Here is a 144,179-nt window from a genome sequence, read left to right as displayed (position 1 = left end):
CCTAAAGGCAAACTTGACTTCTTCACCGTTCTCTGTCTGAGTACATAAATACTGTAAAAATGTATGTCCTGCCAAGGTTTATCCATCTATTTTAATGTGTTGCAGTTTTTCACACCAAATCCTTCTTCAACGATCTAGATCAACATATTACCTCTAACCTTTGGATAAAGAAACCCCCCCGACAACGTAAACTATTCCTTCAAATGCCTAAAAACCAAGGTGGCCTGGCATTGCCTAACATGCAGTTCGCCCAGTACCCTGCCCTGAACCTTGGTCACTGTCACTAGCTGGCTACCACCCGGTACTCTACCCTGCACCTTGGAGACTGCTGCCCTATGTACATAGTCATTGAACACTGGTCACTTTAATAATGTTTACATACTGTTTTACTCCCTTCATACGTACACTGAGTGTACAAAACATTAAGGACACCTGCTCTTTCCATGACATAAACTGACCAGGTGAATCCAGGTGAAAGCTATGATCCCTTTTTTGATGTCACTTCAGATGTCACTTCATGATCCCTTTTTTAAATTAACTTCAATCAGTGTAGATGAAGGGGAGGAAACAGGTTAAATATGGATTTTTAAGCCTTGAGCCAATTGAGACATGGATTGTGTATGCGTGCCATTCAGAGGGTGAATGGACAAGACTAAAAATGTAAGTGTCTTAGAATGCTGCTGGGTTTTTCATGCTCAACAGTTTCCCATGTGTATCAAGAATGGTCCACCATCCAAAGGACATCCAGCCAACTTGACACAACTGTGGAAAGCATTGGAGTCAACATGGGCCACTATCTCTTTGGAAAGTTTTGGACACCTTGTAGAAGAATCCATGCCCCAACGAATTTAGGCTTTTCTGCAACTTAATATTAAGAAGGTGTCCTTAATGTTTTGTACACTCAGTGTATATACTGCATTCTAGTCATGGCTCATCCTATATAACTACTGCTGTACACACCTTTTCTATTCATATACTGCCCATACTGTCTATTCACACCAATATACACTACCATTCAAAAGTTTTAGAACACTTACTCATCCATGGGTTTTTCTATATTTTTACTATTTTCTACATTGACATCAAAACTATGAAATAACACATATGGAATCATGTAGTAACCAAACAAGTGTGAAAAAAATTAAAATATATTTTCTAATAGCCACCCTTTGCCTTGATGACAGCTTTGCACACTCTTGGCATTCTCTCAACCAGCTTCACCTGGAATGCTTTTCCAACAGTCTTGAAGGAGTTCCCACATATGCTGAGCACTTGTTGGCTGCTTTTCCTTCAATCTGCGGTCCGACTCATCCCAAACCATCTCAATTGGGTTGCAGTCGGGTGATTTTTGATGGCCAGGTCATCTAATGCATTTCTCCACTACTCTCCTCCTTGGTCAAATAGCCCTTACACAGCCTGGAGGTGTTGGGTCATTGTCCTGTTGAAAAACAAATGATAGTCCCACTAAGCCCAAATCAGATGGGATGACCTATCACTGCAGAATGCTGTGGTGGCCATGCTGGTTAAGTGTGCCTTGAATTCTAAATAAATTACAGACAGTGTCACCAGCAAAGCACCCCCACTCCATAACACCTCCTCCTCCATGCTTCGCAGTGGGAACCACACATGCACAGATCATCCGTTCACACATACAGTGTCTCAGAAAGACATGGCAATTCGAACCAAAAATGTCCTATTTGGACTCCAGACCAAAGGACAAATTTAATGTCCATTGCTCGTGTTTCTTGGCCCAAGCATGTCTCTTCTTGTTATTGTGGTCCTTTAGTAGTGGTTTCTTTGCAGCAATTCGACCATGGCCTGATTCACACAGTCTCTTCTGAACAGTTGATGTTGAGATGTATCTGTTACTTGAACTCTGTGAAGCATTTATTTGGGCTGCAATTTCTGAGGCTGGTAGCTCTAATGAACTTGTCCTCTGCAGCAGAGGTAACTCTGGGTCTTCCATTCCTGTGGCGGTCCTCATGAGAGCCAGTTTCATCATAGCGTTTGATGGTTTTTGCGACTGCACTTGAAGAAACTTGAAATTTTGTTCATGTGCAATTTTCCGTATTGACAGACCTTCATGTCTTAAAGTAATGATGGACTGTCGTTTCTCTTTGCTTATTTGAGATGTTCTTGCCATAGTATGGACTTGGTCTTTTACCAAATAGGGCTATCTTCTGTATACCCCCCTAACTCGTCATAATTCAACTGATTGGCTCAAACACATTAAGAAGGAAAGAAATTCCACAAGGCTCACCTGTTAATTGAAATGCATTCCAGGTTACTACCTCATGAAGCTGATTGAGAGAATGCCAAGAGTGTGTAAAGCTGTCATCAAGGCAAAGGGTAGCTACTTTGAAGAATATCAAATACAAAATATATTTTGATTTGTTTAACACTTTTCTGTTCACTACATGATTCCATGTGTGTTCTTTGATGTCTTCATTATTATTCTACAATGTAGAAAATAGTAAAAAGAAAGAAAAACCCTTGAATGAGTAGGCATTCTAAAACTTTTGACCGGTAGTGTGTATATATATAAATATATATATATATATATATATACAGTGCCTTGCGAAAGTATTCGGCCCCCTTGAACTTTGCGACCTTTTGCCACATTTCAGGCTTCAAACATAGAGATATAAAACTGTTATTTTTTTGTGAAGAATCAGCAACAAGTGGGACACAATCATGAAGTGGAACGACATTTATTGGATATTTCAAACTTTTTTAACAAATCAAAAACTGAAAAATTGGGCGTGAAAATTTTTCAGCCCCTTTACTTTCAGTGCAGCAAACTCTCTCCAGAAGTTCAGTGAGAATCTCTGAATGATCCAATGTTGACCTAAATGACTAATGATGATAAATACAATCCACCTGTGTGTTATCAAGTCTCTGTATAAATGCACCTGCACTGTGATAGTCTCAGAGGTCCGTTAAAAGCGCAGAGAGCATCATGAAGAACAAGGAACACACCAGGCAGGTCCGAGATACTGTTGTGAAGAAGTTTAAAGCCGGATTTGGATACAAAAAGATTTCCCAAGCTTTAAACATCCCAAGGAGCACTGTGCAAGCGATAATATTGAAATGGAAGGAGTATCAGACCACTGCAAATCTACCAAGACCTGGCCGTCCCTCTAAACTTTCAGCTCATACAAGGAGAAGACTGATCAGATATGCAGCCAAGAGGCCCATGATCACTCTGGATGAACTGCAGAGATCTACAGCTGAGGTGGGAGACTCTGTCCATAGGACAACAATCAGTCGTGTATTGCACAAATCTGGCCTTTATGGAAGAGTGGCAAGAAGAAAGCCATTTCTTAAAGATATCCATAAAAAGTGTCGTTTAAAGTTTGCCACAAGCCACCTGGGAGACACACCAAACATGTGGAAGAAGGTGCTCTGGTCAGATGAAACCAAAATTGAACTTTTTGGGAACAATGCAAAACGTTATGTTTGGCGTAAAAGCAACACAGCTCATCACCCTGACCATACCATCCCCACTGTCAAACATGGTGGTGGCAGCATCATGGTTTGGGCCTGCTTTTCTTCAGCAGGGATAGGGAAGATGGTTAAAATTGATGGGAAGATGGATGGAGCCAAATACAGGACCATTCTGGAAGAAAACCTGATGGAGTCTGCAAAAGACCTGAGACTGGGACGGAGATTTGTCTTCCAACAAGACAATGATCCAAAACATAAAGCAAAATCTACAATGGAATGGTTCAAAAATAAACATATCCAGGTGTTAGAATGGCCAAGTCAAAGTCCAGACCTGAATCCAATCGAGAGAATCTGTGGAAAGAACTGAAAACTGCTGTTCACAAATGCTCTCCATCCAACCTCACTGAGCACGCGCTGTTTTGCAAGGAGGAATGGGAAAAAATGTCAGTCTCTCGATGTGCAAAACTGACAGAGACATACCCCAAGTGAATTACAGCTGTAATCGCAGCAAAAGGTGGCGCTACAAAAGGTGGCACTATATATATATATACAGTGGGGCAAAAAAGTATTTAGTCAGCCACCAATTGTGCAACTTCTCCCACTTTAAAAGGTGAGAGAGGCCTGTAATTTTCATCATAGGTACACTTCAACTATGACAGACAAAATTAGAAAAAAATCCAGAAAATCACATTGTAGGATTTTTTATAAATTTATATGCAAATTATGGTGGAAAATAAGTATTTGGTCAATAACAAAAATGTATCTCAATACCTTTGTTGGCAATGACAGAGGTCATGTTTTCTGTAAGTCTTCACAAGGTTTTCACACAATGTTGCTGGTATTTTGGCCCTTTCCTCCATGCAGATCTCCTCTAGAGCAGTGATGTTTTGGGGCTGTTGCTGGGCAACACAGACTTTCAACTCCCTCCAAAGATTTTCTATGGGGTTGAGATCTGGAGACTGGCTAGGCCACTCCAGGACCTTGAAATGCTTCTAACGAAGCCACTCCTTCGTTGCCCGGGCAGTGTGTTTGTGATCAATGTTATGCTGAAAGACCCAGCCACGGTTCATCGTCAATGCCCTTGCTGATGGAAGGAGGTTTTCACTCAAAATCTCACGATACATGGCCCCATTCATTCTTTCCTTTACACGGATCAGTCGTCCTGGTCCCTTTGCAGAAAAACAGCCCCAAAGCATGATGTTTCCACCCCCATGCTGCACAGTAGGTATAGTGTTCTTTGGATGCAACTCAGCATTCTTTGTCCTTCAAACACGACGAGTTGAGTTTTTACCAAAAACTTATATTTTGGTTTCATCTGACCATATGACATTCTCCAAATCCTCTTCTGGATCATCCAAATGCTCTCTAGCAAACTTCAGACGGGCCTGGACATGTATTGGCTTAAGCAGGGGGACACGTCTGGCACTACAGGATTTGAGTCCCTGGTGGCGTAGTGTGTTACTGATAGTAGGCTTTGTTACTTTGGTCCCAGCTCTCTACAGGTCATTTACTAGGTCCCCCCGTGTGGTTCTGGGATTTTTGCTCACCGTTCTTGTGATCATTTTAACCACACAGGGTGAGATCTTGCGTGGAGCCTCAGATCGAGGGAGATTATCAGTGGTGTTGTATGTCTTCCATTTCCTAATAATTGCTCCCATAGTTGATTTCTTCAAACCAAGCTGCTTACCTATTGCAGATTCAGTCTTCCCAGCCTGGTGCAGGTCTACAATTTTGTTTCTGGTGTCCTTTGACAGCTCTTTGGTCTTGGCCATAGTGGAGTTTGGAGTGTGACTGTTTGAGGTTGTGGACAGGTGTCTTTTATACTGATAACAAGTTCAAACAGGGGCCATTAATACAGGTGACGAGTGGAGGACAGAGGAGCCTCTTAAAGAAGAAGTTACTGGTCTGTGAGAGCCAGAAATGTTGCTTGTTTGTAGGTGACCAAATACTTATTTTCCACTATAATTTGCAAATAAATGCATTAAAAATCTTACAATGTGATTGTCTGGATTTTTTCTCTCATTTTGTCTGTCATAGTTGAAGTGTACCTCTGATGAAAATTACAGGCCTCTCTCATATTTTTAAGTGGGAGAACTTGCACAATTGGTGGCTGACTAAATACCTTTTTGCCCCACTGTGTGTGTGTATATATATATATATATATGTATATATATATATATATATATATATATATATATATATATATATATATATGCTCGTTCTGATATTTCCTAATTTCTTTCTTTTGGATTATGCGTGTATTGTTTTGTATAGCTAGGTATTATTACTGCACTGTTGGAGCAAGCATTTCGCTGTACCTGCGATAACATCTGCAAATCTGTGTACAAGACCAATAAACTTTGATTTGATTTGAGTTTACTATTGGTCTGCAAAAATCTGAAATATGACAGACTGGCTTGAATCTCATAACTATTCCACCCATCCTTTCTGGGTGCAAATTGAAGAATCAGCCTGTGATACCACATCTTTATCTGCTCTTTGGTGTTCACCCTTACCTCTAGGTATACATCAAATCCCATGTTAAACAGTCTACGAGAATATGGCTCCAATTCCAAAAACACTTTGTGCTCCGCTCAGCTTATATTTGCATGTCAATAAGCAAGAACCTCATGTTCCCACCATCTTGTGAAAAGAGAGCATTTGATGTATGGCACTGATCTTTTTATTGACAATAATTTTGTCCCTTTTGACCAACTAGTCAAAAACATTGATCTTTCCAGATGTCATTTATTTCGATATCTTCAAGTATGTAATTTTGTGAATCAGACATTTACTACCTTTCCTTCACATCCCTCATCCTCTATGCTACTATGCTACCACAGGGTCTGAAAAGAAAGGCGAAAATTGCAACAATATATGCTTCTATCACATCATTAATGCCCCCACCCATTCTCAGCATTAAAACAAAATGGGAGGAAGATCTGAACCATGAATTCTTGGATAATAAATGGAAGCAAGTTTTGTTAAGTATCCATTCCTTGTCTATTTGTGCTAGAAATGTGTGCTTGTTCAGATCAAGTTGTGACATCGAGCCTATTGGACCAGGCTAACTACAATGTGTCCAAACCTAGACCCTTTATTTGACCAATGTAGAGAGACCCCTGCAGATCGTATTCATATTTTATGGTCAAGTGTTTTTTCAGAAATGTCTGACATTTTTTGAGTCAATGTAGAATTGTGCCCTCTGGTGGCTGTTTTTGGTCTACCACCTACTGGTTTAATGACGCCTAGGGCAATACAGGATGGAATCGCTTTTGCTTGTATCCTTGCTAAGAGACATATTGTCCTTGAGTGTAAAAATAATCACCCACCATCGCACAGTCAATGGCTGCAGGATTTAATTAACGTTTTTTTAAACTAGAAAGCATAAGTTAGGCTTTAACAGAGAAAAAATGTGTAATTCATTCCACCTGGGGGCCTTTCATGGACCTTCCACAGAGTCCATACCCTCCTTTCAACTTGTAAATTGCTTGCCTGACTGTTGTTGTTGCTTTTGTTGTTATTTTTTATTTAAAAAAGATCTGATTTGCATCCATTATGTGTGGCTGGCTTGGTCCCATTGTGAATCTGCTAGAATACCTGTCCATTTACTGGATATCCTTTTAAGCTGTGTTTCTTGGTCCTGGCCCTGGGGATCCATCAAGCCTCTCATTGGGTGTATGTGGGGGATGTGCACCCCTTTGGGTCCCCAGGACCAGGAGTGAGAACCACTGCCTTTGAACAATGTAAAAATGTCCATGATCTTGAATGTAACTGACCCTCTGATTCCTCTACCTCTACCTCAGATTCCTCTACCTATAAGTACCTAGGTGTCTGGCTAGACTGCAAACTCTCCTTCCAGACCCATATCAAACATCTCCAATCGAAAATCAAATCAAGAGTTGGCTTTCTATTCCGTAACAAAGCCTCCTTCACTCACGCTGCCAAGCTTACCCTAGTAAAACTGACTATCCTACCGATCCTCGACTTCGGCGATGTCATCTACAAAATTCCTTCCAACACTCTTCTCAGCAAACTGGATGCAGTTTATCACAGTGCCATCCGTTTTGTCACTAAAGCACCTTATACTACCCACCACTGCGACTTGTATGCTCTAGTCGGGCTGGCCCTCGCTACATATTCGTCGCAAGACCCACTGGCTCCAGGTCGTCTACAAGGCCATGCTAGGTAAAGCTCCGCCTTATCTCAGTTCACTGGTCACGATGGCAACACCCATCCGTAGCATGCGCTCCAGCAGGTGTATCTCACTGATCATCCCTAAAGCCAACACCTCATTCGGCCGCCTTTCGTTCCAGTACTCTGCTGCCTGTGACTGGAACGAATTGCAAAAATCGCTGAAGTTGGAGACCTTTATCTCCCTCACCAACTTCAAACATCAGCTAGCTGTACATAATCTATTGGTAAATAGCCCACCCATTTTCACCTACCTCATCCCCACAGTTTTTATTTATTTACTTTTCTGCTCTTTTGCACACCAATATCTCTACCTGTACATGATCATTTATCAATCCAGTGTTAATCTGCAATATTGTAATTATTCGCCTACCTCCTCATGCCTTTTGCACACATTGTATATAGACTCCCCTTTTTTTCTACTGTGTTATTGACTTGTTAATTGTTTACTCCATGTGTAACTCTGTGTTGTCTGTTCACACTGCTATGCTTTATCTTGGCCAGGTCGCAGTTGTAAATGAGAACTTGTTCTCAACTAGCCTACCTGGTTAAATAAAGGTGAAATAAAAAATAAAAAATAAAAGAATGTGACAAATAACATTATTTTGTATTTTTTTATTTGATTGGCAAGATACCTTGTTCTGCCTTTTGTTCTGAGAGAGTGTTCGTACATTACAATTCTCATGACGTTGGCCTGGGGGATAGGTTTATGACAGTCATAAATACCTCTTCCCCCTTTTTCCTCTCTCTACCCTACTGATGTTACATTTGCAAAAACCTTAATTAAATTGAGATTCTGGGAACATCAGAAGGTGGGGGGAAATGAACTATATTCTGGTAATCCGAACAATTGAACATATGCGGGGGTACTTAATGAATATGAGGCCAGTTCGGTTGTCATCTGAGACATTTTCATCAATGATAAGATGACATAAACTCTACAGTGGAAAGTCTACACATCAGAGTTATCGGATTCACATGGAATTGTTGTTCAAATTAAATGTTTGAATAGGACATTTTTCGTGATGGGATGAAATGTGATTTTAGCTTCTAAAATGTGAGAATTGGGTTTTCATAAGACAGGGCTCTGCTCAATCAGTGGCCCGCCCCTGTGAAGGGACATGGGATATAAAACTTTTCAAACACGCCCTCCTCTCCCTTCCTATATAAGCCCTTGACGACAGTATAACCTCCTGTTCCGATGATATCGACGGTGGACGACGGTCCAATGTCAGAATGGTTCGGATAATAACTACAGAACGAAGCCAACATCAGCGTGAGCTTGGTTGCGAATGGTATGAACTTTGAACTCTTATTCACTACAGAAGTGATACCTCCTAGCCGTTGAGTTAGCAACAGCGGATGCAACGAGAGTTAGGAAGGAACAGACAGAGTATCCCGTCTATCATCCAAAGGCGTTATTACAAAGTATCCAATTGACAACCAGAGACATTCTTCAAAGGACTCGGTTTGGCAACACGGCCTTCCATCTACCACCAACCTACCGAAGCGCAACTCAGAATGAATATTCATTGCATTTTCCTTTTCCAAATGGGTGGTCATTTAGAATGCATCAGATACTGTATTTACGATAGAAAAGCTTCTTCCTGTGTCCCTAAGTCTTCCCGCTCTTTCACTCAAACCCAGCCCTTTTCCTTTGTGTAACAAGCTGTCATATCTGTTCCGCCCGCTAGGGACGGTTTCCTTTATTTTGTAATCAATTTACGATTTAATTATGTGTATGTGTAATTATGTGTGATTAGGTAGGTATTTAGTAAATACATAATTAAACCCAATTTTGTATTGCTGATTCAAATTGTTAGCCAGGGTTCGTGCAGATAACCAAGAATTTACAACTTTCAGATGAAACTGAATTAAGATGAGGATTAATATTGACTGCTATTGATGTAAAATATTACTAGGTCTTTAAGAGTTTATTCAGAAGATAACAGCTCTATAAATATTATTTTGTGGCGCCCGACTCTGTAGTTAATTACATTTACATGATTAGCTCAATCAGGTGATATTAATTACGGAGAAACAATTTTATAGAATAGCATGTCATATCACTTAATCCGGCATAGCCAAAGACACGACACAATCACACCATCGAGTGAGTTTTCCAATCAATCATTGAATGAAAATGGACTGGATGCTAACGTTAAGACAGAGAGCACATGGACAGATTAACTGTCTGTTAGACAGCATATGATGTCTAACAGACAGGGGAGCATACCTGATCCATGGGGTTGAGAGGAAATGATTTAGGGCTCGATTCAATCCGTATAGCAGAAGTATAGTGCATTTGTAAATTATTCAGGCCCCTTGACTTTTTCCACATTTTGCTACGTTACAGCCTTATTCTAAAATGTATTAAATTGTTTTTTCCCTTATCAATCTACACATAATGACAATGACAAAGCAAAAACAGGTTTTTAGACAAATTAAGACGCTGAAATACATCAAAAAGTCTTTTTTTAAGAATGATGGAGGCCACTGTGTTCTTGCGGACTTTTAATGCTGCAAAAAATGTTTGGTACCCTTCTGCAGATCTGTGCCTTGCCACAATCCTGTCTCTGAGCTCTACGCACAATTCCTTCGACCTCATTGCTTAGTTTTTCCTCTGACATTCACTCTCAACTGTGGGACCTTATATAGACAGGTGTGTGCCTTTCGTGTCATGTCCAATCAATAGAATTTACCACAGGTGGACTCCAATCAAGTTGTAGAAACATCTCAAGGATGATCAATGGAAACAGGATGTACCTGAGCTCATTTTCGAATCACATAGCAAAGGGTCTGAATACTTACTTACTTACGTAAATATTTCTAAAAACCTGTTTTCGCTTTGTCGTTAGGGGTATTGTGTGTAGATTGATGAGTATTTGTTTCTCCATTTTAGAATAGGGCTGTACCGTAATAAAATGTGCTAAAAGGGAAGAGGTCTGAATACTTTCCGAATGCGCTGTACAGCTGAAGATATCGCGTTATAGCTCGATTTAAATCTAAATGCAATGTTCCCACGTTCGCTGAGACTGCATTCATGGTAAATGTTGCATATTTATTACCTTCAATTTTGATGCAGTCCTTCGCGTGAGGGCGAAAGGGACTTGGGATTGGTCCCATGGCCCGAATAATTGAAAGACCTTTCAAAGGACGTTTTAAAATGAGATTCTTGAATCAATATATCTGCTCCACTATCAATGCATGCAGAGTTGACCGATGTTCAATAGCAACCTCGGACTCTCTTCCCCCGCCCCTCTCCAGTTTAGATACCTTAACTTGACCTGACACAAAAATACAGATGGCAAGACAAAGGAGTCAATCATCATTCCCATAACCACACCAGGGTCATAATTAATAACACAATACACCCAAATGCTGTACATAGACTGAGTGTGCAGAATATTAGGAACACTTAGTCTTTCCATGACATCCAAGTGAAAGCTTTGATCTCTTATTGATGTCACTTGTTAAATCCACTTCAATCAGTGTAGATGAAGGGGAGAATACAAGTTAAAGAATCATTTTGAAGCCTTGAGTCCAGTGAAACATGGATTGAGGATGTGTGCCATTCAAAAGGTGAATAGGAAAGACAAAAGATGTAAGTGCCTTTGCAACTCAATATTAGGTTTTTTGTAATGTTTTGTACACTCAGTGTATAACACCCTTTAAGAGGAAAAGCAACTTAAAACTTGGTATGCTAGCTAATTGTGTTAAGTTGTGTCTATTCTGTATAAAGAAAGCAATTGTTTTATTTTCTTTGTTTGTTTATGGTTATCTATTTGTTATTCAGTGCAGACAGTAAACAAGGCTCTTAAAATGAAAATGAATTTTATGTAAGGAGTAATAACCCAAATGGATTTTCTCTGCACTAGGAGGCCCTGTGGCTATTTATCTTCTCCTAGCTAATTATTCATTACGACACACTGAGGGGAACCATGGAAAGAATACAGTCAGGTAGTAGCACAGCATTTCTCAAAATAACACCTCAAATTAGTTTCTTATTTTAGCACTCTTGCCCTGGCAGATTTTTCCTTCAGATTTAACCCGGATAGCCCTTATTTGGGAGAATAATTGAAAGAGCAGAAGTTACATCTTATAGTTACACTGCAATAATGGTAAAATGTGACTTTTCTGTCATTGAATATATATGTTCTCAAATATATCCTCATTACTGACATGACAAGGATTTTGGTGTGTTTTGAATTACTGTAGAAATCGATCATTTGATTAGCACATCTTCTAAAGATTGAGGTGATCACTGATTCCCAATCAAATGTTTCTTTGTCACATGGCCACAGGGTCCTGTGTGGCTCAGTTGGTAGAGCATGGCGCTTGGAACGCCAAGCGTCGTGGGTTCGATTCCCGCTGGGACCACCCATATGTAAAAGTAGTGGCCCCAGCTGACTTGTAAGTCGCTTTGGACAAAAGCGTCTGCTAAATGGGATGTATTTTATTTATTTTTACATGCTTCGTAAAACAACAGGTGTAGACCAACAGTGAAATGCAGACCCTTCCCAACAATGCAGAGAGAAAAATGATATAATAAAATAATACCAAGGGGAGTAAATGCATAATGAGTAATGATGAATTGGCTATATGCACGGAACACCAGTACCGAGTCAATGTGCAGGAGTATGAGGTAATTGAGGTAGATTCGTACATACAGTTGAAATGGGAAGGTTACATACACCTTAGCCAAATACATTTAAACCCACTTTTTCACAATTCCTGACAATTAATCCTAGTAAACATTCCCTGTCTTAGGTGAGTTAGGATCACCACTTTATCTTAATAATGTGAAATGTCAGAAATATAGTAGAGAGAATTATTTCTTTCAGCTTTTATTTCTTTCATCACATTCCCAGTGGGTCATAAGTTTACATACACTCAATTAATATTTGGTAGCATTGCCTTTAAATAGTTTAACTTGGGTCAAACTTTTCGGGTAGCCTTCCACAAGCTTCCCACAATAAGTTGGCTGAATTTTGGCCCATTCCTCCTGACAGAGCTGGTTTAACTGAGTCAGGTTTGTCGGCCTCCTTGCTCGCACAAGCTTGCTCGCACGAGCTCCTTGCTCGCACAGTTCTGCCCACAAATGTTCTATAGGATTGAGGTCAGGGCTTTCTGATGGCTACTCCGAAACCTTAACTTTGATGTACTTAAGCCATTTTGCCACAACTTTGGAAGTATGCTTGGGGTCATTGTACATTTGGAAGACTCATTTGCAACCAAGATTTAACTTCCTGACTGATGTCTTGAGATGTTGCTTCAATATATCCACATATTTTTCCTCCCCCATGATGACATCTATTTTGGATAGTGCACCAGTCCCTCCTGCAGCAAAGCACCCCCACAACATGATGCTGCCACCCCCGTGATTCACAGTTGGGATGGTGTTCTTCAGCTTGCAAGCCTCCACCTTTTACCTCCAAACATAACAATGGTCATTATGGCCAAACAGTTCTATTTTTGTTTCATCAGACCAGAGGACATTTCTCCAAAAAGTATGATCTTTGTCCCCATGTGCAGTTGCAAAACGTAGTCTGGCTTTTTTATGGCAGTTTTGGTGCAGTGGCTTCTTCCTTGCTGAGTCGTCTTTCAGGTTATGTCGATATCGGACTTGTTTTACTGTGGATATAGATACTTTTGTACCTGTTTCCTCCAGCATCTTCACAAGGTCCTTTGCTGTTGTTCTGGGATTGATTTGCACTTTTCGCACCAAATTACATTCATCTCTAGGAGACAGAATGCTTCTGCTTCCTGAGCGGTATGACGGATACGTGGTCCCATGGTGTTTATACTTGTGTACTATTGTTTGTACAGATGAATGTGGTACCTTCAGGAATATGGAAATTGCTCCCAAGGATGAACCAGACTTGTGGAGGTCTGAATTTTGTTTTCTGAAGTCTTGGCAGATTTTTTTAAATATTTCCATGATGTCAGGCAAAGAGGCACTGAGTTTGAAGGTAGGCCTTGAAATACATCCACAGGTACACCTCCAATTGACTCAAATTATGTCAATTATCCTATCAGAAGCTTTTAAAGCCATTACATCCTTTTCTGGAATTGTCCAAGCTGTTTAAAGGCACAGTCAAGTTAGTGTATGTAAACTTCTGACCCACTGGAATTGTGATACAGTGAATTATAAGTGAAATAATCTGTCTTACTTGTGACATGCACACGGTAGATGTCCTAACCGACTTGACAAAACTATAGTTTGTTAATAAGAAATTTGTGGAGTGGTTGAAAAACAAGTTTTAATGACTCCAACCTAAGTGTATGTAAACTTCCAACTTCAACTGTATACTGTAGGACGGGGTAAAGTGACTAGGCAACAGGATAGATAATAATCCATAGCAGCGGCATTTGTGATGAGTCAAAAAAGTTATTGCAAAAAGGGTCAATGCAGATAGTCCAGGTAGCTACTTGGTTAACTACTTAGCTTGGGGGTAGAAGCTGTTCAGGATCCTGTTGGTTCCAGACTTGGTTCGTCGGTACCGCTTGCCGTGAAGTAGTAGAGAGAACAGTTAATGACTTGGGTGGCTGGAGTCTTTGACAATTTTTATAGCCTTTCTCTGACACCACCTTATATGGAGGTCCTGGATGGCAGGGAGCTCAGCTCCAGTGATGTACTGGGCCATACCCACTAACCTCCGTAGTGCCTTGCAGTTGGATGCTAAGCAGTTGCCATACCAAGCAGTGATGCAGCCAGTCAAGATGCTCTCAATGGGGCAGCTGTAGAACCTTTTGAGGATCTGAGGGCCGTTGTCAGTCAAGAGTCGTTGTCGTGCCTTCTTGACGAATATGTTTAGTGTGTGTGGACCTTAGTGATGTGGATACTGAGGAGCGTGAAGCTCTTGACCCGCTCCACTACAGCCCTGTTGGTGTGGATAGGGGCGTGCTCGGCCCTCTGTTTCCTGTAGTACATGATCAGCTGCTTTGTCTTGCTGACATTGAGGGAGAGGTTGTTTTCCTGGCCCCACACTGCCAGGTCACTGACCTCCTCCATAATAGGCTGTCTCATTGTCGCAGGTGATCAGGCCTACGACCGTCTTGTCATAGAAAACTTAATGGTGGTGTTGGAGTCATGCGCAGCCATGCAATGCAGTCATGGGTGAACAAGAGGAACAGGAGGGACTAAGCACGTACCCCTGAGAGGCCCCTGTATTGAGGGTCAGCGTGGCGAATCTGTTGTTGGCCTTAAAATCACCGGCCACGAAAAGCATCGCCACTGGGTGTGCATTTACTTGTTTGCTTATGGCCTTAAAAGCTTGTTGAGGGTGGTCTTCATGCCGGTATCAGTTTGTGGTGATGAATAGACAGCTACAAAAAATATAGATGAAAACTCTCTCGCTAAATAGCATGCTCTGCAGTTTATCATGAGGTATTCTAACTAAGGTGAGCAACAACTCGAGACTTCCTTAACATTAGAGATTGCGCACCAGCTGTCGTTAACAAAGAGACACACCCCTCATCTTGCCCGAGGCTGCTGATCATTCTTGACGATGCGTGGAAAAGCCAGCGAGATGTATTTTATCCATGTCCTTGTGAGCTACCGACTCGCTGAAGTAGAAATTGACATCCAAATTGAGGTTAGCCATCACTGTTCTGATGTCCATAAACTGCTTTCGGACGTAGGAAATGATGGTGGAGACATTATGTACAAAAACAGTTAAGATCAGCGTAAAGAAAACACAAAATAGCAGAATTGGTCAGGAGCAAGTAAAACGGCTGCTATCTATTGCAGAGCCATCATCAGTGTTGGGCATACAGCCCTCGAAATTGTTTAACTGCAATAAGTGCTCTACCAGGTAAATCCAGAAGATGGCGCTCTCCATCTCCTTTAGGAAATTCAAACTGTGGTTCTGTTTGCCAACACTTCCACTGTAATTAACCTTTAACTCAGTTGTTCCCTAACTCCTACTCTACTGATGCTCCACAGCCCCTCCCCCACACACACACACCTGGCACCCTCTCTAACCTCTCCACTACACAAAGACACACTCCAACATGCTAAACAAACCAATCACCAATGCAGACTCCTGTTGCCAGGGTGACAGAACTGAGGGCAGTCAGAACTGAGTCAGATAAATAAATGGATTAAAGCATTATCTTGTAGAGACACATGCAGCTCTGTGGGCATTACATCTATTCTCCGGGAATACACTGTGGTGGTATACCACTATCTGTATTTCCATGGCTCCTCAACCATGTCCTCGAAACATACAGTATATTCACATCCATCAGTCACCAAGTCACTTAACCATGAAAGAAGGTAGTAGGCCTATGTAAGAATGTAAACTTAAACGCATAAAATTGATCTGATAACCAGAGAGATTACAATTGCTGGGACTGTTTTGGTGGGATTTACTCAATCTCCGTTATGAGAGAATAATCCTTGTAAGCAGTATGATAGTGAGTCTTAAATTTAGAACATTTCAACATGCAATGTCAACTAGTTGATTGTGTGATATGAAGTGTTGTTATTGGGGGCATGCAGGGTTCTGTTTGACCTTACTGTTTATGACAGACACATCCATGCTGCACATCTCCGACCAAAGTGGCATTTGTATGGATAGGCTACCATCTAGTGTTTTAAATCAGACTTGCACGCAACACTAAATTCCTCAAGTAATGATCATCGAATTATGGATGAGGTGCTCATGGGTAATGTAGTTTCCAAATAATCCTCCTCTTCACACAAAACTTTCAGTTGCTTTTATCAAGAAAGGCATAGTCCTGCTAAACATGCTATCAGCAAATCAGATAGAAACAAAATACGAATAATAAGCACAAGAAACAAATAATGTAAAAGCTGCAATAATAAATGCATGAATGTTTTGATAAAGTTTTACTTGCTATGATTGTGATGTGGTTGTCTCACCTCGCAACCTTAACATGAATGCACTAAGTAAGTCGCTCTGGATAAGATTACTAAAAGCTAAATTACCAATCATTGATTAAAATATATGTATATATATATATATATATATATATACAGTGAGGGGGAAAAAGTATTTGATCCCCTGCTGATTTTGTATGTTTGCCCACTGACAAAGAAATTATCAGTCTATAGTTTTAATGGTAGGTTTATTTGAACAGTGAGAGACAGAATAACAACAAAAAAATCCAGAAAAACGCATGTCAAAAATGTTATAAATTGATTTGCATTTTAATGAGGGAAATAAGTATTTGACCCCTCTGCAAAACATGACTTAGTACTTGAATAATTCACAAATGCACAGTACATTCGGAAAGTATTCAGGCCCCTTGACTTTTGCCACAAATTGTTTTTTTACACACAATTCCCTATAACGAATGAGCAAATACAGGTTTATAGATTTTTTTGCCTATTTTTTATTACTGAATTATAACATTTATATATGTATTCAGACCCTTTACTCAGTACTTTGTTGAAGTAACTTTGGCAGCAATTACAGCCTCGAGTCTTCTTGGGTAAGATGCTACAAGCTTGGAACAGCTGTATTTAGGGAATTTCTCCCATACTTCTCTGTAGATCCTCTCAAGCTCTGTCAGGTTGGATGGGGAGCGTAGCTGGACAGCTTTTTTCAGGTCTCTCCAGAGATGTTCGATCGGGTTTGAGTCCGGGCTCTGGCTGGGCCACTCAAGAACATTTAGAAACTGTCCTGTTGAAAAATGAACTTTCGCCCCAGTCTGAGGTCCTGAGCACTCTGGAGCAGGTTTTCATCAAGGATCTCTCTGTACTTTGCTCCGTTGATCTTTTCCTCGATCCTAACTAGTCTCCCAGTCCCTGCCACTGAAAAACATCCCCACAGCATGATGCTGCCACCACCATGTTTCACAGTAGGGATGGTGCCAGATTTCCTCCAGATGTGACGCTTGGCATTCAGGCAAAATAGTTCAATCTTGGTTTCACCAGACCAGAGAATATTGTTTCTCATTGTCTGAGAGTAGTTTGGGTGCCTTTTGGTAAACTCCATGCGGGCTGGCACCAAGGCACTCCTCCCCTAGGAAGAGTCTTGGTGGTTCCAAACTTCTTCCATTTAAGAATGATCCAATATCTGTGCCTCGACACAATCCTGTCTCTGAACTCTATGCATAATTCCTTCGACCTCATGGCTTGGTTTTTGCTCTGACATGCACTGTCAACTGTGGGACCTTATATAGATAGATGTGTGCCTTTCCAAATCATGTCCAATCAATTGAACTTACCACAGGTAGACTCCAATCAAGTTGTAGAAACATCTCGAGGATGATCAATGGAAACAGGATATACCTGAGCTCAATTCTGAGTCTCATAGCAAAGGGTCTGAATACTTATGTAAATAAGGTATTTCAGTTTCTATTTGTAAAAAAATTTGCAAAAATGTCAAAAAATCTGTTTTCCCTTTGTCATTATGGGGTATTGTGTGGAGATTGATGAGGGGGGAAATAAATGTAATCAATTCTAGAATAAAGCTGTAACAGAATAAGGCTGAAAAAGTCAAGGTGTCTAAATACTTTCCAAATGCACTATATATATATATATATATATATATATATATATATATATATATATATATATATATATACAATACCAGTACTAGTCAAATGTTTTCTACATTGTATGACAATAGTAAAGACATCAAAACTATGAAATAACACTTATGGAATTATGTAGTAAGCAAAGAAGTGTTAAACAAATATATTTCATATTTGATATTCTTCAAAGTAGCCACCCTTTGCCTTTGTAACATTATTGCTTCTGTCCCTCTCCTTGCTCCTATCTGGGCTCAAACCAGGGACCCGCTGCACACATCGACAACAGTCACCCTCGAAGCATCATTACCCATCGCTCCACAAAAGCCGCTGTCCTTGCAGAGCGAGGGGAACAACTACTTCAAGGTCTCAGAGCGAGTGACGTCACAGATTGAAACACTTTTAGCGCGCACCACCGCTAACTAGCTAGCCATTTCACATCGGTTACACCTTGATGACAGCTTTGCACACTCTTGGCATTCCCTCAACCAGCTTCACCTGGAATGTTTTTCCAACAGTCTTGAAGGAGTTCCCACGTATGCTGAGCACTTGTTGGCTGATTTTCCTTCACTCTGCGGTCCAGCTCATCCCAAACCATCTCAATTGGGTTGAGGTCAGGTGATTGTGGAGGCCAGGTCATCTGATGCAACGCTCCATTACACTCCTTCTTGGTCAAATAGCCCTGACACAGCCTGGAGGTGTGTTGGGTCATTGTCCTGTTGAAAAACAAATGATAGTCCCACTAAGCGCAAACCAGATGGGATGGCGTATCACTGCAGAATGCTGTGGTACCATGCTGGTTAAGTGTGCCTTGAATGAAAATAAATCACTGACAGAGTCACCGCAAAGTACCCCCACACCATCACATCTCCTCCTCCATGCTTCACGGTAGGATCCACACATGCGGAGATCATCCGTTCACCTACTCTGTATCTCACAAAGACATGGCGGTTGGAACAAAAAATCTCAAATTTGTACTCATCAGACCAATGGAGAGATTTCCACCGGTCTAATGTCCATTGCTTGTGTTTCTTGGCCCAAGCAAGTTTCTTCTTATTATTGGTGTACTTTAGTAGTGGTTTCTTTGCAGCAATTCGAACCATGATGGCCTGATTCACACAGTCTCCTCTGAACAGTTGATGTTGAGATGTGTCTGTTACTTGAACTCTGTGAAGCATGTATTTGGGCTGCAATTTCTGTGGCTGGTAACTCCAATGAATGTATCCTCTGCAGCAGAGGTAACTCTGTGTCTTCCTTTCCTGTGGCGGTCCTGATGAGAGCCAGTTTCATCATAGCGCTTGATGGGTTTTGAGACTGCACTTGAAGAAACTTTCAAAGTTCTTGAAATTTTCCGAATTGACTGACCTTCATGTCTTAAAGTAAAGATGGACTGTCGTTTCTCTTTGCTTATTTGAGCTTTTCTTGACATAATATTGACATAATATTGACTTTTACCAAATAGGGCTATCTTCTGCTTACCACCCAATACCTTGTAACAACACAACTGATTAGCTCAAACGCTTTAAGGAAAGAAATTCCACAAATTAACTTTTAACAAGGCACACCTGTTAGTTGACTACCTCATGGTGACTACCTCATGAAGCTGGTTGAGAGAATGCATCTCAAAACATATTTTGATTTGTTTAACACTTTTTTGCTTACTACATGATTCCATACGTGTTATTTTATCATTTTGATATCTTCACTGTTATTGTCCAAACTTTTGACTGGTACTGTGTTTATATATATATATGTACACTGCTCAAAAAAATAAAGGGAACACTTAAACAACACAATGTAACTCCAAGTCAATCACACTTCTGTGAAATCAAACTGTCCACTTAGGAAGCAACACTGATTGACAATAAATTTGACATGCTGTTGTGCAAATGGAATAGACAACAGGTGGAAATTATAGGCAATTAGCAAGACACCCCCAATAAAGGAGTGGTTGTGCAGGTGGCGACCACAGACCACTTCTCAGTTCCTATGCTTCCTGGCTGATGTTTTGGTCACTTTTGAATGCTGGCGGTGCTTTCACTCAAGTGGTAGCATGAGACGGAGTCTACAACCCACACAAGTGGCTCAGGTAGTGCAGCTCATCCAGGATGGCACATCAAGGCGAGCTGTGGCAAGAAGGTTTGCTACGTCTGTCAGCGTAGTGTCCAGAGCATGGAGGCGCTACCAGGAGACAGGCCAGTACATAAGGAGATGTGGAGGAGGCCGTAGGAGGGCAACAACCCAGCAGCAGGACCGCTACCTCCGCCTTTGTGCAAGGAGGAGCAGGAGGAGCACTGCCAGAGCCTTGCAAAATTACCTCCAGCAGGCCACAAATGTGCATGTGTCTGCTCAAACGGTCAGAAAAAGACTCCATGAGGGTGGTATAAGGGCCCGACGTCCACAGGTGGGGGTTGTGCTTACAGCCCAACACCGTGCAGGACGTTTGGCATTTGCCAGAGAACACCAAGATCGGCAAATTCGCCACTGGTGCCCTGTGCTCTTCACAGATGAAAGCAGGTTCACACTGAGCACGTGACAGACGTGACAGAGTCTGGAGACGCTGTGGAGAACGTTCTGCTGCCTGCAACATCCTCAAAGCATGACCGGTTTGGCGGTGGGTCAGTCATGGTGTGGGGTGGCATTTCTTTGGGGAGCCGCACAGCCCTCCATGTGCTCGCCAGAGGTAGCCTGACTGCCATTAGGTACTGAGATGAGATCCTCAGACCCCTTGTGAGACCATATGCTGGTGCGGTTGGCCCTGGGTTCCTCCTAATTCAAGACAATGCTAGACCTCATGTGGCTGGAGTGTGTCAGCAGTTCCTGCAAGAGGAAGGCATTGATGCTATGGACTGGCCCACCCGTTCCCCAGACCTGAATCCAATTGAGCACATCTGGGACGTCATGTCTCGCTCCATCCACCAACGCCACTTTGCACCACAGATTGTCCAGGAGTTGGCGGATGCTTTAGTCCAGGTCTGGGAGGACCACCACCACCTCATCAGGAGCATGCCCGGGTGTTGTAGGGAGGTCATACAGGCACGTGGAGGCCAAACACACTACTGAGCCTCATTTTGACTTGTTTTAAGGACATTACATCAAAGTTGGATCAGCCTGTAGTGTGGTTTTCCAATTTAATTTAATTTTAAGTGTGACTCCAAATCCAGACCTCCATGGGTTGATACATTTGATTTCCATTGATCATTTTTGTGTGATTTGGTTGTCAGCACATTCAACTATGTAAAGGAAAAAGTATTTAATAAGAATATTTCATTCATTCAGATCTACGATGTGTTATTTTAGTGTTCCCTTTATTTTTTTGAGCAGTATATATATATCAAGGCGAGCATATGCTGGTGCGGTTATATATATATGGCAATGCTTGTTGACGTTCTGTAAGAGAAAGAAAACTTCGGGATGCAAATGGGTACTGTTAGCTATCAAGTTGACCACCAGGTGGTATTGTTGTAAAGAAAATAGAGGATAGACAAATAGAGACGGACGTCACACAGGAGCTGCCAAGTTTAGTTGTTAGAACCAGTTTAGTTGAAGGTAAACGCAAGTAAACGCAGTTTACTCACTTTTTTTGCCTAACAGTTTAACCACCTTTCGCAGAAAAATGCATTGAAATATAGGACGCGTTCCTTTTTTCACCTTGACTCGCGATAAGAGTTTAGTTCACCCACTTTTTTCTTTTTTTTACAGCGGAAGACAAGTTCTACACCTATCAAATGCTGTACCATCGAAGGGAGTGATTCAACAATGGCAGGGCAAAGGTATGCAGTTACCTATTGAATGTGGGCCCAGATATGGAGTCATGTAGCTACCTAAATGTCAAAGAGGTCTCTCACATTTGAACTTGAACTGAGTGACTGGCTGGTCATCTCCCTAAAAGCTTACAGTGCTGTTTTGAAATTTCAGCCTGTTTAGGTGGGATTACGTTTTGGCCTTCCATGACATCATCATGCAGTAAATTAGTTAATAGACCAATAAGAAAGAGAGTCCCAAACCTCTCTGCCAATAACAAATCATTTTCAGGATTTCCCTCCCCACTCAGACCACTCCCAGACAGTCCGCGCAGAACTCTTGCTTGAGATATTGCTCTATGCTAAGAAGTTCTTCTTGTTCCTTTTTGACCAATTTAATTGTAAACAATTACAGTAAGGTACTTAATTGTTACCCAGAAAGTATCTGATATTGAGATAAGAACGGCTGCATTGGACCGTAAAACCATTGTAGCATAACTGTTCTGGCCTTAGTCTGCTAAACGGTTTCACAGAGCTTTCAGCTCTGGCTAACGATGATCAGATGTAACCAAGCCATGTCTATAATAAAACAAAAGTCTACCATGTTTACATAATTGCTGTTTGACGTATGGAATATGCTTTGACACAGAGTATCATTGTATGCACTTTAAACATTGTACATTGTATAAAAGCAAATAAAAAAAACAGATAATAGCAAATGAAAAGGGAACATTTAATTGGGTCAAGATGTAGGCCTATGAAACATATTGGAATTGTTTGTCATCGAATACAGCCTAAGTCTTATTTTGTACATATGTCAATGGACAGATATTAATTCAAAGAAATTAATCTAATAACAGAGGTCATGTATTTCCAGTTCAATTAAAGCTATCAAAGCAATGCAATGTGAAATAAGGGGCTTCTCAATAGGTGTTGGGTTTCGTTTTCCGTTTGGCATTATGAAGGCACACTGTCAAATACTTTGTTTACATTGTTATACAGTATTTGTCTGGCGTGAGTAAACACTTCGATTCCGGCGAGCAAGAGATAGTATGTTTCTACAGCATCATATTCCAAGTGTTGTGGACTTTTAATTCCTAAATGAAGTGTGCTTTGCCAGTTCCCTGTGTTTTTCCGTTTCCAAAGACTGAGTCTATAAATCTATACGATCATCATAAACGAATAAAGGCAAAATGGAGAATGACAATATTGTAATGATGAGACAAGACAAGTTTCTGCACGAAAAAGGTTAAGGCTGCATATTCTTATAAGCACTATATAATTACTGCAAATAATAGGCTAATAACAACTAATAACAATAGCCTAATATTAAGTGTGTGTGTGTGCGCGCGCGCGCACGTGTGCGCGTTCGTGTGTGTGAAAATAAATGCTATATTAGTGCCTAGAAATAATTGGAAATCATTTTGTATAAAATAACATTTATTTCCAGCAATTCCATATGTGACGGTACAGCTTGTGACAGAAAAGCAATAGACTTTTCAGGACAAAAAAATGCAATTTCACAAAATAGAGAAGAACGGTTGTAGCTGATAAATGATGGGTCAAGTACACAGGTAAAGTCAACTGTAATATAATAATCTTATATAATCAAATTCAATATACACTGTACTGTTGGAGAAACAATAAAACTAAGTCAGAAAAGGAATGCCAATACATCAATAGTTTTACAATTATGCTTCCGTTTTTAAATGTTCAACGTCAGTAATTTACACGTTATGGTAATAATTTAAGACACCCCACTTAAACGTTTTTTTAAGCATGGATGTATGCTACTAAAAAATAGTGAGTAATAATTCGTTAGTAAGGTTGGATGTTTTCTTCCAGAAAATAATTACTCGGAATGAAAAGGTAAAAGCAACAATTGCACCAGGATCATCAAACAACCCACTTTTATTTGAAAGTGAATTTGGGTTGTGACCACTTTTTCAATATCGAAACCCCACAATTTACAGGAATCATATCGAAGTTAAAATGTGTATCTTCTTCAGATATGCACTCGATTATAATGCGACTGCATACATTATGGTGTGATGAATAGTTTGCCTGTCCGTTTTTCGGGAATTGCAACCCCTTTAAGTAATATTTTCAGACAAAATACTTTGACTAGTTATTTTTAGGTTACACACTTGGCGGGGGATTTATAGCAATACATATGTATAAGGAATAATACTCTATCTCTAAGAAAACAAAGTTATATATAAGTGAGCTTGGTTTCCGATGCCATTTTGGGCAAGCAAACCGACTAAAAGCAAAGCATTATGTACAGCAGTGCAATAGCCAAACACGTTACTGATCTCTCCATAACATTCAACACTTGTGGCTACAAATACAGTGTCCCTCTCTGAATGTGTCCACTTAAATCATAGTCCCAACACGACTGAGTTCATGACACATTGTACATTCTCAGTCTCACGGTTTGTCTGTGTTGTTGTTGCCGAGGGGCCTGTACAGCCCATTGGTGTACCCCTGGTCCTTGTGCAAGAGTGTCCTGTCCCGTATGAGGTCACTGAATGCGTAGTCCATGGGCGGCCTGAAGCCCAGAGTTGGCATCAACCCCGTGGTGGAGTAGGGTGTCATGAAGGTGAGCCCTCTGCTGTGGGCCGAGTAGGCCAGACGCAAGGGGTTTAGTCCTAGATGAGTGCTCAGGGGGTAGGTGCTGGGATCAGCGCCAAAGTGTGGCGCGTTTGGCTGCAGTGGAGAGAAGGCGGAGCGGTTGCTCAGCGTCATGGCTCCCGGTAACATGGGCCTTGGAGTGGAGGAGAGGGGAGGCTGTGCGCTCTGGAGTATGCGTTCTGCTGTCCACACCTGCTCGGGGGCCTTGGCTTGTCCACTGTTGTTGAGAATTTGCTCGATGGCCTGCACCACGTCTTTCCCGCAGCCTTGTAGAACCAATTCCAGAACACTGCGCTTGTGGCTGGGGAACACTCTGGTCAAGATGTCGATTGGGTTCATTTGCCTGGAGGCGGCCGATGATGGGGAGGGTTCTTGATCATCTTTGTCGGTCTCCGAACCCGAGTCAGAACCTAGGGGGCTAATCGAACCCGGGGTGTCCTCTCCGTCTTTCAGAGCCTTGGAGACAGGAGAGCTGATGAACGACTCTCCGTCTCCATTCTCAGAGCCAGAGCCATGACGCGCGTCTGGGGAGGAGATTCCTGGTTCGCTGTCAGTGGAAACCGATTTGCCCAACATCTGCTGCTGGGTCACTGATGCCGACATTTGGGACTTCGGAAACAACTCATACTTCTGCATTCTTAAATCTGAAACAGATACATAAAAAACGAATCGATGAGATGTTGATGTCACTCAAATTAAAGATGCGCCTAATAGGCTACGTTTGATATTATTACCATTACCAAGATTTTCACATTAACTTGACAGTTTGGTAAATTAAATGCCGATTTATCCTCTTCACATCAGAACATTATTTCTCTATGAGGGTCCTTTACATTACTCTTCAAAGTTACCAAAAGCAAAGCACATGCTTATGCACAGGATTTACGCACAAAACAACCTGACCAACCTTCCACCAATATGTAGGCCTATTCATGTTTATGAGCAGGCTAATCTGAGCAGGATAATCTATAAATCCACTCACCTGAGTTACTTTCGTTGTTGACAGCACCAAAGACCTCATAATTCTGACGAGGTGGTATAATGCCGTTGGCGGCCGCCAGAGCTAGCCCTTCTGCTGTCCCATACAGGAGCTGCAGCTCCCGGGCTTCGTTCTCCTCCTGAGCTTGTTGTCGACGGAGAGCCACTTGTGCGGCCATGACGCGCTGTCTCTCTGCGATTAGGGTGCATTTGGCGCACATACAGTCCTTCCAGCGGCAATAACGTTTATGGCCCTTCAGCGCAGATACCACGCCATGATTCCTGCAGCGGGCGCACTTCGGGGTGCGAGGATACTTCTCCGTTGTGCGATATAGCATCGGACCCCGCAGGAGGCTACTGGCCATGGAGACGGGGATGTTGACAGACCCTCCGGCTCCAGGGTGGACCTGAGATCCTGACGGCGCTGTGGAGAGCTCTGGTCTCAGATCCATGTCCTGTCGCTGACCAATATCTACTATCAATTGGAAAAAAGTAACGCGATGATGTATCGATGATTGTTCACAACAGCTGAATAGTTTTCAACATATCTGCACAACTTATTAAGTAATCTTCTACCGGTGTTTTCTGTCCATTGAAGAGAACAGAAGGTAGCCTCACCTAAAGCTTCACCAAGATAAAGGACCTGTTTGTCAATTTACGCTAATGAGGTATAAAAACGCCGTGCAACCTGTCAATACTTGATGATCTCTGCAACAATATATACAGAAGTAGAACTTTAAACGTGTAATTTACGAGGAGAAATCCAAGAGACTTGCAGAAATGAGTGCTCTCCCCTGTTTAACTTAATTTCACCAAAATGAGCCGAGGTTGCTATACTCGCACCAGCGTGAGACACTAACTTACTCAAGAGATTGCCACTAGATACAGATCCTCTCTCTCTCCATTGTTGCTCCGACGTTTTCATTAGACAAATTTGACAACAATGTGGCGCCTGTCATTGGCCAAACGGGGAAGGTGCAATCTGATTGGCTTGTCCCCTTTTCTACTGTGTCCACCAGAGTTCTTTCTCAAATAACAAGTGTTTAGAATCTGAATGGGATCCTGCAGAGCTAAAATACATTATTTTTTAACAAACTCGAATTTCAAAACAAATGGAACTAGATTTTCAATTAAGTCATATTTATTATGGGAAATATTATGGGAAAAGATTCCCAAGATCAAATGAAATGCACTTTTCGCAAGAGACATTTTCAGGCAATAATTCGATAGGCCTAGGCTATCTGAAGTTTATCTATATTAATTTGGTTGATACATTTTCATGATGTTGTGCATCACGTGTCTTACTTGTATAAAAAGCCGTTATAGATCCTTCAATTTTATTTACACCTTTTTCGAGACAGACAATAATTAAAGTCTCACTGACGTCACTGCCCTTTTAATTCTGTCAAATCACAAGGTAAGTGACATTTACATATTGATTCAAATAGACTAGCCTATGCTATGCAATTGTTGGTAGAATGTTGAGCATGGAGTTGGAAAATAACGTCTTTATCATATAAATAAAACCCAACTTTTTACAATAAATAGTAACGTATTTTTTTTACAGTAGTAACGTAGTAAGTGTTTTCATTGTACAATGATAGGCCTAATCCAGATTATAACATTATTTTATTGCTCCTCATGGACATGCATTATGCGATTCAGTTGAGGCAAGACGGACCCTTAGCTACATCCATTTGCTACTTATTTTATTATGTAAAAAAAATACAACAAAAACGTTAGTGTGGTTATATTTAGGAAAACAATATCTAGGCCTATAGAAGACCATGTTGTCTAAAAGTATATCCCAAAGCACTAAATACTCTTTATGTCCTCAGCAAGCAATGAACCAACATCAATTTCGTTTCATTTGAAAGTTTTTTTTATTTATTATTATTAATATTATTTATAATAATATATATTTTTGTTTTTACAATATTTAAATTCAAGCACATAGCTACCAAATACCTTCAACATACATCAATCAAATGGGGGGAAACGATTAACCCTTTCTGAGTTCATAGGCTAAACAAATCCTTTTTACAACGAGCTCGAAATTTGAAGACCGCATGTTTTAAATTTGTGTATATGCCTACCCTATATTTTCCTGCAATCAAGCTGATTTCTATTTGCTATTAGTCGTAGATGTTGATAACAAAATTGTTTTCATTGTTTCATTCATATTATATTACTATTTTTAGAGTGAATCATTTAAAACGACACGGACAATGCGATAATCAATAAATCATTATTTACACAAATTAAGTGATAATGATAATGCAGGAACTTTATTACGATTATTATGATTATAATGATTTCTATTATTACACATTTTCTGAGCCTTTACTCAAAAAAGTTGCAATAATTGAATATGACTAATGAATTCCAATTTAGCCTGTATGAACTCATTATTCAACTTTTATTAGTGTGCAGTGAACTGTTTACATTTTTCTCACAAAATATCAAGATTTCTAATTTGTAGGCTACTTTTGGACGACCAGTTTGCAGGTGATATAGCATACTAACTTGTTGGAGGTTGCTGGCCATGCATGGATACCCGGGGATGATGTTGCAGCCGTCCGATGTCACTCCAGGCTGAACTTGGGATCCTGATGGTGCCTGTGGATCCATGCTCTCGTTGACCAATGCTTACAATCACATTTTTAAATGATGTAGGTATGGTTGATACATTGGACAAAACTTTGCAATTCTCACCAACCACGCCATTTTAACTTTGTACAAACTATTTATTGAAATAAGGAGGAATAGGCTATATCTAACGATAGGGATCGATTCAATAATGTACATATTTAAAGGGCTTATATGACATGTTCATTCGAGTGCATCAATTCAATAACTTTATTTAGTGGACTCCAATAACTATGTTCAATGGCACAAGACTGATAAACTAAGGTAAATAGCACTACCAAGAACGTGAAATGTAGGACTATGCAAAGGCAATCATATGTTTTCTTCTGAACTATGGCTTGTGGATCATGCAATGTTGAATGTTATGTTTTATTGGCACCAACTTCTGTAATTTCACAGTAATATTCATTGACTGCAGAAAACCAAACATTGCATGCTCCCTCTCTGGGAACATTTAGCAATAACCCTCATAATATACAAATACAGACCGGCTAAACATTTCACCTGCCTACATGGGACACTGCATTCAATGTATTATAACGAATGTGGGTTTATATTGACTGAACAGGGCTGCAAAACACAACAACAAACTAAAACATCATAACCTGTACTTCTGTAACCCTGAGCACCTTTCCACATTTAGGCGAGGGCTTTTCTGGTCGCCTCGACTAGGGGTGCATGTTGCACTCCGTCTGCGCGCTGCGTTTCCAGCACGCGGACCTGCCGCTCTTCTCATTGTTTACCTATGAACCACAGTAAGCAAATGCCATCTGTTTCCCCCGCCGCTGTCATCTGCACCTTTAATTACCTAATAGAGACGACATTAAACTATATATTTTTGACATTCAAACTAATTATCTCGGCAGCAATCTCACACACATGAAAACTTCATTACAATAAATCACGGGGTGGCGTAGCCCAATATATAAACATTGAGATGGAGTTGATGTCACCTATGGTCAATGTTGAACAAAGTTTGTTGATTAGTAGATTGAGGATAAAGCTAAACATGCTAAAAAACACAGGCACAACAAATTACCTATTTGGAGGCATTAATCTAACAAGAATTAGGCATTTAGGCGACTAGCCTACAAACATGGACAATTCTTTCGGTCGGAAATATAAATAAGTGGGAAATATAACAGCTTTAATAAAGTGAGTTAACATGGTAGTTTGTAAAAATATAATTCATGCCTGGAAAGGCCTACCATGAAACATTTTTTATCGGTGTTCTCTCATGGTTTCCAATTAAATGCCCCAGCGCAATTAAAACGTGACTGTGGGCACTTAAGAAATTCAACATTCTTTGAACAGTTCATTAGGCCTATGCTTCAAAAACCCATGAGAGGCTTTCATTTCTTTAAGAAAGGCTACAGATGACTGGGTTTTTACACCATTTTAGGCAGTCACAAAGGGAGTGCTTGACCCAACATATGTAGCAGCATGTTTCTGCTGCCGCAGCACCCTGGTGAGGTATTTGAGCGACCTCTTTCGTTGCTGCTGCCCTGCCTGAGCACGGCTGGACACGGATTGCCTCCCGGGGTCTCCCGATGAAATCGCATAGTCTATTAACAGAGACAGAGGTTAGAGTAGCAGTTATACAAGGTGTAAGAGGCACAGGGTTTGGGAAAACCAGTGCGTATTTACACGCTTCATCTACTCACCAAGTGCTCATTACGCTGTTAACCTCCAGTTCACATGAGGCTCTGGCAATGATGATGGAGTTCAAGCGAATGGTTGCATTTCCTTGAAGACATTGTAGATCGCAACCTTGAAATAACTCCAGAAAAAAACGTTATATTTATTACTGTAAGGTAAAGCTATATTGCCCACAAATGTATAGGCCCTGAAATTGTTTGGCTATATCAAACATTGCAGGCTACCCCAGTAAAAAAAATGATTAGGTCGATTTTGATATCCAAAACTTGGAAGATGAGGATAGTCGAGTTTACCCATAACTCACGGACTACTCTTGAAAACAATGAGGCCTATAGGCTCAATGGAAGATACTGATATTGCTGTATTTCTCTGAGAATAAGTGGAAGGTCGCAGTTCCTCAACAAACACTTGAGCCTGAGAGTCCTTCTCTCCCACTCTTGACTGATGGAACAACACGCCTTTCTAAACCCCGACATCGCATATGAATTTTTAAGGTCTCTTTGCCAAACCTTTTCCCCACCTCTCAGTGCATGCATCACGCACACATGCATGTACCTTTCACCAAAGCCCGGCCGTTTCCTCTGTCCTCAAGGCAGGTTGGCAGTGCTTGTCATGACTCACTTTAAATAGAGTGGGCTACAATTATTCAGGAGATTCATTTGATATGTTTCATACGTATGTTGTAGGCTACAATAATGACAACAGTGTGCATATAAGAATGTCAATAAAAGTAATCAAGCTATTAATATACAGCCATTCCACACGTTCAATTGTAAAATATTTAACACAGTTTTAGAGTACCTAAATGTGTGTGTGTGTGTGTGTGTGTGTGTGTGTGTGTGTGTGTTAGGTACGCACAGCCAATTAAAATGCAAGCACTATCCTTCCACATCTGCCTCCTTTGCAAACGAATGGCACAGAAAAGAAGGTAGCCTATGAATGGTCGTTCATTGAGATCACAGATGGAGTATGGGTTTTTGCTCGAAATTTGAGAAACACCATTGTCCCCAATCAAAACTCAATGTGTTCTGCTACAATGGTCTGGGCTTTGAGCTCTGCCGCTTCAATTGGCCTTGTTTTTTAAACTTGAAATGTTCAGTACAAAGACTGGCCTCCTAAATGTCACAACCGCGTCGGTTCCAAGTGTGGCTGTCCTCAAGACCTTGTTCAAAAAGAAAAAGAACACAATTATGAAGCAATAATTACTCTGCTTTACTTCGCACGCCACTGCTCCCATTCAAACCCCTTTAGCCCTGTTTAATGCTTTATTCGAGGGCATGATAATCCAAATGCCACAGGTTGAAGTTTTTTCTTTCGCGTTTAACAAAAAATAGCATATAAATGGATGTGGGAATCGTTAAATAAATTAATGTTCCATGTCGTTGCAATTATAGCCTGTTGAATTGTAGCCTTTTAATCAAACCTAACGTTTAGCCGGATGTTATGACTTTATGACCCATAATAACATCATAACAAGTCAATTAAGCGTTCATTTGAGTTTAATCTATTACCAATTTAATACAATTACAAAAATGCAAACATCACCTATAGGCCTGATGGTGAGTGGGCTTTGATCATTATTATTGCCTTATCGTTTATTACAAGAGCTGAAATTATTGACGAGAATTTCAGCTCTTGTAATAAGCTGAAAGGCTATATTAGACCACACAACGTTTCTCATGATGCCAATTTACACAAGGGAAACAAAAACAGATTGTCTCCTGTTGTATGCGCCTATATAGTTTATTTTTAAATGCAGCATGGTTGGTTATTCATGCAGTCAGAAATAAGGCTATATTAAAATCCCGCTCTGCAGAACACCTTTCACTATCTCATGGTTTTAGTGATGGATAAAAATAACTAAAAACATTATAATCGCAAACGCTACCACTAAGTCTTAGTATAGGACATGGAATCATTTCTGCGTACCCTGTGGTTTACGGAGACGGAGGCTGTAATTATTATATTCTATACAAATTAAAACGTCCTAAAAACGGAACATATTGATGAAGGCCTACAGTTCAAACGAGGCTACATGAAAACAATATATGTAAATAATAATAATAATTTGATGTTAAACGTAGGAAATTGTAGTTGTGCCTATGTTTGTAATTGCATTCGAAATAGTCTGTTGTCCAAAATAGTTCAACTTCCCTGTTTAATTTACCTAAAAAGGACAACACTTCATAAAACCGCTTTCATTCATATTATTTTCATAGCCTATAGGCCTGCATACGCATAATGGTGTCATCAAGAGGTAAATAAAATAACTTAATTCAATTTGAAGTAAATAAAAGGCAGCCCAACAATAATGCGAGAAAGAATAGAAAACTACATAACTACATTTGTTTATGATATAAGTTCTCTTAATTTCAATAGAAAAACCGAGTTGAATTTTATTGCTAGGGGCTCTTGATTTAATCATATCTTTGAGTGTTTAATGGTCCAATATATAGTATACATGTTGGTCTATAGGCATTCACTGCATATACAATAAATATGTAGGTCACTGATTTGTGTTCTACCTAGCTACTTTTCTTATAGTATATATAATATATTTTTGTTGATTTTTCACAACTATTAGCATTTCCATAAGTTTGAATATCACCACCTTTATACTTTCATAAGCCAAAAGCTAAATTGACTTAAAAAATGAATATAACTTTGGCATTATGGGTGGGGTATTAGACAAATGACAGGGTCATCATAAGGCTGTTAAATCTTCTGATGCTATGCTGCGTTTTTGACACCTCCTCCATCTCCCTTACTCACTTACCATCACACACACACTCTCTCTCTCTTATTGAACAAGAAACCCAGAGAGAAATGAGCCCCCTTTTGTGCCCAACAGTTTAAGCTGCATAGATTGTTTCTTTGGCGCTCATTGAGTGCCAACATCTCTGAGAAAGTAAACGTTGAGTGACCCTCCAGGTTAGTTTAGTCTGGGATCCCTCTATCGCTGGGTGAGTGGATTTAAAATGCTGGATGCTGTGGGATCACATCTTACTTCAAAGGAGAGATCACTTGCATCAGGAATTCTGTTCCCTCACTAGGGGCCAACATTCTTGACCCTGGAAGACTGGTTAAACATTATTGAACGTTTCCCTTTTGTTAGGGAATAATAAAGTCAGCACCTGATGTTGCCACCAGTGAATCTGTGCCACAGGAAGCCAGAGAATAAGTCCATTGTCACACAGCCACATTCTCAAAATGTGAGTTTTAACAGCGGTGGCTTTACTTAAAGATGAGACTGAGTGACAGCCAGCATCTTTGGATGTCTCAATCACTGTGTCTTAAAGGTTGTCCCTCAGTTAACTGCAAAATTATGCTTGAGAACAGATGTCCTGGGGACTATAATGGCACCCAAAAACTTAGACCTTTACAGACAAATAATTTAGTGAAGTGGTTTTCATTAACCACGTACACATCAATACATTAACCAACCAATCCTCTAAAATAAAAATCTTTAACAGAACATATTGCAATTCTAGCAGTAAAAAATAAATCAGGTGACAAGTTTGATCAAGTTGAGAAAAATAATATCCAATAGGCATTTCCGACTGCATCATCATCATTAGTTGCAGCTGTACAAAAGAGATGCCCAAGTGCATTAGTGAACCATTCAATGATTGAAACTGTAATATCACACATCAGAGGAGTTGCACAATCCACATAGTTCCCTGGGGAAGGCCTGACAAGAACTATGCACTTCTCTTGCTTACGTGAACTCAGCTCATGTTCAATGAAATCCTTACCGTCCAGTGAACTCTCCTCTACCTTAAGCTCTGTTGAGGATTCCATACTTTTACAACCATGATGGCACTCTGGGTTAAAATAAGTAACTCTGTAAACTGGACATGCCCACTTCTGACATTGCAACAAACTCCTTCAATTAAAAATCTACATTTGACCTTTTTCCACAAGTCAAGAATTGTGGGACCTTAAAACTTCCCTCATGCATTCCCAATTTAACTGTGACAGTTATTAGTATTGCCAGGGAATCAGGAAGTCACCAAAATGTCAAAAATCAAGAAAAACAAATTGAGTGGATAATGTACCAGTGATTAATAACCTTAGAAAACTGCAGCCACATCCTGTAAATGGCAGACCCTGTTCAGACTCCGCTGTGAAGTGAACTTGTCACTCCTAGTACTCACCATCAGTTTCTCAAACATTGGAAATAGTAATGACTAGCTAAATCACTTGAATCCGTTTACATATGTAGAATCTTAATTTGAGCCAGTTTGCTACAGCGGGAAAATCATCCTGCAGCAACAGAAATTGTGAATTAAGTGGATTATCATTTAATAACATTTTTTGTAGAGGTTGAAACATTTTTCGTAGGAAAAATCAAGTCCGAAATTTTAAAGTGGAAATTACAAACTTCAGAAGCATAAACCTAAAATACACTACACAATTTAAAGTACTCCTGCAACAGGGTGATCAAATTAAGATCCTACACCTTTTTCTATGTATAAACCTGGATAATTCAAATGAGGGCTAGAATGCTGTGTGTCTCTTTTGAGCAGTAAGTTACTGACAGGGTGTCAGATCAGGTTGTGAAGGGGACCAACTGACGCATGCTCAGCTCTGTCTCACCAGGCACACACACAGCAGCCTGGGGAAGTCTGACTGAATGAACACATTAAACATTCAAATTCCTTGCGTGAGAACCAAGAATGTGGTGGGAATGTTGCAAAGGGCTGAATTTGCCTTCAGGATGGAGAGATTATTTTCCCTCCAAGGGTCAGATGCACACAATATGCCAAGAAGATTAAGATTTTCTGGATTTTCATATTTGAAAATGACCCAATGTACATTCTCCTGTTCTGAAACCCACTGCACATTCTCCTGTTCTGAAACCTACAGCATGAGGTCCTGTTCCACCTTAATGACTGACCCCCCACCCAAATGAGAAATAAGAATGCCAGAAATAACACCAAATCTATTCTGGTCATTTCATTAGAGGCATGTATTGAGAGTACTAATCCTGATTCCCGAAACCTGCATCTTTTGATAAATGTTCTCAGTGAAAAATGAGGGCTCTACTGTTGGGCCCACTGTGCCGGCTTAAACTTTGGCTTTTACTGTCAAAAAGAACTCCCTTGCAGATGGAGAGATAAGCCTATAAGCTCATTGCTGAACTGAGAAAATTAGCCTTTGTGGCAGATAATACCAGATGCCTGGAAAATATTGCTGTAAAACAAGACAACGAGGCAAATAACTTTTCTTAGGAAAAGCAAACTAGTATTTACCATTTTAGTGGCAATGACAATGTAGTCTTATCCCCTGCCTGGTTTTTACACAGGAAGCTCACCATGTTCGCTAATTGAGTACAGCATGCAGACGTACACAGTTCAGTCAAACACAAAAACTCTTATTCATATCTTTCAGACAGGGACAGCCTACTGGCCAAATAGACAAATGGCATAAATAATATAACAGCTTTAATATGGAATAAAAAGTTTGCTGATGCCTCAATGACAGAAACCCTGAAATCATAATGGGCGCATTCCACAGCTAAGGTGAGGCGACGCAACAACCAATGGTTGCATGCCACGTCATCGTCGACTGACAAATTGCTACAACATGTGGTTAGCTGACACTTAAAATATCTATCCAGGTGTGTTAGACCTGTCATGTGTCAGCAACATCTAAGCATAGGAACGTGCCCAATGGTAAAAATAAAGGCGCAAAATAAATGTAATACTATAAATAATGTGCCAAGGGAAATGTACAAAATCAATAGCCTATCCTGCTCCTCAAAATGTTCCCTGTCAAATCTGTATTAAGATAACTTAAATTAGAAGAAAACAAACAATTAAGGCCTCAATAATAATATAAAATGTCAACCGACGTGTGTGTCTGTGTGCATTTCAAGAGAGTGCTGGCTCAGACAGATGCATGTTCATATATATTTTATATAATGTATATCAAACTAAAACAGCATCAAACTTAAAAAGGATCAAGAAAAATAAAGGAGGAACAGTTGGTTGTGGAGCCTTTTGAAATTAAAACCAGGCTGGTCGGAGCAGAGCAGGAGGGGTGCAGATCAGGAACATTGAGCCTCTTTGGCTGCTTGTGATGGTCGGGTTGGATGGGGGCAGGAGGGGTCCGTCACTGGCTGGGTGCATGGAGGTGCATGGGGGTGGAGGGAGCAAAGAGGGTACAAGCCAAATGCAGGTGGAGATGAGATAGTCCAGCGTTCTCCAGGAAATGTCTCTTTGCTTTTTTTTTGTTTACTTTATTGAAACAACACGTCTAAAATAGCAGCCGTACTGTAGCGGGAAGTCCTTGTCCGTGATGCTGTTCTTCTACTCAAAAGTTTATTTTTAATATCCTTGATCATACTGTAAGAGTGTGGGCAGAGAAAACCATGACACTGCAATTAAGTGAGGGGCGAAAGAGTTTGGCTGTGTGCTTGTGGTTGCTTCTCTGTACATACGTGTACACTAGGCAATCATGTATGATGCACAGGCCGAGAGCAGAGAAGCGTACGTGTGGGTTTTGTGGGGGTGTTTGTGTCTAAGTAGTGTACTGTATGTTGTGTATTGTGTGTTTAAGAGTTCACATCTGTGTGAGAGGGTGGTCGGTCTCTGTAGACCCACTGGGACCATGCTAGAGCTCTTCACTACTCTTCCAGCCAGTCCCACCACCACAGCCAGGCCAGTCAGTCCTACTCTTTAGCTTCGAGGAACAGGGTCTCCTGAGGGAAAAGCTTGGCCTCCAGTAAAGACGAGGCTGGGTCTAGCTGGGTGATCTGCAGAGGAGAGAGAAGGAATCGAAAACCATGAGACTAGTTCACATTCATACAGGTTACATGACAGTCATTACAAGTCTTTGTTTATTCCTTTAAACTATGGGCAAGGACCCAGTGGCCATGGGCGAAGTGGGTTACGAGTTATGAGAATACATCTATAAACACACAATTTCTTTAATTGGGTCGTTGGAAGATGGTCACCGGAGGACAGTACATTTCTAATTTGTGTCTCAAGCTGAAAGTTTAAAAATCCCTTGTTTACATGAAAAGTATTCAGTTATAATGTGCTGATAAAAACAGTAAAAATGATCAACTACTCCAATTCTTCCTTGAACACTTCTTTCTATGTACCTTGGGATATGTACACAAAAGTCAATGTCCCAATGTACGCCATGCAAAGAGATGTACTCTGCGTGAACTAAGTCTCTTCTATCATGTAGACAAACTGGGACTGAGGCAACAATCTGATCATTTCTGTTGCAGTGGCCAGCATTTCCAAGAGAGATTGATCATTTCTGTTTTTCTAAGGCTTCCATCCAAACTAAACTGCTGTGGTTTCTACACATCCCTGCATTGAACGATGTGTTACGACCATAAAACGAACCACCTTCCCTACTGAGTGAATGAACAAACACAAAGACGTAAGGTAGACGGTAATATTAGTGACACACAGTGTGTATCAGTGACACACATAGTGTGTATCAATAAGCACAAAAATAATTCAAATCCAAGTTGAGCGCACTAGCAGAGCAAGACCGTAATGATGCATTGCCACCCATAATACAACTAATTTCGTTAGGTTACCCGTGTGTCAACATGGTTATGTTGTTTAACATGAGGCGACCCTGCCTCCTAGCTTATGAGGGTTAATCACTGGGGGTCTCCCGTTACATAGGCCCGTCGTTCTCGTCCCCACACCTGGGTCCTCTGTCTACTGTGACGTGGGGGCCAGGCCAGGGCTTATCTGCTGCCTGTGGTTAGACCTCCTATTATGATCACTGGGGTGGTAATTAACTAGCAGGCCTCAGACAACCAGCGCAGTAAGGTCAGAGTTCACCTCACACTGATTAGCCCATCCTCACGAAGACAGATTAGGTGGAGAAACACAGCTAGGTAATGTAATGGCTGAGAGACCTTTGAGGAGGCTGAAACATGAGCGCTGAAACCAAGTCAAAATCCCCACCTCTCCTCTCACCGTGGAGTCAGAGTTGGCTGTGTAACGATCCTGACAGATGTGTCTCTCAATCACCGATCTGGCTGGGGGTGTAATCCATGTAGTTGGAAATTGTCTTGACCGGTTCTCCATTGAAGTAAGATGTATTGTGACTTTTGCTGCCAACAGGCTGATCCTACTCCCTGATATAACAGCTCACGCTCCTCTTTTCTACCACACAGATATGGTAATAAACCCATTGTCCCCTCAATGAGTAATCTTCCCTAATGAGTCATATTTCCAATGATCATTGAGACATCCAAAACCTAACCTTCAATAGAGCTAGATAAAGTACATAATTTCAAAGCTATGATGCCAGGAGTTCAAAGAAGAGCAAGAATTCATCAGCAAACACTGCTATTCCCAGATGAACAGGGAAATGTCACACCAATGGAGGCTCTTTGTCTTCATCTCCTCATACTAATTTCTTCTGTCATCTGGGCTCTCCGCTCCCCAGTATGACCTGAGGGTGTAAGGCAGCACAGGGAGGGGGTGCCACAGCAACCTACACAACACACCGCAGCGAGGGCAAAGCAAGATGGCGTGCTGCTAACAGCTTACACCCCAACGGGTGAACGCCTTTCTCCCCACCTTTTGCTCAGTATTTCACAAATGCCAGCTATGCAAATTAACCTGACAGGCGTGTTATGACACCACAGCATCAGGTATGAGTAAATGAGGGTTTAGGAAGGATCAGGTGCGGCTGTGTGTGTGTTGGGGGGAGGGGAGAGCATCTGACTCTAAAAAGAAAGTAGAGAAACAAGATGCCACACTGACACAGGAGACAAGCTCTATTGCTGATTGTTTACATTGTTATCCAATTAACAGACCACAAGCATTGAGGCATCCGTCAACAAACAAAGCTGTCGTTTTCCACTCTGCGTCGCGATACCAGCTCCATATTTTCACTGTCTGGCTCGGCCTAGACTCGATGAATTCTCTTCTCCCCTGACTGACACATACGGCAGCGCATGACACACAAACATATTCATTCCAACATTATTCATGACACGGCTAACAAAACAATCTTATCAAGAACAGCTCTATGATAAAGGCAATGCGCAAGCATATGTTGGCATAGTAGATAAAAACCAACTAGGTGTATGACACACATCATGAAAGTCCAGCACAGGTTCGTGAAGGGTCATTGTAAGAGCGTTTTGAAGATTCCGGTTAAATCCGGAGCAGTAGTGTGTTCTCCACTACTACTGTAAATGTTGTACATTTGTATGAAGTATAGATGCAAGGCTCTCTTGAACAAGAGGCCTTGGTCTCAAATGGTATTTCTCTGCTAAAATAAAAAGGATCCATTTCTTTATATTTTTAACTCCTGTCAAAATCGTCCCACTGAAAATGTCATCTAAAACCTTTATTTAGGTCTATGGTTTAAAAAAACGAAATAAGCATCACTCATGTACACAACTTATTCAAGTTACACAAGGACTACAGAGGTTTCAGTGTGAACATCAATATGTGGGTTGTATAAAGAAAATAACGCAAAAGATTCATTTCATTCCTACCATCGAACAGAGCTTCCACCCTCCCGCTGCAAGTATATGTTTGAGGGATTACATTTCTAGATTTTATTTGAGATCGTGTTGGATCTCAACTTCCAATCTCTAGTGAAGGGCTATTAGGAACATTTTGGCATATTTATATGCGTTCGAGACAATCTGCTCTCACATCTCAGGAAATAATTGATTAACTCCATGTTATTGTCTTAAGTTAAACATGAGGAAATCATAAGACTGAACATAATTAACACTTGAAGTTAAAATAAATATTGCAAATCACTTCATTAGTATGAAACACATTTGATAACTTGAGTGAAAAGATAAAAAAAACAAAAAAAACACCCGTCTCAAGATGTCCGTTTCCAACATAATTAAACATGCAGCTGAAATAACGCATTTTTAATTAAGCCATTTGGGTTCTATGTCAATTAAAACCAAATAGCTTGTCTGTTTGAAAGTTGTGTTGTCAAGTGTTTATTCGGCCAATTACAAAAGCAGTGGGAGACCATTATGTGCTTCCAGGAACGATGGCAACACGTAGAGCCAGTGGCGTGAACAGCCCACTTCAAAGAGGGCCGCCGTGCGGCCTGGAGGAGGGAGGGATGGAGGGGGGTAGGACCGGAGGGTGAAAGGGGGGACTGCCGTTACCTAGGGGAACAGGCCTTGAGCTATTAACTTCTCTTGAAGAGGAAGCACTCTGCTCTCACAAGCGCTATGCTGCATAGAGCAGAGCCAACACAAACACAGTTCAGAAAGCGTAAGACTGAGTACAGTATGCATGTACAGCACTGTGAGGCAGAGGTGTGATACGTTGGTCACAGAGCTACTGGAATCAGAGCAACTCCTACATGGAGCTTTGGAGCTATACTCCACATAGTCATATAGGTGGGAGAGGATATTGTGGAAAGAGTTTTGGGTTAAGAGTATGAATTTTGGGAATATATCAATAAACTGCCAATTTCTTCCTGTGCACTTCACTGTTTCAGACTTGAAACAAACCAAGTGGTGCAGCTTTGATGTCCATTTCAGTTGGACACGAGGATCATTTCATTGCAGGGTTTATTTTTTCCTCAGCTTGAGTTTTGTCTAAATCATCCTACACATTGGCACTGTTCATTATTTTATTTTCAGAAACCTGGAACATCAATTTGGGTAAGGTAAAACCTGGCACAAAGTACAGCATCACAACGTGAAGAAAAATATAAAGTGTAGACAATGTTTTGGTGTCTAAAACCTGTTGGGTATACTGAGCTAGGTTAACTCATGACTGGAAAAATGTACAGCTGCGTTTAAACAGGCAGCCCAATTCTGATCTTTTTTCCACCAATTGGTCTTTTGATCACATCAGATCTTTTCACATCAAATCTTTTTCAGAGCTGATCTTATTGGTGAACAGACCAATTAGTGAAAAAAAATATCAGAATTGGGGTGCCTGTGTAAACGCAGCCAGCCTAAGTATCTGGACCACATACTGGTGCTGGAGTGTGAAGAGAAATGTTGAAGCCAAGACCAAAAATGAAACTTCCCCAATAACAAACAAGCAGCCAAAGAAACCAACTTATAAAGTCAGCAACACATTTCTTTTTCTTTCGGTTTAATCATCTTGCACTAAATTGATTTCTTATTGCTGCCAATTATCTTGTCATGCATGGGGAGTAAGGAGAGATGAAGTTTAAACATTTGTGGTGCATTACAAATGCAATAGTGGTACATCCACTAATCCGAGCAGAGCAACAGTGGGAGCGTCTGGAGGAGATTGAGGCTCATTTTAATTAGAGAGGAGAGCTGGAAGATTAGACAAACTGGGAACAGTGTTCTGATGCACAAACATACACTGGCACATTCTGCTAGGCTGTCTCCCAAATTACACCATATTTCCTATGTAGTGCCCCTACTTTTGACCAGGGCCAATAGGGCTCTAGTCAAAAGTAGTGCATGATATAGAGAACAGGATGCCATTTGGGACACAAAATAAACTCTACTTTCTTCTCCTCTGCCTCACATCTACTGGAATTTCACTGGAGATTAAGACACATTTTTTTATCTTGGTCTAATACGATTGTTTACTTTCTCTTTGGTTTTAATTCTGAAGACAAAACTGTGAATCCTTAGATTTTAAAGTGTGCCTAAGTTGTGAATAAGGCATATACAGTGCCTTCGGAAAGTATTCAGACCCCTTGACTTTATCCACATTCTGTTACGTTACAGCCTCCTAAAATGGATTAAATAGTTTATTTTCCACCTCAAACAACACTCCACAGTGACAAAGTGAAAAGTTTAGTTGGTGTGCAAAAAAATAAAAAAAACAAAAAAAAACAGCTTCTTTACATAAGCATTCAGACCTTTTGCTATGAGACTCGAAATTGAGTTCAGGTATATCCTGTTAACCATCGATTATCCTTGAGATGTTTCTAAAACTAGATTGGAATCCACCTGTGGACTTGGAAAGGCATACACCTGTCTATTAAAAAAGGTTCCACAGTTGCCAGCGCATGTCAGAACAAAAAACCAAGCCATGAGGTCAAAGGAATTGTCCGTAGAGCTCCGAGACAGGATTGTGTCGAGGCACAGATCTGGGGAAGGGTACCAAAAACACAGTAGCCTCTATCAAGAACCCGATTGTAAATCTGACAGCAGTTGAGTTCCTCTGTACGATGGGAGAACCTTTCAGAAAGACAACCATCTCTGTAGCACTCATCCAATCACGCCTTTATGGTCGAGTGGCCAGACGGAAGCCACTTCTCAGTGAAAGGGACAAGACACCTAAAGACTCTTAGACCATGAGAAACAAGATGATCTGCTCTGATGAAAGCAAGATTGAACTCTTTGGCCTGAATGCCAAGCGTCACGTCTGGAGGAAACCTGGCACCATCCCTACGGTGAAGCATGGTGGTGGCAGTATCAGGCTGTGGGGATGTTTTTCAGCGGCAGGGAATGGGAAACTAGTCAGGATTGAGGAAAAGATGAACGGTAAAAGTACAGAGAGGTCCTTAATGAAAACCTGCTCCAGAGCACTTAGGACCTCAGATTGGGGCAAAGGTTCACCTTCCAACAGGACAACGACCTTAAGCACACAGTCAAGACAACGCAGGAGTGGCTTTGGGACAAGTTTCTGAATGTCCTTGAGTGGCCGAGGCAGAGCCCGGACTTGAAACAGATCGATCATCTCTAGAGAGATCTGAACATAGCTGTGCAGCGACGCACCCCATCCAACCTGTCAGAGCTTGAGAGGATCTGTAGAGAAGAAGAAGACTCGAGGCTGTAGTCGCTGCTAAAGGTGCTTCAACAACGTACTGAGTAAAGGGTCTGATTACTTTTGTAAGTGATATTTCCATTTGGTATTTTTAATAAATTGGCCACAATTTCTAAAACCTGTTTTTGCTTTGTCAATACGAGGTATTGTGTGGAGATCGATGGGGGACAACGACAACTGAATCCATTTTAGATTAAGGCTGTAAAGTCAAGACGTCTGAATACTTTCCGAATGCACTAGGCACTACATAACCAAAAGTATGTGGACACCTGCTCGTCGAACATCTCATTCCAAATTCATCAGCAATAATATGGAGTTGGTCCCCCCTTTGCTGCTATAACAGTGTCCACTCTTCTGGAAAGGCTTTCCACTAGATGTTGGAACATTGCTGCAAGAGTATAAGTGAAGGCGGGCACTGATGTTGGGGTTAAGATTTCCCTTCACTGGAACTAAGGAGTCTGAACCATGAAACACAGCCCCAGACCATTATTCCTCTTCCAGCAAACTTTACAGTCAGCACTATGCATTGAGGCAGGTAGCGTTCTCCAGGAATCCGCCAAACGCAGTTTCGTCCGTTGGACTGCCAGATGGTGAAGCGTGATTCATCACTTCCACTGCTCCAGAGTTCAAAGGTGGCGAGCTTTATACCACTCCAGCCAACACTTCGCATTCAGTATAGTGATCTTTTGCTCCCGGCAAACAGTTATTGTGCTGGCGTTGCTTCCAGAGGCAGTTTGGAACTCTGGAGTGAGTGTTGCAACCCAAGGACAGACATTTCTTTTTACGCACCACAGCATTCGGCAGTCCTGTTGTGCGGGTTTGTGCGACCTACCACTTCGCGTCTGAGCCGTTGTTGCTCCTAGACGTTTCCACGTCACAATAACAGCACTTACAGTTGACCAGGGCAGCTCTAGCAGGACAGAAATTGGACGAACTGACCTGTTGGAAAGGTGGCATCCTATGACAGTGTCACGTTGAAAGTCACTGAGCTCTTCAGAAAGGCCATTCTACTGCCAATGTTTGTCTATGGAGATTGCATGGCTGTGTGCTCAATTTCATATATCACTCAGCAACGGTTGTGGCTGAAATTGCTAAATACACTATTTTAAAGGGGAAGTACCCGCAAAACAACAGTGGCAATTTCTCACATGGACAAGAATTTCTCAGAACAAGAATAGACTGACGAGTTTCAGAAGAAAGTTCTTTGATTCTAGCCATTTTGAGCCTGTAAAATAAATAAATAAATAAATAACATATATATATATATATATATATACACACACACACTGCTCAAAAAAATAAAGGGAACACTAAAATAACACATCCTAGATCTGAATGAATGAAATATTCTTATTAACTACTTTTTTCTTTACATAGTTGAATGTGCTAACAACAAAATCACACAAAAATTTAAAAAAATTTATCAACCCATGGAGGTCTGGATTTGGAGTCACACTCAAAATTAAAGTGGAAAACTACACTACAGGCTGATCCAACTTTGATGTAATGTCCTTAAAACAAGTCAAAATGAGGCTCAGTAGTGTGTGTGGCCTCCACGTACCTGTATGACCTCCCTACAACGTCTGGGCATGCTCCTGATGAGGTGGCGGATGGTCTCCTGAGGGATCTCCTCCCAGACCTGGACTAAAGCATCCGCCAACTCCTGGACAGTCTGTGGTGCAACGTGGCGTTGGTGGATGGAGCGAGACATGATGTCCCAGATGTGCTCAATTGGATTCAGGTCTGAGGAACGGGCGGGCCAGTCCACAGCATCAATGCCTTCCTCTTGGAGGAACTGCTGACACACTCCAGACACATGAGTTCTGGCATTGTCTTGCATTAGGAGGAACCCAGGGCCACCTGCACCAGCATATGGTCTCACAAGGGGTCTGAGTATCTCATCTCGGTACCTAATGGCAGTCAGGCTACCTCTGGCGAGCACATGGAGGGCTGTGCGCCCCCCCCAAAGAAATGCCACCCCACACCATGACTGACCCATGGCCTAACCGGTCATGCTGGAGGATGTTGCAGGCAGCAGAACGTCCTCCACGGTGTCTCCAGACTCTGTCACGTCTGTCACGTGCTCAGTGTGAACCTGCTTTCATCTGTGAAGAGCACAAGGCGCCAGTGGCGAATTTGCCAATCTTGGTGTTCTCTGGCAAATGCCAAACGTCCTGCACGGTGTTGGGCTGTAAGCACAACCCCCACCTGTGGACGTCGGGCCCTCATACCACCCTCATGGAGTCTGTTTCTGACCGTTTGAGCAGACACATGCACATTTGTGGCCTGCTGGAGGTAATTTTGCAGGGCTCTGGCAGTGCTCCTCCTTGCACAAAGGCGGAGGTAGCGGTCCTGCTGCTGGGTTGTTGCCCTCCTACGGCCTCCTCCATGTCTCCTGATGTACTGGCCTGTCTCCTGGTAGCGCCTCCATGCTCTGGACACTACGCTGACAGACACAGCAAACCTTCTTGCCACAGCTCACATTGATGTGCCATCCTGGATGAGCTGCACTACCTAAGCCACTTGTGTGGGTTGTAGACTCCGTCTCATGCTACCACTAGAGTGAAAGCACCGCCAGCATTCAAAAGTGACCAAAACATCAGCCAGGAAGCACAGGAACTGAGAAGTCGTCTGCGGTCATCACCTGCAGAACCACTCCTTTATTGGGGGTGTCTTGCTAATTGCCTATAATTTCCACCTGTTGTCTATTCCATTTGCACAACAGCATGTGACATTAATTGTCAATCAGTGTTGCTTCCTAAGTGGACAGTTTGATTTCACAGAAGTGTGATTGACTTGGAGTTACATTGTGTTGTTTAAGCGTTCCCTTTTTTTTTTTTATATATATATATATACTCCTTTTGGGTTGCAGTTCCTAATGTTTATAGATATATATACATATATACATATATATATATATACATATATACATATATACATATATATATATATATATACATATATACATATATATATATATATATTATGTATATGTATATATATCTATAAACATTAGGAACTGCAACCCAAAAGGAGTTGCAACCCCTTTTGCTCTCAGAAAAAGCCTCAATTTGTCGGGGTATGGACTCTACAAGGTGTCGAAAGCGTTCCACGGGGATGTTGGCCCATGTTGACACCAATTACTCCCACAGTTGTGTCAAGTTGGCTGGATGTCCACATACTTTTTTGTATATTTTACAGGCTCAAAATGGCTAGAATCAAAGAACTTTCTTCTGAAACTCGTCAGTCTATTCTTGTTCTGAGAAATTCTTGTCCATGTGAGAAATTGCCACTGGTGTTTTGTGGGTACTATTTAATGAAGCTGCCAGTGGAGGACTTGTGAGGTGTCTGTTTTTCAAACTTGACACGAATGTAGTTGTCCTCTTGGTCAGCTGTGCACTGGGGCTTCCCAGTCCTTTTTCTATTCTGGTTTGAGGCAGTTTGCTCTGTTATGTAAAGGGAGTAGTAAACAGCATTGTAAGAGATCTTTAGACACTTGGCAATTTCACACATAGAATAGCCTTCATATCTCAGAACAAGAATAGACTGATGAGTTTCAGAAGAAAGTTCTTTGTTTCTGGCCATTTTGAGCCTGTAATCGAACCCACAAATGCTGATATTCCAGATACTCAACTTGTCTAAAGAAGGACTGTTTTATTGCTTCTTTAATCAGCACAACAGCTTTCAGATGTGCTAAGATAATTGCAAAAGGGTTTTCTAATTATCAATTATCCTTTTAAAATTATAAACTTGGATGAGCTAACAACGTGCCATTGGAACAAAGGAGTGATGGTCGCTGATAATGGGCCTCTGTACACCAATGTAGATATTCCATATAAAAATAATCAGCCATTTCCAGCTTCAATAGTCTTTTACAATATTAACACTGTATTTCTGATCAATTTGATGTTATTTTATTGGCTTTTCTTTCAAAAACAAGGACATTTCTAAGTGACCCCAAACTTTTGAACGGTAGTGTGTTTATAGACATTCTAAACATTAGGAACACCTTCCTAATATTGAGTTGCAACCCCATGCAAAGCGTTCCACAGGGATGCTGGCCCATGTTGACACCAATTATTCCCACAGTTGTGCTAGCTTGATGTCCTTTGGTTGGGGGACCATTCTTGATACACACGGGAAACTGTTGAGCATGAAAAACCCAGTAGCTTTGCAGTTCTTGACACAAACCAGTGCGTCTGGAACCTAACTAACATACCCTGTGTTCAAAGGCACTTAAATATTTTGTCTTACCCATTCACCCTCTGAATGGCACACATACACAATCTATGTCTCAATTATCTCAAGGCTTAAAATACTTCTTTAACCTGTCCCCTACCCTTCATCTACATTGATTGAAGTGGATCTAACAAGTGACATCAATAAGGGATCAAAGCTTTCACCTGGTCAGTTTATGTAATGGATGGAAAGAGCAGGTGCCCTTAATGTTTCGTACACTCAGTGTATGTGCCTGTACATTTTTTATGTGTGTGTGTGTGTGTGTGTGTGTGTGTATGTATGTGAGTGAGTGAGTGAGTGAGTGAGTGAGTGAGTGAGAGTGTTAGGGAGAGAAAAGTGTTTGTACTCCCATGTTCCCTACAGACCAGGATGGCAGGGTGTCTGGGCAGGCCCACACACACACACAAATGGAAATCCTATTTTGTTTCCACCACTCCAATTAAGCAGGTAGTTAAAACTGTGCTCATTAGCTACCTGCTACAGCACAGAGCAGAGCGTGGGCACCAGCTCTAATTACTTGAAGAACTCCGGTCGGTGCTGCGCCGTACACCATGGCTGAGGAGAATACTGCTGACTGTATTGTATCCTAAGTAGCTAGTGCTCTTTTGTGCATGTGCACTGGCTCCTAATTAATATTCACCAAATTAGAAATGCACTTGTGGATAGAAGCATAAACACACTTGCGTGTGGACGCATGCACACGCATGAAAAACACACTTCTCATTAGCCCACCATGGCTTTTAATTCTACAGCAATCCTCTAACTATCTGAACAGTCACACTCTCTGGGCACTGGGGATAGAGATGAGCAACAAACTCGAGCCACTTGCCGGGATGAGCCAATTATTACTGTGGATTTCTCCTGCAGAGATGTTACACTACAATCAGAACCACTGAGCATTCTGCTGAGTTGATGATGACAGCTCAGTACCTGTAGTTAGGGAGCAGCAGGCACTGAGCAAAGAAAGCTAAACATAGAGTTAAATGTTAGTCATTATAGACCATGGTTCTATCTTGTTATAAAGCCTCTACATTGATGTCTGTGCATGAGCTGTGTTTGTGTGTGTGAGCTGTGTTTGAAGGCTGTACTCACGTTTCTGCGGGGGAAGGTGGTGAGCAGTTTGAAGTCCTCCCAGGGGTAGCCCTTGGAGGCCACAAAGTCAAAGAGGACCTGCAGCTTGGTGATGCCCAGGAAGCGCCGCACTAGGAACTCTCCACTGGGGGTTCGGATACGCAGCTTGCTAATTGGCTCTCCTCCCTCCTCCGCAGGCTCTGGCGGCAGGGCGTGCTCCAATGAGAGGCGGATGGCCTGGACAAAGAGGAGGGACAAAGAGTTAGGTACGGAAGGCCGTGATTATTCACAGTTGGACAATATGACTTATTTGTAGGTGTGATTTATTTGCTTACAATACACCTACTTAAATGTTAAGATATAAATAATGGGTTGATTTTGTAACCGTTTAATAAATTGTGGTAGAAATGGGCACTCAAACTACTATTTACGAGACAACATATGGATTCAGAGTAATTTATAAGGCATCAAATCCTCTGACCTGTTATTCCAAAACACGTAGGCTAGTCTTTGCCTCATCCTCCATTAAGATATACAGTACAGCGCTGACTCGTGTCAAGTTAGATTAGATAGCGGCACAGAACAAAAAGGCTAGCCTCATCAACAGCAGAGAAATTAATCAGGTCTCCAGTGTCACAGAGCAGGACCTGTGGCTTTCGCGGGCTCTTTCCCTCCAGCTTGTTGTTCCTGTTTTGACAGTGGGTAGCATATGCTGTGACAACACACGGCAGCTTTATTTACCAACCATAATGCAATTATATTTCATAAAAGTGTACAACAGTAGTTCATTAGCAGCTCCAAGCATTGAGTGGGCGCGTGCCAGAGGCTCTCCCCCAGGTAGGGGCCTGGTATTGGGGCCCCTAGGGCCCCCTGCAGCAGAGAGATCTGTGGCGTCTGAAGCCACACGGCGCACGCCTCACTTAGAGTCCGCTCCACACAAAGAGCACTCAGGAGCTTCACCGCCAACCCCCCCCCCCCCCCCAAGAAACACCACCACAGGAGGGGGCAGTGCATGCACCTGACAGGAGCACCATGGGGCTCCTGGATGTGTTAAATAATGACATCCACCCCCACTGCCTCTCTCACTCTGCCTACCTCTTCCATTCATCTCCCTCTCCACACAAAGACACAGAATGCATTCCCCTTGTCCTTGTGTGTGTTTACTGTGGTGTTTGTTTTCCTGCAGCCTGCGGGGTATTGTGGCGGGTGGTGCAGTGCACAAACAGCCGGAGACTCGCGGCAGACTGGAGGGTTCTGGGCCCAGATTCACAAAACCTTGTTAAAAAGCAATTTCTTCTTAACTTCCTTTTATCCCCTTAACTATAGATTTAAGAAGTTAAGCAAAGTTGCTATTCCTCAAAAAGGTTGTTTCTTATGTTTCTCCTTTAGAAAAAAGTTAAGAAAGTTATTGGAAATCTTCATTCCAAGATTGCGAAACCCTCATCTTAAACTCAAGGCAGTGAGAGAAAAAGCTCATGAAAGCAATTGAACATGCACTCACAGACTTCATCCAAATGTTTCAGTATTGATTATTTTAAACCCAATAACAGGTTTAAGAACAGTAAATCTCAGTAAGACATATGCTAACATGATTGTCATTGCTAGCTAGAAAGCTAGCTAAAATGGTTGCCTAACAACAAACATCTTAAGAAGATTTGTTTGAAGATATTTGAGAAGTTTGTAAGAAAATCATTAAATCTTAAGATACTGTTGAGGAATCGCACTTACGAACTTATTTTTTTCTTTTTTCTTAAGAAACTTCTGTTTTGTGAATCTGGGCCCTGGTCTGTGGGTAGGCCAGGGAGGCTGAGGGAGGGAGTGAGTGGCTGGCTCGGTGCTTGGCTGAGCTCCAGGTGTGGGACACCATGCTGCCTTGTTTACTCACACACAATGTCAGAGAAATGAGGCGTTGGCACAACCAGGGGTAAGCAGCACACAGCTCTGAACAGTTGGGACAGCTGTTGTCCTTCCTCCACACGCCATACAGACAGACAGGCTCCACTTAATCTCTCCCATCTTTCTACCCGACAACCAACAGTTGTAGTAGCGGGCGACAGAGCGAAACAATCTGGAACGAGATCTGTGTTTTGAACTCCAGCTTTGTTGAAACACAGATGTTCCAGTGCCAGTTACTCTTGAGTGATGACTCATGAAGTTCTGATGCATGTACAAACTGTATGGAATAATGATGTATAGCTCGATGTAATCTATGAAGATGTACAACCTGTTAAAAGACTGTCATACACAATCTTGGCACAGACACAGCCCTCCCTTTACCTCACCACTGTTGTATGTGATCATGGTTGTGGTATGTGTGTTGTTGTGCGTCTTCCTCCAGGTTGTTTGCCCCCCTCTTGTCCCTGAGGCTTCATTAGTGACTCCACGAGTGTCTCTCAGTCTCCACTGTCATCATTAAACACACCCTCCTGCCTGCCTGCCTCACACTTGACCAGACAGACACACAACCAGATCCGCGAAACGCATCAGTCGACCGGCTGAAAATACACCTGGTACAATCACACACAGCTCAAGTCAAAAAATACAATGTCTATGTCTGCCCCTGTCTTAGCCTTTATGGCTCCAATAAGGTACCTGCATTTTGCATTTATTAAGGATCCCCATTAGCTGCTGCTACTCTTCCTGGGATCCAAACAAGATTAAGACAATTAGAGAGAAAAAATATACAACACATTATTACACCAATACATATCTACAATACAAAATATATAAAACTGCAATACAGCTATATTACAACGTTACAATGCACGTGTGTGTAAAGTGCGTGTGTTAGCGTGTTAGTCTCTTTCCAGTCCGAGTTGTTCCATAGGTTGCAGTTTCATCTGTTTAAAAAAACTGAAAAACTGATAGTATGCATCTTAGAAATTGATTTTACATGTCCGACCTAAGAATCAAATGTACTTCGCAAAAATAACATGGTCACTGTGGTATAATTATTATTTTCCATTGGTTGATTTTCTGCAATAATTCAAAAGTCCCATCAAGTAGCCTGATTTCAGATGTGTCCATATAAACAGGATCCTCAGGGAAATCCTTCTTCTTTCAAAGCATGTAAATGTTTTAAACAAACTATTGCATTAATCGGACTACCCACCATAATCATATTATTGTGTGCATGGAACCGTGCTCATTGCTGGGTATCATGTTGCTGAATATCTACACTTGTTGCATACAAGCAGTGTGTTGGCGGAGAAGAAACCATGGCAAAGGGCTAGAGAACTACAGTGATATAATTAAGACTGGACAGACAGGGCTTTTGTCCGGGGCTGTTTAACTAATGTGACAAATCATCTCAGATAGCTGGTTCACCTGATCCCTGCTGGCTGTAGAGTTTGCTGCTGAGTAAATAGCCAATCAGCTGGCTAAAAGGAGCTATAACTACAGCATTCACAAATGCGTTCCCACTGCCATAATTGTTTTTCTTTGTCCCACCGTGCTTTGTGCTCCCGCTTTTGTTCACTTGGTTTCAATATGAGCTTGTGTGTTGTAGGGCATTTGAACAGGACAATAACATCTCTGTATGACAAGCTTAACAGGGATAGGCCTTACTGTACACACTAGAGTTTAGTATATGTTGCTCTGTGTCTCTGACCCCACCACAGGGATCACATGCTAGTATAAACTCCACAAACAACAAAAGATATGGAAATGTCTGATATGCAGCAAGGAACGGACTCAAATATCAACGTTTAAAAAACAAACTAACCATGTGTTTTCAGTGTTACAACAATAGCTAAGTGGGACATTATTTCTCTAAACAAACATTGAGATATGGTTCATGTTCTCACCTCCTTCTCATCATCTGCTTCTTTCTGGATGTGTTGCAAGCGAAGCTGTTCTGCCTGCTCTCTCTCCTGTGCTTCTCTCTGAAAAATCAAATATATTTTTACAAATCCAGCCATTCAAATCAAAACATTATGAACAGTGATCAAGCAATCAATAATGTGGCTGTTCACAGGTTTACAGGGTAAATTCAAAATAACAACCATTTACAACACCCAGCATTGGCCACAATCATAACATGATTATAAAAAGGTATATACACTTTATACTTGTGTTCTGTATAAAATTTCACTTGAGGATAACGCTAAAATGGATCTTCAAAAACCCTCAAACATCCATCTGATGAGAATGGATCCATGCCATTGTGTTGTAGGTGTTGTAGATGATGACCAACCTTTTTACGGTCAGCCTCTAAAGACAGTTGGTAGGCCTCATCCTGCTCCCTCTTCACCATTTCCCTGGCTTCACGTTCATCCTGGATAGAGAGAGAAAGAAACCAGGTCAGAAAAGAAGGCAAATATCTTAAAGTTCGGAGCGAAACAATAAACACCAATAACAATAGAAGCTGTTAAAATACAAAAGTTGCTTTCTCCTTCTGCCACATGTAATATTGTGCTGTGTTGTATAGCTGTGACTCTGGGAAGCAGAGCAGCAGGAATTGGAGTAGATCTGAATGAGAGAACCGAATGCTTTCTGCCAGACACAAGGTTTGAAAGAGTATCATGTGGGAGAAGGGAATCTATTCGGGCCTTGACTTCCTTAACAGACCGGAGGGCTCTTTTCTTTTCCCTCAGAGCTCCTGTTTGTACAGAGGCAGACTGCTGCTTTTCTACCTGCTGTGTGTAAGAGGCTTTCTAAAGCAGAGAAAAATAACTGTTTCCATTGTGTCAGCACTGGCATTTGTTTTGGAGCTTGGGAGACTACATTTTCTTTTCTGAACCCTGGACTTTGTGTCAAAGATGTGAAAAGGTGACTCTATTGTAATTCGTGGGGTTTGTGCGCTGGGCAGGGGGAGTGGTCAGCTGTCGTATTGAAGTCTGAAGATGAAAAGGATACATTTTCCCCTTTATCCTACAGACACTGTAGTAGCATGGTTGAGTACAAAATAATAATGGATCACTTACACTTACTGTAAATTATTACGCTCTTTATTGTGCTCATTAACTTTGATGAAAGATAATGAAACAAACAAAATAAACTATGGTTTTACTGTTGAGGTACCACTCACAATGAACAAGACATGGTGCCATCAATTATCTACATTATATGGTGTACAATACAACTACTCTGTATTTGAAAGTAACATCGATCAAAGGAATACACTATAAAAACACTGAATGTTTTTCTGCTGATGAACACATCATTTGCAGTTAAAATAACTAACTAAACAGACAACCACAAGTAGGCGTGGCTACAGCAGTGACGGTTGCTGTAATGTGTGTGAAAGTATCTTTTTGGCTCTGCTCCTGTCTACCTCCCAGGCATGTCAGTCAGTGAGGAATGTGAGTGTGATGTTGGCAGATGTCTGTGGTGTCTGGGTCTGTCCACAGAGGAGTGGGAAAGCAGAGCAGGACAGCCACAGATAGCGAGTAGGTGTGAGTTCAAAGCCGTCTAGGGCAGCAACGCTGGCAATGGGGCGACCATCAGGTACAGGAACAAGTCCTGATGGCCTGGGATGGGAGACGTGGTGGAGGCTTTGGGTTCACGTCAGAGTACAGCAACACCCTGAGAGCTTACTCCCATTGAAGAGAGTAAAAGTAGAGGTATCGGGGCGAAATGTACATAATGGGTTCTATTTCAACACACATAACGCAACGGTAAATTACCGGTTCAGGGGTGTGTCAGAAATATTTTTGCTATTATCACAACAGTAATTATGGGTGCAGTAGCGAGAAAGGACTAGGTTTTGATTAATAAACAAGTTGTGGGTGTGTCGAGGCTTGGCCCCTCACTGGCCAATAAGAAGGTGCTCCATTGCTAAATATGTGGTTGCTTCAAGTTGTGTATTTACGGTCCAATGCATTGCCATCGACTCTAAAATTGAATGTTAGTCCGTTACAAGCCAGTTTGTTAAATAGCATTGTCCATATTGTTCTAATTGCATTGCTTCATTATATAAATACATGGTTAAACATAGGCTACAGCAATCATAAGGGCTAGGCCTACTGTAAACTGCAGTCTGGACTTGGACATGCCAAACGTAGTCAATAAGTAAGATTAGATTCACTATGCTATTGATAAGGCCTAAAAAGAATGCATAATTCTAATCAAATTCTAATAAAAAGAGACTGTGTGTCTTAATACAGTTACAGGCACCACAATTGCTCCCCGTGGGCATATAATATTGACAAGGCAACTTAGACTACAGAGGGTTTTAAACATCCAAACGTTTCACAGGAGCTAGACAAAGATCCAATAAAAAGAGAAAGGGAAATGTAATTTGAAATGGCATTTTATTCAAGCCATGGACATTCTCAAACGTATTCACCGTTCATGGGTTTGTTGCAACTCCAATTAACCAAAAACAATCCGTTTCTTAGAACTAAACAACAATAATTCTGAATAGGATTGGGTCAGAAGCATAACATAAATCGCATCTCTTGTTCCATGAACATAATTATATGTGCGAACATGTGGGCCGAAGTGCTCTTTGACAGGAGGCATGGATGTTTGTCCTATCAATTGAATATAGTTTTTTAAAATATAGTATTCACTAACCCTACAATAGTCCTAGATATAACAAACATGTAGAAAATCTAGTTTATCTATTTTATTTGCTTCAATATGGAACTATTCAACGCACTGCATGTTCGAGCCATGGATTTGGACATTGCCCAAACGTTATAATAACATTAGCCTACATTAGCCTACCATCGCTATTGACCATCGTCTGTTAGTGACTAACACGTGAAAGGTAAACAAATGAACAGGAAAATAGCCTAGGCTACAAGAGAATTCAGAACCAAGGACAGCGATAGGAATTCCCACGATTTGACAGTTGTGTCAAAATGATGAAGGAAAATATAAGCTGTGTACTGTAAAACACAAGGCTTATTTATTTATTTATATATACGAAACATGACCCACCAAGCCGCGCATCTTAACACCCGCTCGCTTAACCTCTTTGGGATAGGGGGCGGTATTTTGACGTCCGGATGAAAAGCGTGCCCAAAGTAAACTGCCTGCTACTCAGGCCCAGAAGCTAGGATATGCATATAATTAGATTTGGATAGAAAACACTCTAAAGTTTCTAAAACTGTTAAAATAATGTCTGAGTATAACAGACCTGAAATGGCAGGCGGAACCCCGAGGACACCCCCCCCCCCATTTTTTAAATGGCTGGCACATTTATAATAGGGCGAAATCGTGCCCGATTGCAGTTCCCAGGGCTTCCACTAGATGTCAACAGTCTTTAGAAAGAGTTTCAGGCTGGATTTTGGAAAAATTAGCCAGTAATTCAAGGTTTTCTAGGTGGCTCCCATTTTGGCTGTAGTGTTTCCAAGCGCATGAATGAGAGCGCGTTCTTCTGTATTTTTCTCTGGTAAAGACAAAAACGATTCTCAGTCTTAAATGTAATCGTTTATTTGCGTATTAGGGTACCTAAGGTTTGATTATAAACGTTGATTGACTTGTTTGGATAAGTTTATTGGTAACGTTTGGGATTCCTTTTGAAAGAGGAAAAACGAGTGGATTATTGACTGAAGAGCGCCAGCTAAACTGAGTTTTTATGGATATAAAGGAGTTTATCGAACAAAAGGACCATTTGTAATGTAACTGGGACTTTTTGGAGTGCCAACAAAAGATCTTCAAAAGGTAAGGCATATATTACATCGCTATTTCTGACTTTCGTGTCGCAACTCCCTGGTTAAAAATGATTTGTTATGCATTTATGTGCTGGGTGCGGTCCTCAGATAATCGCATGGTATGGTTTGCTTTCGCCGTAAAGCCTTTTTGAAATCTGACACGGCGGCTGGATTAACAACAAGTTAAGCTTTATTTTGATGTATTGCACTTGTGCACTTGAATTTGGCGCTCTGCAATTTCACCGGAAGTTTTCGAAATGGGACACTAGCGTCCCACTGATCAGCAAGAAGTTTTAACCCTGAAGCAAGCCGCAACTGTTAAACTGACGACCGAAGTCAGCCTGCAGGCACCGGGCCCGCCAGAAGGAGCCTCTAGAGCACGATGAGCCATATAAATGTAGAGAAAATTATATGATTAAATATGACAATACTTTTGTGAAGATAACCGTGATTTTAGCCTTTTAAATGATAACTGTTTTTCATCTAAACTTGTGCCCAGTCAGTAGCCACGCCCCAGTGAGCTCAGAGTTCGTGCCAGCATGATGGAACACCCTCTTTGGCCAGAGTGCTTAAAAGGATTCGCTAACAAAATGTACATTAGACCAAAACATGCCGGGTTACTGCTGGTGTTGATAACAAAATACATGACGGTGGTCTACACGTTGAAATGGTTAGAAACTCTGAAGCGTTCCACCTCAACATCAGTGAAGAAGATCACCTAGGAGACCAGAAACATTTACAGCCTGCAGCTGTGCATGTTAAAGTTGTCCTAGAGACACGAGGTTGGAAGGAAGAAACCCCATCTCAGACTATCACTGGTACATCTAAAGTATCTAGTTTAATGAACACTTCAAGAGCAGAGAATATCTACAACTAAGGATATTGTGACCACTGGTGGACAACTAGAGACTTACATCGAGCCACTACCCATAGACCGATCGATTAGTTTCAACAGAGAAACACATCTACGCGTAAATATATATTGCATTTCTAATCCGAATGAGCAGTGGTTAGGGTGGCAAGAAATTTGACTTCAGTGAGCGTTGCTTCCAAATGAAAAGTTAACTGTCTCTCCCTACATCTTTCCCCACCCCCCTTTCCATTGTGTAACAAGCCGTAATATCGTGTTAGTCCACTAGGGACGTTAATATCATGTAATTGTGTATGGGTATTCTGTGTTATTTAGTTAACAAATAAATGATTAAATAAATGTGTAGTACTGAATATTTAAAGGGTTCTTGCGTATCCACGGATTGTGCGACGTTCAGAATGAGACTGATGTAATAATTTACTGTTATTGATGTAAGAGATATCTGTATATCTTTAGAGTTTAAGTCGGGAGATAGTATCTTGTTAAACTTTCCCGTGGTGTCCCAAATTCCTAATGAGTTACTTGATTTAAATTAATCATGTAGCAATGAACAATTAGTTTGAGAAAATTAACAGTCAGATTATTGATAGTCACGTCACGACAGCTGTATACCATAAATACAGTAAACTGGGTTATTTGGAAATAGCCACGGGATGGTTTTTCAATAGTCAATACCGTAGAAACTATTTCTTTGAAGTTTTTCCATACATGTTCATATTTGTAGCTACTTTGTAAGTAAATACCTGCAGTTAACTTGTGCAATACTTTAAGAGATAAAGGAGATCTCTTTCTCAATTTCACTAGTCACATTATTTGACATTATGAAGCTTACAGTAGTTCCCCAGAACAGTTGGACAAGTCACGTGTTTGTTTGTAAATAGCAGAAAAAAGGAACATTTGACATCTAACTGGGAGTCTCATGAGTGAAAACATCCGAAGCTCATCAAAGGTTAACAATGTAATTTGATTGCTTTTCTGATTTCCGTGACCAAGTTACCTGCTGCTAGCTGGACAAAATGCTATGCTAGGCTATCGATAAACTTACACAAATGCTTGTCTAGCTTTGGCTGTAAAGTATATTTTGAAAATCTGAGACGACAGGGTGATTAACAAAAGGCTAAGCTGTGTCTCAATATATTTCACTTGTGATTTTCATGAATAGGAATATTTTCTAGGAATATTTATGTCCGTTGCGTTATGCTAATTAGGGTCAGATGATGACAACGGTCCCGTTCACGGGATGGGGTGTCACTAGAGGTTAACATTGAAATTCGTGTCGTTTTTGCTTAATTAGCGTGCTCAGGGACGTGAAACTATAGTTTTCCTTCACATAAAATACATTAGCGCAACACATTTTTGCAGAAAATAGCTATATTGTCATTAGAAGTGTAATGTTATTCCTAATGTTTTTCTTAAAATGAATATTGCATTTTACCATAGAATGTAGGCTGGCGAAAATGAGAAGGTAGCGACATCAATGAGCAGAGCGCTGTCTACTGATAGAAGAGAATTCAAGAAAGGGCATTCTGAGTGGAAAAGTGCAATTAAAGCACAAAATACGCTTGATAACGAGCAGAAATTATAATAAGAAGCATTTTAGATTTGCGCTTACAAAACGCATCTAGATATTTCTTGTTTATCTTTTTTTCCCTGCGTAAAAAAAAGAAGAATTCTGCATTAACACGGCCCTTAAGTTTAACTTGGTAGTTACCGAAGTAAGTGGCTGAATTAATAAGGTGATGCGGCATCATATGGTGTTAGTATTTGAGTAGTCAAAACCCTTTGGATGAGTTCTGTACAAATGCCACTGCAGCTTGATTTCCTTGAGCTTTTTCTCCTCTCTGTTCTGGGTCTGTCTGCTCCTCCCCATCTTCTATGAGCAGTGCATGCAGGCCCGTTGCCCTAGCAACTCCAGACAGACATAGCGTCTACACAGTACTGTTCTTCCTTCAGACAAGCATAAGTCAAAACTTTGTACATTTGCATAATGTTTTTCGTTCACATTCATTTGTAAATATCCAAACTGACCAAAAATGACATTCGGTAACTCCTACCTCCATATGTATAACTTTATGAGCTGGATTGCCTGACTTTGCAATTAGTTTATTTGCGTTTGCACTCGTTAGCATATTTAGCTAGCAGCCTCCATGGAAATTCGCTATTACTTGTGATAATTTTGCACAATGGTGTTTTTGGTGCCCCCTTGTGTACTAAACCGGTAACACCATAAATCCCGGGATGAGAGAAGGACAGTATGACGATATGGAAATATGCATTCCACCCAACCCTAGCATCTACCATATCACACACTGAATAATGCAACAATACACACACATGTGCGGGCATTTCAATGGTTATTTCCTTGTTCATACACTCATAAGTTTAGCTGTAAGACAAACAGCCAAAAGGGCATAGCTGCTAGCTAGCTTACGTTAGCTAAAATCATTTTCTCAAATAGCAAAAAATTAAAGTTCAAGAACAGTTATCAAAGATTTTGATAACTAACCCAGGATAGAGCACAAGCTGTTTCTAGTGGGAACAAATGAGTCAAAGTGAGCAATAGAAGCAAGGAGGGGGGCAGAGCCAAGCCTGAGCTAGTGAGATCCTATTGGCGCGTTCTAGGATGTATTTGCATATTTCCATTAGGGAACATCTACTCTGAAGTGCACGTGTGCAATAACTCCATTCGCCCTTGCACTCCTTCTAAACAACACAAAAAGTAGTTTACTCTAACATATTATCGTTTTGGGAACAGAAAACTATTGAGAAAATGTTTCATTGATGAGAACATTTGCATAATGTCACTCGCTCCATCTTCTCCCACTGGCGCCACTGGGCTTCCTCTCAATCACCATATTTGGTAGTGAGTGGAAACGCCGATGCTTCACACTTATACATCCTGTGAAATATCTGGCTCATTGTTCTGTGATGTTATCATACAGAGTCATTCATATTATACGGAGCTAGATTGCAAACTAAACAAAATGTCTGCATTATCCTCACATACATAACTTGCAAGCTAAGTTACATTGTCTCACGTCAGATGGCGTCACTCCCCGACGCTTGTCCCTCCACCGTGTAGGCAGAATCAACGCGCTCTCTGATGTAAGACAATGGCTATGTTAGCTAGCTAGTTAGTTGAATGCTAATGTCAGCCAATGATACAATTGCTAGATTGCTTTAGTCACCCAGTGGAACAAACCTAGCTTAATTTCATCAATATCATGCAAATAATTACATAAAAAAAGCTACTTGCAACTGAAAAAGTTGTTAATTCACTATGGAGTTGATGCTTGTGTTCCTGCTCACTTTTGCATTGAAATAAATGACGTGTTCTGATATTCCCTGAAAACTAGAGTCAATTTCAGATTAACCGTCTTTTACTGCAATTTCAAAAAACAAAACAAGTGTCTAATATAAGGAAAATGCCTATACATTTCATCAGTTTCAAAAACATTGCTCTATTACGATTTACAATGCAGGAGTGTTGGGCTGAAAGAGAATTGTGTTTACACTTCCCTGCGTGGAGGGGGGAAACACTCGGGCGAGTGCCGTGAGCGACCTCCGGAGGTAGCATTTGAAATGACTTTTTTTACATTACAATAATGTCTCTTGACAATCGATACCGCTCTAGAATATCTCGAGAAAATCTCCTTAACGCTCGTCAATGTGAAACGCCTGAGGAGACATACTGTACTAATGCTTTTGACTAATATAGGCCCACTGAGCCTACGAATGTGTCAAAATAGTTAAATATTTAGCAATGAGATTGTTCATGTAGTCAAGTGATTTAGCAAGTCATTGCGCTTTCTAATGTTTGAGAAAGAGATGAGCACTAGGAGTGACAAGTTCACCTCACAGCAGAGACAGGGTCTGGAATTTACAGGATGTGGTTGCAGATTCCTAAGGTTATTAATCCCTATCGTACATTACCCACTCATGATAATTTGTTCTCCTGATTTGTGACATTATCACTTCACATTTCCCTCAATCCCGACAGGCATGTGTAATTATCACAACCAGTGACTGTTATGGAGTCAGATGGCTTGTCAATTCTGACAGAAAATGACTGACTCTTCTTATAATGAACAGAAACATTCTAAATATGCCAAATTGAAAAGGTATTCAAGAAGAGAAATGTTGAATTAAAAGACTGACCCATAAAGGCCATTTTAATCATTTAAGAATCAAATTGTATGGTATGCTAATTTAATAACAGATTTTCTGTTCACTGCAAAAGCTGTCATATTTGCTTTGCATCTACGAAGACAATAGCAAGGCATTCAACTGAGCTTCTCCCCATGAAAACCTGTTAGTCAATTATTCATACATCCCTGAATGAAGCATATTACTGTAGCATCCAGTCTGGTCACACAGGACATACAGCTTGGTGACATGTGCACATAGCGTACATACCACTTGTTTCTTATTGGTCTTAAGGATTTTTCTGAAAGGGTAGGCATCCAATGAGAACCTAATGGGAATCACAGTTACAGACAGAAGTGTCAACACTCATCGGCTCACGTACAGTTCCCCCCTGGCTGTGTGCAAAACACTAATGATGATTCCCGTGACTGAGATGCTGTAACAAAACTACATCAACCACTGAAAGGTCACTAAACTAGTATTGTTACAACACCGTGGGAGTCTAACTCATCATATGATGTGACAGAGTCGAGGAATGAGAAAGACAGTCAACCAGCCAGCCAGCCAGGCCTAGTTCTGCTGAAGAACATGAGACAATCTCCAGTCTTAATCTACTATACTACACTGCTTCAGATGCCTTTCATCTCAGAAACAGAAACCACCTTGTGACCATTTCATTCTTTAAATCTATATCCCATCAACAAGAGTGAAAGGTCTAAAGACAAGTCAGCGAGAGAGAATGTGTACTGGTATTCAAAGACATCTCGCAGTGACAAGTTTACGCCAAGTATTGGGCACATTGGATTGAGCTTGATGACACGTCACCCCGTCCAGACTGCTGATTAATAAGAGGTTTATACAGTACAAAGAAACAGGGTATGGAGTCATTTGTAATCACTAACAACACAAACTATATGCCTGAGAAAGCATGGTCTAGTGTAGTCAGCTTAGGAGGACTACCTAAAGAATGCATTTCTTTGGTTATTGGATGTTGAGTAAATATCTGCTAAAGTGAGAGAATGGTTAAATAAATCCATTCATTGTGACACAGAAAAGAGAGCGTTCATGAGGTCAGGTGAATGTCTTTGACACCAGAGGGACCCCCGCCATACTGTCCCCACATTCCTGTCCTCACATGAAAGAATACCGCCTCTGTTTCATTGCTTTCTTCTCAGAGTGAAGTTTGTTTGTCAAGTTTCTATTGGATTAAAGCAGCAATAGACAGAGAAGGGTGAAAGAGAGAAGAGTTTGTATCCTGCTCCCATTGTGACGATCTTAGGCACAGTAAACTAAAACAAAATGGGAGGGAAATGAATTGTGCTTTCACTCCCCTGACCCAGATAAAGGGCCTCTCAGAGTATGTATTCTTTGCCTTGGCCTTAAGTGGAGCTGGTGGCAGTCACAATGCATTCCGATTTGTCTCAGCATGTCCCCATTTAGCTCCCGGACAAACTATGGCATAATTATAAGAGATCGGCTCAAATGGCACAATAATTGGCTCCCTCTTGGCCTCCTGTGATGAAACAAATCATGGTATATTTCAGTGGCCATGGCCTAATAATGGCTTACATTTCAAACATCTACTCCCACTTAACTCTGTTCCTCTGTGTGCTTTCAGAGTTCCTCTCATACATACTTCATCCTTGATGTCCTCTTGCTGCTGAGCTGTGAAGATTTCCATTGCACCCATTAACCTCATCATCAACTCATCCACTGTCGTGTTGCCTTGAAAGAATAGTAAAAAAAAAAAAGACATTTAAGAAATACAATTTTAAAATGCCTTTTGGGATAATTATTATTATTATTTTTTAAATCACAAATACATGACGATTTCAGCATTGTCAGAGGGTCAAAGTAATTTGGTTGAACATATATTAGAGCTCTCCAAGACGTATTTTCAACCAGAATGTGATTGTTCAACCCATTGATATTGTTGAGATTTATGCAGTCATTACCTTGAATAACATTTAAAACTTCATTTGATGTCCTCTTTCCCATGACAATAAGGAGGAGGGGGAACTGATCTGTCTTGTATGTCCGAATCGTCTGTGCCACCACACTGCCAAAGTGCCTCGTGCACATAGTGAGTAGTCTGGGAAAGGAAAAGACGGGACAGACATTTTTTCACATGAACAGCACTTGAATGAACAGCACTTGGTACACCGCTCACAGCAGTAAAGGAAACCTCCACCCAAAAACTCTTTTGGTATTTGTTTCACTCGTCCATTGTTGACCTCCACCCAAAATCTCTTGCTTGTCAGCACTCAAGTTAAGTTATGAAATCATCCATGTACGATGCATTTTGCATCAAATGTTTTGCTTATCAGCACTCAAGTTTTCAAGATATGAAATCATCCCTATACAGGGTTGACTGTGTCAACAATGGACAAATGAAACAAATACCAAAAAGATAGTTTTTGGGTGGAGGTTTCCATTAAGGACTTTAAAACCAATTCTGCCTTATCTTCCAGGAGAGGCCCCTGTCTAAATAAGCCAGGCAGACAAATTAGTATTCCCCACCAGTGGTGATGAATTGATAGGGCAGAGAGGATTTCTTATTCCATTACAAAGACAGAACTTTAAATTAACATTTCACTAGAATGAAAAGGGTAGCAGGCAGGCCCTCGGAGCTCACTGTAAATGTCATAATATTAATGAATCGCTATAGACTGAATGCAAATATAGATTTGCTTTTTCACTCGCCTTTTAATAAGATCCACTTTAATAACTGGCTGGTAAAATAGAGGAGTAATGGAATGGGTGGAGGACGAGGTCAGAGAGGAGAGGGATGGAGTGAGTGGTCTGGGCGTGGCTACTACTTACTAATCATGAATTCAAAGTTGAGAGAGCTAGTTGCATTACTTTTCAAACTGTGCAATGGAACAACGGTGGCTCAATGCTTAACCATGGGAAGCATGAGCACCAATCTCCATCAGCATTCCAGGAGAAACAAGGTCATTTCAACCACAATCCTTAACCCCAACATTACTCTAACCTTAAGTCAACACCAACTAGCTCATGTAGTTGCTTATGAGTTCTGACGATGCGGCTGACTTGTCTTTTGTCCATTCTACTGTGGTTAAGGCGAGGGGTTCTCCCCCTGACACAGTGAAGTTAAGATGATGTCCATGCCCTGCCCTTGTCCCTGCTCTAGAGGGCCCTGAAAAGGCCTAACCATGGCCAGGCCAAAAGAATGGAAAGGGGTAATTCTAACCTGTCACCAAGGACTTGGGAACAATCATCAGGGCCTTCAGAGAAACCCAATCTTAATTCCCTTAAACAACAACCTCCTTTTGTTCCAATCAATCAAACACCCCAGGAGTCAAACCAAAACAGTAAAAACCTGTTTCAAGGAACCAACTATGTAATCGGACACAATACAGCCTTTTTTAAACTTTTTTTTTTTTTTACACCTACCATACAAGCCTAATGCTTGATTTTTTTTACTCCTGAGTTTGTAAACCAAAAGTGAAGAAAATGTTTCTACATATGGTGCACAATATCAAGTACTGACACAGCATCACATATAAAGGATGAAAATTGTGTCTCAGGCTAGGAAGTAAGGATTAGGAGTGTTTTAACGATGCATATTTCCTACAACGGCTGAAGATTGCATGGTGTTTTGGGAAACGCATGTTGACAGAATGTTAGCTAAGTATGTCATTGAGGCTTGTGTCAATACTGATAGAATTTAAATAAAATGCAGCGCTGCTCTCGTATCAGCTCTCTCCAATCAAATTTGACCTTAAAATTAGATTTATTCCACAATATTGACGACAGATCAGCTCCTAGAGATGTCTCAAATATTGTGGTTTATTCTAATGCTAATCCAGATTTGGTACATCATTGCGCACCTTGTTACACATTAAATATATTGAAGATAAAATGACCAACAGTAGCCTAAAATGAGCAAAATAGAACTCAACTGAATTAACATGACATTTTAATATTACTTATTTATAGAGGCGTATGTAGGCTATTTATGCAGTCATCTCAGTTTTTATTTGAAGCATCTTTTCATCCTTCACTTGTTTAACAAATGCAAAAAAAATGGGAACTTTGTATTTGTAGTCACATTAGTTCTGAAGTCATCAGTGGTCACAGAAAGACAGATGAACATCATGATTTTCTGTTTAGCAGATATCGTCGGTGTATAAAGGACAAAAAAGGCACCTACCCAAAAACGCACTTCACTGTTCTATGAGTGGTCTGAGGCAGTGAATACATAACAAGGGTTTTCAAGGGAAACTTCACTAACAATGGTTCTGATATTTACGCTCCTACAAAGGTCCTAAAGAAATTTATTTTTTGGGTGGTTTGGTAGAATTACAGGTTTGAAGGGTGGATTTACATTAGTAAAATATGTCTAGTGACATCTCTTCAACAGCATGTCAAAATCAAATCAAATTTTATTTGTCACGTACACAGGGTTAGCAGATGTTACCTGTGTATCTTGGTGACAAAACTCTAAATCACCTTTACTCCACACAAAGACACCCAAACAAGGCTCTCCCTTGCCTGCAATTTGGCAAATCTTATCATAAATCTATCCTCCTGCTTACAAGCAAAAACCAAAACAGGAAGTACCAGTGACACACTCAATACGGAAGTGGTCCGATGAGGCGAACGCTACACCACAGGATTATTTCGCTAGCACAGACTGGATTCTGCTTCGGGATTCATCTGATAACATTGAGTTGACGACCACAGTCCCCGGCTTCATTAATAAGTTAATTGATGATGCCGTCCCAAAAATGACCGTACGTACATATCGCAACCAGAAGCACTGGATTACAGAAAACATACGCACTGAGCTGAAGGCAAGAGCTTAAACTTTCAAGGAGCGGAACACAAACCTGGACGCTTATAAGAAATCCCACCACGACCTCCGACTAGCCATCAAACAAGCATAGCATCAATAAAGGACTAAGATCGAATCCTACTATGCCAGCTCTAACGCTCGTCGGATGTGGCAGGGCTTGCAAACGATCACAATGTGAAACCAAGCCGAGAGCTGCCCAATGACGAGGGCCTACCAGAGATGAGCTAAACGCCCTCTATGCTCGTTTCTAGGCAGGCAACACTGAAGCATGCATGAGCGCACCAGCTGTTCCGAACAACTGTGCGATCTCACGCTCTGCAGCCAATGCGAGTAAGACCTTTAAATAGGTTAACACACCAACAGCCCCTCCAAGGCTGTCGCAACCCAAAATAAAAACAGATTTTTGTATTGAAAATCATACCTTGGTATACCCTATTAAACGATAGATCGCCCAAGAGTACCTTGGATGTGTTGTGGCCAAAGCAACATTACTGTTTCAAGTGCGAGTGCAGCTATTCGCATACCATAAATGTCATAATGTATAGACAAACAAAATAAGGATAACAATTCAAACTATACAGGAGCTTCTCATCAAAACCATATTGCATATAGTGTTGCACAGTTTCTTAATTAATGCAAAAATTCACAAATGTCTGGATATTTTGAAAGCCTTTCATTTTCAATTTGGCTCACAGAGCAAAAATGCTGTCTTCTAGTATGAAGGTAATTCTTACAGGGACATGTGGTGCCTTTACCTTGTACCACTCAGAGGTATGTGGGGATGGCCACCTAATCATACCCAGCATCCAATTGGCTCATTCATCCCCTCTCCCCTGTAACTATTCCCCAGGTCATTGCTGAAACATAAGGTGATGGCGGTGCATGAATGCCGCAATACTGGGCCTCAGGACCTCTTCACGGAATTTTGCCATCGATAAAATGCAATTGTGTTCGTTGTCCGTAGCTTACAGCCTGCCCATACCATAACCCCACCATGGTGCACTCTGTTCACAACGTTGACATCAGCAAACCGCACAACGCCATACATCTGCCCGGTACAGTTAACCAGGAATCATCCGTGAAGAGCACACTTCTCCAGTGTACCAGTGGCCATCGAAGATGGACATTTGCCCGCTGAAATCTGTTACAACACCGAACTGCAGTCAGGTCAAGACTCTGGTGAGGACGACAAGCATGCAAATGAGCTTCCCCGAGATGGTTTCTGACAGTTTGTGCAGAAATTATTTGGTTGTGCGAACCCACAGTTGAATCAGTTGTCCGGGTGGCTGGACTAAGACGATCCCGCAGGTGAAGAAGCTGGAAGTGGAGGTCCTGGGCTGACACGGTTACATGTGGTCTGCGGTTGTGAGGCCGGTTGGTCGTACGGTCAAATTCTATAAAACGACGTTGGCGGTGGCTTATGGTAGCGAAAGTAACATTAAATTAAATTGTGTTGTGTGACAAAACTGCACATTTTAGAGTGGCCTTTTATTGTAACCAGCACAAGGTGCACGTGTGAAATGACCATGCTGTTTCATCAGTTTCTTGATATGCCACACTTGTCAGGTCGATGGATTATCTTGTCATAGGAGAAATGCTCACTAACAGGGATGTAAACAGATTTGTGCACAACAATGAGAAATAATATTTTTGTGCGTATGGAACATTTCTAGGATCTTTTATTTCAGCTCAAGAAACATGGGACCAACTTTTTACATGCTGCGTTTATATTTTTGTTCTGTGTAGGTGGCGTCGTCAAGGTAGTGTAAAGAGGCTCTAAATCAGCTCACTATCTCCGCACAAAATGTTCATGTTTCCTTGGACTATTAGGTTCACGTCTTTACATCAGTCATGCGTGAGATCTTGAGAGACTGCTGCCACCCCACCCCAGTGAGCAGCCAACAAGCTCTCCAGGTGTGCTTTAGTCAATCACGTGGAATAGGAACCGGACGCTACTCACACAAAACAGACACTTTCTGTGCAGACGTGTTGAATGGAAAATTGAATTTCTCCGGATATTCTCTTGTTTTGAATACACAGAGCTTATGAAAAAGTCGGATGACTGCACGATAACCTTCACTGGTAATGTGTTGAATAATGAGTTCAATTCCATTATTGATCAGTACAGCACCATAAGATGCATTAAAATAGACGAGATGTGGTACGAAAGTGGGCAGTCAAAACACAAAACATAGAATCAAAAGCAAAACAGATTACAAAATGAAAGATGTAGTTTCAGAGTACATTTATTCATAAATATGTTCAATATTTGCTGTGTATGAGGTTCAGTGTCCATGTGGTATTTCAGAGACATTTCCCTTGGGTGACAATTGGCATGTTTTCAGCAGATCTGGCTTTTACCATAATAATTAATAACTAAACTAAGAGGACAGAGGCAACCTAAGTGGATCATTTTACGCTATGAGGCCCTAGAAATTAGGATACCTTCTTAATAGTTAGTCACTGTGACTCGTGCCCATCATCAGTGACTCAGGATTAACCTAAGAGTTTCAAGTGTTAATGTCACAGTGAAATGCCTTTCTTGCAAGCTCCAACCCCAACAGAGCTTACAGAGCAATAATCATTATCAATGTAGCACAAAAAAAATAACATTACGCAGAACAAAAACATACAAGAAATAAAAATAAGAACACGAGAAGTGAGACGCTATTATACAGGGTCAGATCCAATACCATATTTACAATGTGCAGGGATACTGGTGCAGAGATGAGTGCGTGAGAACTTGGGGAAAACAGCTCCAGATGTTGCTTGCCTTTAATCTGCAATAAAAAGGCTCAGCTGGGCGCAAAAAGCAAGAAGCAAAGGGAGAAAGGGTACAGAAAGAGGGAAGGAATATCCTTAAAGGAAATAAAAAAGGAGTGAGGTCAGTGTCTGAGCCTCACCCCCGGTTTTTCGTAAACGCCTCCTACCAGGGGGTGGGCTTAGCCCTGAAGTCTAGTGGAAGGAAAATCTAGGGCCTGCCGCGGAGCAAGAGGTTGCTGCTGTGCCCCAATCAAACCTCCATCTGGCTACCGGCCGGGCCCTCTCCTCCTCCATCCTCCCCACAGCAGACATCACACCTGGGCCGCAACCTCATTCTCCCCCTTGGCTAGGGGAGGAGGAGAGCAAGGCCAGGGAGAGGCCAGCCTGGCTTTGGGGTCAAGAGTGGAAGGCTTGAGAGTGTAGTTGGGTAATGCTAAGCACAAGGAGTCACATACTGGAACAGCCACAGCCTAGGTGGAAAGCAGGAGTTGGAATATGCTGTGAATCAGAAACTAACTGTTGTGAAGTTACGGAGGAGAGATAAAGTTGTTGTCACGTTGATAAGACAACTCCCTCAGACTTGGGTAAATAGATATGGTCTCCCAGGCAACGCAGACTTCATGTGAGCTTCATTTCGAACTGACCCTCCATTGAGGCAGATTAGTGAAGATTGCCCAATTGGGGCCTCATACTGCAAACACAAGTGCTTTTGTTAGCACACATCCCCCTTCCCGATGAAGAGGGGCTTGAGTTAAAGAGAAGGTGGTGCGGAGTTGGCGACTGGGGGCTGAATATTATCCACTTCTCAGATCATCTAATATTCAGTCTGTTCTCCAGTAGTGGATTCCTGAGATGTGATGAGGGCATATACTTAGACATACCTGGCTTTGTTAGCTTCTTTAGTGACATCCCAGGCCCATGTGATGAAGTTCTGGCTCAGATAGGACACTATGGAGTCTGCACACATCATCTGGGAGCAGAAGACGTTGCCGAGCACACTCTCGTCGTTGTGGAGGTAGATTGCCAGCAGTTTTCTCTGTGGAAACGGACAGCAGAGGTATTTCATTAGAGGTGTGAGGATTTAGAAGCCAATGAGTTAATGACCAGCCAGACCCTGAAACAGGGGCTTCACCCAACACAGCACTGGAAAGGGGAGACAAGTGTCCTTGCTCAGAGTCTGGTTATATTATCATTGAAGGGAGAGGTTTTATACAGCTTTCGAACGTCGTTCGACAGGAGACCGCGAGTAAAGAGACTGCTTTCACAGACAAGGCCAAACCAGTCAAACGCAAAACACACAAAATCAAATGAACAGGGAGTAAATAAAACTTCCTTTGAGGCGGCCAATGAGAAAACAAAAACAGACAAAATCACTTTATTTTACACCAAATGCCATTGGCCTTCTCAGGTTAACAGCAGAAGCGGACAATATTGACAATGCTCTAAATCCATGGATAGACACCATATGAGCCACAGATTCTCAAGACTCACTGACAACTCATTAAAAAACAAACACAGCCACAAACAAAAGGTTCTCCTGGATGATGTAGGAAATAAAGCCCTCTAAATTACAGAACACTCACTCAAATGTCCTTCCAACCCCCTATGTTCCTTACAACACTCGAAGGAGCTCATTTCTCAGGAGCTGCTCTATATACCAAAAGCAAAATCCACACAGGCAGAAAAGTGAGGGAAAGTAAAAAGAAAGTTGTGCTATATTGTGGCCTGTGTAGAAAAGGAGTGGGAGAGCACTGCTGTGTTTGCTCAGCGATTAGAGGTTTAGAATAAGCTCCCCGGTTCCTAGCGGGAAGGAGCTTGGGGCTAATTCAGTGGCCCAATTGAACGCCCTGAAAAGATTAAACACTCATGCTGAGAAGACAAGCAAATGCAGCCTTGAGGAGAGTTTTTTTCTTTCTTCTCACAAAAGACGAAATGAGACACGCACACACTCATTATCTTATACATACGTGCACGTAGGCGCATGGACACGCACACACACTCGTCCCTCTGCAACTTATAGAAAGTGCTAAGTCTCTGGAGGACATTTTCACAAACCATAGGTTCAAAAACATACATTCTGTAAAGAAAAGGGAAAAGCCCTCTTCTCTAATAACACCCAATCACAAAGTTCGTTTTACTTAAACGGTCTTCTCTAACTGTTCCCCATCTTCTTTCACGTTTCATCTTTTGTAGTGCATTTCTAAGCAGGGACAAATCGCCTGTAAAACTAAATTACTAGGTTCAACCCGATCTAGAAAGTCACCCAAAAGCCGCTGGTGTGAATCATCCCACCTGTTCACCATACAGACAAGGGGAAGAGGAGGAGAGTGAAGAAGCTTGAGAAAACCGATCTGTTCTGTGAGCCAGACTGTAGTGATTTTCACACAGCACCCTGTCAGTGTTCACTCTGTTCCTCTTCTAGTGTAGACCAGAGCCATGTGAACCAGGTAGCCGTTGGCCAGGAGCTGGCAACCAGAATGGGCTCAGCTCACATACGGCTGCTTTTTTGTGCCCGGCCTGGACCATAAGATTATCTGCAACATGAGTAGGAATTCTCCCACACAGGTGCTCCACTGGGGGCTGAATAGAGTGACAAGATGAAGACCAGTCTGAGAACAAAATGTAGAACCTAACTCATCTTTAACCACGTCACACAGACACAGATTGTTATGAGAATGCAACACGACACCAGTGAGAAAACAGCCATTTGTTTAGTTTTACAAATGAGTTTCTGTAGTATGGGTCATTAGAGGATAAGGTAAAAATACACCTGCCTGATAACTGTGGCCCCTGATAAACACACTACCATATCTCATTTGTGACAGCCAGCCAGTTTATGTACTGTGTTGTGGGAGGACATTTTTAATTATATCCCATGTTGGAGAGTGGAGGAAACGGGTGAAAGTGATCATCCACAGCAGCCTCAAGAAAAGCAAACACTTCAAAATGAAGACCTCAAATTACTGCTCCCCTGACCCCACACACTGAGAACACACATTCAGATCAACGCTTTAACAGATGGTAGGTACATAATTGAACCGATTGAAAACACATGATTTTGTATTAATAGCTATATTTAGTCTAACTACTTCTGAATTTATGTTTTTTTTTAGGCGCAATAACAGGGTCAAAAATGAAGTGAATACAAAGCAATAGCATTCAATTGTAGAATTGCATTAAAATAATAGTCTTTACACAGTTGAAACTAATAGTCTAAATATTCAGCTGGGCTTCAGTTTACCTGACTGGAACTGTTCTAGTAGAAACAAATGAAAATATTAAAAGCCACTAAAATGATCACTTTCACCAGAGCAGGGAGGGATGAATGAAAATATGTTTATCCATTTCCCTACCTGGTATCGATTTCTCCTCTTTCCCCCGCATTGCTCTTTTGCTAAATTACGGGGGATTTAAGAGGATACTTGAGTGTGATAAAACCCTCACCCCGGCACTGCTATGAATTTTGATGCGTGTCTTTGTGCGAGTGAGAGCAGGGTTACTCCGATTAACCACACCGTTAAGGGGATTTAAGAAGAGCCTTGGCAGTGATGGGTGGCCTGTCTGAAGAGCCTTACTGCTGAGCCCCTGGAGGGCTCAGCAGCCCAAAGCATTTTCATTAAGGCTGGATTGAGGCGCATCTCCCCCTCCAGAAACACTTCATCAAATGTAGTGTTTTACTTAGTGATTAGCCCGTCAGCCTTTGAGAAATCTCTCCACGGCCCCCCTTCTCCTGAAATGTGCACCGTTCCAATATCCACTTAATGAACAACTAGTTGCAATGACAAGAAGGGAGCGATTTAGACCAATTTTGTCAAGAGGACGGTGGTGGTGGTTGGGGAGGGGAGGTTTCAGTATAGTTGACACCCAATGGTCACATCAGTGGGAGTCAAATGTGTGTGCGTTTCTCCAGTCTCATCTCCTCCAGGCCTACAGGCAGTGAGCTGGGGGTCAGCTGCATGTGTCCCTTCATATTGGTTTATTTTCATTGACACAATGTACAGTCTCCGGCTGCACCACAGAGAGGATATCCACAGCGAGGGGGCCATATTGCACTGGCTTAGCGAAGAGGATATCAGCTGGGAGACAGGCAAGACGCCAACCGAGCCTCTGCCTCATGGTCTAAAACCCCCCAAACATCTTGCTGTGTTCTCCCATTCTAATAAGACAGTAATCCACACAAGCTGTCAGTTGATACAACCCTCGTTAAAAGGACAAAGCAGAAAAATGAAGAAAAATTGTGGGCTAAAAATAAAGTGGCAGCTGTCGTGAAACACATTTTATGAGCTTTATGAGAGGAATCAAATGGTTGCTCTTTTTGAACAAACACTCCAACTTTTTATTTTAAAAACCATCCAAGCACTTACAAAATAAATAAGCATTGACAATGATCGTATAGTATCATGTCCTGTAAACCTGTAAATCATACTACCGAGGCAGGCTCCTGTATTGTTACTTACATCTCTGGCTTTGCCATAGAAGGCCTCTTGAGATGCAGCCTCCAAAGTCCCAATGAAGAACACTGGATGACATTCTCCATACCTGCAGCAAACACAAAAAGGAGATAGATCAATAAGCAAGAATGCATGAACTTCCACATCTTTTAAGAAGCATAGACCCCTTTTGATACTAACGATAAAACAATACTAAAAACCTACCTTGTGGTAAATTCAGCAGTAAAGTGCAGTAAGGCATCTACTTCATTTTCAGTGTTCTCTGGCACTGCAGAGAGTAAAAAGCATTAGCTTAATAACAGATTGATAAACAATAAATCAAGCTTTTTGAATCGAGTGGCAGCATCACACTCAGTGAGGTACGTACTCAAGGGGGCTTTCCGACAGCCTGTAGAAGTCCCCATTCCGAACATCTCTGATTCGTCCACTCCAAATTCAGATGCATCCTCAAAGTCATCTCCTTCGCTGTCACTTACCATGTGAACATCTGCGCACTGTATAAACACATTCACTTCAGTATTGTTGACCTATCAAAACACAATAGAAAATGTAAAAGAAGGCCAAATAAAGTGTGCGTGTGTGTGTGTGTGTGTGTGTCACTCTCTCTCTCTACCTCTTCTGTGGGCGCCCGGGTGTTGGCTGGTGAGGACCTTCGACACACACCGAGGTGATGGCAGGGGTAGCTGATTCCAGAGGCAGCTAGTGTCATCTGGGGATAGAAATCACTGAGATCAGTAAAAAATATTTACAATAAAAAATATGAATGAACTTAATCTATTCATTCCAATTTTAACCTTTAAAATACACTGAACAAAAATAAAACACATGTAAAGCATTAAAAATAAAAAATAAATACCATAAATATTCCATGCACACAAAAACCTTCTAACTTTTCGCACACATTTGTTTACATCCCTGTTAGTGAACATTTCTCCTTTGCCAAGATGATCCATCCACCTGACATAAAGAAGATGATCATTACACAACATGATCATTACACAGGTGCACCTTGTGCTGGGGACAGAATGCCCTATAAAATGTGCAATTCTGTAACAAAATGTCACAGATTTAACAAGTTGAGGTTGCAATTTGACAGATTTCCTTATATGAACAGTAATTAAGTAAAATCTTTGAAATTGTTGCATGTTGCATTTATACAATACATGACCAAAAGTATGTGGACACCTGCTCGTCAAACGTCTCATTACAAAATCATGACCTGCTATAACAGCCTCCAGGTATCTTTTAAGGCTTTCCACTAGATGTTGGAACATTGCTGTAGGGACATGCTCACATTCAGCCACTAGCGCATTAGTGAGGTCGGACATTGATGTTGGGCGATTAGGACTGGTTTGCAGTCGACGTTCCAATTCATCCATAAGATTTTCGATGGGGTTGAGGACAGGGCTCTGTGAAGGCCAGTCAAGTTCTTCCACACAGATCTCAACAAACCACTATTTAAAAAAACAAATAATGTAAACCTTTAACTAGGCAAGTCGGTTAAGAACAAATTCTTATTTACAATGACGGCCTAACGGAGAACAGTGGGTTAACTGCCTTGTTCAGGGGCAAAATGACAGATTTTTTACCTTGTCAGCTCAGGTTGCTGGATCAAATCCCCTTCGGTTACTGGCCCAATGCTCTAACCTCTAGGCTACCTGCGCCACCAAAAGGCGTTCCCATACCCGGAGTCGAACCCAGAATCATCTAGAAAGTAATTGTATGCTGTAGCATTAAGATTTCCCTTCACTGGAAATAAGGGGCCTAGCCTGAACCACAAAAAACAGCCACAGACCATTATTCCTCCTCCTCCAAACTTTAAAGTTAGCACTGTGTATTCGGGCAGGTAGCGTTCTTCTGGCATCCGCCAAACACAGATTAATCCATTAGAATGCCAGATGGTGGAGCGTGATTCATCACTCCAGAGAATGCGTTTCCACTGCTCCAGAGTCCAATGGTGGCAAGCTTTACACCACTCCAGCCAATGCTTGGCACTGCAAATGGTGATCTTGTGTGCGGCTGCTCGGCCATACAAATCCATTTTCTGAAGCTCCTGACGAACAGTTATTGTACTGATGTTGCTTCCAGAGGCAGTTTGGAACTTGGTAGTGAGATTTTACGAACTGACTTGTTGGAAAGGTGGCATCCTATAACGGTGCCACGATGAAAGTCACTGAGCTCTTCAGTAAGGCCATTTTACTGCAAATGTTGGTCTATGGAGATTGCATGGCCGTGCGCTCAATTTTATACACCTGTCAGCAACGGTTGTGGCTGAAATAGCAGAATCCACTAAGGGGTGTCCTTTATTTTATTTCAGTATAAATATACAGTGGGGTCTGAAATGATTGACAGTTGATAAAGAGGAGCAAAAATGGCTGTATAAAATAAACAATTCAAATACTGAGACAATGCATATAGTATGGGTAACCGTTTGATTAGCTGTTCAGGAATCTTATGGCTTGGGGGTAGAAGCCTCTTGGATCTAGACTTGGCGCTCCGGTACCACTTGCAGTGAGGTAGCAGAGAGAACAGTCTGACTAGGGTGGCTGAAGTCTTTGACAATTGTTAGGGCCTTCCTCGGACACTGCCTGGTATAGAGGTCCTGGATGGCAGTGATGTACTGGGCCGTACGCACTACCCTTTGTAGTGCCTTGCAGTTGGAGGCCAAGCAGTTGCCATACCAGGCAGTGATGCTCTCGCCGGTGCAGCTGAAGAACCTTTTGAGGATCTGAGGACCCATGCAAAGTCTCCTGAAGGGCTTTGTAGTGCCCTCTTCACGACTGTCTTAATGTGTTGGACCATGATAGTTTGTTGGTGATGTGGACACCAAGGAACTTGAAGCTTGACAGCTCCGTCGATGTGAATGGGGATGTACTCGGTGCTCCTTTTTTCCTGTGGTCCACAATCAACTAGGGAGAGGTCGTAATCCAGGCACCACAAGGCCAGGTCTCTGACCTCCTCCCTACCGGCTCTCACATCATCGTCATGATCAGGCCTACCACTGTGATCAGGCCTACCAGATGTGTTTGTTACCTACCCTTACCACCTGGGGGCAGCCCATCAGGAAGTCCAGGATCCAGCTGCAGAGGGAGGTGTTTAGTCCCAGGGTCCTTAGCTTAGTGATAAGCTTTGCGGGCACCATGGTGTTGAAGTCAACTGAAGTCAATGAATAGTATTCTCACGTAGGTGTTCCTTTTGTCCAGGTGGGAAAAGGCAGAGTGGAGTGCAAAAGAGATTGTGTTATCTGTGGCTATGTTGGGGCACTATGCAAATTAGAGTGGGTTTAGGGTTTCTGGGATAATGGTGTTGTGAGCCATGACCAGCCTCAAAGCACTTCATGACTACCAACCTGAGTGCTATGTGGTAGTTATTTAGGCAGGTTACCTTCGCTTTCTTGGGCACAAGGACTACGGTGGCCTGCTTGAAACATGTTGGCATTGCAGACTCAGACAGGGAGAGGTTGAAAATGTCAGTGATGACACCTGCCAGTTGGTCAGCGCATGCTCGGAGTACACGTCCTGGTAATCCGTCTGGCCCCGAGGCCTGGTAAATGTTGACCTGTTTAAAAGGTCTTACATTGGCTGCGGAGAACGTGATCAAAGTCGCTTGGAACAGCTGGTGATCTCATGCATGCTTCACTGTTGCTTACCTTGAAGCGAACATAGACATAATTTAGCTTGTCTGGTAGGCTTGAGTCACTGGGCAGATCGCGGCTATGCTTCCCTTTGTAGTCTAATAGTTTGCAAGCCCTGCCACATCGGACAAGCGCCGGAGCCGGTATAGTATGATTCAACCTTATATTATATACAGTAATTCTTTGGTCATCTTTATCAAGGGTGTTAATTTCAGACCCCACTGAAAGGAGGAGTCAAGGGAGAAGTAGATCCAAGTTCAGCATTCACAGATAAATCATTTAGATTTTCTGATATGATTAGAAGAAAGCAAAGTTTATCCAGCCTGTTATGGGGAATATATATTTAAGGTTTATGGACAACCGAACTATAGACACTGTAAATGTCACCTACCACAGAGGTGGGACTCATTAAAGACGGTCTATACGGCTAGACCAAGGGATAGGGTAGAGGCTAAGGAGAGTGATGGGACCCCAGTACCCATGTGTTGTCCCGATCTAAGAATTTTGACTTCAATACCTAAACCAGGTTTAGTATCACGTTATGCGATACCAAAATGATACCACGGCCACAAAAATAATATTAGCCAAAGTCACAGAATGGCACTTGATCCAGACAGATCTTGAGTTCAGTATCATCAATATTTTGCATCAAGATGCATTATTAATGAATCAATTATACAGTAAATTGACAGTTAGCAAATCTAAAAACATAACAGTAATAATTTATTTAAATGGTAAACTGGGTAAATCAAGATGTAGCAGAGGCCAATTCATAATACAGGTGAATGTATATTCAATAGGAGTATATGCATGCATTGAGTTATTGAGCTTGTTTTGGCTGATTTCATTGGGCTACATTTGGGACTTTATTGTATTGATCAACAACATTTGCATAGAAGAAGCCATCTCGCCCTTCATAAAAATGTGTGCAGTCTAAGACCTATGACATCATTCACACACAGTCAGTTTGAGGCTAGAGCAAAGATTATCTTGACAGAGATGAGGCGGGGAGAGGAAATTAATCAATCACTTTTTGGTGACAATAAGCAATATTTAGTGTTATGGTTTGCATATCACAAACAATAATTCATGTTAGCTTCAGCTGTAAGGTAGCAAGGAAAGTTAGCCTACAAAGCTGGAAGCAACCTGGTATCTTCTTGCAATGTAAACAGGACCGGGTTAAAGCCGGGGCTTACCAGGCCCGAAGCCCCTGGGCCAGGCCCGTGGTAGGACCAAGAGGCAGCACAAAAACCTTATAAAAAAGTCTATATAAACTGTGTATATTATCTATATAAAAATGTGTGCGGTCTCATTAAGACAATGTCATTCACACACAGTCAGTTCAATTCACCTGGTCAGTCTAAGTCAAGGAAAGAGCAGGTGTTAAATGTTTGCACCAGGACAAAAAAAAAATGTTCTACAATTCTACATGCCATGTTGCATTATTTAAGTGTGTTAACTTCTATGCAGCCTACTCCCAGTGCAGTGGTTTCTCAGGACAGGACAGAGCTAGCAGTAAGTGGGGCAGGCACAGTGCGTTATAATAAGGGGAATTCGGTTGCGCTGATTGACTTGATCCGCTCTCAAAATCAGTAGACGACGTGACACACATGACAGAAGTACCAAAAGTAAGAAATTGGAATACCGAATTGTTTTTCGTGTTCAAGTATCAAAAAGGTACAAAAGTTTCAGTATACTGTGCAACACTAGCAGCCACCTTTTTACCTCAGTGTTGCTCACTAACCTGCCCTCCGAGAAAGGTATGAGCACAGCCATAAATCAATACGGCATGTGTTAAAAGGCTTTATTTCATTTTTAAGTATGACAGTCTAAAACAGAAGTGAGCGCATGTAAGGCCGATCTGAATCTGACCACAACGAAAAACCATCACTGACAATATCAAAGAGCATGAATAAAAGCATTGTCACAAACAATCGCTACTCAGCAATACTGTGTATTAATCTGTTCATAAGCAACATTAGCAAACCAAGTCATCACTCATCGACTGTAGTTCATTAATACTGTAAAAAAATGTATTGACCTACTCGTTCACCGCTTGAGAAACGCGTGGCATTAACTGGAGGTTTAAACAGAATGCTGTGATTGACACACTGACAGATAAAAGGGAGAGTCCCTGGCAGTCAACAGCAGGGGGTGGAAATCTTTGCTATTGTCAGGTGCTATAGCCAACAAAGACCAGCTGGGAATTGTTGAATCAGGAGCCAATTCCATGCAACAGCAATTGAGTTTCAAAAGCAGAGTGACTGCTGGAGTTTTCCACATCTCTTTTAAAGTGATTCAGCCAGAAAATAGCATAACCACTCGTCCTCAGTCACCACATGCTTTTCTGGCTTATAAAAACAACATGCCCAAATATCAGAGAGCCATCAGTCATTTGAGAATTTACTGGTAATTACTTCTGGCGCTAGAAATAAGGTTCTCTCTTGACCATTGTACTTCAAATTCCCACTCGCTAAACGGCTAAGCAAAAAACACCAGAAACACAGTATTCCCTTGACAAATAAATCATGAGCAATATCCTGCCGTGGTCCATACCCATTTCCCTGCTGTGCAGCACAGGGCCAGGGGAAGAAGCAGAAAAGCCGTGTAGAAGAAGCAGCCAAAGTCATTCATCTTCTAGTCATGGCCTTCCTATGTGGCCTTGTCAGTATGTGTGGGCCGTGGAACTCACATGGCAGATAGTGTTTGTCTTTCACAACTAATTAAAAGCAAAATGTACATTACAGAAGAGGCCTAGGCTGAGACAACTAAAGAGCACTGGAACACCTAGGTAGAAAACTTAGCATAATTACCTTACATTGTTCATATAACAAAAATCTATCCACACTAATTCTTTAGCGGGTTAAATATCCTTGTATAATCAAATAAAATGTTCTGTCACATGCTTCCTAAACTACAGGTGTAGACTTACAGTGAAACGCTTACTTACAGGTCCTTTTCCAACAATAACGAGTTCAAGATAAAAAATTAAAACAATAAAAAATAAACAGTGACACGAGGAATAAATATACAGTAAATAACAATAACAAGCTATTTACAGGGAGTACCAGTACTGAGTCGATGTGCAGGGGTACAAGGTAATGGAGGTGCCAGGGTAAGCACAATTTTATTTTATTAAATCACATGATTTGTAAACAAGTGTACACTAACAGTGACATGCTTACTTAGAGGCCTTTCCCAACAATGCAGAAAAAAGTAATTAGAGAAATAGAAATGTAATAACAGCCTATACACATAACAAGTAATAAGTACACAATGCTTAACTATAACTTCGCTAAATACATAGGGTACCAGTACTGAGTCGAAGTGCAGGGATACGAGGTAATTGAGGGAAATATGCACATATAACTAGGAATAAAGTGACTCGGCAACAGGATAGATAAACAGTAGCAGCAGCATATGTGATTAGTCAAGAGAGTTATTGCAAAAAGGTCAATGCAGATTGTCAGGTAGCCACCTGGCTAACTATTTCGCAGTCTTTTGGCTTGGGGGTAGAAGCTGTTCAGGGTCCTGTTGGTTCAGGGTTCTGCGGTAGCAGAGAGAACAGTCTATGGCCTGGGTGGCTGGAGACTGACAAATTGTGCCTGGTATGGAGGTTCTGGATGGCAGGGAGCGAGGCCCCAGTTGCCGTATCAGGCGGAGATGCAAGAAGCTGTTTTCGGTCATAGGAAATGGTGGAGACATTATGTAGCCATGTTGATTTTATTAATTTATAAAAAGGAATTGGATGGACATATTCTAGACTGTAAATTGAGTTAGGTTGACACACTGTTGGTTTGAAATAGCACATTTCCAAACAGTGGACCATAGAAAGCAAAGTGCTGTTATAGAAAATGATTGACACAGGGGTTTGAGAGGCTGACCCATTGAGCAGGACAGCGACGACGGCTTTGAGATGTGAAGGAATGCCATGCTCTTTTCCTCTAGCCTCGACAATCGAGTGGCAATCAAACGTGAGAATTTAACAGCGGCCGAGTGGACCCCCTTGACAATAAGAGGCTTTCCTCTTCCGAGGCCCTAATATGTGTAGAAATAAAGTTGATCACTTCCCCAGTCAATGGGGGACCTTGAGGGGAGGGATGACATGTGTGCCCAAAAAAAGGAATAAAAGTTGAGCGCTCACCCAAGCCAAGCTTTGACCCTGTGCCTTCCACTGATGCTTTGGGACAAGTGCAGCTCCACAGCTCTGTGACGGAACGCCGCAAGGCATAGGGGAGAGGTTAACCCCCCCCACACTGACCTTCTCTTCCATCCTTACACAATGAACAAGCTCCTCTTTTTTGGATTCTTTTAATTAACACTTGCATTGAAGCTTCTAAGCATTGGGGAGCGATGCAGGGAAATAATTCTCTCAGCCCCCCTCGCTGGCTCTCTTTCTTTCCCTCTCTCCCTCTTTCTCTTATTCTCTTTCTGTTTCTTTTTTTCAGGCAGTGTTTGGATTAGGTCTCTGGCTGTGAGTGAGATAATTACCACTGACAGCTGCACTGACGGCACCCAGAGCCCCAATAGCACCTTGTTCAACAACTCTTTGATGAAGGGGGACAACAGAGCCTGAGAAAGAGAAAATAAAGACGAGGAGAAGAGAAGAAAAGAATAAAGAAGCCCCACCCTAAACACCTGTTGGTCCCTTTTCAGGTTCCTCCTTGCTGCTGCAGATATGTCACTCCTGATTAGGATCAGGGGTCCTGCACCAAGTGTGTGAGGTTCACACAGGCAACTCTGATCACCGGCTTCTCCACAGAGAGTCACAGTGGGAAAGGAATGCCGGTCTGCTGCTGGATCAACAGCGGGGTGTTTTACCACCATGTAGCCCTGGCACAATTATCGTATAACCGACAATCATGGACAATAACCGTGAACTCAAATAAATCGTCAAACTTCTAAATAATTCCATTTTAGGAGAAGGTGCATTTCAAGCTCAAAAAAATTGGCAACTGTGGCCATTTGCCACATTACTCCAAATTCCATAATTGTCACATGCCTACAACTATGCTCACAGACTTGGGGATCCAAGAAGTGGCCAAGATAATGAGGAACACTTTGAATGATTTTTTTTTTAATGTATTAGAGCAATCAATGCAGGGGTGAAAGTAAATGAAATGTCTTCCCGGCACGGGACCTGTGTTTGTGCTCACACATGCACCCAAAAAAGTGGGCCTTATCATAGAAATACATATATAATCACTATTAATTCCATAGGATCTGTGTGGGCCAGGTCGTAAAGATTTTACATTTAACTTTTACAACTTATTACCTTTTATTGTGGCAAACACAACCAGTCATGTTCTCTTCCAAATGTGAAATAATCACTTCAAAAGGGCTCCTTTACTAGGCTACCAGTGCACATTTCATCCTCTAGAACAGTGGTGAATAGAAGACATCTGTTACACAAGACACCAAAAAGTGTAATGACATTTGGCAAATGTCATTAGGCCAGAAAGTATGCGTATACTGCTGTCCGCGAGCGTGTTGTCGGCCACCCATCTCTGCCTTCGCAAAATGTGGAGCATAGGCTATACCACCTGTTTTCAAGTCCATTCGCTCATTTTTCATGCCTCTGACATACACTAATGACAAAGAATTGTGTAATAGCCTACTGTTTTTGACATTTTGTTTGAATTATTGTGATAGCCGTACCGGTAAAACATGAGCCTAACCCCCCACTATCTATTTTTCTGGGACACGGTACCAGACCGCCTTACTTTTAGCCCTGAATCAAAGTAGCATTAGCAAATGTATTTGGTCATTAGAGGGCGATGGATAGAGACCGCCTACACAGTCTCTCCTCCAAAGAGCTCATGTCCCCCTCACAGAGTCTAGGCCCACTGAATGTCACCTAAAGACAGCAATCACAGGGGGCTCTCTCTCAGCTTATCACTGAGCCCTGTCGCTACGGCAACCAGCAGGCCCCAATAAGCCTGCACGGGCCTGTCAACTAGAGAATCCATTAAAAGCCGGGAGACTCGGCGACGGGCGCGGAGCCCTCTGAGAGTGGCTGCATTAATACATTAGCAAACACCATGAAACACTGGATAAATGTCAGCAATTATGGCAGCAGAGAAAACAAGAGTCTAATAAGGATGTCCCACTGTCTGTCAATCACTCCCAAAGGTGCAGGATCGCCCTGTCAATCAGAACGGCCAGAGCGCCTACCGCCTGGCTGGGCTTGATTTCTCAGAGATGTGAAGGAAGGAAATTGTAATAAGAAGGTCTCACAACAGACCAATCATCTTTCACACCAAGGGAGTCAACGGCCCTTTACCTCAAGGAACAACTGTTTCCTCATAAATGTGCCTTTATTGGTTTTTCATCCCAGCCAATCCCAAACATCTTTTGATTTGAGCATCAGCTTCATCATAATGTAAGGCACCATGGATATAGGCTTATACTGCCAAATGAGCATCACCCTATCATTTCTGTGGCCAGGTTGCTTGCATTTCCCTTTACTCTCTGTGATTATATTTCACTTCCTTTCCATTTGAAATATCAAGTTACCTCACTGAATCACATTGCCAACCAAAACAAGAGGTTTCTTCCTGCTCGGATGTCATTTTTATGTAGGCTAACCTTTTGTGGCGCTACACACAATGAAGGCACAGTACCAGGGACGTGAAGTACGGAAAGAAATAACTAAGTTCTCCAAAAGTAAGCTCCTACCCGGTTTGCTTTCATGTACAAAAAAAAAGAAAAGCATCCCAACAATCTTAGAACATTTCAATTTGAGCGTAAAGCACAATTATAAAACAGAAGTAGGTCAAATAAGTCAATCAATTAGCTGCTAAATCTATAAATTAGACAATTCAAAGCCTTATATTTTCAACATTCACAAGGATCTAAATGAAAGTGACTCTTGGCAATTGGTTGCCAAAAGGCTGTGTGGGTTGGAGTGGCTGGCAGAGGTGGCGCCCAGCGGAGCTTGTGAAATGATCTTTAACTCCAGAGAGCTGCTCCAGCAGTGTACAGTACATGACTATGCCATCACCAATATAACGCCTGTAATCTAACAAATATGTAGATGTCGTTTATCGGTGACTGAATTTCTTCCTCCTCATTCACTTGAACGTAGACACTCACGCAATAATTTCTGATATTGCAACGGGTCTTTAATTATAAAACTGTCGGGTGGTAATAAAACCTCTTGGTTTGAACAATATTGATCTACAAATTGAATAAACGTCAAATTATTACACGTTAAAAGGGAATTCTGCCCCCCCCCCACCCCCCCACACCCCACACAAAACAATAAGTGAAAGCATACGCTGAGAATAATGAAAGCAGAGCTGAGGAGTAGTCATCGATTCTGACTCCTTGAAAATGTAATTTGAAGCCATGTTTATTGGTACAAATCCCCAGAGATGAGGTGGGGTTAATGAGATCTGCAATGAAACAGCCAGGCTGGCATGCAAGGGCTTTTCTGTGTAATGCTCAGAGAGACAGTTCAATAAGGGTCTGGAGAGGGCCATTATTGCAATCAAGGCTTTTAATATCTCTTCCCAGGAAACATGGGAGCAGAGAGCCACCTTAGCCAGGCCATGGCAAGGCACATGCCTATGACATACACCCACTTTCTTTTAATCCCCAAGCTACCTTAGCACTTTGGTCAAGTTAAGGCTCATTGATAAGCAGCCTCACTCATATGCTGGGAAGTGAGAGATGGTGGCTTCAAAGGGCTGTGAAGTGACATTGTACACTTTACTGGTTTCTGATTGGACTTGATTTCTCAGCAAGAGTTATTAGTGCCCGTCGAATGAAAGAGATGGATAACAATTAAAATATACAGTGTACAAAACATTCTCTTTCATTGAAATAGTCTAAACAGGTGAATCCAGGTAAAACTTGTGATCCCGTATTGATGTCACTTGTTAATTCCACTTCAAAATCAGTGTGGGTGAAGGGGAGGAGACACGTTAAAGAAGGATTTTAAGCCTTGAGACATGGACTGTGTATGTGTGTCATTGGGTGAATAGGCAAGACAAAATATTTAAGTGCCTTTAAACAGGGGTATGGTAGTAGGTGCCAGACGGCGTTTCGTGCTCAACAGTATCCCGTGTCTCAAGAATGGTCCACCACACACACCTGTGGGGAGAATTGGAGTCAACATGGGCCAGCATCCCTGTGGAACGCTTTCGACACCTTGTAGAGTCCATACCCCAACAAATTCAGGCTGTTCTGAGGTCAAAAAGGGGGTACAACTCAATATTAGGTAGGTGTTCCTAATGTTTTCTACAACGTCATTTGAGAGGTTGCCTTTGGCCACTGCGTTTAGCTTTAAGACACACAAAGAGCAAACAATTTGGAACAAAAAGGAAGTAGAACCTTTTGCCTCAGCCTTACAGGAAAATACATGGTTGCAATGTTGGCCTATTTGCTTTCACAAGAGCAACCAAGCAGGTCCTAAAAGCTTCACTAGAAACTAAAAAACGGTGCAGTTATTTTTCATTCAATATGTCAAATATAATTTTTGAATGTAGATGGGAAAAGAGAGGGTTCCCATCAAAACCAAAAAACACTTACAGAACAGGTTACTGAACTCTGTACTATTATATCTAAAACAGAAATGTTATTATATATTTTAATCAGGCAAACCCAGTTTGGTGTAGTGAAGATGCCATAAAATACTGTAATAAGAACTTATACTTCAAAAAGCAAAGATTACATTTAAGGCACCAACAAAATGTGTACACAACAACACAGTTGAATATCCATCCATACAATTAGCATGGGAACATATAGGCCTAAGCTGTCAAATAAAAGCACGGGGGGGGGGGGGTTCCTCAGGTCTTCGTGTGAGGACCGCTTCTGAGCACTTTGACTAAGTTCAGCTGAATGGCTGGGAACCATGACCCCAGGCAGGAGAGGTCAGTGACACTCAATGATGTGAGCTTTAATGTCTACAGACAGAAGGACATGGGGGACAGTCTTTGACAACTTAATTAGTTTCAACATCTGGGCAGATGGTTTCAGCATTGAAAACATTGAACAGTTTCTCTCAATTGGGATTCACTACATATTGTAAAATAATAGGCTTTTGCCGAGCCTTCATGGAAAAAACTAACAGGGCCTTGAACCTTTAAATCATGACAGCTCAGCAGATAAAGACCTACATGTCAAATGGGCCTGTTAGAAGACCATCTTTGACGAGATATATTGTGAAATGAAAACATGGGAACACATTTTCCTCATGCATTTCAAGACTGTCGGTAAACAACAGCTATAAAAAGGCCAGAGACAAAATTGTCGTTCCCAAGAGACATGGTGTGTATTTCTTCCTTACTGAATCAGATGCCGAAGCAGGCCAGCCATCCCATTGTTGGTGTCGCACTGGGATGTTTATCAGGTCTGAAACATTCCTCTTCACCTGAAAAAAAATGACAACGGCAAATAATTATGAAAATCATTTCAGGTTTATCAAACGTGAAGCAAACAAATTTTAAAACAGCAAATATCAGTAAGTAAGCTGTACAAGACTATAAAAACAGTAAATAGACAAAACATCAGTGTGTGCTGTCGGCATAGCTTCCACAGTTCCTTCCACACCTTCACAGGCGACAGAAAGATAGCCACACACTTTAGCATCACAGGGAATAACAAAGATGGTGGGAGGGCACAATGGACAGAGAAAGAGCCTCCATGTTATCTGCATTCTGCGGATGCCTCACTTAATTCCCAGGAACAACAGAACCACGCTCTGAAATTAACAGTATTTCTCTTCTCCCATTCATGCGCGGTGTATTTGCACTTAATAACATTCCGTGCTTTTAAACAGTTAGCAGCGTCCCCGAGCGACACGCTCAACCGTCCCTGGCCTGTTGGTTTAAAGCCCAACGCCAGCCTGATGTGCAGTGGCCAAGGGTGATCAAAGCAGGCGTCGTCTGAGCGTGTTGGTCGCTGGATTCTAGCGCATTACGACTGCAGAATGCACTACCCTGCGGGGGCAGATACTGATGTTGAGCAAACTGGCCATTGTGGTGGAAAGCTCCCTCCACACACAGCCAAATCCTCCCTCTAACACTCAGAGGGAGATGTATCTTTGGTGAGACGGAAGGCTCGTGCCCATAGACGTGGAAACTCCAAGAACGTTACAAAAACAGAGGATGCCAAGCAAAGCATGCAGCGCTCACACTGGTCTATGGGGAGTGTGTGAACTCTCGAGTTCAAAATGAGCCTCTATTACATTTTCAGACCAATCTGCTAATATCAAGTTGATCTAATGCAAATTGCTAGTTAAGGTATAAGACAGAGCCCCAACATCTACCACCATTTCAGAAATGATTGAGGAGCAAACATCCCTCAGTAGAGTGCTTATTTATATTTATTTTTCTTACATTTTTTCAACTGAGGACAAGTGTTTTTGTTGGGGTTGTCACCTGGTAAGAACCATCCTGAACCTGCATTGGTAAAAGTTTATACATAAGAACTGACATGGGATCATGATATTCAAAACTCATTCTCTCTTCTCTGAAGCAGGACGCAAGTCGAAAACACATGCAGTGGGGTCAGGCTGGGTGGCCAGTGTTATTATAGAGTGTAATATCCATGTTTGACCAGAGGGCTACAGGGATTTCTCCTCCGAGTGCTGACCGTCAGGCAGGCGTAAACACTAGCGCCCAGCCTGTAATGAAGCGTCTCCAGTCAGAGCTTAAAGCAGCCTCAGAGAAACAACAAACTAATGCCCATACAGAGGTCCTGATGACTGCAAGCAGGCCATGGCACCTTAACCAGACCTACTCTATCAGGCCAGCCCAATCTCATACTCCTATACACTCAGTGTACAAAACATTAAGAACAGATGCTCTTTCCATGACAGACTGACCAGGTGATGATGTTAGATCCACTTCATCAGTATAGATGAAGGTGAGGAGAACGGTTAAAGAAGGATTTTTAAGCCTTGAGACAATGGATTGTGTATGTGTGCCATTCAGTGGGTGAATAGGCAAGACAAGATTTGTGCCTTTGAACGGGGTATGGTAATAGGTGCCAGGCGCACCGGTTTGTACCAAGAACTCAAAGCCGCTGGGTTGTTCAACACGCAACCGTTTCTTGTGTGTATCAAGAATGGTCCACCGCTCAAAGACCAACTCGACACAACTGTGGGAAGCACTGGAGTCAACATGGACCAACATTCCTGTGGAACACTTGACACCTTGTAGAGTCCCAAGCCCCGATGAACTGAGGCTGTTCTGAGGGCAAAAGGGTGCAACTCAATATTAGGAAGGAGTTCCTAATGTTTTATACACTGAAAATGTTAACTCCAATATTTCACAATCTCACAATTTTCTGACTTGAGCATAGTAGACAGAACTTCAAGGAGACAAAGAAAACAAGAACCTATAATGTTATGATTAGCAAGCAACTGAAATTTGACATGTAAACAAAGTAATGTTTCAACAAAACTACTATGAGTAAAATATAAGGGGAGTTGGGAAATTACTGAATGAGTGATTAGGCTCATCCTGTTTGCTTATAACGACCATATTGGCTAATTCTCTCTGAAGCTGCCCTAAAATCAATATAAGACCAGGATAAAACTTTCGTTATTTACTATTATTTATATAATTTGTGCTCCAAAGGATTAACCGATACTCTAAAATCTGTGGTCGCCTTCATTCTTCATCAATCACCAAACATTTCTGTAGGAATGCCAACGAATACCAGCCATTCAGATTTTTTACCAGCAAAAATATTATTGGCCCGTTATTTTTTATTTTTTTGTGACGGGAGTCGTTTAACCAAAATATGACAGATGAGATAAAATAAAAAAATACACTGCCTCTTACTTCTTATGGCTGGGGGGGCAATATTGAGTAGCTTGGATGAATAAGGTGCCCAGAGTAAACTGCCTGCTACTCAGGCCCAGAAGCTAAGATATGCATATTTTTAGTCGATTTGGATAGAAAACACTATGAAGTTTCTAAAACTGTTTGAATGATGTCTGTGAGTATAACAAAACTCATATGGCAGGCAAAAACCTGAGAAAAAGATCCAACCAGGAAGTGGGAAATCTGAGGTTTCCAAGTCTTTGCCTATCCAATATAGAGTGTAACATTTTGTCCGATTGCAATTCCCAAGGCTTCCACTAGATGTCAACAGAACCTTGTTTCAGGCTTCTACTGTGAAGGGGGAGCGAATAAGAGCTGTGAGTCAGGTGTCTGGCAGAATGCCATGAGCTCTGTTCCTTTCTAAGGGAAAAGAAATGGTCCTGTTGGAATATTATTGAAGATTTATGATAAAACATCCTAAAGATTGAATCTATACATCGTTTGACATGTTTCTACGAACTGTAATGGAACTGTCGTCTGAACTAAGTGCCTGCGACCTTGTGAATTTGGATTTGTGAACTAAACGCGCAAACAAAAAGGAGGTATTTGGACATAAATTATGGACTTCGAACAAAACAAACATTTATTGTGGAACTGGGATTCCTAGGAGTGCATTCCGATGAAGATCAAAGGTAAGTGAATATTTATAATGCGATTTCTGACTTCTGTTGACTCCACAACATGGCGGGTATCTGTATGGCTTGTTTGGTCTCTGAGTGCTGTACTCATAGATTATTGCATGGTGTGCTTTTTCGATAAAGCTTTTTTGAAATCTGACACAGCGGTTGCATGAAGGAGAAGTATATCTTTAATTCCATGTATAACGCTTGTATTTTCATCAACATTTATGATAAGTATTTCTGTAAATTGATGTGGCTCTCTGCAAAAATCACCAGATGTTTTGGAAGCAAAACATTGCTGAACATAACGCGCCAATATAAACTGAGGCTTTTGGATATAAATATGAACTTTATCGAACAAAACATACATGTATTGTGTAACATGAAGTCCTATGAGTGTCATCTGATCAAAGGTTAGTGATTCATTTTCTTTCTATTTCTGCTTTTTGTGACGCCCCTCTTTGGCTGGAAAAATGTCTGTTTTTCTGTGACTAGGCACTGACCTAACATAATCGCATGATATGCTTTCGTCGTAGAGCCTTTTTGAAAATCGGACACTGTGGTGGGATTAACAAGTTTATCTTTAAAATGGTGTATAATACTTGTATGTTTGAGGAATTTTAATTATGACATTTCTGTTGTTTGAAATCGGCGCCCTGCACCTTCACTGGCTGTTGTCAAATCGATCCCGTTAACGGGACTTCAGCCGCAAGAAGGACGGGGGGTTACCACTTGAGTAGGGATGGGCATTCCGGCTTGTTCAGTGAGTCACCAAAAAGAGACAGCTCTTTTGGCTCCCAAACGGCTTTTAAAAAAAATATATGTTTTGTATATTTTCAAGTCAAACAGTTTGGTATTAAAACATTTCTAATTAAATTATTAAATGAAATCACAATACATTTAAAAATGAATTGGTTTATGAAAAAGGTCATAAAACATTTGCATTTAAAGTATCATTTTTTTATGTATATAAACAAAGTGCTTATAAATCTAACCAGTCAAAACTAACACAATCTGAACAGCATAATAGAATATTGCACCATATCAAAGAAAAATAATTTGCAAAACTGCAGCATCCCACTTAAACCATTAAACTGGTCCCGCTTCTCTCTTCTTTATTGCCATGTTATAACCAGCAGCACACAGCAATGTGGGCCATATTTTGCTGTTATGAGAAATTCGCATTCAAAAATGCAAGCTGCCTCACTTAAGGGGCTGATGCAGTTTCTTCTCAGTAATTATTTGTCCTGTTTTCGTGAAGACCCTCTCAGAGGGAACGTATGTGGCCACTATGCAGTCTCCCTGTCATGACTTTAGTAAGCCGTGGGTAGACCGAGGCCTTGTTCTTCCACCAGCTCAGAGGATCTGCAGATCCTATTTGGAGGAGCCAAATAGGATCGGACATCCATTATGGCATCTGCTGAGGGATTCCTTCATGCTGCATCCCCAGTTGCTCTCTCGTCAAACAGCAGACGTTTGTGGCACTACTGCTGGTGCTTTTGCTCCATCTGATCCCTCTTCTTCCTGTTGCCCTGGTGCCTGAGCCAGCTGGGACTGTCCCTCCCTGCTGCTGAGGTTATTCTTTGAAGAGCCTCAATTGCACTGGCATCACTGCAGGCTAACTTCTTAAACCTGGGGTCAAGAGCAACGGTTTCTGATAGCACATGATTATATTCCATTCTGTGGAACTTTCTGTCCATTGATGAACATAGGGTGTCCAACTTGGTCACGTCCTGTGGTTACATTTGCTTCTCTCCGGCGACTGGCTGTGATTCGCTGCAGACCCTTACACAGGACTATCATTTTTGAGGCTGTCACAAAGCTGAGAAGAGAGAACAGTAACTTATTAGTTCAGGTTCATGTTTTGTCTTCTAATACTACATTCTCGTCTACTGCTCATATAGATATGTAGTAATAGCTGCTTACTGTAGCTCTCTCCACTGATTTCCACAGTGACCTGCTCAAAGGGTTCCAGGACTCCGCACACCACCTCCTCCCATTCCTTCTGGGTCAGAGCATCAACAGGTGCATTGACAATGGCCAGGGTAGAGATCCTTTGACTCAAGAAACCGCTTCAACATATAAAATGCTGAATTTCATCTTGTAGTGCAGTCTTGTTTAGGCCTTAGCTCAGGCATCCCCATCTGGCGTTGTGTAGACTTTAGTTTTTCAGCACCTACTGTGCTCCTGTGGAAGTATTCCACAGCTGCTTTCACTTTGTCCACAGTGGGCTTCATCACCTTCAGAGCATCTTACAAATCAGGTTGATTGTGTGGGCAAGGCATGGATGACGGGTCCATTTTACTTGCCATTCTCTGGCCACTCTCAACAGTTCCTCTGCCAAGTTCTCTGAGGTGTGTCTGTCGCCTAACTCAAAGCAGTCCAGAAGACAGCTAGACATTGAAAAATCTTCAATGAAGTGACATGTAACCGACATTTAAGAAGTGGTTACCCTTGATGTCCAGCAGTCAGCGGTAAGGCAAATTGCAGTAGCTTTTTGGACTCTTTCCCACACTGAAGCCTGTGTGCTCTCGAAAAGTTGTGGAATAAGAGATTGTGAAAGGGTTTTCCTGCTTGGAATTGTGTACATTGGATTTAGACTATGGCTATAATTTCTAAAACTTCTGTCCTCCACGATCGAAAATGGCTGGAAATTGGTGGCAATCATTTTAGCCAATGCAATATCAATTTGGCCTGGTCTTGCTACAGACGGACTTTGGCATAAACTGGTCCATAGAACACTGCGTTGCTGTGGGTCGCGGAGTACACATACTTGACTGAGTGGATACATCTCCACGTGTGCAGGTGCTGGCTCCACCACCATCACTAGCAGGCCCGCTAGTTTGTCGAAGCTCCGCTACAGCTAGCTTCAGTTGGGTGCACAGTTCGCATATGCCAGTGTAGCTTGTGTGTAGAACCAGCTTTATATGAGATTTTGTTTTGGCAAATTCTACTGTGCTCTAACATTGTCGACATCATTAAAATGCATCCAAATGCCACTGTGCTTCAGACTCTATTTCCAGCTGTTTTCACAGCTGTCCTTCCTCCCTCTCTCCTCGGCTGCTAAGCGTGTGGCTGTTACTCTGAGCAGACAGTCAGAACAAATGTGTGCGTGCACTTGAGCAGTTAGGCCAATATATATATATTTTTTTCGCAATTAGTTAATTCAAATAATTTAAATTTAAATTATTCATACATATATAATTTAAAAAAAATATATTTTTATAATTAGATTTGGCTCTTCTGATATGTGAGCCGGCTCCCAACGTTCACCTACAAGAGCCGGCTCTTAGAGCCTACTCATTCGCAAACAACCCATCACTACACTCGAGTCATATTGGTGCCTGTGAGATTGAGTCTGACTAGAAGCGTTGTCTTCTCTTTCCTAGCAGTTGAAACTCAAACATAGAAAAATAAGCAACCTTGAGAACAAAACAATGTAAATGGCCAATAAAAACAATTCTCACTTCAGCAGACGTTTGTTTCAAGTAACTTAGACAAACTGTTATGCCTGTGCGCAGCGCAATAGGCTACAAAGGATTCGTAGTCCTTTTGACTTGTGCTATTCATTTACCAGCTATGAAACAGAACAGCACAAGTACTTTGAAAACAGCTACTGAAACATTTTATTATAAATGTATTCGCACTGTGGAGCCCTGACCACGAGCCAAAGTGGCTGGTAATAGACATTTTACCAGCCAATAACAAAATCAACTCGCAGGTGGCAGGTGTTAATTTAGGCCTGTCGATAGACCTGTGTTTTTGTTATTATGAGCAGGCCATGGTATTTTAATATCAATGAGTATTTCACCTTCTCTGGTCATAGGAACAACATGAATTTGTGCCTAAGGCAGACGTGGTGCGACTCGAGTTTCACCATCAAGAGGAAGACTGTGTCCCCTCTCTCCGGTCAGTCTCACCGAAGGAAGGAGAGAGCATGGACCATGAGAAGCGGATCCTCTGCTGCCATTTCCCTCCCTCCCTCCGCTGAGACTAATGCCGTGTTGCAAACAACTGTGGACTTGGAAATCTGACTTCAGTGCGTTCCAGACAAATGGGAACTGGAGAAAAAAAACAAGATGGGAAAAATTGTTTTGAAAGGTCATCCAACTTCGACTTGAAGTTCATTGATGTCATGATTTATCAGTTTTTTCCAAGATCCCTGTTGCCTCGAAAGCACAATGACCATCAGATGCAGGTGCCATCAATCCAGTAAAATAAAAAGTCAAATTAGAAAATTATTTCAATTTATGCTAAGCTGTGCCTCGCAAGTGCTATAGTACCTTCTCTTTTGTTGTCAAAGCGCAAATGTTGAAATATATTATGGTCTGAGAAGAACAATACTGGCAGGCCAGGCATATAGCCAATATGCTGTGCTAATGTATTCAGCCTACTGGTCAAACCTCATGCGTACAGAACTGTTTTCAATGGGTTAATGTTACATTTTTTAAGACACTTTAAAAAATATTTTTCTGGGCAGTAGATCGACATGCTTTTTGACTGTGAAAGTGATATGGACTCAGAAAAGGTTGGTGACCACTGCTCTAAACTATGACATCTTAACTAAATAGAAGAATTGAGATTTAGAAAAATTGTTATGTTACGAACTACATCCTCTATAAAAACAAAACACTTGTTCAATGTACCTTCTTAGGTACAACTTAGAAGTATCAATCTATGGCAGTGAATAAGAATGCATAAGTGTGTTCTGAAGCACCACAAGCACAGTAATAAACAAGAGCTGAATTAATTACATTGTCTCAAAGTAATCTGAAACTGCACTTTTCACAAGATCAAACTATGCAGTGAAATGCAGTTTGTGATGTCACCACTAGATATCTGCATTTCTATTAAGTAGATTCACTATAGTGCTTCACAACAGTCAAATGTCATGTAAAGAAACACTAAGGCAACCTGGTAATGAGAGCTTGTTATAACAGAAAACAATTAGCCAGATATTTCACCGGACATATGGTGGTGAGAGGAAGCCCAGTGGCCGGCAGTGGGAGAAGATGGAGCGACATGGATTTTGGCTGACATTGTGCTAATTTTCTCATTGATTAAACATTTTGTCAATACAGTTGTTTCCAAAACAAAAATCTGTTATGGACAGAGTGGACTAAGTTTTGTAGACTTTACCCTTTGCCAAAGTATACATTTTTTATATTTTTTAAAATTTTGTTTTATAAATGTGTTGTTTAAGGGTGCAAGGGCAAATTTAGTTATTGAACACAAGCACTTCAGAGTAGGAGTTCCCTAACGGAAATAGGCAAATATATACTAGAACACGCAAATAGGCTCTGCTTGCTTGTTCTGCCCACTATGATTAATTTAGTCCCATTGGAAAACGGCAGGCTGTGGTCGATCTTGGATTATTTATAAAAATCTTTATGACAGGCAAAAACACAACTTTTTAAAAATTATTATTATTATTTTTTACTTTTTCCACATTGTTACGTTACAGCCTTATTCTAAAATGTATTAAATAAAACATTCTCAGCAATCTACACACAATACCCCATAATGACATAGCGAAAAAGTTTGACATTTCTACAAATGTATAAAAAAATATATATATATTTTAAAAGTATTCAGACTTTTTGCTGTGAGATTTGAAATTGAGCTCTGCTGCATCCTGTTTCCATTGATCATCCTTGAGATGTTTCTACAACTTGGACGCCACCTGTGATAAAAGGTCCACCTATATAAGGTCCCACAGTTGACAGTGCATGTCAGAGTAAAAACAAAGCCATGAGGTTGAAGGAATTGTCCGTAGGTCTCCAAAACAGGATTGTGTCGAGGCACAGATCTGGGGAAGGGTACCAAAACATTTCTGCAGCATTGAAGGTCCTCAAAAACACAGTGGCCTCCATCATTCTTAAATGGAAGAAGTTTGGAACCACCAAGACTCGTCCTAGAGCTGGCCGCCCAGCCAAACTGCGCAATCATGGAAGGTCCTTGGGCAGGGAGGTGACCAAGAATCCGATGGTCACTCTGACAGAGCTCCAAAGTTCCTCTGTGGAAATGGGAGAACCTTCCAGAAGGACAGCCATCTCTGCAGCCCTCCACCAATCAGGCCTTTATGGTAGAGTGGCCAGACAGATGCCCCTCAGCAAAAGGCACTTGATAGCCCGCTTGGAGTTTGCCAAAAGACACCTCAAGGACTCTCAGACCATGACAAACAAGAATCTCTGGTCTGATGAAACCATGATTCAACTCCTTGGCCTGAATTCCAAGCGTCACGTCTGGAGGAAACCAGGCACCATCCCTACGGTGAAGCATGGTGGTGGCAGAATCATGCCGTGGGGGTGTTTTTCAGCGGCAGGGACTGGGAGACTAGTTAGGATCGAGGGAAAGATGAACGGGGCAAAGTACAGAGAGATCCTTCATGAAAACCTGCTCCAAAGCACTCAGGACCTCGGGCTAGGGTGAAAGTTCACCTTCCAACAGGACAACAACCCTAAGCACACAGCCATGACAATGCAGGAGTGGCTTTGGGACAAGTCTCTGAATGTCCCTGAGTGGCCCAGCCAGAGCCCGGACTTGAACATAATCAAACATCTCCGAAGAGACATGAAAATAGCTGTGCAGCAATGCTCCCCATCCAACCCGAGCGCTTGAGAGGATATGCAGAGAAGTATGGGAGAAACTCCTCAAATACAGGTGTGCCAAGCTTGTGGCATCATACCCAAGAAGACTCAAGGTTGTAATTTCTGCCAAAGGTGCTTCAACAAAGTACTGAGTAAAGGGTCTGAATACTTATGTAAATCTGATATTTTTGTTTTTGATAAATTAGCAACAATTTCTAAAAAACAGTTTTTGCTTTGTCATTATGGGGTATTGTGTGTAGATTGAGGGAATATTTTTTTAAATTCATTTTAGAATAAGGCCATACCCTAACAAAATGTGGAAAAAGTCAAGGGGTCTCAATACTTTCCGAAGGCACTGTATTTCAAGTCAACTGCAAAAGTAATTAGCTGATAACTGAAAACATTCATGCACAAAAATGCTCGCTGCACTGGTTTTAGTCACATATTCTAATTGAGCTTGCCAGCCTGCTAGCTAACAATCTTAACACATGAATGCAAGCACATGGCCTAAATGATAATTGGCGCAGATTAGTCTAGCTTTTTGCAGATTGCATGTTTCAGAAAACGAACTAAATAAGCCCACTAACATAATAGGCCCAGACAGTAACAGTGTTATTTTTGTATCAAGGATGAGTCTGTGTTTACATTGGCACCAGACCAGCGGTCGCATATAAGTAGCACAGATTGATTGCTTACTAGCTAGGCTAACTACTTTGCTGGCTAGGAAAAGCCTAGCTACAGTAGATTGCTGGCTAGCTAGCCAGCTAACTGTAACCCAGCGAGCATGTGATGAGGACAGGCCTGCTTACTTTGTGAAGTGTACTATTGATTATTTACTTATTCAAATACACTGTCGCTGGCAAGCTAATCAGTCAAACCACCATGCCCACGCATTCTCATGTTGTGACTTATGGGCTGAATGATGTTCAATGGGCTGCTCGTATAGCGCCCTCTTCAGGTAGCCATTGAAAGTTTCAAAATGACCGCAAATGAGTAGACATTTCTTCATTCTATGGCTAGAATATTGGCGCCTTATCTGTGGGACAAATATTTCTGTAAAAGGCTAATATCGGCCGATAACGTCGGTCAATATATATCGGTCGGGCTCTACTATTGATATCTGGCTAAATAGAACCAACATTAAAGTAAGAACCAATTCAGCCTTTTTTATATCAATATCAAATCATTTCTGGGTAACATACATACCTTACTGTAACAGTTGACCATTTAAAAAATGACAGTTTTTTGCTAAAAAGCCATTTAAGCCACAATTTTGTTAAGACTGTCTGGGAGTGGTCTGAGTGGGGAGGGGAAAACTGAAAACTGTTTTTGGCAGAAAGGTTTGTAATGCTTTGTTGTTGGTCAATTAACCAATTTACTGCCTAAACCCGAAACACCCAGCCATGCAAACCTGCTGATTAGAAGGTACTGTGTAGATTAGTTGCTCGTTGAAAATACAATCAGGAAATAACCCAGATAAAAAAATAAAACTGTTTTAGTGTTGGTTTCATCAGCTGTTGTACAATATAATACTAAACAATTGACTCCACTGGGCCTTTCACAATTCACCATGTCACCTCTATATACACTAGTCTTTTGCTGAGCATTCCAATTAGAGATCATTAACAACCCCCCCCCCCACCCCCCAAACTCAGTAAAAAAGTTGTACTTTCACCAAAGCACTCTACTATTACTACTGCTGACCAACGCTGTATTACAATCAGGTTTTTAAAAGTCCATCCCGTTACTAGTTAGGCCAGTGATATTAACACACTGATAACAGTGCTGTCTAATGCTGCCCCCTGTCTTTCAGAGAATTGTATTCACTTTCAAGAGCAGTTTGATTCGGGTCTGATTTGACCAGATTATTAGCACACGAGGTTTGCGGCACGTTAATTGGAGAGGACGAGCTCGTGGGAATGGCTGGAGTGGAATGGTGTCTAACACATTCGGATGGCAATGTAGCCTGTTTTATGTCCCCCCACCTGAACAATGGAAATAAAAATCATTGTAATCCCCGTTCAGCAGGTAAAGCCAGATAAGAGTTGAGTCTCCGGTAGCTTACTTTTATTCTGGTAAAATCAAAATTTTCAACTGTGCATAGATAATAATAACCTAACAAATTGCATGGGTTGTCACTCAACTAATAAACCCTAATATCGCGCAAGCCATTTCACCATTTGAATGCTGAATGTGCTACGCAGATGTGCAAGATCAGGCACAGGCCACCTTCCTCGCGTTGCTCAGCTCGCAAAGCTGGGCACAGTGCACAGTTTGACCAAGCGACATATTCTCTTGGGTTGTTCGGCATGCAAAATGACTGGTAGATCAAAGACTGTCACAGTTACATGCTAAATTCGACACAAGTAGAGGATGCATCAATTGTAAAAAAATAAATAAAAAAGGTATTTTCGGAAGGTAGAAAGTAGTATGAGCTGAAGATTGGAGTGAATCGGCGATTCTTAAAATTTGAATTAATTTTAAGACTGACGCTACATTTGGAAACGTTAAACGTCTGGGGACCGATAGGGTCGTATCTTAAACATTTGAATCGGGGACCGATGCATATCGGTTAATTGTTACAGATTATAATTCATAATATAACAGACAAGTTGTACTATTTCTTAAAAGCTGCAATATTCAACTTTTTGGTTGACGACCAAAGTCACTTAGAAAAGTGAGTTATAGATCTGTCACTCGCATTGAAAGCAAGTATGAGAAGCGGTAGATCTATTCTGTGTGCACCATTTCTATGCTTCCCGTTCTTTAGTTTAGTTTTTGCCTCTTGTACTTTCAGTTTTGGACACCAGTGTCAAACAGCTGAAAATGCAGAGCGACTTCTGCATATTGCACCTTCAACATATAGCCTAATAGCCTAAACTCCTTTATGTATGAGTAATAACCAGAGAGATGTTCCTATAAGAAGGTAATAGCAGTTAAAGACAGGCAGACAATGCAAAAAAAAAAGGTTTAATGTCAAATGCTTTGCGGCTGTGTCATTTTACATAGCCTACTTTGTCAGGACAGATTGAAAATGAATTATCCACTGTAATTACACATATCTTAAAAATAAAGTGTTAATAACATAACACAAAGAATGTCCCTTCCCTGCTGTTAAGGCTGAGACCAGCATGTCCTCGATATCACAGTGCTTGGGGCGATATACACAGAAACATTAATGATCTAATCATTCTTAATGCCAAGTACTAGTAATCCTTGGCTGGAGCAAAATCAAAGAGAAGAAAAGGTTGCCGTTAAACAGTCACAAGCTCTCCAGCACCAGATGCCTTTCTTTCAGTCTCTCCCTCTCCATCTCTCCCTCTTTCTTTTTTGTCCTCCGTTCATCTCTCCAGCTGCAGAGTAGAAACGGCAGGGGCTGGAGAAATCCCCCGGACAACTCGTCTGGTCACGGACACTCCAGACCCATCGGCCACCCCTATTCTACCCGCCACTTTCCTGGCAAACATTTGCTCTCCAGCTTAGCGTACCCCCACATTTTGGCTGGGAATGCCAATCAGAGCCCAAGCCCCGAGGCCGAACTGTGGCGAGCGAGGGGAGCTGTTCCCTGGGAGCCACAAGGCAAAGCCAGAGCTTTTGGAAAAGACAAACAAGAGGACAGGATTCTCTCCCCATTAATATGCACAAGCAGACACCATTGGCTGATCCTCAACTAAGACAAAAGTGGATGGGGGGGGGTTTGCAGTGGACTCCATATGTGGCGGTGTTGGGGACTGAATGGGCAAATGGGAGTGGCCAGCATCTTTGAATATGGTGTTGCTTCTTTGTTGCGTTCTTATTTGGTGTTTCAGATCTCCATCATAACCGCAATAAAATCCCTTAGAACTTTCACTTGGCAAGTAAATTAATATATACAAACAAAACTACATCATTCCCTGAACTACTTACTTTAAGAATTGAATTTTGTGAAGTATTCCAAAACCCTTTGATGTTCTTTAGGCCTGGCACTTGTCAATACAAATAGCAGCTTTCCACCTGTAGCGATCACACTAGTCGTTGAACCATCACCTGCATTCTGACTTATGTTCTACAAATTTTGATGCAAAAAAAAAAAAAAAAAAAAAAAAAAAACTTTCACCAAACAGTAAATAAGTGCCCAACAAGCAGTGAACCACAGATAGTGGTACAGGGGTAAAGGTGCTGGGCCTCATTTTCTCTTTTCAGGCAACAGAATGCCTAAAGACAAGCTTGCATGAGGACATGGAGGCCTGTTTGAATTCGCTTTGTTCCCTTTCCAGCTCCCCCACCAAGCTACCAGCCCTCTTCCTCCTTTCTTTTCCCCCTCACACCCCTCTTCACAACAGGGACCCCTCCTCAGTGTTTGTAATCCCAGCAGAAACACTTAAGGTTCACAGTGGGCGCTCATCAAAACCATCTGCCTGAGGAAGGGGAGAGGCCGCCCCCACTCCGCCACTGCTGTATTAATCTCTTCAATTAGCACCATTACAAACCCTTCAAGTAGGCTGATTACAGTAATGGTCACCAGCGCCATACAGGCGGCAGCACTGAGAGCAGGGGATGCTGGGACCTAGGAAACCAATCTAACTGATGCACCAGCACCACACAACAATACTGTCTGTCTGCAGTTTGGCTAATTATGAGAGACAGAAACAATAACCAATCACTGGCACTTTGGCATCGCTAGAGTCACCAGTAGCAAAATGCTGCCATTGACATGTGCAGAACAACATGAAAATAACTCTACCACAATGGTGATACAGTTGTACTTGAGTATGATCCGATTCAAACTTCAAAAGGAGGCTACTCCTCGAGTATGCCATGCACCCCAGCATCGATCTCATTGGAGAGGAGGGATTTCAGTGAGTCAGTCCATGGGGAGCTTGTTACACTTAACGTGGACGAGACTTCCTGCCATTAATAATTCATGGAGGCATTTCATCTCTATCTGTATACGCTATTAAAACAGGAGGAAGAGGTGAGGTGCATCCTCATAATAGAACACATTTTGGTTCTCTGAGCTCACTAAGCGAAAACACTTGAGGATAAAGCTGCAACGGATGAAGAGAGCAACTGATGCACTGATGATGGTGTTGCCTACATGGCAGTCCACCCACCCAATCCCCTTCAACCCTCAAATCGAGCTGTAGCTAAGACTGTCATAAGAGAAAGGGCAAATACGCAGCTGGTGGTCCTAGTATGAATATTTCATCATCTGCTACCAAATCCAGTGTTTGGTTTCAGATAGAGAAAATGAGCAGGCCCCATTCCCTGCCCCCACTACACAAACACATTTCCCACAAAGTTGCCTGCAAATGCCAATTTGTCCTCAGATCAAACAGCGTTAAGCCATTTAGACAGTCTCTGGCACTGTGGAGCTGATGGATAGATCTAGGAAAAAAATCTCTCTACCTGTCCTCTGTTGAGGTGCCGCAGCAAGCACGCAATGCACCACAGCTGTTAGAACAATTGTGTAAACTCCAGCATTCTTGACGAATTTTGATAGTCATTCCTATTGTAGCAACATGTCTGAGCAAAACATGGTAATAAACGTTAACTGCAATCGCATTTGTAGAGTAAATTCAAATATTAAAATGTTCCTACTCAGTGATGGCAGTTATGTTTTCTAAGAAGTGTAATATTATGAAACCTTACAACTATCCTACTGGTAGAAGGCCATATCTTGAGGCCCGTCTAGTACTGACAGGACAGTATGTGTAGAGAGAGGGAGACCCACCTCCTGTATGGTTCGACTGCCGGGGAAGTTGAGGTTGTAGTCTCTCTGGGCTTCACGGTGGCTGATGACGAGCAGGAAGTTCTGATTTAACGACTCCTGGAGGACGCTGGAGAGGGAGGAATACATTTTTTTTTTTTTTTTTTTTTTTTTAAACAGTCAAGCAGAGAACAAGCAAAGACTTGTCAGACACTTATCCCTGCAGTGACGTGGCTCCCTGTGTCTCCCCTGGGGCTCGTGCCCACTCCTCGGTCTCTGTCCAGGCAGGCCTTGCCTGGTGCTGGGTTCCTTTGCTGCTCAACAGCCCCCAGCAGCCTGCTAGACTGCTCCCTGACCCAGCATGGGGTGGCCAGGACACGGGGCCACAGCAGTGACATCACACACAGCCTGTTCACAGCCCCAACAACACATGGCTGGTCTGGAAGTGAAGAGCATGTATTGATTTGTCAGAGGGTTTTTTCTCTGCACCTATACATTGACCAGTGGGTTTGAAGGGCAAACAGCAGTTTTGAGCAATGACTGAGGATATGTGCAGCATAAGAGGGAGATACTTTGTGTGCTTCACAGAGAGCTTCAAGTTTTGGAAGCTTCCCTAATAATAAATGTTGAGGTTAAGTAGCGGTTTGAGCAAACGCTCAGTCTGTGTTCGTGAATATGAATTGGGAGCTTAGTTCAAGCCAGGCAGTTAATCAGAGCTCAAATCCAAGTGAGGAGGAAGAGGAGAGTCAGAATTAATATGTAGCACACATTAATTATGCAAGCGCTGCCTTAATCTGCGCAGATCTGGACCAGCTTATGTTAACAGAAGCTCAAATGTACTATAATGACGGCATATTTACATTGACTAAAACTACGATATCAATATGTAAATGTTATGTTTGTTGTAGCTAACCGGGAAGATTGAAAATGTGTGGTGTGGAAGGACTGGATGCATATGCAATGAGTTGAGCAGAGAGAGGGAGAGAGAGAGAGAAAGGAGGGGGCGAGAAGAGAGAGGGGGCGAGAGAGAGAGGGCGAGAAGAGAGAGGGGGCGAGAAGAGAGACTCACACAGGGGATCGAACTAATATCGCCATGATTTGTTTGGACACAGTCCAGATTGTTGCTGGCAGACTAAAACGCGAAAGAGAAAAGTGGGTAGCTGGGTTGTAGCGTTATCATAAGCCGTTGTGAAGACCGCAATAAAAATAATGATAATAATAATAAGTGACTTATGGCTTTACACAGTAAACATGAGCAGACTATGTGGTCCATACTGTGAGGAATTCGTCTCCTCTAACTTAGCTATTTGGCTTCCTGCAAGTCGGTCGTAATAAGATAAAATATCTATGGAACCTACGGTGAAGAATTAATATCTTTGCTTCTGGGGTCATACTACCGACTCAACAAAGTGCTTTCAGCTCTCTGTTTTCTCTACACTTGACTCCCATCAGGCCGTCCTGCTGTGAGGGCTTAAGGGTTACGTAAGTGTTTGCTTCAGCAGTCGGTGCACTCTATACATGGATACACCAGGCCAGGCTCCGTCCTCTCAGGAGTACTTGACATGGCATGAGGTGCGCCGAGTAAAATGTCACTTAGATTTATAGACAGAAAATAAACCGTTTTGGAAGAGGAGGAGTCTCAACAGATTGGTTTCATTTTGAGATAAGCCTCCCTGATTCATTGAGGGTCCCTAGGCACAGAGCAGACACACAGAACTTATTAAACTAACCCTGGCAGACACACACACACACTTTTTCCTTCACTTCAGAACATCACAATACACACACTGACCATCTCATCTGTAACATATGAGCTAAAGAGGACAAAACTACAGGCAGACAGACATGCATTACCATCCTACCTCCACAAAAAGGGAAATACACAATCTCCCATTATCTGGCATGTCTTGGTCTGCCATTTTGTCTCAAGACTAATCAGCATACCAATTGTTAATAGTTTCCAATGCTTTTGGCCAGCCAGCATCTGAGGCATGAGTATCTCAGGGGTTCACAGACTGGGGAGGGAGGGACGTGGCAAATAAATACCAAATGTCTAATGATGCATTTGTATTTCACATTTGAGTTCAAATTAAAATAACCTTCAATAAACACACTTCCTGGAAGCAACAGAAATAGATGAGTCACATTAAAATATTCATCACCCTACATTATTTATGCAAGAGATTAGCTCCATCTAGAAACCCTCCTATATTCAGTCAGTCAACAGACACCGGGAAACGTTTGTTTGGCTCAGGAGTAGATATTTGTAACTACCTTCGAGTGAGAGCTTGACTGAAATCTCCAATTTATTTATTATCAAACACAGGATTCAAATAAGTGGGCCTGGTGATATGGAGAACTATTTGACTGGTTTGTTTGGTTAATGTGTGCAGAGATCGGCTTAGAAGTAATTGCCTACTGTGGCTTGTATTTGTTAAGTTATGTCCCATTTTCAGAAACCGCACCCAAATATGACAAAGGGCTAGGAACTTAATCAGAAGTAAAATGTTAGGTTTTAAACTCAAGCAATGAGTAGATTAAATATGGACATACGTTCATATTAGTGAAGTACTAAATACTAGATGGTCTATTCCAGTATGTAGACAATTTGATTATTAATGAATAAATAAACCACCAAATATAATTTGTAGTAATATAAAAAAAAGTGTTAATGCCAAAAAACAAGCACGCAATTTATTCCAACTTCTACTTTCTTTCATTGGCTTTCCAGCGTGCTACCTACCACAAAGTCTAATTTCAATTAGAGTTACGCAGGCTTGAATGTACCCTCCTCAGTATAAGTGTATGTCTTGTTTGTTCACTGTGATATAAAAAGGTAGTACCAAGGTAGCTCTGCTAGTAGTGCCATGTCAGCCTAGTCAGTCTCCCGTTTCAGCAGGTACAGTATTAGGCCTAATACAGGGTTTGGCAGAGCGGTGGGAAGGGCAGCTCTCTGACAGCAGCAGACTAGCAACTCAGTGACTGCGCTGCGAAGGTTATTTTTAATGCTGCTGTGCTAACGGCTTGCCTGCCCTCCCTGCAGGAGGCCTGCTCCTTTGAGCAGTGTGATCGTCATCCTCTCTCAGCAGCAAAGATGACAACAGGGTCGTCACACACCCCCGCTAACTCCCCAACACACCACCAAAATAGTTTATGGAAGATAATGAGCTCTTAACACTGAACATTATAGCTATAGCACTCAGAAAATTGGAAATTGTGCCACTAAGAGACACAGCAGTTTGCACAGTTATCCAGAAAATGGCCATTAGCTGCATCCTACACAGTCAAACCTCTACTTACTGGTTATCAAAGCAGCACAGCCAACGGCAACAGCAGCAGCATTCTTTCTTTCTGGATATCAACCCCCTAAATATCTGATAGATATTACAAAACTGTATCCAAACAAGGCATTGCAATACTTGACCCATGCCAGTATCTGCCAGTCTCTCTGTGTCTGATTCAACGTGTTCAGAGAGAAACACAGGAGGAAGAAACATGAGACCAGTTGTAATTTGACTGTTGTCCTCCTGTCCGACACGTCGGTGCACAGTGACTGCTGTAGAGCCGGACTGGCTCTTCATAATGCATGGCAGTGCCAGGTGTCCATCTCCTCAGCAACCCCACTAGGCCCCGACTGCCTCCCTAATCAACAAAGATAATTACACAGATCCATCCCCTCCTGTTACAACAGACCACTGACAAACACCAACAGCACTACATCATCAACAATTACAGAAGCAATACTATAGTACCTTGCCTTTCACACGCTTCTCTCTCTACATTTGGTTAAATCTGATGTTGTTAAAGTATGCTCAGATAAAGATTGTATAAGTGTTCAACCAAATCCTGACCATCCTTATTGGTTGGTGCCACGCTGGCAAGCAGGTGCACCAGAGAGCAATATCACCACGGGTGGGATTTCCTTATTAGTATGAACTTTACCTGGATGATACAGATGAGAAATCAGATCGGACACAAAACCAGCCTTTGTGATGGGATTACAGCTCAATGATGAGTAGTTTGACATTTCAGATGGAAAGGTTGTTAAAACCTCCTTGGATTCATACAGCTTGCTAGAATGACCTTCTAGAGTGGCTTAATGGTTCCCCGCAATGAATCTCAAATGTCTCTTGATATTACATAAGTGAAAGACTGCTTTACTATTGGTATAGGAAAATAACTCAATAAAAGCTCTGAAATGGTTACAAATACAGCTATGAAAACCATTATTTACACTACAGAGACTATTGCATTAGCCTTTCATTTTAAATGTCAAAATAAATGACAGAAACCTTCTGTGCACAAGGGTAAAATATATTCGTAAAATATTCCAATCACATTGAAATCTATGGTATAATATGAATGGATGGTATATAGTCCAGAAACAATTTTACCATTATTAGGTGTATAGTGCCATCTAGTGTTCAACATGTATGTAAACGCCTCTGGTTGGCAAAGTGTTGCAATCCTGTTGATAAACCAGTCCTTTAGATGTGGGCAACACTAACAGGCAATGCTACTGCATATTTCCATATCAGAAAAAGTGGCAGTGTCTATTTTATTATAATATTTTTTTTAAAGAGGCAATAATGCTTTTGCTGGGATGGCATCTCCAACACTGAGGGTAGGCCTATTCTACAACAATCCTGCTACAGATTACATGACTGAAAACAGAGTGAGTGAAAGTGAGTGTAGTTAGTTACCTGTTTTGGCTGGTGCTTGCAGTGGGGGTGATATCTGGAGTCAGCACATACAGGCTGTTGTTCTTTGGCAAGTGTAAACTTTGCAGAACGATCTGAGGACATGGGGACAAAGGAATAATGCACAGCAGTACTGTATCCATCCCCACTTGATGGGTGTGGGTGACATTTGTGAAAACTACTCCGATGTGTGAAAAATAAATTAAGATAAAGCTAAAAAAATGGTGCAAAGAAATGGTTTAAACATGCTCATTTGAAGAGGCATTCCATTATCGAAAGAAATCTTATTTTGAGGGCAATACTCACACTGTCAGATAGGTCTCCACTCTTCCAACCCTTCAACTGCATTTTTGATACAGGGACCTGAAGCTCTGTCTCAAGAATCTGTTTAATTTCCCCTACAAAGATAAAATAAAAAAGGAAGAAATATCTAATTAAATTGCAACAGCAGTTCACCATTAGATGGCAGTAAAATACAGGTTACACAAAACCTTCAAATAAGTTTTTAATGCAGTCAAATTACTGAATTCATGATGTGTATTTTCTGTCATGAGGGCGCAAATATATGCTTAATTAATCATTTTTAGACAATTTTCCCCTTACAAGCAACTTATTAATTTGGGTAAAAACAGACTTCTTAATACTATTATCTTCACAACAGAAACTGTTCCAATACTGGTTACAAGTGTCTAGATTCTGAGAAAGGAATTAAAGTCTAAAAACTAAAGCACTATACATTAGTGTGAAGTTAATTTGACCAAAATCACTCCTTTTACCAGGAACTGACAATATTTTCAGTTCTCAGTAACACCACTGTCTCAGAGTAAGCAAGCAGAAAGGGTGTGTGATGTGTAGGCCCATAGTGGAATGTTAGTGTAGGAACCATAGTATGAGTATATGGTGAGAGGGTCGCCTCACCGACTACGCTGCCCTCCTCTATGACCACTTCCACAGTGCGCTGGCGGTACTCCACCCGGAAGTTGAGCATGCGTGGCTGCCGCTCCACAATGTGTCGGGAGGGGAGGGCGGGGCAGAAAGCTGAGGAAGACGAGGATGCTGCTGCTGGAGCCGCTGGTGGATCCTCTGGTGCTGCTTGGCTGCGAGATCCATAGATGTTGGCCTGGGATGCCACGCTGGATAAGTTACTGTGGGTTCAGACAGTTGGCAAAGGGTCAGACGAAGCGTCATGTAGAGCAGTAGTATTAATACTTTATCAGCGGGGAACCCCCCCCGCTAGCTAAAGCTCCGCCTTATCTCAGCTCATTGGTCACCATAACACCACCCACCCGTAGCACGCACTCTAGCTGGTATCTCTCACTGGTCATCCCCAAAGTCAACACCCACTTCGGCCGCCTTTCCTTCCAGTTCTCTGCTGCCAATGATTTGGAACGAATTGCAAAAATCACTTAAGTTGGAGACTTATCTCCCTCCCCATCTTTAAGCATCAGCTATCTGAGCAGCTTACCGATAGCTGCAGCTGTACACAGCTCATCTACCTACCTCATCCCCATATTGTTTTCATTTACTTTTTTGCACACCTGTATTTCTACTTGCACATCTATCACCTCAGTGTTAATTTGCTAAATGGTAATTACTTCGCTACTACAGCCTATTTATTGCCTTACCTCCTTACTCCATTTGCACACACTGTATATAGATGTTCTATTGTGTTATTGACTGTACTTCTGTTTATCCTATGTGTAACTGTTGTTTTTTGTCACACTGCTTTGCTTTATCTTGGCCAGGTCGCAGTTGTAAATGAGAACTTGCTCTCAACTGGCCGACCTGGTTAAATAAAGGTGAGATCAAATATATATATAAATATTGACAACCTTCAAAGCTGTACATTTAGATATCCACAACAACAAACAAACAAACTTTAAATGCATTACACATTCAACTCTAAGAGAACCAATACCTACATTTACTCAATAAAATGGTTCTAATTATTTTTCAATAACATTTGTATCCCATTTCATAAAAATATGTAGTCTTAAAAAAAGTGTGTGGTAAAATTCCACTGCCGTTCCCTAGTGAGGTCTCGACCACAACTTTGAATACCACTGATGTAGACCAACATAGAGCATCACGGAGTCTTTTGTTTCGTTTCAACCACCAAAATACAGCGTTATTCTTATACCACATATGGAACGTGATGGTTAAAAACTTGGTATCACAATGCATGGAAATGTTGAAGGAAAGCATCACATTTCATTTTAAGTAGCCTAAACCACAAAAAAATACCCAAAAAAACTGGAGCGTGCCAAAAAATAAGAATACCCACAACCCCCTTCTAAGGCAAAAAGGGTCGCTCAGCCGCAACAAAAATAGTCTCAGAGTCAGTGTAAACAGGCTTCACACCCGAGATAATATGGGCAGGGTCCTATAGACGCTGAATTGTCTTCCACTGAGCAAAATCAGTCTTTTTTTGTTGCAGAGACCAGAGACACAAAACGCCTTTCTCTCCCTCTCTGACTAGGGCCTGAATTCCCCTGAGCCCTAGTCCCACATGGCAGTAAATAATGTATTTTCTCTCTCCCAACCCAGACAAAGAAGCTTCTCTTTTCCTCTGGGGTCAGCACATATCGCACTGGGAGGGGGAGCAGGGTGCCAAGGCCTTGCACAAAGAGTGCATTTATCCCACCTGATTACAATACCAAAAGGTTAAAGACGTTGGGATTCTGAGGCCACGTAGAAAACTGTTACAAACAGTCATCATACCGTAAACAGAAGACATAGGTCAGGCTTGGATACACCCACAGCTAGAAATTAGGCATACCATCATAGGTGGAAGGGCAGAGAGAGAGGGAGAGATAGAAACAGATGGGCAGGTAGAAAATTGTGTTCAAGAAGAGCAGAGGCTGTTGGCAATAATCAAGGGTCAAACCCTCAAAGGGCACATGGCCAAACACCTGTATTCCAGATACCTGCACAACTGACCTTGTATACTAAACAAAAATAAAAAAAGGCACAAAATGCAATAAGTTACAGTTCATATAAGGAAATCAGTCAATAAAAAGGTAGGGGCGAGGAATCAGAAAACCAGTCAGCATCTGCTGTTACCAAAATTTGCCTCATGCAGTGTGACACATCATGCAACGTTTCCAATTCATGATGCATTTCTATGGGCTTATTTTGGACCTAAGCTTGTCGCCTCCCTTCCTGACTATCAGTTAGGGCGGAGACGTGCATTTCGTCATTATTTACAGATCTCTGGTGTAAATGGGACGGTGCACACAGCACAGAAGGAGCGAAGGAGAAGAGACCAAAAATACAACATGAGAACAAGCGGACAAAGGATCATAAAAATGGAAATTAACAAGATCGCAATTCCTGCAATATAGGAGAAACATGCATTTGATTTATTGCCCAGCCCTACAACAGAAAAGCGTTCACTCACATAACACCATACATGGATAATACACTTGGTGTGCCACACGTTAGTATGCATATCGAGAAACACCCCGTCATCTGCGGTTGTGAGGCCGATTAGAATTACTGGCACATTCTCGAAAAACGTTGGGCTCCACAAAGTGGTTCAGAAAACAAAATTGCCAGTTTGAGGTAATCCACCCTTACCTAGTACATTTTTAAGAGTGAAACTAGAAGCACGGCAAATTACACTTCCTGTAGAGTGCACAGATAGTTCAGTTTCAACCTTGGTGCATAACTGACAACTTATTATACATATCCATCAGAGAATATGTTGGTGTTGTTGAGACCGGCCCATCTATCACCTAATCCATTGTGAAGCTTCTAACTTGACCCCACACACAGACGACACAAACAATGACCAAATAAATATGGCTTGACAAAAATGGAGGTGAAAAATTCACCATGGACAGAAGGCTTGGAATGTGATGGAAGGTTTCAGATACAACAACAAGTATCGTAGTTACACTTAACCACAAACTTGGCACATTGATACTCAGGATCGTTAAGTCAGGAAAGTTTCAAATAAAAACGGCGGTTCCATGGCATACATGTAGATGGCACTCTCCACCTATTCAATGTGATGCAGGACATGGCTTTGTGGCTGAGAGCAAGCCTGCAGCGGGCTCTGGTCACCTCAATGGAGCCGTTTACTGTGGAGGAGTGCCATCCTACGAGAGCAGCCTGGTGCCAGCTATTTAGTATACGGGCTAGCTGCAAGTCACGCTGCCAGGCTCCATTCATAATTATGTGTGCCCTTAAGAAAACCATGTTCTCATGCCCCAAAGTCTTAAGAAACTTACAAAATAAACCGTTTAACAGAATGTGCCCAGCCTGAATGTATTTGTTCTTGAGCTCAGTGTATTCATGAGTGCTGACTGACCGTTGAGCAAAAACGTTGTCCACAATGCCTCTTAGAGGCTTTTCTCAGTTAGTAACACTCTTAATTCCAGCTTTTGGCAAGATCTGTTTTTCTGGATTTATCCTCTTTCCCAAAACACTATTTTGCTTCTGTTGATAGCTACTACTGTATACTCAAAGAACATATCAAATACTATCACAGCTTAGTCTGTTCCAATTTCTCCCTACCATTGAAATTCAGTAATTCAAATGTAATGACACCTACAATCTCTACCTTGAAAATCACCTCAAACTATAACCACCGCCAAAAATACTAGTCTTTCCCCTGATATTGCCTAGCTTTGAGCTAGAAATCTGGTTGCATGATTTACGGGCTACATGTGTGTTGAATTCTCAACAGAGTAAACTTGAAAAAGTGAGCTTCCTAAGGGAAATGAGATCCAAAGCCTAAATGTCCTGCACTGATGATGATCACGATTGTTTCCCCATCTGTCACAGGTTGTGCCTACTCAAGCTCGGTACAAGAAACAGAGCTACATCTTCAAGAGGTCAAGTGCGCTTGTGCAAACAATCATTAAAAACGGATGTTGCGGTACTACTGTTCCAAAGCTACATCACTCAGCAATCCTCATCAGGCCACAAAGTTTAAGTCTACTGCAGCTTTATAAAAAAAATGACTTTAAAACATCTAGGCCTACACAGATGATGGACTAAAGCTCCACACAGCTATGAAAATGTACAGTACTAGTCAAAAGTAAACATTCCAGGGTTTCTCTTTGTTTTTACTATTTTCTACACTATAGAATTGTGAAGACATCAAAACCATGAAATAACACATATGGAATCATGGAGCAACCAAAAGTGTGTTAAAATCAAAATATTTGAGATTTGAGATACTTCAAAGTAGAATAATCCCTTTGCCTTGTTGACAGCTTTGCCTTGTTAAAAGTTAATCTGTGGAATGTCTTTTCCGCCATAATGCGTTTAAGCCAATCAGTTGTGTTGTGACAAGGTATGGGGTGGTAAACAGAAGACAGCCCGATTTGGTAAAATACCAAGTCCATATTATGGCAAGAACAGCTCAAATAAGCAGGGAGAAACAACAGTCCATCATTACTTTAAGACATGAAGGTCAGTCACCCCGGATATTTCAAGAACTTTTGAAGTTTCTTCAAATGCAGTCGCAAAAACCCATCAAGCGCTATGATGAAACTGGCTCTCGTGAGGACGGCCACAGGAAAGGAAAACCAAGAGTAACCTCTGCTGTCGAGGATAAGTTCATTAGAGTTTCCAGCCTCAGAAATTGCAGCCCAAATAAATCCTTCACAACATCAACTGTTCAGAGGAGAATGTGTGAATCAGTCCTTCATGGTCAAATTGCTGCAAAGAAACCACAACTAAAAGGACACCAATAAGAAGAGACTTGCTTAGGCCAAGAAACTTGAGCAATGGGCATTAGACCGGTGGAAATCTGTCCTTAGTTCTGATGAGTCCAATTTTGCAATTGTTGGTTCCAACCGCCATGTATTTGTGAGATGCAGAGTAGGTGAACGGATGATCTCTGCTTGGATGTGGGGGTACTTTGCTGGTGACAGTGACTTATTTAGAATTCAAGGCACACTTAACCAGCATGGCTACCACAGCATTCTGCAGATAAACAGCATCCCATCTGGTTTGCGCTTAGTGGGACTGTCATTTGTTTTTCAACAGGACAATGACCCAACACACCTCCAGTCTGAGTAAGGGTTAGTCGACCAAGAAGGAAAGTGATGGAGTGCTGCATCAGATGACCTGGCCTCCACAATCACCCAACCTCAACCCAATTGAGATGGTTTGGGATGAGTTAGACCAATGAGTTAAGGAAAAGCAACCAACAACTGCTCAGCATGTGGGAACTCCTTCAAGACTGTTGGAAAAGCATTCCAGGTGAAGCTGGTTGAGAGAATGCCAAGAGTGTGCAAAGCTGTCATCAAGGCAAAGGGTGGCTACTTTGAAGAATCTCAAATATATTTTGATTTGTTAAACACTATTTTAGTTACATGATTCTAAACTCAGCAAAAAATGAAACATCCCTTCAATGTCAACTTCGTTTATTTTCAGAAAACTTAACGTGTAAATATTTGTATGAACATAAGATTCAACAGACAAACTGAACAAGTTCCACAGGCATGTGACTAACAGAAATGTAACAATTGGGGGAGAGGTGGCGTCAAAATCAAAATTAACAGTCAATGCAGCTGGTGGCCACACCAGATACTAAGTACTGCAGTGCATCTCCTCGTCATGGACTCCACCAGATTTGCCAGTTCTTGTTGTGAGACGTTATCCCACTCTTCCACCAAGGCACCTGCAAGTTCCTGGACAATTCAGGGGGGGGGGGGCCCTAGCCCTCACCCTCAGATCCAACAGGTCCCAGACGTGCTCAATGGGATTGAGATCCGGGCTCTTCGCTGGCCATGGCAGACCACTGACATTCCTGTCTTGCAGGAAATCAGCCATACAGCTCGTTCTGTGCGTGGCGGCATTGTCATGCTGGAGGGTCATGTCAGGATGAACCTGCAAGGGTACCACATGAGGGAGGTGGTCTTCCCTGTAAAGCATAACATTGAGATTGCCTGTAATGACAACAAGCTCAGTCCGATGATGCTGTGACACCGCCCCCCTCCACATCGATCCCGCTCCAGAGTACAGGCCTCGGTGTAACGCTCATTCCTTCACCGATAAAAGCAAATCCAACCAGAACCCCTGGTGAGACAAAACCTCGACTCATCAGTGGAGAGCACTTTTTGCCAGTCCCGTCTGGTCCAGCGATGGTGGGTTTGTGCCCATAGGCGGTGATGTTGCTGGTGATCTCTGGTGAGGACCTGCCTAACAGGCCTACAAGCCCTCAGTCCAGCCTCTCTCAGCCTATTGCGGACAGTCTGAGCACTAATGGAGTGATTGTGCGTTCCTGGTGTAACTCGGGAAGTTGCTGTTGCCATCCATTGCCTGCCATGCAGGTGTGATGTTCGGATGTACCGATCCTGTTCAGGTGTTGTTACAGGTGGTCTGCCACGGCGAGGATGATCAGCTGTCCGTCCTGTCTCCCTGTAGCGCTGTCTTAGGCGTCTCACAGTACGGACATTGCAATTTATTGTCCTGGCCACATCGGCAGTCCTCATGCCTCCTTGCAGCATGCCGAATGCACGTTCACCCAGATGAGCAGGGACCCTGGGCACCTTTCTTATGGTGTTTTTCAGAGTCAGAAAGGTCTCTTTAGTGTTCTAGGTTTTCATAACTGCGACCTTAATTGCTTATCGTCTGTAAGCTGTTTGTGTCTTAACGAACGTTCCACAGGTGCATGTTCATTAGTTGTTTATGGTTCATTGAACAAGTATGGGAAAGTGTTTAAACCCTTTACAATGAAGATCTGTGAAGTTATTTGGACTTTTACAAATTGTCTTTGAAAGAAAGGGTCCTGAAAAAGGGACGTTTTTTTGTTGTTGCCGAGTTTGTTATTTCATAGTTTTGATGTCTTCACTATTATTCTACAGTGTAGAATGTGTAAAAGTGTAAAAAAAAACTTGAATGAGTAGGTGTGTCCAAACTTGACTAGTACTGTTGGCTTTTTTGAGAAGGCCAATATAATTTTACAAGAGCATGAAAAGTAACCATCTCTTCTCTAAAATGTGCTTTCACTGTGTGTGACATAAGATACTATGACATTTGTATAATCTCTCACATAATTTCATACAAATGATTGTTCTATATTCAGGTCAGCAAAAGGTTCAGGGCATTGCCCGCACCTGTGCTTACAGAAAGTACATGAAGAGCGTGTGCAATGGTAGTTGAGTCACTGGCCTCGATTTCCATTTACACACATATTTCAAGTGAGTAAGAACAGGACACAGCTTGGGAAATATTGAGGCAGTATTGTAATGTTGAGGCATGAGCAATACCAGATTGTTGCTCACAGTTTTTAAGTATGATTTAGAATGTGGTGAAGCATGCCTCCTGTGTAAAGGGTGTTTTCTATTTTGCCGTAGGTTTACGGGACTCCATGCAATATGGTCAACATTATTGGAGTGGATGTTTAGGAAACAGGCTACATTTTATTATCCGTTCCCTCACGTATCTGAACAAAGCCAACTGACAAAATTTGCACAGTGAACACTTGATTGACTCTTCTGAAGAGGCAGACTTTTCTGGCATATTACCTTTGCAAGATCCCATTCTCTTGTGGTATTACACCATTGATGGCCGCCTGTAAAGAGAGAAAATACCATGGAAAATGTTATGTTGCAACTTAATACATTCATGAAAGCATGCATGTTCCAACATCAAAACCTGATTACTGTAGGTAAATGTCCCCATAACTTTCTACTGCCAGTTCCTGCCAATAGAATGACTGCAAAAGGTTGCATTTGAAAATCAGTCATGCAAGAAGCGGAGTCACTAACTGCTAATATATTTCAAAACGAAAATCCCCAAATTAAGCATTACAGTAATTACTTCAGAAAGCATTCATACCCCTTGACTAATTCCACATTTGTGGTTATAGCCCGATTTCAAATTTCTAAAAACATGCTTACACTGTCATTATTGGGTATTGGGTGTAATTGGGTCAGATTTTTTATTTTATATTTTCAAAGCTATTTGATAAATCTTTTGCAAATTTATTGGAAATTAAACACAGAAATATCTAATTTCCATAAGTATTCACACCCCTGAGTCAATACATGTTCGACTCACTTTTGGCAGCAATCACAGCTGGGAGTCTTTCTGGGTAAGAGCCTTGCGCAGATTGAAGTTAAAATTGTAACTCGGACGAGAGGTCGACCAATTATAATTTTTCAACGCCGATACCGATAATTGGAAGACCAAAAAAAAGCAGATACCGATTAAAATCGGCCGATTTTTTAATTTGATTTATTTATTTGTAATAATGACAATTACAACAATAATGAATGAACACTTATTTTAACTTAATATAATACATCAATAAAATCAATTTAGCCTCAACTCAATGATGAAACATGTTCAATTTGGTTTAAATAATGCAAAAACAAAGTGATTGAGAAGGAAGAAAAAGTGCAATAGGGTTAACCCTAACCCAAATGACGTTGTCGCTAACTTTTAACTTCCTTGCTCAGAACATGAGAACATATGAAAGCTGGTGGTTCCTTTCAACATGAGTCTTCAATATTCTCAGGTAAGAAGTGTTAGGTTAAGGTTATTATAGGTCTATTTCTCTCTATACCATTTGTATTTCATATACCTTTGATTATTGGGATGTTCTTATAGGAACTTTAGTATTGCCAGTGTAACATTATAGCTTCCGTCCATCTCCTCGCCCCTGCCTGGGCTCGAACCAGGAACACATCGACAACAGCCACCCTTGAAGCATCGTTAACCATCGCTCCACAAAAGCAGCGGCCCTTACAGAGCAAGGGGAACAACTACTCCAAGTCTCAGAGCGAGTGACGTTTGAAACGCTATTAGCGCGCACCCCGCTAACTAGCTAGCCATTTCACAGCGGTTACACCAGCCTAATCTCGGGAGTTGATAGGCTTGAAGTCATAAACAGCGCAATGCTTGAAGCAAAGAGCTGCTGGCAAACGCATGAAAGTGCTGTTTTAATGAATGCTTACGAGCCTGCTGCTGCCTACCACCGCTCAGTCAGACTGCTCTGTCAAATCATAGATTAATTATAACATAATAACACACAGAAATACAAGCCTCAGGTCATTAATATGGTTAAATCCGGAAACTATCATTCCGAAAACAAAACGTTTATTCTTTCAGTGAAATACGGAACTGTTCCGTATTTTATCTAACAGGTGGCATCCATAAGTCTAAATATTCCTGTTACATTGCACAACCTTCAATATTGTCATAATTACGTAAAATTCTGGCAAATTAGTTCGCAGCGAGTCAGGCGGCCCAAACTGCTGCATATACCCTGACTATGCGTGCAATGAACGCAAGAGAAGCGACAATTTCACTAGTTTAATATTGCCTGCTAGCAATTTCTTTTAACTAAATATGCAGGTTTAAAAATATGTACTTCTGTGTATTGTTTTAAGAAAGGCATTGATGTTTATGGTTAGGTACATTCGTGCAACGATTATGCTTCTTTAGCAAATGCGCTTTTGTTAAATCATCCCCCGTTTGGCAAAGTTGGCTGTCTTTGTTAGGAAGAAATAGTCTTCACAGTTCGCAACGAGCCAGGCGGCCCAAACTGCTGCATATACCCTGACTCTGTTACACAGAACGCAAGAGAAGTGACAATTTCCCTAGTTAAAGGAAATTCATGTTAGCAGACAATATTAACTAAATATGTTGGTTAAAAAATATATACTTCCGTATTGATTTTAAGAAAAGCGTTGATGTTTATGGTTCGGTACACATTGGTGCAACGACAGTCCTTTTTTCGCGAATGCGCTTGTTAAATCACCATTTGGCGAGGTAGGCTACGACTCAATGATAAATTAACAGGCACCGCATCGATTATATGCAAGGCAGGACAAGCTAGATAACTACACATGGTTGATATTACTAGTTTAACTAGTGATTATGTTAAGTATGATTGTTTTTTATAAAGATATGTTTAATGCTAGCTAGCACCTTACCTTGGCTCCTTGCTGCACTCACATAACAGGTAGTCAGCCTGCCACGCAGTCTCCTAGTGGAGTGCAATGTAATCGGCCATGATTGGTGTCCAAAAATGCCGATTACTGATTGATATGAAAACTTGAAATCAGCCCTAATTAAATCAGCCATTCGGATTAATCGGTCGACCTCTAACTCGGACATTCAGGAACATTCACCGACTTCTTGGTAAGCAACTAGCGTAGATTTGGACTTGTGTTTTAAGTTATTGTCCTGCTGAAAGGAGAATTCATCTCCCAGTGTCTGGGGGGGAAGAAGACAACCAAGTTTCTCTAGGATTTTGCCTGTGCTTAGCTCCATACGGTTGATTTTTTTATACTGAAAAACTATGCAGTACTTAACGATTACAAGCATACCCAAAACATAATGCAGCCACCATTATGCTTGAAGAAATGAAGAGTGTTACTCAGTAATGCGTTATTGGACTTGCCCAAAAACATAACACTTTGTATTGTGGACAAAAAGTTAATTGCTTTGCCACATTTTTTTGCAGTATTATGTTAGTGCCTAGTTGCAAACAGGATACATGTTTAAATAAAACTATTTTTGCACACAGAGCCCATGCAACTTATGTGACTTAATTTGTAAACAATATAATCCCACTTCAACATTTTGGGGTAGTGTGTTTAGGCAGTATAACAGCAAACTTTGGAAAAGGTCAAGGGGTGTGAATTATTGCTGAAGTTAATGTAGATAGGATGACATGAAAATATAGAGATGACAAATCACAGGAGAACAGATCATTCATTAAAAAAAGAGGTTGAAGTGTCAGACTGTAGGCCTCAGGAAAATGATTTATAGTGAAACTGATTTTAGGGAACTGTAGAGGATTGAGAGAGCAGCAAGAGGACAATGCTAGCAGCGAGTAGTTTTGACCCACTGTTAGGAACCTATTGGAGGTGAGAGCTCTAGAACAGGGGGGATAACCAGCAGTATTTGAAAACAGTACAGAACGTACCATAAACTACTAGGGACATAAACAGAAAATATGATAAAATGATTACTGGGTCCAAGGGGCACTGACAGTATTTAACACTTGTTTGCTGTCCTGTACCAACAGGTCTCTTGTCAATTTTGCTCAACCTAACAGCAACACAAAGGAAGTGCAAGTCATTGCATTAACAGATGTGTCTAACCATCGCTGATGCACTCTAATCTGACTACCAGTCTCTTTAGCTAACATTTCACTCCTTGCAATTGCCAAAGAGCCTGGCCTTTCGGCCATCTCAACATTTAATATACGCTGGATATAAGGCGGAGTTGCTCATTGGTTGTTGGTAATAACACATTTTCCATAACATGTGACGCCAAAAAATAGAATTAGTTATAACAAAGTCTAACACATTTTGTGGTTGGAATTGCAGAATGTATTATTTTGAGAATTTAGACATGCGCTAGCAACTTGACACACTGCTTTCGTCTGGACAAAAAAAAATATATTTGCATAATCATTATGATTGGAGGATAGCTGTGAGGGTGATAAAATCCTCTGTTCTCCTTGAGCTCATTAATGATAGAATGTTCATATTTAAAGACGGCATAAAAGCCAGTCTCTTTGGCAAGACATGGAGTGGATTAGCTGAAGAGACTGGTACCCAGACTACTTAGGCCCTGCTTGCTTGCTCTGAATAGCTGCCAGCACAAGAACAGCACTCAGCTAAATATAGCACACCCCCATTAAAAAAACTAAAACTTTATGATAAAGGGTTACATTGTAAATAAAAAAATTTTTTAAAGAACATTCCACAAGGATCAGTTTCATACTGCTCCTTTGAATCTCAAAATGTAAATCAAAACTGTCAGGAGACATTCTTTATATGCACATTAAAGACAGGGTAGTAGCCCAAATTACGTTGTCTCTGACAACTGGATAGACATGGTAATGATGGGGCAATGTTGACTGAAACGTCACAATCAAGGGGCTGATACAGCTCAGTAATAAGTGTACAATTTCTGTTAAAATAGAAAACAAACTGAAATAGGTAACAAAAATCACACTGTGTGCTTTTAGTGGCTATGCTTTTTGCTTATTTGGTCAATTGAACTGGATTAAAAGTTGCAGTAACTAGAACGCACCAGTGCCCAGTTGTACTGTAGCATGGTTTGATTTTGTCAGGTTCACCATGTAGACTAAGCCTTTATGGATATCATGAGTAGAGAATTGTGAATTAAGCCTACCTAGGCCATCATTTGATATAAATAGGTCTTCATTTAATAAATGTATGTTAGCACAGAGTAAATGGACCATCACTAGACATGAGCCTACATAGTTTCCCCAACTGCAAAACTAATAAAGTACATTTAATTGATTGAATGTTGATTGAACAACAAAAATGCTGCCATTATATTCCAGAAATTACCACATATAACAGTAGTATCACTGTAAAGCACATACTGAAATATAAACCTATAACTCACATTACTCAAAGGTACGTGCACCACTAAAGGCTGTAGTTCAACAATTTTAACAGCTAAATAAATAGATTATATACTTCCAATTTATAAGAAGAAAATTGAGTCTTGTTCGTATGACCTACTGATGTTTGAACTTACCACTAAATCCCAATTATTGAGTTCTAAGAGCGTGATTGCCTCTGCAATGTCGTCAATGCCAGTGCAAGCCTGTTAGAAAAACAGAAACAGAAGTCATGTACATAACACAAAGACCAATAGAAAGTGTACTTGAGCAGCTAAGGTGCTAACTGACAACACCAGGGTTATGGGTTTGATTCCTGCATTGACAACTGAATGTGTGTCACTATGACCTGTACTGTGTAACAAGTCACTTTGGATAAAGCATCTGCTAAAAACACATAACGCCTACATGCCAGCTCATTAAGTTATAGCAGATTTGTTTGTTGTATTAAGAGATTTAGTTTATAACTAACTTACAAACTGCTCCACGTTCCCAAATGTGCCTCACCAATAAATTAAATGGACACATGTGGAAAGTACACTACTTGTATAAATTACCATTATCAGTACATAACACTAAATGATACTGTAATTACCTGTTATCAACTATCCTATGTAACTATGTATCTAGTCCTTAATGAATAAGGCTCCTCCACTCAGTACATCACTGGGTGGTTTGACTGACAAGTTATAATTGGTTATTATCAGTATCAAGACATGTTACAGTGAACTAGTTATGTCCATTGCACTAACCACCTATGCTAAAGCTAGTATTAATGTGACATTGAAAGGATTCTGCAGATTTAGCTGCATGAAGCCTAATGTGGTTTAAAGAGGAGCTAAAAAGGAGAGCATGTACTGAGAAGCAATTCTGTCATCATGGACAGCTGTCTTAACGATTTATGATTGACGCGGCAACTAGTGGGCAGACTGGAGCTCCTACATCACATAACTTAATTTTATTACATTTACATTTACATTTAAGTCATTTAGCAGACGCTCTTATCCAGAGCGACTTACAAATTGGTGAATTCACCTTCTGACATCAAAAACTAATAACAGCCTCAAAAATGCTGAAGAACACAGAGCATCAATGTGATGTGTAAATGCAGGCTATTCTTTGGGTGCTGAAATACGTTTATTTACACACACACACACACACTTTCCCCAGGTCGTTGCTGTAAATCAGAATGTGTTCTCAGTCAATTTACCTGTTAAAACAACGATTACATCTAGAAAAAAATAAAACTTAATTTGTGACATCGGAACTCCAGTCCGCCCACACTAGTCACTGCTCAACTTCATCATCATTTTTTTTACCCATTAATCATCTTTATAAGAAGGAAAGGGTTTGGCCTGCCGGGATGTCCTTGTCCAATCGCGCTCTAGCGAATCCTTGTGGCCGGGCACATGCACGCTGACACGGTCGCCAGGTGTACGGTGTTTCCTCTGACACATTGGTGCGGCTGGCTTCCGGGTTAAGCGAGCAGTGTCAAGAAACATTGTGGCTTGACAGGGTCGTGTTTCGGGGGACGCACGGCTCTCGACCTTCGCCTCTCCCGAGACCGTACAGGAGTTGCAGCGATGGGACAAGCCTAACTACTAATTGGATGTCATTAAATTTGGGAGAAAAAGGGGTAGACATTTGTTTTAAATTGTAAGTAAAAATAACAATAGGCCTACGAGAAGTGGAGACAAAAATAATAGGACATCCATCTAACTGGACGAAATTATTGTCCGACAAATGATTGAAGAAGCACTGCCCCAACAATGAAAAATAGTAGATCTGTGCAGTGTTTACTCGACCTTGGGTTATTGCCGATGCTCTCCGCTGGCGCCAATAAAATAGGCTATACTATTGTTTCTCAATTAGGTTGAGAATTATGCGCTTGTATTTTCAATTATTGCGATAAGCTTGGCCTCTACTTTTCAGTCACAAATCAACAACAATCTGCTCAAATTGCACGCGCTGCCTTCCCTTCCGACTGTAGGCAATGTGATTTAAAACCATCCACAATTTATTTAAGTAGCTAATGATCCTCTGTGCCCAAATCATGATTTAGTTGACTATTTTGAATGATTATATGTATAGACGGGAGTAGGCTAATTAGGCTATAAAGCTTTGGCAATTTAAATCAAAATGTACTTTTGGGAAAGCTTCCCCTTATGGACACGCCGCCTATGCTTGCATATAAAAAAAACAGAACGCACTTAACCTCCATTCCCTATTCAATTGCAGGCTACGGATTATTTTGTTTGTGGGCCATTCTAAATCAAATAATTCCACATACACACTAGATTGCTGACAGGTGTATAACATTTTTGCACAGAGCCATGCAATCTCTATAGACAAACATTGGCAGTAGAATGGCCCGTATTGAAGACCTCAGTGACTTTAAACGAGGCACTGTCATTGGCTGCCACCTTTCCAACAACTCAGTTTATCAAATTTCTGCCCTGGTCAACTATAAGTGCTGTTGTTGTGACATGGAATCGTCTAGGAGCAACGACGGCTCAGCCCAGAAGTGGTAGGCCACACAAGTTCACAGAACAGGCCTGCCGAGTGCTGCTTCCAACTTTGTGGTAACATTTTAAGGATGGCCCTTTCCTGCATGACAACGCCCCTGTGCACAAATTGAGGTCAATACAGAAATGGATTGTCGAGATCGTTGTGGAATAACTTGACTGGCCTGCACAGAGCCCTGACCTAAACCTCATTGAACACTTTTGGGTGAACGCAGACTGCGGGCCAGGCCTAATCGTCTAAAATCTGTGCCCAACCACTTTTGGTCATGTAGTGTATATTAGTAGGCAATTTTTTTTTAACCTTTATTTAACGAGGCAAGTTAAGAACAAATTTTTATTTTCAATGACGACCTAGGAACAGTGGGTTAACTGCCTGTTCAGGGGCAGAACGACAGATTTGTACCTTGTCAGCTCGGGGGTTTGAACTTGTCCTACGCTCTAACCACTAGGCTACCCTGCTGCCCGATATGAAAGACCAGATAAAATGAAGAATAGTCTGCTGGATGAGAATATTATCAAGTGCTTGTCAAATTGTGAAGAGACTGATGAAACATGTGAAGCAGAGCTCATCATGCAGCCTTAAAACGTATAAAAAAATCTAAACATATAGCCTAACGTTTGTATTACAACTAAAGTTGTAAATAAATTGCATAAATAACTAAAGATAAGAGGACCCCTTTCTTTGTTAACTGCTCAACACAGAATAGCCACATGTACATACTCCCTCTGGAAATCATTTGGGGAATTTGTTTTATTTTGTTCAGCTATGTTCAACTGTATTCTTCATACTATTAAAATAATGCAAAATTATGCCATGGAATTCTAAGCAAATCTTGTCTGCTAAATGAACTAGTGTAGCCACAGCCATATGGCATTGCCAGATCAGGGGCTAACATAAGGACAACTCAGAATATGCTATTCTGTTCTTGTGAAATTAGGCTAAAGAAACATATGAAGAAAATGTAGCCTAAAATAAAATTGATTTGTGTGATGGTGTAGGTTATATTAAATGGATATATTCTCCTTCTTAAAATATAGATGTTAAAAAGGTCTGCATTAGTGGCTTGTAGGCTATGAGTGGAAGCAAGGAGATGCTAAACGTGTTTGTTATTTAATGGTCAATTACTGTGAGATTGGTAGTTATTTGCATTTCAATCACCAGCTGAGAAAATGTCATGAATGCCACAGCACTATTCAGACTGCAATTAGATGATAATATTTGGGTCAACTGTACATAGTGTGTTCTGTGAGTGTCACTGAGTAGGCTGATACACCATTTCATGAGTGCACAATCCATAGGTTTGGTTGTACAGTCGCATATAAGTATGCCCCCAATGCAATTCAGAAAATAATTCAGATATCCAGAGTGCGACCTAAACAGATGTAATTACTTATTTGGATTTGTTTTAAAGTACAACAAAAGACAATTATAACATTCAAACCTTGTTTAACATTATTTAGTCGAATTGTGTCATTATTTTACTATTTTTATCCGTTTGCATCAGTTTCATTGGGTACTTTTATTTTGAAGGCGACCCGCGGATTACACTATTGTTGCTCACGCCAATGTTGTTCACAACACACTGGTATGGCTAGCCTAAAGCTTGATTTTATTCAGTCACGTGGTGCACTGTGTTCTTCAGCTTTTTGTGGCCTTGTTATTCAACGACCTGTTATCAGGATGATATAAAGTTCATTTGAACGTCAGGAAGCTAGCCAACTGACTAATAAATCATCACCACTTTACAGACAGTCAACCTTATTCCAGCTCATACTTTCAAACACTAGAGCAGGGACACACACTACATAAGAAATTCAAGTCTCTGCTAGCTAGCTCAACAGTGACCAAGCAAGTTAGCCAGCCATCTGTCAGTTGAATATTTACAATTCATGGCTAATTTATCTAAAGAGGACACAAATCAAACTATATCATATTTAAATCCATGTTAGTTATGTGCTCTGCTTTGTTGTTACTAGTAGCTAGTGAGCTAGCAACTGACGTCTAGCCATCTAGCTACTAGACTGGCATACCACAGTTGGCCAGCGAACGTTAGCTCATTTTGGGGGCTGACAGCTTTACGAAATGCTCTGCAACAATGTAATTCTAAAATACCCCAAACGCACATGCGTTTACTTACACACACACTTTGTTAAAATGCATCAACTTATTGATAAGCGGGACAGTGGTGCAGCTCAATTTGCTAACGTTAGCTGGCTTGTTAGCTATTTAGCATGCTAACGTGAGCTAAGTAAGCGTTAACACGCTAGCTAGCGAAATGTGTTTGCCTTGTCAGTTGACGAGACAGCACTGTTGACATTGACACTGCCTATCAATGTACGTTACGATTCAACATAAACTAAGTAAGTAGCTAGCTTTGTTATTGTGACATGAGGAAAGTTGGAACCCACCTGAAAGTCAGCCAAAATAATTTCTCTGTCCATGTTGTTTTCGCTATCAGAGGCCATCGCAGTGACTGGCTAAAACGCTAGCAAGCTATTTTTCTTCTATCGCTTGCTTGCTATCTCGCTTCACTCACTCAGGCAAAGGGTCACTAGATATCATGTAAATATCGTCTTAAAAAAACTCAAGACATCAATATGCGCCAGATGTCTAAGGAGCAAATGCCACACTTTGGGTTGGTTTGTACAGCTTATATGAATTTCAATTCTCTGTTATCGTCAGTATTCACGGCTATGTCTTCGCTTTACGGCAACCGCAAAGTTGGGTATGGTTCATCTTGCTGTAACGTTCTGAACACATATACATTAAATGTATAGAGCGCGAATGGGTCGACAAAGAGTTGGAGGGCTCTATTTTTTTGAGAACCCATTTGATACTATGCATTTAATTTTCTATTTGCAACATTGGAACCTTTCGCCTTCACGGTATGCCCAAATTGTCGCATCGTGAGGAAGCTCAGCTGTTATTCTTAAAGTGACAATTCTCTTTGATAAATACATTTCATTGTATTCCATACCAGTAGCATATGCAAGGTAATAAAAGCATGCCTATCAGGACAACCCATCAAAGGAGACAGAAAATGTAGATCAGTTATTTTTTGCATTTTCAAATTGAAAATGGACCAATAAAGCAAGTTCTGTATTGTTGTATATTTTACTGTATTGTATTGTACTAGACCACAAAACCAGAAATAGCCCACATAACGGATTAATTTGTTTTAACATTAGCCTTACTTTTGAGCTTTCACATCAAATGTTTAATAAACTACTATGAGAAAACAACACAAACTCCAATGGACAGCTCCAATGGCCCACACTGTGCGTACTGAAGGCCTATAGCCAACATTTCTCATGTCTCACAAGACAGAAATCTCTCATTCTAAAAATGTTTAACATAATGATTTAAGTAGCCTAAGTTATTAATTTGTCATAAAAGGCTTACAAATAGGGATAAGCAATATTCTTTCCAATGGTCATCTTACATAATAACATTTTTGAATAGGCATGAGTTTAGTAGACTTAGCTAGCATAAGGCCCTACACCTGTCTTTCCCCCATCATAACCCAAATTCTAGGTTGTTTTTATTTGTAAATTGAGTCTTTTAACAATGTATAGCTTTAAAATATGGTTAAACTATCAATCTCATGGAATATCAGTCTTTCCAATCGACTCTGTCGATCAATGTTTCCCATCCCTCATTTTACCAAAGTGACAGGGTCAGGCTGTGACATTGCAGACTTGGCCTTCAATACCTAATCTAGGCATGCTGACCTCATTGATAACAACATCATAATGCTTATGTTTGTATGCATAGGCCTAGGTTATATCCAAAATAACTGATTGAATATATCATGTTTTTGACAGGTAGGCTTACCTACTCTCACAATGGCAGCCCTATGATATGACTCGTTTGTGCAGAAAATGGCTCTGCTTCTGTGCTCTCAAGTTTAATTGTTGCCTTTGCCAGAGACATGACAACCGAACCTAACCAGAGAGCAATATGAACTGTTCTGGAACAACATTCCGTGGCATATTTTGGTTATGAAAATGTGATCTTGTGGTTGCACTCGGGAAAGTAGCCTAGGACGCTATCGTCATAAATGCAGCCTCTGCAGCCTTTTTGATGATCACTGCTTTCAGTCCCGCCCTCTCGCTTTTGTCGACTGTTATGCGTTCGGATTCCGTATTTGAAAAATAGGCTAAAAGTGATGTCAAGAACAGCCTTTTTTCCTCAAATACTGACTTCCAACCAGTCGAATGAATTAACTAATTCAACATATGATGGCAAGGGTAAGGAGGTGTCGTATGTAGGATAATGTTATATGAATGAAGGCTAGACTATACATTGAAATTTGTGTAGGCTGTTTAAGATATATTCCTACATGATGAGGCTACACCTACCCGGCATATGCCTGTTACAGACTAAACTTGAAACTACTTAGCCCATGGTGTGGTTGATTTCATTTATTTACTCAACTTCACAAGTTTAGTAGCGTAAATCTGTTCAGTGTAACAGATGGTAGGCAATGCTGCTACAGTAATGTGCTCAGCGGAATATGCTAATATAACGTCAATATCAAATGACTAAACTGTTCCCGCGCACTGTCCCGAACAAACACTTTAGGCTACTATTAATGAAGCAAAGAAGGACGATATCCAGACTGTGTATCGTCATTTGAAAATGGGCGGGAAGTGTACATAAAACTCTGAACAAGCATCTCTCCAAATGTCATTGGATGACTTAACGTTGTCAGAATGTTTTTTTTCTAAACTATCTTTCTCAGCCCCGGACTGGTAAGAGAGCAAGTCGACAATCAGAAGCTACAAACTTACAAGCCCTAACGAAACGGCAATGTTCCATGGATACAGTTGCAGCAGGACATCATAGGCAACGTTTTTGAGAGCAGGAGACAGACCAACATTTTGGAGTTGCAGATAAGTTGCACCTGTAGGCTAACCTGTATCGTCAGTCCGGTAGGGTAGTATATAGCCAAATTGTGGAGTTGGATAGAATCTTTCAGAATAACACGGGTCTATAAATTAACCATGGGAAATATCCCTGAACACTCTTTTAGAATCTCAAACGTTATCACGTGAACGGGGTTTATGAATAAAGATAAACCTCAACTCTGCAGGCTGGACGATTGGAATTAGTTTTTAGTTTTTCAACTTCGTGCATCTTGGTCTACAAGTGGACATTCAACATTCCAATCCAATGTGATAAAAATAAATCATTTTTAAGGAAGGTTGTGATGACCATACACTTGAGTTGGAAATGGCGTGACATCCATGTTTTCCGTGTTGATGCGAGTTGTTACATTGGGATGGTATTAAAAAGGGAGGCGGACCCTGGCAGTGTACCAACTTCTTTCAGGCTACAGACTATTTACTACATTTTCGCAGTGCCTTGCGTCACAACCAAGAAGACGTATACCATCAAAATCATTCACACATACCTTAGTATCAACTTGTGAAACCTGTATCATATAACATTATTCTCTTTATGGTTTTCGTCCACCAAGAATGGCTGGAGGGGCAAACAGACTGAGCAGCGCATCTGCAAGAGGAGACTTAGCAGAAGTCGAGATGTTATTACAGAACGGAGCAGATGTTAATGAAAACAATGTATTCGGCAGGACACCGTTACAGGTTGGTTCTGCATTTGATTTTATAAACATGTAAATCTATAAATTCATGATTCAGTCTATTTGATTGATTTGAACTTAAACTACCACATCTTAGCATATGTGTGTTAGTATAGCCTAATGTAAAATGGACTAAACTGCGTGCTTTATTGACAAATAAAGTGTTAAAATTATCCAGAGGATACACTTTCTGTAACATGGACTATATATATACTTGATCCAAATGATTTTGAACGAATAGTCTAATATAGCATAAAGAGAATAGGCTGTGTTGGGTGTCATATTTTAATTTGTATGATTTATGGAGAGTGCAGCAAAGTGACTTGTAGGCCTTAATTTAGTAGCATTATGTGAACCACTAAAACCCCCAATGTAGACTAGAATAATGATGTACACCTATTCGTGATTTAACAGAAATTGTAATTGCAATGCATTATATATTTGTTGTTGTTGAATATATTCATATTTCTTTACATTCTGTAGACTAAAACGTTTAGCAGGTTAATATATCTTGATATGGATGGGTTCAAACATTATGAAAACTTGTCAATCATTGAATGATATGATTATGTGTTTATATTTATAAAGAAGTATCATTGCTCAATAGTGATAATTAAAGAAGATAATATAGTCAAGACCTTGATGCTTGACCTCATGCACTACTCTTTGGACAAGCATGCACACTCAAACACATAGGCCTATGAATCATGTAATTGGTTTCAACAAGACTATTTCTTCAATTTTAAGCTTATAGATAAAACACTAATTCCCTGTTTCTTTATGTCATGACACATTTATGTGGGTTGATCACTTGATTGGTTAGGCTATATTTATACCGCCTTGGCATACCTCTGAATATCTGCCTTTGATCACATGGGGAATCTCCAAATGCAATGTTTGCTTGAGAAATGTAACTAAGTTTACTGTTTTCTCAAATTACACAATCAAATTCATGTAAAACTAGCAAATTGCAGATTGTGAAAGACTGTTGATTTGGACAGTTCATGACCGGACTGGATAGATTTTCAGGCTAATCTCTTACCATGTTATAGGGTCCAGGGTGCAGATGAAAAGGGCTGAAAGTGGTTAATTGACCCAACCACGTTTTTGTTGAATGTATAACTCCAATTTTGGCCTATACTCAAATTCAAAGTGCTCTATAAGATTTACCTTAGTACATAAGAAAACGATATAAGTATGACATGTATCCTCACGCACAAACTGTAATACAATATTAGTGTCACTCCTCTCTTCCAAATGAAAAATATATGTCATGGCTATTAATTCTATATGCCTAATAATGATGACGACGAACTAAGGCTCTATGATTTATTAGACGATACGAATGAAAAAAGGTTAACACAATGAATACATAATACATTGTTATGTGGTTTAGGTTCGTTTTTTTATCGTTCCTTTTGAAAACAACAGGTGTAAATCTAGACGTGTCTCTCCCCCGGCAACAGAGCCCTAAATAATCCCGATTTCCCTTAAAACAGTATACTGTTTACAGCCTTCATGTTCTGTCTTTGCATATACTATACTATATAAGTATTCCGCTCTCAACCAGCTCTGATATTCGATTATATTTCCCCCCCCCCCCCTTTTTTTCTTCTTTCTTTCTTTCTTACATTTTTTTTACAGGTGATGAAACTTGGCAACCCCGCCATCGCCGAAGCGCTGCTGAGGGCGAACGCAAATCCAAACGTGCGCGACCATGTCAGAGGTCTCACCATCACTCATGACGCTGCAAGGGATGGATATGCAGACACTCTACACGTACTGATGGATCATGGCGCAGACGTCAATCTCCTGGACAATGATGGCAATCTTCCATTGCATCTAGCCGCAAGAGAAGGCTATCTTGATGTGGTCCAGCTCCTTGTTGGTTGTACGATGGAAGCCACAAGGTGCAACTCCAAAGGCCACACACCTTATGATCTGGCGACTATGAACCATAGAGTATCCATTGCGCAATACATTCAGGGGCACACTAATTAATGAATATATATCGGACAATCCTGGCTGGGATAGCGAGGTGGTAGGCCTGCATAAGAACGAGGAAGAAAGTAGCTAAAACATGTAGGTCCATCTACCTCTCTGGTTACAATGTATTTGGATGTTTTTCAGACATGATAGCCTCAATTCTCAATCATAAAGGATGACCCTAGCATGAAGATTTCCTCCAAACTTAATAAGAAAACATAGCCTAATTCCATAGTTTTTGACCCCAATTTTCTCAATCGCAGAACAAATGTGACGAGATTTTTTTGCCACTGGAATGATCATTTGAATCTATTTAATATATTAAAGCATTTTTAGGCCGACAACATTTCCCTAACAACATCTCCAGCTGCTTTGTTTTTCTTTTTTTTCTCATGTTTTTCCGATATTTCCTAGTGTTACACGTAATGTGGGGATTTGTCTTTCAAATTCAATTCACTACCAACAACTTAGCTATTTGAGATGTGGGTTTGATACTTCAACGACTATTTAAAATTAAATGAGGAACAATATTTTATTGTTTAACTTCAATACCATAGGCTGTAGGTATTAGAATATATGACCCTCTTCATCCAAGGTAGCCTACTCTTGTGCGCATAGCAAATGTCTTATTTTGTCCCGATAGCCCATTTTGTTAAACCCATGCTATTTTGAGTAATAACCCAGTGACCAAGGCCAACCTTCATTCTTCTTGTCCAGACCATTGGTCATAAATTATCAATCTAATGGTAGCCTCCTGACTGTATCGGCAATTATTTTCGATTTTACGTGCACTTGTAAATAATCAAACAAATAGATTTTTGTAAGGAACTGTGAAAGCACGCGTTTACTAATATTCACGTTTTATTTTTTTTTACCAAAGACAACAACTGTCTGCAGGTCTTACCTGATTTTCTGTTTGGCTTTTAGATAGTAATTTGGTTGAAATATAATGTATGTAGGGCTATACTACCAGTATGCCTCGTTTTACTGTATTATCTTCTATTTGAATATTGCTAATCGATGTTTTTCACTGTTGTTTGATTTGTGAGACGAATAAATTCATTTGTCCACTGATTATTAGAAGTTTGCGTCGTTTTTTAAATAATTTGCCATTTTTTTATATCCCCCCTGAGGCTACTCAGCACTGCTGATGTGATCAACCAACAGTGATTGTTCCATACGATATAGTATTTTATTAATTCAAGGAAAATATAGGCTATTGAAAGTAGGCATACCCTACCTTGGAATGAAGTATATGAGCTGGACCGAAATACTAGGGGTCACAATGAAACTATAAAAAATATTGTTACACCAAACATTGGCTAGACATCTGCTTTGTTTCTACATTTATTGTCACTGTGATTTTGAAATCATGTAATGTTAGCTTTAAGGTGGCTATAGAGTTGCTACATTTTCATGGTACTATTCAAGCCATCGAATGTCTATCCACGCACCACTTTGACAGGCAATTCCTATATATATATAAATATTATTTTGATTCCTTTGCAAATTAACAGCGGAATGAACATTCAAATACGAACTTCAAACATTCACGGCTTGTGGTGGCCACTTGGAGAAAAGCACAGCAAAGCCATAGCTTATAGGCCTAACCTGCTACCTTAGGTTAGGTGAGGAGGAACATGCCCAATTTCTGTCCCACGGTCATATTTGAGAAGTTAGGCACTTTGAATGGCAATATCATTTGTCTTTTAAAAGCGAGAAAACGTTTATATTTTTTAGAAATAAGTTTAGTCAAACTGCGAAGGGCTATGTAATACCCTCATGAACATAACGTGGTTGACTTCTTTCTAGTCATGTTGGCTATGTAGGCTATCTAATCATGTTGTCTCCCAAACAAGCTTAGGTAATACAAGCATAGCGATGAGACTACTTTATTTCAATTGGGATAGGCCTACAGTACAGCCATCAATACAAAAGTAATCAGGTATGCTTGAATGTAATGATCCCTTTTACGACACATTCAATCAAATTTACATTTGCAGTGTTGTTTTGGCGGTGTCGGAGGTGGAACTCCGTCGGTTTTATTTTCATATCATTGAGTTATATTAGCCCAACCGGCCGGCAGATGGCGCTATTATTCCTTTGAAGTTGTCATCTGCATCCAACTGGAATGTTTGCAGCAGGGTATAGACCCACACAGGGGAGGTGTTATAATACCCATAAAACCCAGTGGTCAAACAAGGAAATGGTTCCAATCGTTTTTCCACAATTCATTTTTCCCATAGAGGATTTTAGAGACACTTAAAATTAGGGCTGTGTTTTGTGTATGCTTACCATGGCGTGACGTTTTCATAACCACATACATCTCTGACAAGGTGACTTTTATCAATATATTCGTCTCTATTTACTCTCAGATTCGAAAATGCTAATTAGCTTTAAAATAGACATCAAAACAAAATATCTGCAAATTAGCATCTCATTTTGGGGGATAAATACAGGCGAATATATTGATACATTCATTCCCTTATTTGAAGTGTATCCAAATTCCCCAATGGAAAAAATGAAAGGTTGAAAAACGATTGGAACCATTTCCCTGTTTGACCGCTAGGTTATATGGATGTTATTATTATTTCTCTGTATATGAACCAAGGTGCCAGGATTCCTGTCTGCAAGCACGCTTTCCACTGTGCTCAGAGGGCACTTTCGGTACTGCAGTTTAGCTGAAGTCAAGCCCAAAAGGAAAATTCCCATCCATGGCCCCATAGAGAAGTCCCCAAAAAATAATTAAAAAACACTTTTGTTATCACCTTTGAGCCAAAACTATCTATATTATTATTTAAGTTATTGTCCTCAAGGCTGATTTTTACACAGCCGCAGATATTAACATTTTATATTCATCCAATATCTGTTATATTTCTGGATGACATGATGAAGTTTTTGCCACTCTCTGCTCCATTGCTCACTGTAAGCGCTAGTGCGCAGGCGTTATATGCTCTGTGAAGCCGATAGCGACCACCACGAAACAGTGTTTGCGAACATGAGTAGATTACATTGAAAACAACAGGTATCCATCTTGGACGCAGTCTCTAGTTCATAGATAGCTCTAGGCGCTATTATTCCTTTTATGTCGTTTGACATCTGTGTCCAACAGGAATGTATGCAGCCGGCTATGCACTTGTGTCCCCGGGCAACCAGCTCATACATAAAACATCCTCCATTCAGGTTGCAAGGGTGTAGGTTTCCTCCTCAACTAGCTTTAATGGCAAGCTGCTGAAAAAAAATAAGCTGGAAAAGTATGCATACAGTCTTAATCAAACAACATTTTCCACCACCATGCTAGCTAAAGTGGCTAAAGCTTCTTCCTGATGTTCAGCCAATCAGGTTTCAGCAGTCTGTTGTTTACCCCTGGCTGAAATCTGTGTGCAACATCAGGATGTAGCATTATCCACTCTAGGGAGAGACTATAAGGACAAAACTGATCCTTAAACTGACTAGCAAAAACCTAAAAGTGACATTTACCCTAACCCTTACCCTAACCCTAACTTTAACCGTTTTAAACTTCAATGGGGTGACATCAGACTTGGGACCTCCCAAGGAACCCGTTTGGAGACTGTGTCCAAGATGTCCGACCATTGAACAACATCATCTACTCATGTTTGCATACACTGTTTTGTAGTTGCTTTTATTTTTCTGACTGGGATTACTGCGCATGCGCACTAGCACTCAATGCGCACTGGACAGACAGCAGTATCGGCTAGCATGCTCCAGCAACTCTGTCAGTACTTGGACAGCTAAACAAGCCAAACGGAACATCCCCAGGCTACTTGGGCTCATGTCGTAGAGCATGAATATAAAATGTTAATATCTTCGGTTGTGAGTGATGGAAAAATGTATTTGGATAACTCAATGGATGTTTTGTGCACAAAGGGGAGGACTAAACTGTCTTATTATGAATTTGCAGATTTGTCTTCTCTAAAGGAATTGTCTTTCTGGGCCATACTTCAGTTAAACTGCAGTACCAGGCAAAACTGTAGGTGCAGTCAAAAGCGTGCTTCCAGACCAGAACCCTGGCCCCTCTGTGAGGGAGTTGAAAAGGGTGGGACTAAAGTTGAGGAAGCCTGAATTTAATGCAAGTTCTCCATAATATTGCAGCATGAATGACCAATCGAAGCGCACCATAGCTTCCAGTCCCCTAATGGATTGGCTTACAATAGCTGTTGATATAGTGGCTTGCGAAAGTATTCACCACCCTTGCCATTTTTCCTATTTTGTTTCCTTACAACCTGGAATTAAAATAGATTTTTGGGGGGTTTGTATCATTTGATCGACACATTCCTACCATGTTGAAGAAGCAAAATATTTTTTATTGTGAAACAAAGAAGAAATAAGATAACAAAAAAACGGAAAACTTGAGCATGCATAACTACTCCCCCCCCCCCCCCCCCAAAGTCAATACTTTGTAGAGCCACGTTTTGCAACAATTACAGCTGCAAGTCTCTTGGGGTATGTCTCTATAAGCTTGGCACAACTAGCCACTGGGATTTATTCCCATTTTTCAAGGCAAAACTGCTCCAGCTCCATCAAGTTGGATGGGTTCCGCTGGTGTACAGCAATCTTTAAGTCATACCACAGATTCTCAATTGGATTGAAGTCTGGGCTTTGACTAGGCCATTCCAAGACATTTAAATGTTTCCCCTTAAACCACTCAAGTAGAAGTCAACCGATTAATCCAAATGGCCAATTAATTAGGGCCGATTTCAAGTTTTCATAACAATCGGTAATCAGCATTTTTTGACACCGATTATGGCCGACTACATTGCACTCCATGAGGAGATGCGTAGCAGGCTGACTACCTGTTATGCAAGTGCAGCAAGGAGCCAACGTAAGGTGCTAGCTAGCATTAAACTCATCTTATAAAAAACAATCAATCTTAACATAATCACTACTTAACTACACATGGTTGATGATATTACTAGTTTATCTAGCTTGTCCTTTCCTGCATTTGCCAGCAGCTCTTCGCTGTTCTTCAAGCATTGCGCTGTTTATGACTTCAAGCCTATCAACTCCCGAGATTAGGCTGGCAATACTAAAGTACCTATTAGAACATTCAATAGTCAAAGGTATATGAAATACAAATGGTATATAGATAAATACTCCTATAATAACTACAACCTAAAAGGAACCACCAGCTTTCATATGTTCTGAGCAAGGAACTTAAACGTTAGCTTTTTTACATGGCACATATTGCACTTTTACTTTCTTCTCCAACACTTAGTTTTTTTCATTATTTAAACCAAATTGAACATGTTTCATTATTTATTTGGGACTGAAATTGATTTTATTGATGTATTATATTAAGTTAAAATAACTGTTCATTCAGTATTCTTGTAATTGTCATTATTACAAATATATATATATATATATATAAAAATCGGCCGATTAATCGGTATCGGCTTTTTTGGTCCTCTAATAATCGGTATTGGTGTTGAAAAATCATAATCGGTCGACCTCTACACTCGAGTGTTGCTTTAGCAGTATGCTTTGAGTCATTGTCCTGCTGGAAGGTGAACCTCCGTCCCAGTCTCAAATCTCTGGAAGACTGAAACAGGTTTCCGTCAATAATTACCCTATATTTAGTGCCATCCATCAATCCTTCAATTCTGACCAGTTTCCCAGTCCCTGCCGATGAAAAACATACCCACAGCATGATGCTGCTACCACCATGCTTCACTGTGGGGATAGTGTTCTCGGGGTGATGAGAGGTGTTGGATTTGCGCCAGACATAGCATTTTCCTTGGCCAAAAAGCTCAATTTTAGTCTCATCTGACCAGAGTACCTTCTTCCATATGTTTATTTTTTTCTTTAAGCAATGGCTTTTTTTCTGGCCACTCTTCCGTAAAGCCCAGCTCTGTGGAGTGTACAGCTTAATGTGGTCCTATGGACAGATACTCCAATCTCCACTGTGGAGCTTTGCTGCTCCTACAGGGTTATCTTTGGTATCTTTGTTGCCTCACTAATTAATGCCCTACTTGCCTGGTCCGTGAGTTTTGGCACTCTCTTTTTTATAAAAAAAAAAAATGTTTACCCCTTTTTCGTGGTATCCAATTGTTTTAGTAGCTACTATCTTGTCTCATCGCTACAACTCCCGTACAGGCTCGGGAGAGTTGAAGGTTGAAAGTCATGCGTCCTCCGATACACAATCCAACCAAGCCGCACTGCTTCTTAACACAGCGCCATCCAACCCGGAAGCCAGCCGCACCAATGTGTCGGAGGAAACACCGTGCACCTGGCAACCTTGGTTAGCGCGCACTGCGCCCGGCCTGCCACAGGGGTCGCTGGTGCACGATGAGACAAGGATTTCCCTACCGGCCAAACCCTCCCTAACCAGGACGACGCTAGGCCAATTGTGCATCACCCCACGGACCTCCCGGTCGCGGCCGGTTACGACAGAGCCTGGGCGCGAACCCAGAGTCTCTGGTGGCGCTGCAGTACAGCGCCCTTAACCACTGCGCCACCCGGGAGGCCCGGGCAGCCCTCTGACAGGTTTGTTGTGGTGCCATATTCTTTACATTTTTTAAATAATGGATTTAATGGTGCTCCGTAGGATGTTCAAAGTTTCGGATATTCTTTTCTAACCCAACCCTGATCTGTACTTCTCCACAACGTTGTCCCTGACCTGTTTGGAGAGCTTCTTGGTCTTCATAGTGCCGCTTGCTTGGTGGTGCCCCTTGCTTAGTGGTGTTGCAGACACTGTGGCCTTTCAGAACAGGCATATATACGTAGATCATGTGACAAACCTTGTGACACTTAGATTGCACACAGGTGGACTTTATTTAACTAATTATGTAACTTCTGAAGGGAATTGGTTGCACCAGATCTTTTTTGGGGGCTTCATGGCAAAGGGGGTGAATACATATGCACACACCACTTTATCGTTTTCATTTCAAAAAATATTTTTGAAGAAGTTATTTTTTTCATTTCACTTCACCAATTTGGACTATTTTGTGTATGTCCATTACATGAAATCCAAATAAAAATCAATTCAAATTACAGGTTGTAATGCAGCAAAATAGGTAAAAAGCCAAGGGGGTGAATACTTTTGCAAGGCACTGTACCTAGCATTACCTAGCTTGCTAGCAAGCACCCACATGACAACAGCTGGTGCGCAATCTCTAATATTACCCCCCCCCCCCCATGGAAATCTGGAAGACTAATACGCATACCAAAGCTCTCTCCCGCCCTCCATTTGGCAAATCTGACCATAATTCTGGTTATATACAAGCAAAAACTCAAACAGAAAGTACCAGTGACACTCTCAATACGGAAGTGGTCAGATGCTAAACCGAGGAAGCAGATGCTAAACTACAGGACTGTTTCACGAGCACAGACTGGAATATGTTCCCGGGATTCATCCAATGGCATTGAGGAGTTTACCACATCAGTTAACGGATTCATTAATACGTGCATCGACGTCATCCCCACAGTGACCGTAAGTACATATCCCAACCAGAAACTATGGATTACAGGCAACATTTGCACTGAGCTAAAGGCTAGAGCTGCCACTATCAAGGAGCAGGACACTAATCCGGAAATCTATAAGAAATCCCGCTACGACCTCCGACGAGCCGTAAAACAGGCAAAGCACACGCTCCAGCAGGTATATCTCACTGGTCATCCCCAAAGCCAACACCTCCTTTGGCCGCTTTTCCTTCCAGTTCTCTGCCTCCAGTGACTGGAATGAATTGCAAAAATCGCTGAAGCTGGAGACTTATATTTCCCTCACCAACTTTAAACATCAGCCTTCTGAGCAGCTAACCGATCGCTGCAGCTGTACGTAGTCCATCTGTAAATAGCCCACCCAATCTCCCTACCTCATCCCCATAGTTTTTATTTACTTTTCTGCTCTTTTGCACACCAGTATCTCTACTTGCACATCATCATCTGCTCAATTATCACTCCAGTGTTAATCTAATAAATTGTAATTACCTCGCTACTATGGCCTATTTATTGCCTACCTCCTCACGGCATTTGCACACACTGTATATAGACATTCTTTTTTCTATTGTTTTATTGACTGTACGCTTGTTTATTCCATGTGTAACTCTGTGTTGTTGTTTGTGTCGCACTGCTTTGCTTTATCTTGGCCAGGCCGCAGTTGTAAATGAGAACTTGTTCTCAACTGGCCTACCTGGTTAAATTAAGGTGAAATCTTTTTTTTACATTTTTAAATTTTTAAATTTAAGTAAAATTAAGTTTGTTGATGACACAACGGTGGTAGGCCTGAGCACTGACGACGTTGAGACAGCTTATAGGGAGGAGGTTAGAGACCTGGCAGTGTGGTGCCAGGACAACAACCTCTCCCTCAACTTCAGCAAGTCAAAGGAGTTGATCATGGACTACAGGAAAGGGAGGACCGAGCACACCTCCATTCACTTCAACGGGGCTGTTGGAGTGGGTTGAGAGCTTCAAGTTCCTATGTGTCCACATTACTGAGCATCTATCATGGTCCACACACACCAACACAGTCGTAAAGAGGGCACAACAACGCCTGTAACTCCTCAGGAGGCTGACAAGATTTGTCCTGGGCCCGCAACTGCACCATTGAGAGTGAGTTTTGGTGGGCAGCCTCTCTTGACATGCTGTATCACCGCTTGGTATGGCAACTGCTTAGCATCCAACATCCTGCTTGGCATAGACAGTTCTCTCTGCTACTGCATGGCAAGCAGTACCGATGCACCAAGTCTGGAACCAACAGGACCCTGAACAGCTTCTTCTCCCAAGCCATAAAACGACTATATAGGAATTATGGCTATTATGACTCATACTGTGGTACTCTATAGCTCTGTATAGTTCTGCATTGACATGATTGGTTGACGGTAGGTGGGGGCAGGAAGTCCTGTATAAACTCATATTCCTTCAGAATACCTCTGCTCTGCGAAGCGCAAGAAGTATGAATGTCCTGACTTCTGCAGAGGCCATATCATAGTAGATGTTGTACGGCCACTGCAGACGTCTGTCTGGCTGCAACCTGGTCTCAGAGCATTTTGTATTATTCTGTGTGTAAATCCGAAAGCAAACTCTGAAATAGCATATTGTTTTTATGAAGATTTTAAAATATTCACATGAAAATCTGTCGCCAATTGTATGGAAACCTAGCTATAGACACCCTAAATACTCTGCCAAGTGCACTAGTCCTTTGATTATGCCTGCACATCATGGCTCCCCAGCAGCCCAAAACATCTAAAGAATAAGCTACCAGACAAAAGAACTTGTTAGAATTGTACTTAAACTCCCCCCACATACTGTCTATAGCTCTGTAATGTGTCTGTATTAATGTATTTATGTAAAAAAGAGGTACCACAATGGAAAAAGTCCCCAACTTTAATCCTAATCACTGTTAAAAAATATTTGTGTAAATACAGTACCAGTCAAAAGTTCTGACACACCTACTCATTCAAAACCCTTGAATGAGTAGGTGTATTTTATTAACTGACAAATAAAAAATTGGATTTCCAGCTAGCCTATCATTGTCTTTAGTACCGATGCACCAAGTCTGGTGAACCCTGAACCTTCTGGCACGTAGCCCTGCGTGGCATTGACTGGGCCACAAAAGCATACTGAAGTGCCAAAAACGATATCCATGTTAATAAACACAGGGTTGCGATAGTTATTGTTATTTGTGGTCGTAAACATTATTTTGAGTTAATTCTATGAGTGGGGAGGGTGTTCAATTTATTTTACAATACAAGAGTAGAGTCATGTGAAAATAATTTTTACTTTGTGGAGGGGAGTGCTTTGTTTTCTTTCTTTTGCTGTTTTCCAAATAGCATTTTATTTTTTAAATTGTGTAGAAATGCAATTACTGAGCTTGAATATGAACTCATCCTCTGTTACTGTATTTGTCTCCCTAAGTTGCCCTGTGGCCCACTGCATTCAGTGTTGATCAACATCTGCACACCGCTAACACTGTTGGTGCAACTTCCGGTCTCAGTACACCCAGCGGAGTAGGGTACGAAAAACGACTTCGACAAGAATAGAGAATCCAGAGAGCCTTTGACCTCTGTGTCATGCCCAACTGTTGGAACATTACCTCTATCTACACTGGGACTTGAATTGGTTACCTTTATCATAGATATTTCTTTCTGCAGTGTATTCTGATTAGGGAGAGTGACATGAGAGCATTCATAAAAGGCAGCTTCCTTCCACAGGCCTTCAATGTGGCATGTGCGCTGTAGGGCAGATCAGGTTGTGTAGACCAAATTGGAGTATGGTTTTCTACTTGAATACTACTCTAGGATTATTACTTGGCTGTCTATGTGCAAAAGCAAGATACATTTCTAGGTTATAGGCTGCAGTGAATAAATAGGTCAATGTCTTATGTGTAAAGCAATTGTGAATGTTGTTTTCCTATTCTGCAGATTGATTCTTATACTCTGTTGAATATACAATGTGTTCTGACCATGGAGGCAAGTTTATTATTAATATGACTTCCCTCTACTGGACATACTTTCAATTACAAGTTCAAAATGTGCAACTGTTGGATGGTTAATTCCAGAAATGCAAGGAGAACATTTGTAGAAACATCACAAATTGTTTGTGTCTGGAGTGTTTGCAAACCAAAATCAAAAGACCAATTAGTGGAAGAAATATCAGAATTGGCCTGCCGGTAGACTGAACACACCATTAAATAAATCACATATGCAAACATGTTCCATAGCATAGTTTCTATTTATTATTTGCCTGTAGTACATATCATATGCATACTGTACAAAGACAATTCTTACAGGCACCCATACAAACACACATACCATACATATATCTGCCCAGTCTTGCAGTGCATTCCTGTAATTTATGCTGTTGGGGCAGTGGATAATTTGAAGTACACTATCACATTGTTGCGTCATCTCTAGCATCCTCAAAACTCATGGGCAGCAACCAGGCCCTTCCTAGGCTATGTCTGGGCTCCATTTTCAGGCATCTCATCTTTTTCATCTAGTGTTGGTCCCATGCCAGCCTGGGAGCCAGTCAATATCTCTCTCATAAGATCTAAGGTAATGGAGCTCCACATACCCCCACAACCATTATGATCACTCAAGGCATGTTTTAATCTGTATCATTATGTCGCCTTGCGTGCAAAGGGTATACCTTACGAATGTGACTAACACGTTTTAATGACAATGAGAGCTGGCAGGGGTGAGTTTAATAAGGGGATTTGATTATCTGGCCTGGGTTATCCCAGTGGGAGGAGTTTGCACCGGCTGAAAAGTGATTGCATTTGTTTTGGAACCGGGCTACATCCTGGGGCGAGCCAAGTGACCCCTTTCAAAGCCAACGGCGAAATCGGCTCAAAACAAAAGCGCCGTAGCCTAGGCTAGATTAAGCACGTGGCGCAATGAGTAGGACTCTTGTCTATTCACATGCAAAAGTGATTGCTGTTGATAAAAATGCTTTATCTGCCTTCCCAATGACGTTATATATTTTATGGAAAAGAGATGTACGTTTCTGGACGGTGCACCATGGTGCCTTGTTGACATCATGACCGAACAGCGCAGATTACTGTTCGATTTGAGAAAGGAGCTCCTCCCTCACCGCTTTCACCCGTTCTTGTCACAGGCCATAGACCGGTGCTCTGCAGCTTAGGTTAATATAACTCCCTTATTGTCTGGGATGAGGGGAAAACAGTGATAACAAGTTACTACTTCCTCTGTGAAATATATAATGTACCCCTTTTCAAAATACTACCTGTGATTAAGAAGATAGTGGAAATGGGCATATTTTGCCCCCAACTATGAGAAAATATAAAGTTTTAAGAGGTTTCAATTTAAAAGACAACTGCACTTCCTGATTTGGCCTCGTTTGAGGTTTGGTTCATTAGGAAATGCTAGCGACCACGAGTGAACTCAAACGCGAGTTAGTTTCGGGTTCGGTTTGATATGGGTATCTCGTGTGTGTTCGCAGGTAGGAAGAGTTAGCCAAATCATTTTGCTTCAGCTGGCTGGTGTGTGACTCTGGCAAAGTTGGTTTGACTTTGGATAGCCTATCTCGGTGGACAGTTAGAGACTGTCGATCAATAACACAATGTAAATGGGACAATATTTTCATGTTGCACATCTTTTAGTTGTCTCAAACTCTTTCAATATTTATATACATTTCTAAAATGTATAGCTGATTTTAAAATGCCCACACCAGTATAAATCCACTTTTTAAAGCCAGAGCTTACCCATTATGTTGCACAACAATTTAAGCCATTAAGTAATTGTTTTACTGTTTTAAAGTACAATATATTTGGGCTTGAAGTGACAAATCCAAACTGCCCACTATGTGCAAATCTTTGAATGCATTGTCTTTCCCTCTGATATGACATACACATTATTTCAGCACTGGGTTCTATTTGAATGTTACAACCCACCAGTATGGTATTGTTTATTAATCAGAAACAGCTGCAAAGTTATTTCTCTTGAGACAAAGAGCAAATTAAAATAGTGGGTGCAAACGTATATTTTGCGCCTCCTCTTTTTGACCAGAAAATCATAATTCATTGGATAATTTGTCAATTTTCACTTATTTTTTTTAGACTGTCTGTCTTAAAAATATATGACCATTTTATAAATGGTATAAAAGCATTTTGAAAACCCGCTGCCCCAGTCTCCCCAAGATGAATGGCTTCACTACTATAATTACATGTCATTTGAGGCGTGCATGATCATAGTCATTGTAGTCTATCATTTCACTTCCACTGTGAGAACCATGAGCACGGGATGACTTGGCTTTGCTGTATTGCAGCTGAAGAATTCCAGCAATCTTCCTACCAAAGGTTGCACCGTGTCCATCACAATGTAAAAAAAACACATATCATATTTCAATAGTTATCCATATAACCAGAGCTTCATCTAACTCTTTCTAAATATTTCGATCCCAAATTCGAGGCCACAATTGATGGAAAATGCCCAAACAGAGATAACAATAGATGGCAAAGTCAAAGATAGGCCAGTGGTTTCCATCTGAGGCTTTTGTTTTCACTAAAACAATGCCAATGACAAATTCAGCTCTAGAACCAGCCATACAGCCAAGCTGGTTTTTGAATACCATGTAGTAAAACAAAAACAGCAACAAACAAATAACATAGCTAGCTAGATAAGGTTTGCAAGATAGCTAGCTAGCTAGATAAGGTTAGCATGCTAGCTACCTACACTATCAGTGCCTCATTTTTTGACGTTTATCAACTCTGTGGAAATTCCCAGACCCAATTTGTGAATAAGTATAAATAGCTTTCGTCATTCTTCGTAAGTGGAACCTAAATGTGCATTTCCTTTATAGGACAGGAAACTATGTCAAAATAGTGGCGGCAACTTCCTCTTGCATGTAGCTGCACTCAGAAATGATTATTACTTTGGTGTAGCCAGCTGTGGAAAGGCTTAAAAATAAACCCAACCCATGGAAAAAGGTTACGATACCCTTCAATCTATGACATACCATTTTTTCCTATCATCTCAAAAACCGACTTTATGACCAGAATTATCCTATTTACACTTTGTAGTCAATTTTGACACTAGAATAAATGTGTCTAACTCATATCACATAGGCCATTTTCAAAGCAAGAAGTTGCTTTTTTGGGGTAGTCTTTAACAAAGTACATCTTAAATACTTTCTGATTAAATCTTAATGATCACTTCACAAGAGCTACCTGCCCCCATTTTGGAAAAACTTACACTATTTTTCCCCAATATACATTCAATTACATTTTTGCCCGTCAAAATACAGCAACATAATTATGACCAAAACCATACCCAATATTTGAACTTTTTGCTACAGCCAACTGTGCTGATTGAACAATTGCTATGATAATACAAGGGATATTTTCTAATTTTAATTAGGAAAACAATATTTAAAAGTAGAATAAAAAAATGCACGTGCTCAGATGACTACCTACTTAAATCTAAGAAGCTGGGGTGGTTAGCACCCTCACATCCAAACCCCTTGCACAACAATCTGATGGCTCATATGCTGAACAAAGAAATAAACTCTAGGGCAGAGTGGCCACCAACCTTTTCTGAGTCAAGATCACAGAGTCAAAATGCAAGCCAAGATCTACCGCCCAGATTTTTTTTTTTTTTACATTACTTAAAAACCTAAGCAACATTAACCAATTAAAAACAGTTCTGTAGCAATGAGGTTTGTGCAGTAGGCTATAGGCCCAATATATTACCACTGCATATTGGCTATGCTTATATTGCCAATGTTGTTCTTCTCAGACCATTTAGAAATAATATATTTTTTAAACATGTTGGTATATGATCGCACTGGTAATAGATCATTTGTTGTATTACTTGGGAGGCACAGCTTTTTTTTCTTTATTGAATTTTTTACTGGACTGATGGACTGCATCTGATGGTCAGTCTGAGGGAAAAAGAGGGAGCAGCGGTAATGCTGCCTCTCACCTGACTAACCCCCCCCCCCCCCCCCGCTTAGAAAAGGGGACAGTCTTCCAGCTGATGGTCAGTCTGAGGGAAAAAGAGGGAGCAGCGGTAATGCTGCCTCTCACCTGACTACCCCCCCCCCCCCGCTTAGAAAAGGGGACAGTCTTCCAGCTGATGGCGAAACAAGTCGACACTGCATTATTTCTGCCTCATGCACCAATTAATGTTGTTACTCCAATGACCAGAGAAAGTGAAATATTCATTGATATTAAAAAAGACAAGCCGCTAATAATAACAACGCAAGCTTATTGGATCACTTTGCTATACTCATTCATTGCAGCTGCAGTGCTGGGTGTAGCTTGAGTGGAAGTAGGTAGAATGTGCATTTTATGGCTTATAAAAGTGTTGAACATCGTGTTGATAATAACACCTTAAACATGAACTTACTCATAAAAACTGCAGCTCTTTGCTGTATTCATTGAGTCTCTCTCTAGGTCATGGTTTTAAACATTTTGAAATCTCACAGTATTGATTTTGCTGTGCGTTCAATACGTCCTTTAACAGTCTATGGTCGAGGAAACTGTGGAGACACGGTTATCTGAGCCATTTGATTGGCCAGCGTTAGGCTTATAGGTGCACTGTTGATTTGCTCTATGGGCCAGCCGGGTAGGCAGAGTTCTACCATCAGACACATGAAATGGTTCAAAAGGAGAACACTTTGCCTTCCCGGGCTA

General features: G+C 41.2%; 3 protein-coding genes and 1 non-coding gene across 5 annotated transcripts; 2 read left to right on the top strand and 2 right to left on the bottom strand.

Annotated features, from left to right (window-relative positions):
- The first annotated feature begins 11,945 nt into the window (after positions 1-11,945).
- Positions 11,946-12,021, top strand: trnap-ugg (transfer RNA proline (anticodon UGG)). Its single transcript has one exon. It is a non-coding gene; the product is annotated as a tRNA-Pro (tRNA).
- Positions 12,022-23,269: 11,248 nt separating this feature from the next.
- Positions 23,270-26,384, bottom strand: LOC135556416 (doublesex- and mab-3-related transcription factor A2-like). The gene is made up of 2 exons (XM_064989611.1): positions 25,507-26,384; positions 23,270-25,168 (listed from the first exon to the last, which is right to left on the bottom strand). The coding sequence occupies exons 1-2, from the start codon at positions 25,952-25,954 to the stop codon at positions 24,321-24,323; spliced, it is 1,296 nt and encodes a 431-aa protein (XP_064845683.1). The 5' UTR covers positions 25,955-26,384; the 3' UTR covers positions 23,270-24,320.
- Positions 26,385-35,171: 8,787 nt separating this feature from the next.
- LOC135556414 (FAS-associated factor 1-like) lies at positions 35,172-124,209 on the bottom strand. Of its 2 annotated transcripts, none has more exons than XM_064989607.1 (19): positions 123,885-124,209; positions 119,088-119,156; positions 114,080-114,126; positions 106,509-106,735; positions 105,897-105,988; positions 105,594-105,685; positions 100,915-101,020; positions 85,447-85,530; positions 73,131-73,226; positions 72,885-73,044; positions 72,722-72,785; positions 72,524-72,605; positions 68,948-69,102; positions 62,437-62,573; positions 62,118-62,206; positions 52,056-52,136; positions 51,667-51,744; positions 47,882-48,097; positions 35,172-36,570 (listed from the first exon to the last, which is right to left on the bottom strand). In XM_064989607.1, exons 1-19 carry the CDS (start codon positions 123,939-123,941, stop codon positions 36,487-36,489), a joined length of 2,016 nt encoding a protein of 671 aa, XP_064845679.1. In that variant the 5' UTR covers positions 123,942-124,209; the 3' UTR covers positions 35,172-36,486. The 2 variants fall into 2 exon arrangements, with proteins under 2 accessions (XP_064845679.1, XP_064845680.1); XM_064989608.1 differs by having other exon boundaries at positions 72,885-73,011; positions 123,885-124,208.
- LOC135556415 (cyclin-dependent kinase 4 inhibitor C-like) lies at positions 123,769-130,136 on the top strand. Its single transcript, XM_064989609.1, has 3 exons — positions 123,769-123,836; positions 126,959-127,085; positions 128,726-130,136. The coding sequence occupies exons 2-3, from the start codon at positions 126,960-126,962 to the stop codon at positions 129,080-129,082; spliced, it is 483 nt and encodes a 160-aa protein (XP_064845681.1). The 5' UTR covers positions 123,769-123,836; position 126,959; the 3' UTR covers positions 129,083-130,136.
- Positions 130,137-144,179: the final 14,043 nt, after the last annotated feature.

The sequence above is a fragment of the Oncorhynchus masou genome, chromosome 15 (genome assembly GCF_036934945.1).
Source record: "Oncorhynchus masou masou isolate Uvic2021 chromosome 15, UVic_Omas_1.1, whole genome shotgun sequence".
NCBI classification, from domain to species: domain Eukaryota; kingdom Metazoa; phylum Chordata; class Actinopteri; order Salmoniformes; family Salmonidae; genus Oncorhynchus; species Oncorhynchus masou.
Note: the sequence above shows the minus strand (reverse complement) of the source record. Positions and strands in the feature narration are given on the sequence as shown.

Bases quoted from the DNA above. Each gene is read 5' to 3' on its own strand.
- LOC135556416 (XM_064989611.1), bottom strand. From the start codon at position 25,954: ATGGATCTGAGACCAGAGCTCTCCACAGCGCCGTCAGGATCTCAGGTC. The intron at 25,169-25,506 runs GTGAGTGGATTT...TATCTGTTTCAG, and splicing joins CAACAACGAAAGTAACTCAG to ATTTAAGAATGCAGAAGTAT.
- LOC135556414 (XM_064989607.1), bottom strand. From the start codon at position 123,941: ATGGCCTCTGATAGCGAAAACAACATGGACAGAGAAATTATTTTGGCT. The intron at 73,227-85,446 runs GTAAGGAAGAAA...TTCTATCCCCAG, and splicing joins CTGCTTCGGCATCTGATTCA to ATGACACTAGCTGCCTCTGG. The intron at 62,207-62,436 runs GTAATGACTGCA...TATTCTTTCAAG, and splicing joins AGTTTTAAATGTTATTCAAG to GCAACACGACAGTGGATGAG.
- LOC135556415 (XM_064989609.1), top strand. From the start codon at position 126,960: ATGGCTGGAGGGGCAAACAGACTGAGCAGCGCATCTGCAAGAGGAGAC. The intron at 127,086-128,725 runs GTTGGTTCTGCA...TTTTTTTTACAG, and splicing joins TCGGCAGGACACCGTTACAG to GTGATGAAACTTGGCAACCC.